The sequence below is a fragment of the Molossus molossus genome, unplaced genomic scaffold (genome assembly GCF_014108415.1).
Source record: "Molossus molossus isolate mMolMol1 unplaced genomic scaffold, mMolMol1.p scaffold_m16_p_2, whole genome shotgun sequence".
In the NCBI taxonomy this organism is placed as follows: Eukaryota; Metazoa; Chordata; class Mammalia; order Chiroptera; family Molossidae; genus Molossus; species Molossus molossus.
This window is the reverse complement of record NW_023425355.1, coordinates 147,349,911-147,494,089: the sequence shown is the minus strand read 5'-3', so window position 1 is coordinate 147,494,089 and position 144,179 is coordinate 147,349,911. Positions and strand designations below refer to the sequence as shown.

General features: G+C 48.0%; 4 protein-coding genes and 1 pseudogene across 4 annotated transcripts in view; 3 read left to right on the top strand and 2 right to left on the bottom strand.

The window, feature by feature from the left end:
* GYG2 (glycogenin 2) overlaps positions 1-31,571 on the top strand; it is a 32,701-nt gene extending 1,130 nt beyond the window's left edge. The window contains exons 2-11 of the mRNA XM_036270202.1: positions 4,594-4,735; positions 9,359-9,533; positions 11,572-11,734; positions 13,800-13,926; positions 17,010-17,229; positions 19,292-19,450; positions 27,638-27,742; positions 28,155-28,256; positions 28,575-28,679; positions 31,170-31,571. Of these exons, the coding sequence (XP_036126095.1) occupies positions 4,594-4,735; positions 9,359-9,533; positions 11,572-11,734; positions 13,800-13,926; positions 17,010-17,229; positions 19,292-19,450; positions 27,638-27,742; positions 28,155-28,256; positions 28,575-28,679; positions 31,170-31,331 (1,460 nt within the window). The 3' untranslated portion in view covers positions 31,332-31,571. The remainder of the gene's footprint in view (positions 1-4,593; positions 4,736-9,358; positions 9,534-11,571; positions 11,735-13,799; positions 13,927-17,009; positions 17,230-19,291; positions 19,451-27,637; positions 27,743-28,154; positions 28,257-28,574; positions 28,680-31,169) is intronic.
* An 823-nt stretch (positions 31,572-32,394) lies between these two features.
* Positions 32,395-52,048, bottom strand: ARSD (arylsulfatase D). The gene is made up of 10 exons (XM_036271327.1): positions 51,975-52,048; positions 50,437-50,586; positions 49,694-49,815; positions 46,318-46,440; positions 42,386-42,809; positions 40,867-41,003; positions 39,221-39,358; positions 38,378-38,540; positions 36,277-36,398; positions 32,395-34,087 (listed from the first exon to the last, which is right to left on the bottom strand). Exons 1-10 carry the CDS (start codon positions 52,016-52,018, stop codon positions 33,723-33,725), a joined length of 1,788 nt encoding a protein of 595 aa, XP_036127220.1. The 5' UTR covers positions 52,019-52,048; the 3' UTR covers positions 32,395-33,722.
* A 3,431-nt stretch (positions 52,049-55,479) lies between these two features.
* LOC118635571 (arylsulfatase L-like) lies at positions 55,480-78,270 on the bottom strand. The gene is made up of 11 exons (XM_036270200.1): positions 78,136-78,270; positions 76,727-76,878; positions 76,115-76,273; positions 74,524-74,645; positions 73,819-73,941; positions 71,007-71,430; positions 68,441-68,577; positions 65,565-65,699; positions 63,165-63,327; positions 60,273-60,394; positions 55,480-55,838 (listed from the first exon to the last, which is right to left on the bottom strand). Exons 1-11 carry the CDS (start codon positions 78,268-78,270, stop codon positions 55,480-55,482), a joined length of 2,031 nt encoding a protein of 676 aa, XP_036126093.1.
* Positions 78,271-94,544: 16,274 nt separating this feature from the next.
* ARSH (arylsulfatase family member H) lies at positions 94,545-117,827 on the top strand. Its single transcript, XM_036270199.1, has 9 exons — positions 94,545-94,642; positions 97,159-97,280; positions 99,904-100,029; positions 101,737-102,160; positions 105,374-105,510; positions 110,861-110,995; positions 114,648-114,810; positions 115,605-115,741; positions 117,463-117,827. Exons 1-9 carry the CDS (start codon positions 94,545-94,547, stop codon positions 117,825-117,827), a joined length of 1,707 nt encoding a protein of 568 aa, XP_036126092.1.
* A 3,564-nt stretch (positions 117,828-121,391) lies between these two features.
* On the top strand, positions 121,392-139,688 carry LOC118635569 (annotated as a pseudogene).
* Positions 139,689-144,179: the final 4,491 nt, after the last annotated feature.

The following is a 144,179-nucleotide window of genomic DNA, read 5'->3' as shown; positions in this document are numbered from 1 at the left end:
ACTAAGGGCAGAACACAGGCCAGGCACAGACAGAAGCGTGGCTCACAGATTCGTTAGGAAGCTTACGTCCAGCACATGCGTCAGGCTGAGCTCGATGCTGCAAGAATAGCTAGTGTTTGGAGTCCAGTGACAGACTTTCCTAACACTGTTCCCGGAGCCATGTTGGGTAGAAGGCACCCTTTGGATAATGTTTGTCCACTCTGTGCCCGGCACCATGTTGGGTAGAAGGCACCCTTTGGATAAGGATTGTCCACTCTGTGCCTGGTGCCATGTTGGGTAGAAGGCACCCTTTGGATAAGGATTGTCCACTCTGTGCCTGGCGCCATGTTGGGTAGAAGGCACCTTTTGGATAATGTTTGTCCACTCTGTGCCCGGCACCATGTTGGGTAGAAGGCACCCTTTGGATAAGGATTGTCCACTCTGTGCCTGGTGCCATGTTGGGTAGAAGGCACCCTTTGGATAAGGATTGTCCACTCTGTGCCTGGCGCCATGTTGGGTAGAAGGCACCTTTTGGATAACGATTGTCCATTCTGTGCCTGGTGCCATGCTGGGTAGAAAGGCACACTTGGGATAATTGTGGATGTTCTTTGGTCCTGAATGGAAACTCCCTCAGTGTCTCTTTCTTCAGTGGAAGGCCATAGCCAAGAATGTTCATCCTCCGTTACATTAAAACCCACGGTCTGTCTTCACAGTTGGCATGGAGCTCTTACCCGTGCATGGGTTTACAGCATTGTTCATGAGCCGGTGGTAGCCAGCCATAAGAGTGAGCCTCTGAGTCGTGGGGATCGCTAGAGAGTGAGGTTCTTCCTATCATGGGTGCTGTCTTGTCATTCTGTTCATAAGACCAATAGTCTCTCCTTCGTCAGCCAAGAGGAAGTCGAGGAGTTTCATAAACCCAGCTCTGTAGGCGCATCCCTGTCTCTCTCCTCCCGGTGAATGAGGCACCCCCTGCCTGCCCACACCCCCTCATCTTGCTGGAGTCGATCTTCCAGTCTCCTCACGCCTCCACCATGGGGGTCCTCACAGACCTCTCCGTGGTGATCGCCCCAGACACAGACCCAGTCTTCCTGCTCCTGGACGTCTTGGCTTCCCCTTGCCTTTGACATTGGTCTTTCTCATGGGGAAGCAGCTGACTTTGTATCCACACTAAGTGGGTTGGGGACATAAAATGGTTGTAGACTCAGGTTTCTCCAGCGAGGGAAGGCCACGTGTCCACCATGTCAAGTTCAAACAAATCCAGACAACAGGGTATCCGTGTTCTTTGATGTACTGCATGGGTGCTCCTGACGTTAGAAAGGGTGAGTCGGAAATGATGGAGTGGAATACTTCCCATGGCTTCATCTCACCTTCCAGGTAGAAAGAATCGAATGGTCTTTACAAGAATATCCAAATGATTTATGCTTCTTGGAGGAGAACGCAACCCACATTGCTTCAATATGAAGTCTAGAGACATTGACAAGGTTGGACATGTAATTCAGTGGGAAGAGGCAGTTAGTGAGGCTGTTGCGTGTGATGTTATAGCTATGCTTCTTAGACCTTTGACGGGATTGGGTCTTCTTTATTTAAAGAATTTTACCTTGCTTTCTTTAGAGAGAGAGGAAGGGAGAGAGGAGAGAGAGAGGGAAATATTGATCAGCAGCCTCCTGCACGCCCCCTATTGGGGACCGAGCCCACAAGTTGAGCATGTGTCTTGACGCGGAATAGAATCAGCGACCTTTTGGTGCATGGGACAACGCCCAACCACTGAGCCACACCGGCCAGGGCAACTGGATCTGTGTCTGAGGGTATTATTTCCCTAGAACTGCCACAGCAATACCACCGATGGTTGGCTGAAACAGTAGACATGTTATAATTCTGGAGACTGAAAGTCTGAGGTCAAGGTGTGGGCAGGCTGGTTGCACCTGAGGTCTCTCTTCTTGGTCTGTAGACAACGTGTCTCACGTGGTCATCTCTCTGCGTGAGTCTGTTCCTACTCTTCTTTTAAGGGATCCAGTCCTATTGGATCAAGACCCCCTCTAGTGACTTCATTTCACCTAAATCTCCTTTTGAAAGGCTCATCTCCAAATACAGTCTCATTGTGAGGTCCTGAGTGTGAGGACTTCAATATGCATATTGCAGAGAAACACGGTTAAGCCCATGATATCCATGGATGGTTTCAGTTACAAGAATGTCTTTATGAAGATCTGCAATTCATAGATTTATTTAGATCAGGGGATGCAGTTATCAATTTTAGATCTCTGGGCCATATCTCCTATGCTCCGCCAAGTATCTTGATTTCAGCCAATTCGGCTGCACTGCCTTCTTGTCTGGGGTTGCCAGAGCTCAGCAGGGTGGTCTCTTCTGGTCCTGGGTGGTTGGTTCTTGTCACCACGAGGTCTCTGGGGGACCCCAGTCTTTGATCCCATTCAGAGACGTTTCTGGGTCCTCTCCACTTGTGTTATCACCCATCAAACTCTTGGTGGCAAAAGTACACTCACTTTTCCCACCAGATTGGGATGTTATTCTCCACTTACCTGTAACTACGACCCGTGTCCCTAGAAAGTGAACTCAATGTTGCATCTGTTGTTTGAAAAACTAGATAGTTAGATATTTAGATGATGGACAGATGACAGAAAGATAAATAGATAGATATAGATAGATGTTAGATGATATTTAGATGATAAATAGATGATAGATAATAGATACCTAAACAGATGATAGCTAGCTAGATAATAGCTACATAGATAGGTAGGTAGGTAGAGAGATAATAGATAGATGGCTGAATGGATGAAAAATAGAGACATACAGATTATTAATAAACAGATGGATAACATATTGATAGATACATACATGATAGGTAGGTAGATAGATAGATGATAGATAATGGATGTATAGACATTATAAACAGATGGTAGATAAATACATAGATACATAGATAGATAGATGATAGGTAGATAGATAGATAGATAGATAGATAGATAAATGATGACTAAATTATGATGATAGGTAGATAGATAAATAGACAGACAAAAAGATAGATAATGATGCATAGACAGATAATGCACAGATAGATGGTAGATGATAGATAGAAAGATGGATTGATGGATGGATGGATGGATAGATAGATAGATAGATAGATAGATAGAATGGATACACAGATAATAAGTAGGTAAATGATGAATAGATGATGATGCTAGGTAGATAGATCAATTGATAGATGGTGGATAGGTAGATAAACAGGCAGACACGCACCACAGATAGACAGACAGATAGATGCTAAGTAGATATCTTTTGAGTTGCAGACTTGAGTTCTGCCGTCTGCCATCGGTCACACTGCACCCCCCCCAGGACTTCTCATAACGCCCCAGTTCAAGAAAACACACCCACACGCGCACACACACGTGCGCACACACACCCCAACAATGTGTGCTCAGGATCCTGTTGGAACAGGCTGCTTTAGGAATGCACCCCATGGAATGTGAAGGTCAAGCCGTCCGCCCAGGGAACCAGGCCTGAGAAGCCCCCTCGGGCTTCTGCCCTGTTATATTTAGTCTGTGTGGGCGTCTCTCCTCCTCCCTCCCTGAGTGCCGGCCCTGCTGGGCCGGGGCCTGGAGAGGGAGGCCCTGGTCTTTGAGAGCTGAGGTCCGAGTGTTCAGGACGCACTTCACGCTGTGAATTTTAACGTCCTCCCGGGGTACGGCCACTCCCACGAGGCCCAGATTTATTGACATGGCTGTTGTCCATGTGGGCAGCCAGCTCTCGGGGGCCCCAAAGTCAGATCCTTTACAAGTCCCTGAACAGGCAAACGTGCCGAGACTTCAAATGGCCATAAATTGGATTCACTCGTCTGATATTCTTCCTCTCCTGTTGACACAGGAAACTGAGAATTTGTGGTTCACGAAACAATATCTTTCTCCCCTCTTCACGGCTCGGTGTATCCTGGAGCGGAAGTCTTCCCAACAAGGAGTGTGTGCAGAATCTAAGGGGTCCAATCTCTTCGTCACAGAGCACCCGACTTTTGAGTGGGGGGGCATCTTCATTGGAACTCAGATAATCCGCGTATCTCTGCGCCTTTTTCTTTGTTTTGTTTTTTCTCCCCCTAAGATTCAGACACTTGGGTGAAGTTTTGAGATTTGAATGCCAAAGAATAAAAGGGCCATAGTTATGTACATTTCTGGGATCCTAGCATCAGATATTTTTATCTTATTTATTGATTTGAGCGAGGGGGGGAGAGAGAGAGAGAAATTTCTTCTACTTCTTCATGCATTTGTTGTTTTATTCTCATACGCGCCCTGACTGGGGATCGAACCAGTATCCTTGGCATATCGGGACGACACTCTAACCAACTGAGCTTTTGAGTCACAGCCTAGAAAATTGTCTTTGTTCTCTGGTGACTTAGCCTCATGCCTCGGGGTCCCTGGCATTGCCCGTGTGTGTCTGCGTGTGTGTTTCAATGTAAGTATGTGTATAAACTTACCAGTGAATGTTTCAGTATACTGACCGGTTCCTCTCTCTAAGTTATGAAACATCAGAGAGGACGAGGGGTGACCCTGTACCCCGCCACCCCATGAGATCCACCAGGGAGCATAACTGTGTTTCTGTCCATTTGCACAGTGTCCGATCAGGCATTTGTTACACTGGCCACCAACGACACGTACTGCCAGGGGGCCCTGGTCCTGGGGCAGTCACTGAGGAACCAGAGAGCGACCAGGAAGCTGGTGGTGTTGATCACTCCCCAGGTGTCTCACCTGCTCAGGTAAGACACGGAGACACACCTGTGCACAGGTGGCCCCTACTTGTGTAGAAGCAGGGTGGGCTAGGATCAACGGGGTCCCGGATCTTGTTCCTGGTCCTGCACCACGGCAATCATGGAATAGACGGATAGATAAATGGATGGATGAAGGAGGGGGGATCGATCGATAGATATCATGACTCTTCTGAAGGACCCTCAAGCCATTATTCAGGTAGGCAGGTCAACATCCGAATACTTTCCCCTGATAGTGTGTGATAATGTCTGTTGTCTCAACTATGGAAACTCAGAAGTCAGTTTTGGAGGGTTGGGGAAATGGCATGTGTCAATACAAATACTCATAAAAAAAAAAAAGGTGGAAACTTTTTAGAGAAACTGTTAAACAAAGTCAGACCTGCGGATGATAGACTCGTTGCTGTGGGAGACAGGAGGCTCTGACGGTGACCGAAAAGAGGATTTTCGAGAAGGAATCTGCACGACGGAGGTGGTGCGGATGCAAAGCTCAAAGCCCATGAAATCATCTCAATAAGCAAGGATGCACTGGGGGACAACTTCCCGTTTTTCTTGTTTCTCAATAAAGATGTATTTGAAGATGTGCCAGAGAAAATGGGTTTCGCCAAGAAAACCCAATTAAAAAAATAGGCATTTTTAATACTGCAACAATGGTAAAAATGTCTCTGTGTTTCCAAGGTGAAGAAAACCAAGTTTGTCGGCAAAGGGGGGAATAATCTGAATGACCTCTTCACTGCCATGTGAAAAGTCAGAGAACAGTGACGACAGTCACAAAGGCACAATTTTAAGACACGTGACTTTTATACCCAGCCAAGTGTATCCTTTCTTGGGAAATCCATGAGTAGAGATTCTCAAACACAGAACTAATTAGGATGCATATTACTGAAAAAAAAAAAAAAATTGTTGGCTGCTGACGGAGTATTAGATGAACACACTAGGGGACATCTGTAATGACGTCAACAATAAATTTTAAAAAATCAAACAAACAAAGGGTGGGAGGTAAGTAAAAACCTGCCCCTGGTACAGAGACATCATCTCAATACACAACGATGCATTTGAAGAGATGTCCTGTTTCTCCATAAACCAAAGCTGTGTGGTTCAAGCGAGGAGGCAGGGACGAATATTCCTGCAGGGACACAAACCCTAGACCCTGTGCTCATAGCTTCAAGCAACGTGTATTCATGACACTTAATGCTACTTCTGGGATTTACTTTAGGGAAACAGACGGCATAAAACAAAAGCTTTGAAGGACCTAAATTATCTGCTATTTGTGGCAAGGTAGAGTGATGCTTTGCTCACCCCCAACCCCAGCTTGTGATCTTTATAGAATCATGAGGATGTCATAAATCCCATAAATAAAAGGCAGGAAACAAGGGGATATTGGTGATGCAATTGCATTTTCTTAGGGGGATACTGGTGATAACGTTACTGTGAATATTGTACGATGAGAAATCACAAATCAATGCCAAGTGCAACAAAAAGCTACTATAGGATGTAAAAAGATAGACCCAGAAGCTGTAACCTCTGTCTAATACTAAGAGTTTAATACAGAAAAAATAGAACAGAGGGAAGGATGTAGAAGAAATATTGCACATCGAATTCTCAAAGTTCACCTCTGAGAAAGGATATGAAATCAAGCATTTCCCCCACTAGTACCTGGAATAAATGAATAAGGCCCAAATGTTGATGCAAAGGGGTGGCACTTGAGGTCACCAAGAATAAAGGAAACATCCTACTATCAGTCTGGTTGAGATGGTCAAGGTCTCAAAGTTCTGGGGCAAAATCATCCTGAAAAGAGATTTCTGTGTTCACCCCAATGGACGTAACGTGAGCGCACAATAAAGCTGTTTCGAACACGCAAACCCTCGGATCTTTTATTCCTCAAAGACCTTTGAAGAGAAAGATTCCCCGAGGGGAGACTCCAGCAACTGGAAATGGAAATCCAAGCAAGAACAAATAGGTTCGAAGGAGCAGAGTCATACAAATACAGGAGCAAATCTGAGACTTGATTGTAAATGCGTCCGTGTGTAGCGATGAAAATTATCTGGAGTTAACGCTTCTCCTGGGGGGTGGTTGGGGGAGCAGGGATCAGGGAGAGACATGAAGATATACGAGGGTTCCTTTCTTGTCTGAGGCAAAGATGTAGATGAGGAACAGCTTTGCATTCGGTGGAACATACACCTCCAAGTATGTGTGCTGACGAGTTAAAATCAGTGGCCTCGAAAAGACTAGGAAGGACATATACAACTTTCTCAGAGTAATTAACAGAAAATGCATGGGAACGGAAAAACAATACACGTTATGCAATGACAGGTGAGGAAGAGTTACAGAGAAGAACAAAGTATGGTGCAAATTTTTGTTGTTGTTAATCCTCACCGGAGGATATTTTTTTCCACTCATTTTTGGAGAGTGGAAGGGAGGGAGGGAGAGAGAGAGAAAGAGAGAGAAACGTGGATGTGAGAGAGACACATCGATTGGTTTCCTCCTGCATGACCCTGACCGGGGCCAGGGATCAAACCTGCAACTCAGGTACATGCCCTGGACTGGGAATCAACCCCAAGGCCCTTTGGTCTGCAGGACAATCTTCTCACTGCTGAGCCAAACCAGTCAGAGAAAGAGTAAGATACATTTATTTTTTTTAAAAAAAGAAAAAAGTGTAGGACTCAATTCACCCATATTAACGATTGTAATAAATGTAAACGGGTTAACAAAACCATTTGGAAGGCAGAGACTTTAGCAAGGCTACCTACACAAAATTCTGCCGTTTATGCTAAATGCACAGGAGGCAGCTTACATGACAGCGCGGAATCTTGAAAATAAAGGGAGGCGTATAATATTCTGTTTTTCCATCCGAAGCAGCAAACATTTCTGATGGCACTGAGTTCTCATGTTTTCTCTAGTTTCTTCCCATCACTGACAGTCTTTGCTTCTATTCTTATGTGTCATATCCTTTACATTTTGAAGGGTACTGGTCACTTGCTTCAAAGAATGCCTTTCCGCTTGGGTTTTCTCACGATTAGATTGAAGTTAAGCATTTTTGGCCAAAGGGAAAGAAAAAATAATCAGAACTGATGAAGCCTTCTAAGCCCATCATCCCAGGGGACCAGTAACATTATCTGTCTTGTCATTTGGTGATATTAATCTTGATTGTTTGGATAAAGAGGTATCAATGGGATTTCTCCATTGTAAAGTTATGATTTTTTTTTTTTTTTGTATTTTTTTTTTTAATCCTCATCCGAGGACATTTTTCCATTTTTTTTGTACAGACAGAGTGGGAGGGAGATAGAGGAAGAGAGAGAGAGGGAAATATCGATGTGAAAGGGACACATCGAGTGGCTGCCACCCGCACGACCCACCAGGGCCGGGGAAAAACTGCAACCGAGGTACGTGCCCTTAGCGGGAACCGAACCCGGGTCTCTCCGGACCGCAGGCCGACGCTCTAACCGCTGAGCCAAACCGGCCAGGGCTTTTCTTTGTATTTGATATATACCTTGCGGGAGATACTTGCAGAGTATAAAAACTTGCTATTTCTCCTCAAAACGTTAACCATTGATTTTTAATGTCCATTAGTGAATTCTTGCTGTGGTGTTTGCAACACTGATGGTGATTTTCTTTCTTTTCTTTAAAATGTGTTTTTATTGATTATTTTTGAGAGAGAGAAACATGGAACCATCGATATGAGAGAGAAACATCAATTGGCTGCCTCTTGCATGGCCCCTACTGGGAATTGAACTTGCAACCTGGGCATGTGCCCTGACCAGGACCTCAGTCCGTGGATGATGCTCAATCCACTGAGCCACACGAGCTGGGCAATACTGGTGATTTTTCTATTTCTCTCACTTCTTCTACCTTTATTACTTGGAGTTTTTCTGTAAATAATAGCTGCTGCTGCTTCTCCATTTACTTATTCAATTATGGCATCAGTATGGACCCATGAATATTCATTTTGCACCTTAGCTCTGTTATTTATTTGTTTAGCTCCAATTTTTTCAGCCGTGGCCTCTGGGAGCTTCTCCTGATTGGCTCTTTGTATCCTTTTCACATGAGCCCAGACGTTCTCTAGTTCTTCCTTAATTTTCTGTCATCACAAGATATTCTAGACTGTGCTGAAATGGAATTTAAGCAAAAATAAATAAATGAATGGAAGCAAGGCAGATTTCATTCTCACGCAAAGTAGAGTCTTTCACCACTGGGATCTCAAACTTGTATGCGATCAACAATGTGGGTTCTGAATCCAGAAAGGACACACTGGTAGACATTGCCGTGGACTTTGGTGGTTGCTCCCTGCTCAGCCTTAGATCCTCAGGTCCATGCATTTTGCAAAGAGAGGTACCTGCCCTGAGAGCTAACTTGACTCCGTCTTTCTCAAGACACTTCCGTGCCATTTGTAACGTTCTCCGCGTTTGCACAATTTTTGAGCACGAGGGGAAAAAGTGTGCCAAGTTCTAAGACATCCATGGAAAAAAGAAACGTGACTCTGAAGGGTGCACAGAGTGTGATGGGCATTTGGGTTCACGGTTCATGTTTGTTAGCAGGAAAGGGGTGTTCTCCTGAAGGGACCTAGGCTCTGTTCCATACTCTGCAGCCTTCCTGGTAGGTGGCACATGTCTCTCCCAGGGTCATCCTTTTGAGGGTGTTCGATGAGGTCATCGAGGTGAACCTGCTCGACAGTGCAGACTACATCCACCTGGCCTTCTTGAAGAGACCTGAGCTTGGAGTCACCCTCACCAAGCTCCACTGCTGGACGCTCACCCATTACAGCAAGTGTGTGTTTCTGGATGCCGACACCTTGGTGAGTACAACGGGTGGGTGAGGAAGAGATTTTCCAGTGGCTAAGGAATTAGTCAGAGACCATCCTTCCCCTTCCTCCAGCAGGTGCTGCCTTTGGGGGGGCTCCCACCAGGGAACATGGATCCATCATTCACACCGACATCTTTTCTGTCAAAATCAAGTATCCCATCCCACGAGTCCCGTAGGGAGCAACTTGCAATCTCGTTCCTTCCCAGAGAGGGGTTAACACACGCGTGGCTTTTCGACACAACACAGAATAATTACCCCTCCAAAAAATCTTGCCCTGGTTGTGTATTGAATTGCGTAGTCATGCCCAGACTGGTAGGCCCAGCTTCTTAAGCTAGGACACCCCCTGTTGGCACTAGGGGAAGGGGCCTGTGGCATGGCAAGTCATGATGGACCAGCCAAAAACAGCTGTTGGGCCCAGCAGATGTGGCTCAGTGGTTGAGCGTTGACCTCGCACCAAGAGGTCACCAGTGTGAGTCCCGGTCAGGGCACATGCCCAGGTTGTGGGCCCGATCCCCAGTGGGGGGCGTGCAGGAGGCGGCCAGTCCATGTTCTTTCTCATCCATGTTTCTCTCTCTCTCTCCCTCTCCCTTCCTCTCTTTTTCAAATCGATAAAGAAAAACAAAAAAATGAAAAACAAACAAAAACAAACAGAAAAACAGCCACTGGAAAGTCAGAATGTGAACTGACGTTGACACGTTGCAGAAGCACTCTGGGCTGTCCTGACTGTGCAGCTCCGTGTGAACACAGAGAGGTGGGACAGACAACAATGAGAGTATTTGCTTCTTTTCCCCAAAGGGGGTGCAATTCAGAAAGCCAATAGACGTTGGAGGGAACCACCATCGGTCAAGGTCAGAAAGGCAATGGGTTCCATCGTCTTGACGCGTAAACCTCTCTGTTCATTGGTCTAGTTTTATGGATCGCACGTGCTAGGTTAAACACGATAGGCCACTAAGACAGGTTCGTGGACGATATTAACAACCTGGAGAAAACAACCGATGTTGACAGACAGTGGTATCTCCATCGCTTGAAATCAACGGGGAGCAGTGTTCTGCGCACGATGGTCCCTTTTGAACAGTCTTGCACCCCTTCATAATGGGGGCGCAGTCTGAAAACCGTGTTCTTTTTTTTTTATTATTTTTTATCCTCACCCGAGGACATTTTTCCATTTTTTTGTTCAGGTAGAGTGGGAGGGAGAGAGAGGAACAGAGAGAGAGAGAGAAACATCGATGTGAAAGGGACACATCGAGTGGCTGCCACCCGCACGACCGACCAGGGCCGGGGACAAACTGCAACCGAGGTACATGCCCTTAGCGGGAACCGAACCCGGGTCTCTCAGGACCGCAGGCCGACGCTCTAACCGCTGAGCCAAACCGGCCAGGGCTGAAAACCGTGTTCTTGACAGTTTTGATATTGTGCGAACATCGGAGGGGCCCTTACACAGACGGGGAGGGTCCGGCCCACCGCACAGCTAGGCTGCAGGGTCTGGGCTGTCGCTCCTGGGCCCCCACCTTGGACATCCGGTTACTGTACAGAATAACACAAGGGTGAGTCAACACAAGCGAAAATGATGCCTTGAAGAGAGAAGGAGAAAACGAGAGAGAGAGTGGAGGCCATCGCGGATGGCTTGCCTCCTTGTGCAACCAAGGATCGCACCTGCAACCCGCGTATGAGCCCTGACCGGGAGTCAAACCCACACCCTGCTTTGGGTATGGGGTGACTCTCCAACGGCCGAGCCGGGGCAGTGAGCTCGAGTTCTAAACACCTGGCAGTAGGTTCAGTAACAGCAGCGTCATACCGCACACACGTGTGTACCATGTTGTGCTGTGACAATGGCTGACACTTTGCAGGGACTACAGTGTCTTTCTGCAGTCATGACGGCAGGACCTGAGGAGGAAAAGGTCACCCCAAATCGGGCACGGGTTCCAGCCCCGGACACCGCTGGCCCGTGGTCAGACCCCTCCTGCATTTCTCGCCTGGGACCCCGAGCTCAGAGGCGTGAGGCTACGGGTCCCCTTGCTCTGCTCCGCCAGGTTCTGTGCAACGTCGACGAGCTGTTTGATCGCAGCGAGTTCTCCGCGGCCCCGGACCCCGGCTGGCCCGATTGCTTCAACAGTGGGGTGTTCGTCTTCCAACCATCCCTGGAGACCCACAGCCTCCTGCTGCGGCACGCCACAGAGCACGGCAGCTTCGACGGTAGGGAAAGACGGGAGTCTGTGCCCCCAGAACCCTGCCCCAGGCCCCCCTCCCGTGTGTGTGTGAATAAGGGGGGACATCAATCAGAGACAGGGGTCAAGGGATACGGCCAGGGGGGTGATCGCAAGAACTGAGAACCTCTACTAAGTTGACACCCCACCGAGAAGCGCGCGGAAAATATTTTCTTTGCGGAGAAAGACTCCCAATTCTGACTGTACACAGCGGGTAGCAACCCTTTCTCAAAGGGCCAAATGATACACTTTGAAGCGATATCTATTGCAGAATTTTTTTTTTTTTTATCCTCACCCGAGGACATTTTTCCAATTTTGTTCTGGTAGAGTGGGAGGGAGAGACAGGAACAGAGAGAGAGAGAGAGAGAGAAACATCGACGTGAAAGGGACACATCGAGTGGCTGCCACCCGCACGACCAACCAGGGCCGGGGACAAACTGCAACTGAGGTCCGTGCCCTTAGCGGGAACCGAACCCGGGCCTCTTGGGACCGCAGGTTGACGCTCTAACCGCTGAGCCAAACTGGCCAGGGCTATTGCAGATTTTTAAAAATAAGTTTTTATTGGGGGGGCGGGATGGGGAGGAGGGTGTGTAGGGGAAAAGAAGGAGAAATATCTGTAACAAAAATAAATTAATAAAAATTGCAAAAAAAATATATGTTTGTATTGATTTTGGAGAGAGAGGGGAAGGGAGAGAGAGAAACATGGATGTGAGAGAGAAACATCGATCGGCTGCCTACTGGGGGTCGAGCCCACAACCTGGACCTGCGCCCTGACTGGGACTCGAACCCGGACTTCTCAGTCCCTGGGACGACACTCAGTCCTCTGAGCCACACCAGCCGGGCTGTTGCTAATATTGAACTCTGCAGATGGAGACTCAATGTAGCCACTGACGAGACCCAACCCAATAAAACTTTATTTATAAAAACAGATTCAGACGTTAGTGAGCCAACCCCCTACTGTAGAATGAAAGGGAAGAATTCGGTTAAGCCAACCTTGTGCCCAAATATTTGACCCAATGGGGCATGGATAGATGGAAAAAATTGCTAGACTTTTTTTAAATGTAAAATAGATATTAGATATCGATGAAGCATCGTGTCTAGATAAGAAGAAGGCATTAGCCCTGGCCGGTTTGGCTCAGTGGTTAGAGCGTCGGCCTGCTGACCAGAGAGACCCGGGTTCAGTTCCCGCTAAGGGCACGTACCTCAGTTGCAGTTTGTCCCCGACCCCGGTTGGGGTCGTGTGGGTGACAGCCATTCGATGTGTGTCTCTCACGTCGATGTTTCTCTCTGTCTCTTCCTCCCTCGCTCCCTCCTGCTCTGTCTGAAGATAAATGCAAAAATGTCCTCAGGTGAGGATAAAAAAAAAAAGAAGGAGGTATTTAGGAAGCTGGCAAAGAAGTTGGAAAAAATATTGCTACGACAAGGCAGGATTCATTGTGGGTGGGGTGCGAAATTTTGTAGACAATTGTTAACTGTATTATTTAAAAAAATTTTTTTTCTTTATTGATTTTAGAGAGAGAGGAAGGGAGAGGGAGAGAGAGATAGAAACATGGATGAGAGAGAACATGGATTGGCCGCCTCCTGCACGCCCCCCACTGGGGATCGGGCCCACATCCTGGGCCTGTGCCCTGACCGGGAATCGAACCGGTGACCTCTTGGTGCAGGGTCGACGCTCAACCACTGAGCCACGCCGGCCGGGCTCAACTGTATTATTAATGGTTTAGGTTCTCAGTGGAGAATTTGAGAAGGAATATTCATTTTTAAAGTGAATAGTATGGTCCTCATGGTGTTGGTTAACGGTATCAATCAACAATGTTAATGGTATTAATTAATACTTCTACCATTCATGGTACTGCTTAGAAGTAATTAATAGTATTCTCAGCAAGGCTAATTGATTAATGGAATTCACGGCGGGTAACTAATAAAAATGGATGGTGTCCCCGTGCGTCATAGTTGGGGACAACGATGATGTTGTTGAACACCCCTCGACCCGCCGTAGGGTTTCCGTGTCCCGAGCACCCCTGATTCCGCCCTGGTGTTTGTGATCCGCTCAGGGGCAGACCAAGGCGTCCTGAACAGTTTCTTCAGCAGCTGGGCCTCGGCGGACATCCAGAAACACCTGCCGTTCATCTACAACGTCAGCAGCAACTCCTTCTACACCTACGGCCCCGCGTTCAAACAGTAAGTCCTCGCGGCCCGGGCACGCCGGACGCAGGAGCCAACGTCCCGCTCAGGACGGACGTCGGCACTCGGCAAGAAAGGAAAAAGGAAAACAAAAATCAAGCCGTTTTTCTGCTTCCTTCTTGTTCAAGACGCTGAGCACCGCCAAGGAGTAGTGTTTCCCAAAGTGGTGCCCGGTGTCTACAGAGTCAAAACACGTTGAAAAAAATAATCATTCTAAGGTGTTCGTTTTCCTGCCTTTTTTAAATTAATTAATTTTTGTCACAGGTGTTTGTTTTTTTTCCCCCATTGACACCCACCTTCCCATCCCCCCCGCCCCATCCCCAGCTTTCTTGTCCATGTCCATTGTTCATGAACACGTGCATCTAAGTTCTGTGGTTTATCTCATCCCTCCCCAACTCCCTCTTCTGGGGATTGTCAGACTGTACCCTACTTCCACATCTCTGGGTCTACCCTATTCCTCAGACTGTTATGTTCATTATGTTCCGCAAATAAGTGAGATCATGTAATATTTATCTTTTTCTGATTGGTTTATTTAACTCAGTATAATAATATTCTTCAGGTTCCTCCTTGTTGTCCCAAAGGCTAAGAGATCTTCCTTTTTCATAGCTGCATAGTACTCCATTGTATACATGTACCACAGCTTTTCTATCCACTCATCTACTGATGGACATTTGGGCTGTTTCCAGATCTTAGCTATTGTAAATAGTGCTGCTATGAACATGGGGGTACATATATTCTTCCTGATTGGTGTTTCAGGCTTCTTAGGGTATATTCCTAGAAGTGGGATATCTGAGTCAAATGGCAGTTCCATTTTTAACTTTTTGAGGTAACACCATAGTGTTTTCCTTAGTGGCTGCACCAGTCTGCATTCCCACCAGCAGTGCACTAGAGTCCCCTTTTCTCCACACCCTCGCCAACACTTGACTCTCCCTTTTTCATAAGCACACAGTGGGATTTCACAGAAACTGGGTGGGTTGATAAGCAGAGCCCTGATTGGACACACAGATATAAGAAAAGAGGTCAAAGTGGTCAACGCTAGTCTGTTCATAAGGTTTTTGGAAAACGTGTTTTTGATCATTTTAGTATCTGTCATTAAGAATATACGCCAGGCCCTGGCCGGTGTGGCTCAGCAGTGAGAGCGTCGGCCTGCGGACCAGTGAGTCGCGGGTTCGATTCTGAACGAGGTCACGTACCTCGGTTGCGGTTTGTCCCCAGCCCTGGTTGGATCGTGTGGGAGGCAGCCCGGTGATGTGTGTCTCTCACGTCGATGCTTCTCTCTGTTTCTGTCTCTCTCTCTCTCTCTCCCTTTCTCCCACTCTATCTGATGATAAATAGAAAAATATCCTTGGGTGAGGAATTGAAAAAAAGCAATGTGCTTCATTGCTGTGAGCCAATGGGAATCAATTGATTTTACGTGCATTGATAAGTACAGTCCCTAACTTCTGTTTTGCTTTCTGGTGCCATAAATGTGTGAAGATAGGATCCGAGACAGCAAAGCTTTGGGTCTCCAGGGATTTTTAAGAACGTCACGAGGGGCTGGGACCAAACGTTTGGGTGCTGCTGAGGTTATCAGAGAAAATGGGAACATCTGAAGTGTAGAGCTTGCATTTTTATTTTTAAAAATTTGTTTTTCCTTTATTGATTTTAGAGAGAGAGGAAGGGAGAGGCAGAGAGAGATAAACATGGATGAGAGAGAACATGGACGGGCCGCCTCCTGCACGCCCCCCACTAGGGATCGGGCCCACAACCTGGGCCTGTGTCCTGACGGGGAATCGAACCGGCGACCTCTTGGTGCAGGGTTGACGTTCAACCACTGAACCACACTGGCCAGGCCAGAACTTGCATTTTTAACAAGGGCCATTCGCCCCCCCAGGAAGCAGGAATTGGTTCTTGGGGAACGGAAACAATGCATCTTACAGGGCAAAGTTGGAATGAGCCTTTGGTGGGAATGCAATTATGGGGAAAAATGTTTAAAAACATTCCTGGGGACCCTTTGGTGGGAATGCAGGTTGGGGCAGCCACTGTGGAAAACCGTATGAGGGTGCCTCAGAAAATTAAGAGGGGAGCCTGCTAAACACCCCAGTGATCCCGCTTCTGGGTGTGTATCCGAAGAAAATAAAAACCCGAAATGGAAAAGGTATATGCACCCCTGTGTTCATTGCAGCATGATTTAAGTAGCCCAGATACGGAAGCAAGCTTGGCGCCCATCAACAAACAAGTGGATAAAGAAGCCATGGTATCTTTACACAATGGAATACTACTCAGCCCTGAAAAAGGACGAGGTCTTACCATTTGTGACAACATGGATGGATCTAGGAATTGAAATAAGCCAGGCAGAGAAAGGCAAATATCGTATGATTTCACTTGTACGTGCAATCTCAAAATGAAATAAATGAACCAACACACAAAGGCAAATACACTCAGACACAGACAGGAGAATAAGGTGACGGTTGCCAAAGGGGAGGGGTTAGAGGGAGTGGACTACCGAAAAAATAAATAAGTCAATAAAATAAAAATAACTCACCAGGGGAAAAATAAATAAAAATGTTCTTGGGTATTGGGAGTGGTAATAACAACACAGATAAAGAAGGCTGAGCAGGGAAAATTCATGATCTTGTAAAAGAAGCAATATTTTTTTTTGGTTTGAAGTTGGCATTACCTACTATAAAAGCTATATATATATTTTTTCTTTAGTCCCTGTTGTTTTAAGGAGATGATGAGTTGAGTTTTTGTACCATCACTTTTTGTAAGACTCTTGATGTATTTTTCCAGTTTGGGGGATTCTCCCAATGGGTTATGAGTATGTTTCTCGGTATTTAGAAAATGAAGGGTCGCCACTGTTGGTTATTCTTTTAAAATGCATAAATGAATGAATGAGTAAATACATAGATACATAAATAGATAGATAAACACACAGAGAACTAATAAAAGATGTATTTCAGCAACATAGTTACAAGTGAAAGTCATGCTCATTCCACAATTGTCAAGGACTCTTGAGACGTCTCTCAGGAGCCTCATGTTGCATTTCATGTGTGTCTGGCCACTTCCACGTGGAAAAGTTCTTTGTGTTTCCTTCTCAGATTCGGTTCCAGCACAAAGGTGGTCCACTTTTTGGGGCCCACCAAGCCTTGGAACTACAAGTACAATCCACAGACTGGCTCGGTGTTGGAGGACGGCTCCGGGGTGGTCCAGCATCAGCTGTCCTTCCTCAATCTCTGGTGGACAATCTACCACCACAGCATCCTGCCTCTTTATGGAAACATCTGGGACCAGCAGGGCCATCCATCTCTTGGGAACACCGTAAGTGGAAGGGTCCCTTGGAAAGCAAGAGTTGAGAACAGAGTCAATAACATCGTCGTAACTTTTCGTGGGAACCGATGGTTAGTAGGCGTATTGTGTTGCGCACACTGGAAGGTCCGCAAATATCGACTCTCTGTGTCATACGCCGAAAAATAATATAATATGGTTTGCCAACCATAATGGTTTTAAATGTGTTTTCTTTATTTATTTCTAGAGAGAGAGGAAGGGAGAGGGAGAGAGGGATAGAAACATCTATGAGAGAGAAACATTGGTAATTATTCAGTAAGAGCCCTGACTTCTGGGAACATTGCAGGAGCGTTGGATACAATGTATCGTCTCGGGATTCTGTTCTGGTTACCGTGAAGGAATACTTTGTTACACTCACACATTCTTCTGAAAAGGGTCCAGTCTGCCCCCTGCCAGATCTGGGGGTACACGGACAGAAAACATGTTATTTTAAATTTTTTTTTGTTTATTGATTTTAGAGAGCGAGGAATGGAGAGGGAGAGAGAGATGACCTATGCTTTGACTAGGAATCGAACCGGTGACTTTGAGGTGCATGGGACAATGCCCACCCCACTGAACCAGGGTCCAAACTATACTTTAATTTAAAAAAATTTGTTTTTTGGTTAATCCTCACCTGAGGATATTTTTCCCTTGATTTTTTAGAGAACATGGAAGGGGGGGAGGGAGGGAGAGAGAGAGAAGCATCAGTGTGAGAGACACACAGATTGGTTGTCTCCCACACGACCCTGACTTGGGCCAGGGGTTGAACCTGCACCCCATTTTTCTTGACTGGGAATATAACTTGCGACCCTTGAATCCACGGGCCAACACGCTAACCACTGAGCCAAACCAGCAAGACCTTCATTTTTTTAAAGAAATAAAACAAGAGTTGAGAATGGACATAAACTCTCCATGATCAACACCGAGTGTATTTCTTTTAAACATGTCCTCTGTCTCCAAATACTGTGTTTCTTGCAAAACGATAATAAAGACACAGGTGACTTTTTTTTTTTTTTGCTCAAAATAATGACACTAATGAACAGAAATACTGTTGGAATGTAGAGAACAGATCCATACATAATGCAAAAAAATTAATTATTGAAATGAGCCTCCTTCATCAGGGGAAAATCTTGTAGATAGGTGGTGAATGACTGATTAGCATGTGTTTCGAAGAGACGGTCTCCACTTCAAGTCATGACATGAAATTGCAATCAGAGGATGCTTCTGAAAAGGATTTTTAAAAATTGTTGACAGACACCCTTTTGGTTTTGAAAAAATAGAATGATAACCCGACATGCACCACATGGGTACATCTGAGTTGCAAAAGACCTTTGGAAGTGAGGTCTTAGGGAAGTATTTCTTGATGATTTTTAAAAAATCCTCACCCAAGGACATTTTTGCATGTATCTTCAGATAGAGCGGGAGGGACAGAGGGAGGAAGAGAGAGAGAGAAACATCGATGTGAGAGAGACACATCGACTGGTTGCTTCCCACACGACCCCGACCAGGGCCGGGGACTAACCGCAACCAAGGTACATGCCCTTGGCCAGAGTCAAACCCATGACTCTTTGGTCTGTGGGCTGATGATCTACCCACGGAGCCAAACCGGCCCGGCCGTGATGGTAGTGTTTTTGGGGTGGATCTAGAAGCTGCTTTTGAAGGAAGACTAAACGTTTCTCTGACCCTTTTACATGAGAGAATATGAGATGATTTGGATTTGAGTTTTCCACCGGGCATGTTCAGGACATTGGGTTGCATGTGAACAGATGTAAGATGCATAACCGGGTGGTTCTGAGAAGTACCACCTTGGGAGCTCCTTCTAGGACCCTAGTTCTGCTTTCTACACAGGTGTGCTGGGTGGTCCTCACCAGAGAGGTGGGAGCCTTCTAAAGGACCACCTGCCACCTGTCTGTTGGGTCATTGGTGGGTTTGTTTAGTATATACGGATGGTAGAGTTGGGGAGCACTGCCCACAAGGAGGATGGGGGTTCTGAGGGCAGATAGGGAGCAGAGCAGGTGTAAGGAAAACTGACTAAGCATGTCCATTTTTTGTGCAGGCTTCTCTCGGTCGTGTTGAGGTGCCGCGTGCAAATCCAGCACCTCACAACTCAGGGTTGCGTGAAAATTCAGCAACCAGGTCTGCTGAGGAGTCTTCAGAGCCAACCATGGTCACGAATGAGGTTCCACCCTCGTCTGAAAGAGGCCATTTGGGAGACGTAAGTACCTGGACTCCACACAGGTGCGGTGGGAAATCAGACATTGGCTCCTCCATGGGACAGAGCAGAGAGCCTGCTTCTGGGGGTCCTAGGAAGGGTATGAAGGGGGGATCCTGTCTTCAGTGTAGGCTGGGACTAGGGGTTCTGCATTGATGTAGATCATTGTGCAATTAAACGTCATGGTAGGTGCACAGATGGACATCCCAAAGAGGTCTGGGCCCTAATCCCCAAACCTGGAAATGCTACCTTCTACGGAGACAGGGATTTGGCAGGTGTGATTCAGTTAAAGACACTGTGGGGTGATCTGTTTATAATCAGTGTGTGGGGTGATCACTTCATAATCACTGTATGAGGCAATCAGTTCATAATCACTTCGAATCTCTATGTGATTTACTTGAAACGCCTATCACTTGGACGGTCAACTGTCCTTGAAAAAGACATTCTAAACATGTGCAGGGAATTCAATTTTAAAAACGTTAAGGACCGGTGAGATGGGGAGATGATCCTGGAGGACCCAGGTGGGGATACCGTCGTCGCAAAGATGCTCATAGACGGATGCAGAGGGGGATGGGAAGGGAATGTGATCAGAGAAGCAGGCGGGAGGCTCTCGACACTGTTGGCTTTGAAGGTGAAGACGGGGGCCAAGCCCTATGAAATGCAAGTGCCCTCTGGGAAATTCAAAAGGTGAGGGAACGGGTCCTCTGGGGCCGGAAAACAGAGCACAGCTCCGTTGACACCTAGATGTCAGCCCAGGGAGACCCACGTGCAACTTCTTGTTCCTGGACAGGGGACCTGGCCTTTGGAGAGTCTGCGTAGGACCAGCTGGTGGTGTGTAGGTTCTTGGCTTCATGTTGGGAAAGTCTCACACCATGACTCCAGGTGGATTTTGGGGGACAGTGATTAAAGCTGGGGACAGTGAATCAAGAAAGGGCTGAGAAATGAGCCCAGGCTGGGCTGCTCTGGCTCACTGAGATGTCAGAGAAAAGGGGGCCTTGAGGACAGGTTCAGGGGTGAGCCTGGGATGAACTACCACTGCCCGTCGCTGCCCTGGTTGCGAGTCTCCTGGGGTCCCTTAGAGTTTAGGAGATGCACGCCTTGGGGGAAGGAGAGGGGAGCAACAGGGGATAGACTCAGGTGAGCTCTCGGTGGGGACAGGACACCCTGGGCCCTTGGTCTTGAGGGTTTCAAAGGCTGGGCATTTAGGGAAGTCTTTGGGAAGGGTCTCGATAGACTATTCATCAGCTCTATGCTGATGTACCCCAGTGAGACTGATTCCCTTAATTTCACCTGCCCTTGGCATGGATGGCAAATGGTACTCATTGGTTTTCTGATTTCTGCTGTCTCCCTGCGTAGGGTGATGTAAGCTCTTTACCTTCTGGTTGGGGAGAAGGAGTAAAAACTATGTACTTGTAAGTACGCTTGTTTAGGGAAGGTGGTTTACCAGATGGCCGCACCGTGCCTACCAGGTAGTTTTGTCGCTGGTTCCCGCTGCTGTGTGACTCTGTCTCCGTGTCCCCACCCCGTGTGTCCTGGCTTCCAGGCCTGTGCCTTGGGACCAGTGACAATCAGCCAGCAGTGTTTTAAGGCACCTGGGTTAGAGTCACTCGTCACAGGAAACTCGTATACGCCTGGGACGATGCTCGTATGATCTCGCTATTGGCGGAGGCCCTGAACTTTCAGGTTCAAAGGGCGGAGCTCTGGTCCTCCAACCCGGCAGCCAACGTGCGTGGCCCCCAGTCCTGGGGCGTCACGCCGAGCCCCGAACTTGAATATAGGCTGCGTAGATTAATGCCGCCCTGTGTCATTTCCACCGAGGCCGCAGAGTTCGGCCGGAGAGAAGAACAGGTGCATCTTCTTTGCGAAACAAGAGCAAGAGAAAACGTTCGATGAGGGTGCTGTTTCTCCATCTCCGAGATCTGAGGGGACACATGGGACGCACGTCGGGTGGTTAAACATTTCTCAGTTTCAATGTTCCTATGCAAAGTCCCCGAGCGTCTCCGTGGACCTGTGATGATGTCAAGCTGGGGTGGATTGCGGACTGGGCGGAAGGGGGCCGTCCTTTTCGGGTATTCCCCACAGCTTTGGGGGAGCTATTTTCTACTGAAGACAGACAGCCGACGTTCAACTACACTGGCAGGTGTTTCTGGGGAATGAGTGAGGTCCCGGCCACGTCAGGCATGAATGACTTGTGAGGGCTGAGGTCCTGCTGTCATCCGTGGAAGTGGGGTTCTTGGGGTACCGCTGGAAGAAGCATTTCCGGAGGCCGCCAGGGGAGAATGAGATATGGCAAAAAATTTTATTTGTGTGGAATGAAGTCCCCGAGTTTCCAAAGTCCCATGTCCCTTCGCCCGGTCATAGGACAGCAGGGGGTTTCAGTTTTGCTAACACCGGAGCTGGTGTCTAGAATTTGCGTGTTGTATTGACACTGCGTCCACTTCTTCCTCAGACCTGTTACCGTCCGTTAATCCACTGAGGATGGGGTCTGCGTGGCCTCGGGCCATGTGGGCAAATGCCGCACCCTGGGACTGGCCACAGCCATTCTGGCCAACCCGCTGTGTCCCGGGATGTGACTGACCGCACGCACCTTCCCCAGTCCCCCCAACTTTCCTGGCCGTGCATCTGTCTCCCCTCTGTTGGACCCCCGGGGAGTATAAAATTATAGCTTCCTAGTACCGCGCCCCAAGGACAGGCCTGTAATGTCTGGTCTTCCTTCCTCTCCTATTATTAATAACTAGCTCAGCCCGGCCGGTGTGGCTCAGTGGCTGAGCGTCGACCCTGCACCAAGAGGTCACCAGTCCGATTCCCGGTCAGGACACATGCCCAGGTTGTGGGTCCGATCCCCAGTGGGGGGGGCGTGCAGGAGGCGGCCCATCCATGTTCTCTCTCATCGATGTTTCCATCTCTCTCCCTCTCCCTTCCTGTCTCTCTAAAATCAATAAAGAAAAAAAAATATTCATAAAAAAATAAATCAAGAAATAAGGAGCTCAACACAATGGTATCGATGCCCACGCACAGAAGGCGAAAAGACCCTCCGGTTTGCACAGTGGAGATGGCAGGAAGAAAATGACGTTCCCCCCCTCCTCCTGCTACTCAGGGAGGCCTCCGCAGTGTGGTCTGCAGGCCCCAAAGGCCCCCTGGGTGTTAAATATAGGCCGGGAGCTGGGCTAGGAATGTGAGGAATCTGGCCTGAGGCTCTTAGGTTACGTATAGAATTGCTCGCTCTCTGCCCCGGGGGCCACGCCTGTAAGGACGTGTTTAAGAAGAACCGGAGAGGCGGAGACCAAAGGAAACACATGAAATGTTCAGCGGATCCTTAGATCCTATAAGTGTCGCTCAGAAATCTCTCTGCAGTGCAGCAATAATGTCAGTAAGTGTTCAGCTTTCGGAGGGGAAGAGGGATCCCTCCAGGCTGCAATCATTCCGTGGAGGTCGCAGTGGGACTTGTCTGCGTACGGAAATGTTGGGTTAAGACAGGAGGGGGTGTGGGTGAGGATCCAGGGAAGAAGGGGAGACTGTTCATCCAGGACAAGAAGGTGCTGGGGGCCGGGCGCAGGGTTACTTGGAGGGTTTTGTTTGCTAAACAAATAGTAGTAAACAAGCAGAAAATGGTCCATCTAGAGAGCTCAGCCGTGGGGGAGAGGCTGGAGCTGAAACACAGCCATTTGGGAGATCAAAAATAGGAACAATAAAAATGCTAATTAGCCCGGCTGGTACCGCTCAGGGGCTGAGCGTCGACCCTGCAGCAAGAGGTCGCCGGTTCGATTCCCGGTCAGGACACAGGCCCAGGTTGTGGGCCGATCCCCAGTGGGGGGCGTGCAGGAGGCGGCCCATCGACGTTCTCTCTCCTCGATGTTTCTCTCTCTCTGAAGTCCGTAAACAAATAAGAGCTAACAAATGCCCATCTATCAGTGATTGAATCTGCAAACAAAATGAACAAGCGGAACAGAGACTCCTAGACACAGAGAACTTCTGGTTGCCAGACGGGAGGGGGCTGGGAGGGCGGGTGAAGAGGTGAAGACGTTAGGAAGTACGTGTGGGCTGTTAGATAGAGGAACCTCAGAGGAAGGGGGCGAAATGTGGGGAAGAGAGAAACCACAGAACTCCTAGGCGTATGTGCACAACCAACGGACACAGACAACGGTGTGGGGAAGGCAGGAGGGGGGTGGGAGCGGGGAAGAGGGGTTCAATCAAGGAAAAAAGGGGGGGACCTCTGTAATACATTCAACAATAAAGGCAAGGTTTTAAAAAATACATAAATCAAATCAAATCAAAGAGCTGAGCAAAATCCATAAAAACAAAATCAGATTTAAAAAAAAAAGAGCTGTGTGCCTATCTAGGAGAAACAAATTATTAAAAAGAATCATCAGAAAGTAATGCTTCCTAGCAGCATAAATTGAAAAAAAAATAAATGCATAAATAAATAAATAAATCTAACCAAAGATGTGTAAGATATTTCTGGAAATGGCTATTAAACCATATCAGAAGACAAAAATAAATAACTAAATGCCGAAAGAACTATCGAGAGGTCCTATATGTTTTTTTGAAAGAAGGACTCATTAACGATGTCAATTCTTAAAAAAAAAAAAACAATGAAATATAGACTCCAGATGAAAGTGACATTTTATGTCCCACAACACAGGTATTTAAAACCTGGACAGAAAAATGGGACATCAATGAGAGAAAGAATTTGGGGGTGCATGCGTCTCCCATCATTGCATCCTTTATGCCCACATGTGCCTCTATGGGTTAGATCAACTGACTTTTTTTAAAACTTTTTTTTCTTTAGTGATTTTAGAAGGAGAGGGAGAGACAGACAGAAACATCAATGAGAGAGAACATTGATTAGCCGCCTCCTGCATGCCCCCCACTGGGGATCAGGCCCACAACCTGGGCATGTGCCCTGACCGGGAATTGAACTGAGACCTCTTGGTGCAGGGTCGACGCTTAACCACTGAGCCACACTGGCTGGGTTCAACTGACATTTTTTAAAAAAATTCTCTATTGCTTGGATACTTCACGATGAGCACAGGCACCCCAAAAATGATGAAGCTGTGAAACTTTTACGGTATTTGCAATATATTTAATCATTTCAAACCCAGGTCACTTTGGGATCAATGATGCCACGACACTGCCCCCTACTGGCCATTTGTTGAATTAGCAACTCTGAGGGTTTTTTTTGTTGTTTTTTTTTTCCTCTACTGTTTTATTTTTTAATTAAGGGAAAAAATATTTTTTAACCCAATGGGAAAGGGGGAATATTCCCAGGGTGGTAGCTTTTTTTTATAAGGTTACTGGGGTTTTATTTATTTATTAATTATTTTTTAGTGCTCTTCCTAGTCCATGTTCTTTTTATCTTATTTATTTTTGAATCTTAGTTGATGTTTGGTAAAGCTTTCTAATGGAGAATTACACTCATAGAAAAGAGAGCACACTTCTTCACGACCCTTCGGAGTCACACCTCAGAACAGCAAAGAACCCCAAAGAGAAGCAGAAAGTCACCCCCGATTCGGAACCACCTCGATACGTCACCTCAATACAGAACCACCAGCTGCACCCGTTGCTGAAAACAAGGACATTTCCATGCTTCGTGGGATTTTATCTTCGGTTCCCTCCACCTGTGCAGTGATCACCTGACGATGACAGCCCGTGCTGGACAGAGGGGCCTGATCATGGTTTCCTCTCTATACCTCTGCTTGGCTCTTGCCTTCGTGTCTCCGCATTGATTTGATGCTACGGTCACCCGCGGATGCTCTCGCGTGGCTTCTCCCTCTCCAGACTGAGGGTCTTTCTGTCTTTAATCTTCTCTTCCTCTTTGAACATGTGTCTCCGCTCAGCCAAGGAGCCTCCGGACAGTGGCCACTTCCAGCGTCTCTTGCTTTCAAGGTGACCCAGACGCCAGGCCGCTGGGTAGGGGGACGCATCAGGGAGACGGTTATCCTGCAAAGACAAAAATAAATGGAATTTGCGTTAGGGCTTGGTGCTCGGAAAGGTTAGGTTCACATCTCCCTCTGCCACGGGAGAAATTTCTCGGTCGGAATATTCAACGTTTCACCAGGAGCAGGAGAGATGCGTCTTCCCCCTCCCTGGGGTCATTGTGAGAGTTTAAAGGCGTCATTCGTAAGAAGTTTATGACTGTCATTGAGGATCCAGTGATGAGACTCTCATTAAGAGGATGCACTGTGGCCCTGGCCGGTTTGGCTCAGCAGTTAGAGCGTCAGCCTGCAGACCAGAGAGTCCTGGGTTCGGTTCCCACTAAGGGCATGTACCTCGGTTGCAGTTTGTCCCCGGCCCTGGTTGGGGTCGTGTGCATGTCAGCCAGTTGATGTGCTTCTCTCACATCGATGTTGCTCTCTCTCCCTCCTCCTCCCTCTCTCCCTCCCGCTCTATCTGAAGATAAATGCAAAAATGTCCTCGAGTGAGGATTAAAAAAAAAAGGACCCTCTATTGTCTTGCCTGTGCCGTATTGGCCAACTTTATCATTTTTGTTTAGAACGTAATTTTATATTTGGATTTTGCGCACATGATCGACCTGTGGAACAAAGAGCTCATATTTGCATGTAGATGCCTGAGTTTATGACTTTGGGGAAAAAAAATCTGAATGAAACAAACGAACGAACAAACAGCATGCTCACGAGGACTTTGTTTTCGTCTCCATTTGAAGTATATTTCTTTGCTCTGAATTGCACCAAGCCTGAGCTTGAGGCTGGTCCAGCTTCTACAAAAAGTTAATTCCGGCCTCTTCACGTCCTGCTTTTTTTCGGCTGCAGGATGTTTGCCCAAGCTGCCTGCTTGGCATGTTTGTTTGTCTTCCCCGGTGAGCTCTATATCTTAGCCCATCTCTGATTATACGAGTCCAGTCTGCTCCTCCTCAGATTTTATTTCCCATGATACTCTCTTAGGAATACTTGTCCATCCCGACAAGCTCAGTGACACCTTGATAAGGTCTTCATTCCCCAGAATGGTCCTTCCCAGTATCTCTCTGGACCGCGATTGTAGACTTGTTATTCGTCATGTGTCTGGCTCCGCCCTTTGACGGTAAGCTGCCGGGGGTGGGGGTGGGGTCGGTGCTGTGTAGACCACTCTGCAGTGTCCGTACCTCGCTCTCCATGACGCTCCACCAAATGCATAAATCCATGCCTCCGTGATCCAGCATCGAGGTGGACTTTCTTCACAACGGGATCAGACTTTTGGGAGCTGGGGGCACGTTGCTCAGTGAGTCTCCACGCTGAGTCCACTCGGTCAACATTTCTGCAACTGTGGCCCAGGAATCTGCATTCCCAGGACTGAGACGCAGGTCTGCCTGGACGGGCCGAGGAGGCGATGTTGATTTCCACCCTGGCTCCCCACAGGGTTTTTCTAGGGTGCTTGCAATGAAGATGCACAGATAACCCATGTCCTTCACCTTCTGTGGTTGATGCCCATTAAGTTCCTCGTGGGATCCTTGGAACGTTTTGGACTCCAGCCTGTGGACATGGCTTGTTTCCTAACCTTGAGCTCCATTGGGGTAGGCTACTGGTAGTAACAAATGGCCCTCCCCTAGGTGAGAGTCAGTGCCTGGTTGAGGTCCCAGATGGCGAGGTGATGGAGTGTTCTCTGCTCCACGAAGCCATGCAGGGATCCAGGATGCTGCCAACGTTCTGGTCCATCTTCTTCTAACTCAGCCCTTCTTAACCATGGCCCCTGGACAGAGAATTATGCTGTCATGCAGAAGCCAGCCTTTCAGGGTAATCCGTCATTTCCCGGGCATCCGAGATGGTCTTCGCCACGTACCATTTTGGGGAGCAGAAAATAGGCGTGCAAATAGCGTCTCGTACAGCATCATTTTCTTGTGGACCCTCCGTTGAAATAGGCTGGGGATACCCTGCTTGCCACCTGACCCATGGGAGTTAGGGTAGGAAGAGCTAAACTGGAAGGTGACTTGTATCCTGTTGCAATGCCATGCGTGAGAACTAGTCACAGCCCCATCGAGGGGCAAGGACTTTAGGACGTGGATCTGGGTGTGAGCCCCAAGCAAGGAGCAGACAGAAGCCTTGGTGATCACGGCACTCTCTGTCCCAGACCCCTTCCTTGTCCACCCAAGTTTTCATCCTGGAGGTGGGAACACATACGTGGGGTGTTTTCCATGCACCTGCGTTCATCTGCCCAGAGGTACTTGCTAACCTTCTTTTATTATTTATTTTATGACAGATGTTAGGTTGGCCTGCTGGTGAGAGTGTCACTGGAGTGACCTGTGACCCCGTCACACCGCCTCTGCCCCCATTCGAAGACGTCATAGAGACACACAGCACCTTGGTACAGCTTATTAAAACTTAAGCATGTCCGTCTCTCTCTCAGTGGTCAAGGTCATGTCAGCTTTTCTGTTTCGTTGACAGCCAAAGACAGTCCCCAGTGTTTTGAGTCTTTATCCCTTAACCTTGCTTAATGGTTGTCCGACCTGTATTGCCCAGGTGGAGAAGGCACCTGGGAGTCTATTCAGATTTCACCCTCACCGATGATTATATTTCTTATTGGTCATGTGGTCATTTTTTCTACCTGTTTGGGGAAAAATTAGAAAAAAAAAGTGCATTAGAAAAGAAATGTGATATATATGTCTTTCTTCATCAAAAAATATGTGTATATATCAGGATGACTCTGGAGTCATCTTCACTATCAGGACTTAAGAAGGATGAATTTCCCTCTTGTTTTTCCAAATGTACCTTCCTGAATCCGGGCTTCGGTGACCGTGCATCATCAGGACGTTGAACCCGGACAGATGCTTCATAGTAAAACAATGTATAGGCGCGTGTCTGTGGAAGATTCGACCCAGGTAGAGTTTATTCCTCTCACTGAGAGACTATCTGAGTAATACGTCCACAAGGCATTTGCTATAAGCTAAGTGAATCCCTCTCTGAACAGTTACTACCGATCCATTGCCTAAAGACTGGTAGCATCTCACTGAGCCTAAGAGTGGCTGGGTGTCCCCAGGAGAGGCCAGGATTAGAAAAAGTTGTCTATCTGGTTGAATCCATTTAGTTTATCTGACGTTCACTAGGAGGGAAGAGCTAGCGTCTGTCATTGTGCTTAAGACTCTACAGTTTTCTGGAATCGACCGCAGACTAACGTCAGATGATTATGTTTCTGGCAGGCAATGGATCCAACAGGAGGTGGCCCATCTGAGAGCTCCATGGAACTAAGCCAGGAGCCTCCTGTGAATGTCACCAGGGACCCCAGCCCTCAAGATGCGTTGGAGGTGGTATCCCAGTCGTAGCTTGCGTCCTGCTCATGCTGAGAGCTGTCTGCCATCACCAGGGCTTGATGCATGCATGCTCTAGTGACCACCTTGATTTCCAGTCTCACGCTGTTGAAATTGAGTCTACCTGCCTCTCCGGGTGCCTCCAATCTGTCTGTCTTCTCTCCAGCGTTTGTCCGGGTGTTTGGTGCATGCTCTCTCTCCTGTCCTGAATAACCTCACACTTCCTCTCTTTCAAAACTGTTTTGCAAACGTTAACCCAAGTTGAGGAGCTACACAGTGTCTTCCAGTAGACCACAGATTATTGTCTGCCATAATCCATTGTCTAAAGCCTGGAGAATTTGGGGGTGACTCTTTGGATCTAAACGGAGCATGCCACGGGTTCTTCTTTAGGGGTGAAATGAAAGATGCCCTCTCCCTGACCCTTCCTCACACAGATGAGCTCATCTGAAACACCACTCGCACCGTGGACGTATGTCATGAAACCAAGGGCCAATGTTCTTTTCTAACAAAAATCCAACAGCACAATTGGGTCTTGAAGTATGAGGGAAGGCAAGGGTGTAGCTGGGTGTTGGGTGCACAGTGAAAGGGTGTGCTTCCTACATGGGTATTTTCTCACTGTGACCTCACCTGCTGGAAGGGATGACGGAGCCTTGTGGGGTATCTTTTATAAAAATACTGATCCCATTATGAGGGTTGCACCCTCCTGACCTAATCATCTTCCCAAGGCCCCACCTTCTAATAGCATCACTTTGGGGGTTAGCTCTCGACCTTTGAGTTTGGGGGAAGACACGGTCATTCTTTCTATAGCAACATCTCTGAAACATGACCCATTCTGTAATAAAGGACTTTGTTTGCATGATGTATTTACGAGAATTGAGCTGTGGAGAAAATGAGAAGGCTCCCCCCGCCCCCAACTCTGGTCAATCTAGTCAATGCCAAGGGCAATCGTTTGAATTTATTTCCAGAGCTGTTGGTCACATGGTTTCTTCTGAAACGCTGTTGGGTCATGTGTCCAGTGTGAGCATTCTGCATCTTCCTCTTTGGCCCCTCAGAAGTGATTTTGGGGCTCCAGAAATCGGGTGTAGAGTTATGAGTGGGTGACGTGGTCTGGGAGTGGGGTTGGGCAGGTCTGTCTTGGAGTCCTCAGCTGTGTGGTAGGTGTGAGATGTCAGGTGAGTTCATGACTTTACCTGGGAAGAACATGGGGGTTGGGCTGGGGAGCATTAGACCCGAGAACGGTCTGACTGTATACGGCCTAGAGCTTAGAGGTTAGCTGCAGTCCTGACTGGATGTCCCTAGGAGGTGGCCTCAAGAACATTCAACCTTCTGGGGCGATACCTGTGCCTGGGGTTCATCCTGGAGAAGTGACCATTGTCGGCACCCAAGAAAAAGACTTGCCAATCTGTTACTTGTTTGCTTTCCTGGATTGATTGACATTCTCTCTCTTCCTCTGAGTCTCTGTTATGCTACGTCGATGACCTCGATTTAGGATTTTGTGTAGCACCGTTCTATGCAATCGAGGGATTTTGTTTTCTTAGACATGTATTTCCTCTTGCTTTGTGGATGATGTCATCACCCAGTTTTCTGCTGAGAAGTAGTGTGGGTCAGGTGTGGTGAGTGCCATTAATTCCAAAATGTTTTTTTTCTTTAATAATTTTATTAATTTTTTTTAGAGAGACAGGAAGGGAGAGAGAGAAATAGAATCATCAATATGAGGGAGAAACATCCATCGGCCACCTCCTGCACGCCCCCTACTGGGAATCAAGCCTACAACCCGGGCATGTGCCCTGACCGGGAATCGAACCTGGACACCTCAGTCCCTGGGCTAATGCTCCATCCACTGAGCCACACCAGCTGGGAAAACAATTCCTTTTTTTTTTTTAACCTGAATTTATTGGGCTGACATTGGTTAAGTTAATGAAATTATATAGGTTTCAGATGTACGATTATATATCATCTGTATATTGTATTGTGTGTTCATCACCCCAAGTCGAGTCTCCTTCCATCACCATTTATACCCCCTTTACCCTCTTCTGTCTCCCTCCACTCTCCTCCCCTCTGGCCATCACCAACCTGTTGTCTGTGCCCATGAATCTTTCTTTTTATTCTTTGCTTAAACCTCACCCTTCTCACATAGTCCCCAACCCCTCCCTTCTGACAGCTGTGAGTCTGTTCTCTGTATCCATCAGTCTGGCCATTTTCTTAGCAAGCAAATTCTTAACAAAACCTGATCACCTGCTCAGTTCCATTTCATAACGTTTCAAAAAAACGTAGGTAAAAGACATCTTCTAAGAACATCACATTGAATTGAACCAAAATCTATGTCTCCCTTTGTATTGTGTGCCTGCTCAATGAAAACCGACCTTTTCGGTAAAAGAAACTTGCCAATGAGCAGGACCCTCCGTCCGAGACCTGAGATGCGCCGGTGGGACTTGTTCTGTGACCGGCAGCTTCAATAAACACCTCCTGTTGGCTTGTGTTTCCCAGGTTGGCCTGGCCATCTCCATCTCTGAGATTTCCATAGAAGAGAAGGTCAAGGAACTGAGCCCGGAGGAAGAGAGGCGGAAGTGGGAAGAGGGTCACATCGACTACATGGGGAAGGACGCCTTTGCCCACATTCAGGAGAAGCTGGACCGGTTTCTACAGTAACCTGGGCAGCAGCTGTGTGGCATTGGACAGGGAATCCATGGGCTCTGTATCGTAGATGCCACCCCCAGTCCTTCAGAAGAAAAAGCTGTTGAACTCTGTGCCTCTATTTATGGTTATTTATGGTCAACCCACTTGAGTGCCTCAGAACAATAATGCAGACCATCAAAAGCCCTGCTTGAAGACCCCTGCAGATCCTAGCTGCCCACAGGGTCTCGGCTTCCTTGTGAAATCAGACTTTCTTCTTGCTTTGCCGACAAAGGAGCAGGAAGAGACAACTGGTAGACCCTTGACAATGGTATCGCCCAACGGAGCTTTGAAACCCTGCCTTGGGCAGGTGCTAGGGTGTGTGTCCACACAGAGTGTCGCGTCGCCACCGATTTCCTTCTCCCCCCAACCAGATCCCAGCAAATACACATTCAGCACCTCAAGAACCCACGACGATGAACCCTTGGTTTTCAGGACTCGGTCAACGTACAAACCTCTTGGGCGTGAGTCTCATTCAGACCTTGCAGAGCGTACAGTATCTGAGCAACACTGCGGCTGTCGTGTGGAACCTAAGAAGACTTCAGAGTGCCATGGATAGACGTCCAGTTTGGGAAACGCCAGAGGGATGTGGGAGAAAGATTGCAGCTCCCCGGGGAGGTGTAACCTCTTCTGAACTGGTTGACCTCCTAGTGTGGAAGAGGGAAGGGTTGGCTCCGTGTAATGGCTGGTGATGCCTCCCCATAACAGCATCCGGAGAGGCTGTCTGGAGGCCAGTTCACGCGTAGCCTCCATTCATTTGCTGTTGGCTCCCCCACTACCTCACTTCCAAAGAACATATCACCACACTCTGCTCTCCAAGCCATTGCCGCTCAGCTCCTCCGGGAGAACTCTTCATGGTAACAGCCTGGACACTTTCTTCCACAAGAAAACCTCCTTTTCAGCAGTATCCTGTTATTGTGAATTCATGCCGGACGTTGGAACATCTCACAGCATGACTGTCCCATGCCCGCCATGATTATCGTTAAAAATGGACATTGCCGTGCGAAACAGAAGGAACTGTGATTTTTTTTTTTTTTTAAAGTTTGAATCATGTATTTATTGTGCACGGGCTATGGAAAATCACAGGTTAATTAGATGTCGGTCTGGAAGAAGGTCAGAGGGCCATGTGGACGTTCAGTGGGTGTGTTGGGACACACTTCCATCCCCTGAAGCAGGTCAGCTTGGCTAAGAGAGTCGGAGGGACTTTATGCAGCGAGTTGTGGTCTTAGGTTTTGAAAGATGGAAGCTCTAAGGGGGTGTTTCTTCTTTACATCTGGGTGCTTCGTGATCTGACGTCTTGGTTGCTGTCACACATACGGTACTCCAGGGGTTCACTGAATATAGCCATAGGGACGTAGCCTTAGGTGGGTTGGGAGGGTGGTGACCAGCCATCAGAATAATGCCATAAGCTTGTCCCAGGGAAAGAATGTTCATGTTCTGTACTACGGTGTTGGGGTACGGAAAGCAGGAGCCTGGGTCAGGCTTACTTGAGAGAACAGTGGTCCAAATGAAGAGTGTTTCAGCCTGGCCCAGCTTCTCCGGAGAGCAGAATTTCTGTTTACGGGCAGTGACTCACTGGCTTATGGAATAACGTTCAACACGAATGTCTGCTTTGCATTCTAGTGTGGTTGGATGGATGCTGACGTCGTCAATTAAAATTTCACGAGAGCAGTGTGGTCCCTCTTCGGGTGGACATGTGTGTGTGTGCGTCCGGAGCCATCAGAACAAGCGTCGTATGGGACAGGGTGAAGGGATGTGGCTCTGTAGGAAATTTAAATGACCAATTGAGTGCTTCAGGGTTGGGGAGGATAGTAGTGCAAAGGTTTGGGGAAACTCTCCCGTTTCTAGCATTGGAACATAAAAGAAAAGAAAGAAAGAGACCACCAACAAGGTGATTCCTGGCCGTGATTCTCAACCGGAGTATCATTCACACACTGTCCTTTCTGGAGGTCTGTGAAAACTCACCTCGTCAACATTTCTAGAACGGGAGGTTCCTATGTCATCCTGGAAATCAAAGATCGTTCAAGGTGAGGGGCCGCAGCGATGCTCTGAGATCAGTAAGAACAGCTGCGGGGGCAGTGGGGATCCCCGCGGGTTCCATGTCTCGGCGACTGGAAATAATCCTTCCGTGGTCATGGGGGTGCAGGTCACTGTTTGACATTCTGTTTTCACATAAATAGGCAGAAACGGGGTCACTGGGTCAAAAGGCAGCTCCGTGTTTAATGCTCTGAGGACCGTCCATGTGGGTTGGCACGGGGTGCACGGGTCTGCATTCCCGCCAGCAGAGCAGGGGTCCCCTTTCTCCATGTCCTCGCCAGCCCGCGTCACGTCCTACGTGTCTGATGGCAGCCACCCTGATGCGCGAGGTCACGGCCCGCGGTGGTCTCTGCCCTCCTGGCAGGAGCAGAAAGGGAAGGTCCCACAGCAAGGCTGTAGCCACGGCCTCCACAGGATGTGGCTCAGGGAGAACTGCGAGGGGACGGGGCTCAGCGTCGCCCTGTGCGCCTCCACCGCCTCGGCCACCCTGGCGAGCACGGTGTGGTACAGCGGCTCAGAGCCGGGGGACAGGGGCTGCCTCTCCGAAGGGTCCCTGGAGAGGTCAAAGAGCAAAGGGGGGCTGTGCTGGGTCACGCCCTCCCCAGAGCAGGGGCACAGGCCTCGGCTGTAGCAGGCCCCCGTGCCCGTGGGGTGGAACTTCGGCGTCATGTAATGGACCTTCCACAGTCGTCCACCTAAATGCAAATGGGGAGGGGTCAGGGCAGGAGGAACCTGGTCTGTAGCCAACCCCTGGCCCAGGTGGCAACACTGAGGCAGGGTCACCAACATCCCACGTCATGTGCACAGGAAGAGAGGAGAAGGCAAGACCTGTGCACGTCTGACTTCACTGTTGACGCATCGATGTTCATGTGTGTGATAGTGTGTGTGCGTGCTTGTGTGTGTGCACACAAGTCTCTGTGAGTGTGACTGTGTGTGGGCACATGTGGGTCTGTATGTGTGCAAGTGTGGATCTGTGTGACTGTGCACATGTAGATCTGGGTATGTGTTCATGTGTGTATCTCTGTGTGCATGCATGCATGTGTGTGCATGAGTCTGTGTGTGTGTGTGTGAGACTGTATGTGGGCACATGTGGGTCTGTGTGTGTGTGCATGTGTGTCTGTGTGTGTGCATGCATGCATGTGTGTGCATGAGTCTCTCTGTGTGTGGCTGTGTGTGGGCACATTTGGGTCTGTGTGTGTGACTGTGCACATGTAGATCTGGGTATGTGTGCATGTGTGTGTACATGTGGGTCTGTGTGTGCATGCCTGTGTGTGTGTGCACGAGTCTGTGTGTGACTGTGTGTGTGGGCACGTGTGTGTGTGTTACTGTGTGTGCACATGTAGATCTGGGTGTGTGTGCATGCGTCTGGGTGTGTGCACGTGTGGGTCTCTGTATGTGCATGTGTGTGTGTGTACATGTGGGTCTGTGTGTGCATGCATGTGTGCACATGTGGGTCTCTGTGTGTGCATGTGTGTGTGCTTGCATGTGTGTGCACATGGGTCTGTGTGTGTGTGACTGTGTGGGTCTGTATGTGTGTGCATGCCTGTGTCTGTGTGTGTACGTGTGGGTCTGTGTGTGTGTGTGCATGCATGTGTGTGTGTGCACATGTAGGTCTGGGTGTGTGTGACTGTGTGTGTGTGTGGGTCTGTATGTGTGTATGTGTGGGTCTCTCTGTGTGTGTCTGTGTGGGTCTGGGTGTGACTGTGTGTAGACGTGCACATTTGTGTGTGCATGCACGTGTGAATCTGTGTGTGTGTGTGCCGTGTTCCAGATATAGAGAAGAAAAGGGACTCACCTCAAAGTGCTCCCTGTGGCTCTATGTGAGGACTAGAATCATAGGTGCCATTGGAATATTTTTACCCTTTGCCTTGTTCCTTAGTTGTTCAATGTCTAGCATGTAGGATCTAGCAGGCGCCTGATGGACACCAATCTTGCTGTGTCCTCAAGGGGTTCATTTGTATACATGGCCGATGATAAGACCAATCCCAGCACAAGTGAAGCTGACACATCCCTTCCCCAATCAACGTGGCACCAGCTGTCACCTTCTTAGAGATATCGAGTGATTCTTCTCAGCTGGTCAGAAAAGCATTTGCTCTGTGACAGTGAATTTCACGTGTGAAAGTGGCCAGGCTATGATGCCCGGATATGTAGCCCTAACACTACTCTGGGTGCTACTACTAAGGTGTTTTTTTTTCCCTCCTGTAGATGACTTTAACATTGAAACCAGTAAACTTGGAATAAAGTAGATCATTCTTCCTAGTGTGGGTGGGCCTTGCCCAATCAGTTGAAGAATGTAAGAAGAGAAAGAAAGAGGGACCCCAAAGAGAAAGATATGCTGCCTACAGACCACAGCAGAGATATTTGCCTGATTTCCCAACCATTAGACTCAAGACAATAGCACTCATACCTGACAGACTGCCAGTCTGTCCTACAAATTTCAGACTTGCCAGCCCCCACAATATGTGGGTTAGTTTTTTAAAATCTCTTTCTCTGTCTCCATCCATCCATCCATCCATCCATCCATCCATCCATAATCCATCCATCCATCCATCCATCCATCCATCCATCCATCCATAAATCCATCCATCCATCCATCCATCCATCCATCCATCCATATCCATCCATCCATCCATATCCATCCATCCATCCATCCATAAATCCATCCATCCATCCATCCATCCATCCATAAATCCATCCATCCATCCATCCATCCATCCATCCATAAATCCATCCATCCATCCATCCATCCATCCATCCATCCATCCATCCATCCGTGTACTATCTATGCACCCACCCACCCACTTGCATGCTCTCTTGGTTCCGTTTCTCTGGAGAGCTCTGACTGGCCCCAGCTGCCACAGTGTCGGGGAAGGTGAGTACTCACGGTCCTTGTCATTCCAGCGTGCCGCGTGGAGATACTTCCCACAATAGTGAAACAAGAAGTCGTGTGGCGAGTGCTCAGTGTCTCCTTGCAGCAAGGGAACCAGGCTACGGCCATCGATCACCCTGATTCAGTGAAGAGACAGCAGCAAGGCCTCAGACCGAAGCCCTTGGGCTGTGTCTTGTACCCAGACATAGAACCCCAAGGCCACTGGGGCCCCAGCTGATGGGGAGGGGAACAGAGATGAGCTTTCTCCCTGAGCTGCAACCAGATTGCAAGAGACAGGTTGTTGTTTTAATACTCAAAGTTATGCCCGACCAGTGTGCTCAGTGGTTGAGCATTGACCCTGCACCAAGAGGGTGCAAGTTTGATTCCCGGTCAGGGCACATGCCCAGGTTGTGGGCCTGATCCCCAGTGGGGGGCGTGCAGGGGGCGGTCAGTCGATGTTCTCTCTCATCGATGTTTCCATCTCTCTCTCCCTCTCCCTTCTTCTCTCTAGCATCAATAAAGAGAAGAAAACGACTCAAAGTTACTACACTTCAGGGTCATTTGTTAAGTGGCATTGGGTAATCAGAATGCAGACATGTGTACACCTGCACACCATTCCGACCTCGGATGTTAAAACAAAGTTTTCCCCAATTCCAGCTGCACTGCCCAGGCCCCTAGGTTGAGCGCCAGGGCCCCAGAAACCTTTTCGATCATAACAGATTCCAAGGTAGGTTGTCCCCTGTATAAAACAACTGGATCACGGAGGCCCACAATGGGCACACGCCCTGTAGGTCCTTCCTCACAAACAAGGTATCATTGTGCAAAACGCCCAGATGCGAATTTAACGTGGAAACATGGGACGTCTTCCGAGAACAGCACAGCCCTTTTAGCTACTGTTTCGTTTTGCATTGCGCCCGGACGGTGATGGTTCCATTTATGTCCACTTGGCTACACGATGATGGCCAGCTGTTTGCAAAGCACTAGTTTGGCTGGTACGATGAAAGTGTGCTGTCCATGAGGCCGACACGTATAATTCGTGGACATTGGATACAGCACATTTCCCTTGATAACTAGGGTGGGCCTCGTCTTATCAGGTGAAGGTTGTTCGAGAACCAAGAGGGCAGCTTTCTGGAGAAAAACAAATTTGTCCTCAGGACTGTAACATAGAAATTCTGCCTGGTTCCAGACATGGGATTTCCATTTGCCTGCTTCCACAATTGCATGAGCCAATTGCTTACAATAAATCTTATTTTATACACACATAAGCGCATTCCAGTTGCACACACGTATACCCTTGCTTCTGTCTCTCAACGAAGAAACTAATGAATTAACGAGTGCAACGCTTTTTGTGACCACGGCTTGGGGACTGGCTCCGTCTCATTATCATCTCTTACACAGGAGGATGGATTTGATCCCTCGTGGAATAACGTACAATCACTATGAAAATGTCGACTTCTATTTTTCCCTCTTGGATTAGCGTGAGTCTGACTACGTTTTAATATCGAGGGGAGAAATCACTTTTAAACCATATTCTCATAGCTTTATCCACAGATGGGGCAAGACTGAATTTCAGGAAATGATAGACATGTGTTTCATTGGATCATGCTCTGACGAGTTCATCACATTCTGACGAGTTCATCGCCCCCTAGCTGTGAGGAGGTGTGAAATGTTACTGAAAAAATGTTACTGAAACTGCAATATGGGAAGCTTGACCCGATATTTTATTTACTCTCATGTTTTACTGAGTATGGATAATTTACAGTAAGTTGCCCCATACCCTGGGGGACTTCAGAATTTTTTTTAGAGTTCAACTCTTTTTTTTTTTTTTTATACGTTTTTATGGATTTGTTTATATATAGAGAGAGAAACATCAATGTGAGAGAGAAACACTGATTGGCTGCCTCCTGTACACCCCCTGCTAGGGATCAAGTCCACAACCCGGGCATGTGCCCTGACTGGGATTCGAACCCGGACCTCTCAGTCCATGGGAGGCGCTCAGTCCACTGAGCCACACTGGCTGGGTGAGAATATTTTAAGTGTCTCATGTTGCGGATTTCCCCGCTCAGTGTGAAAGATCTCAGGACATAGGGAACCGGGGGGCTCATGAATCGTGTACCTGTCCTGGGGCACCTCGCCGCCTCCCAGCCGGACCACGGTGGGGAACACATCCATCAGGCTGGTGGGCTCATGGACCTCCCGGCCGGCGGGCAGCACACCAGGCCACCGGAATATCCCGGGGACACGGATCCCGCCTTCCCAGCCTCCCATGCCTTTTCCTCCTGGAAGGAAATGACATGGTTAGGGTGCTCAGGAGACTGGCCAGTCGGCAGGCATCGCTGTGCACACCTGTGCACACCTGTGCGTACCTGTGCACACCTGTGCGTGTGTGTACATAGAGGTACGTGCTGGACGGACCACTTTTCGTTTGTTTTTTCTTTCTTTAATCCTCACCCGAGGATATTTTTTCATTGATTTTCAGAGAGAGTGGGAGGAAGGGGGAGAGACACACACACATCAACTGGTTGCCTCCTGCACGACCCTGACCGGGGCCAGGGATCGAACTGCAACCGAGGTGAGTGCCCTTGACCGCCATCGAACCCTCGACCGTTTGGTCCACAGGCCAAGGCTCTAACTGCTGTGGAGGGGCTGTTTTTTAAACTCTGTACTGATTTTATTTTGTTTTTAGAGAGAGAAGAAGGGAGAGGGAGAGAGAGAGACAGAAACATCGATGTGAGAGCCATACCTTGATATGAGGCCTCCCACTCGACAGGGGTTGAACCTGCAACCTGGGCATGTGCCCGGACAGGCTGCCGTTTGGTGCCCGGGATGATGCTCCAACCAACGGAGCCACCCGGCCCGGGGGGATCCACTCTTTCTGACTCCCACTTGGACTCCAGCCTTCACGGGTGGAACCCACTGTCTGGACCTGTCTTTGAACCCCGGCGTCCGTGGGTCTCACCTCTGTAGATTCCGTTCCATCCGCCCAGCTGGCCGCGTGCATCGTCTCTGGCCTCCAAATGTCCTCCGTGATCCGAGGTGAAATAGGTCAGCGTCGTGTTGGCCAGGCCGCGTTCTTCAACGGCATCGAGAATCTTCCCTTGGCGGACACACGAAGCGTTTCGGGACGAAAGGAAACCACACCGCGTCAGTGGGGACCGGAACGCAATCCCCACCCCCTCTGTGTCTACGTCCCTGCTTCCTAGAACCGCAGGCGAAGAGGCCAGCGCCCCCAGGAGACCGCAGCCACACGGGTATCGGCGATTCAGGGAACACCTCAAAGCCATGCAGTCAACGGTGTGTCCGGAAGGTGCCTTGGTGTCCTGCTCACAGCTGTGTGTGTGTGGGACGTGCTGAGAGAGACAGTGAGCTGGGACATCTCTGTCCACACAGGAGGGAGCCCGCACCCGGAGCATCTGGGGGTGTCAGGATTCGGGGGCCAGGATGCGTGGGCACAGCCACGGGCAAACCATGTGGCTGCTTTATCCGCGGAAACCACACCGGCCTTGGAAGCCAGGACAGTCAAGGTCGTAAGCCACAAAGGTCATCCGGGACATTTGATACGACATTCTGCAAGCCCGCCTCCTGTGTTGGGCTGCTGGCGTCTTGACTTGGCCCGAAGCCTCAGTGTGCTTGTCCGAGGACATGCTGTTACACATCATGTCTACAGGGCCCCTTCGGAGTGAACCCAAGCTGCCTCCCCGCGGAACCGCCGGGCCCGTCTCAGGCCTCCAACCTCTGGACGTTACAACAGACAAAGTGACCTCTGCACGGGGCTGAGCTCCATGGGGTCCCCAAGAGCCGTCTGCAGAGATGATGGGGAGCAGGTCTGAGGACGACGGGACGGGGACCCCAGGACGGAGGATTAAACACCTTGTTCGGAGTCCGCGCCTCAGGGTCCTGGTATCTGCACCCGGAGCAACGCCTTCCTGCGGGGACGTCCCTGTCCCGTCCTGTCTCCCAGACGCCCATCGCCTGTCTCCTCATCGCCACCCCGTCTGGGCCCCGCCTGGACCCTGCTTCCCGATTTCAATGTATACAGTTGTTTTTCAGTCCACAATCCCGTTGGTTTCTCGAGGCCATAGAAGGAAAGTGATCTGGGCCCACTGTCCTGAAAGATAGAATCATGCTTCCCCTTCCATATCCTGTCCTGATGGCCTTAAAGAGTGGACTTGCGCCCGGTCAGTGTAGCTCAGTAGACCGAACATTGTCCCATGGACTGAGAGGTCCGGGTTCGATTCCCGGTCAGGGCACACGCCCGGGGTTGCAGGCTCGATCCCCAGTAGGGGGCGTGCAGAAGGCGGCCGATCGATGTTTCTCTCTCACATGCATGTTTCTCTCTCTTTCTCTCTTTCGAAAAAATAAATAAAAATGCACTTAAAAATAAACAAACAGTGGACTTCATGGAAGGAGCATTGTTGCACAGAAACAGACCCTCACGTTGAAAAGGCAAAGTTGCACATAACCAGTGACGTAAGAATGTTCTCACCGTTCTGTTCCCTTTATTTCTGACTCTGCTGCCACTGGGTACGTAGACGGGGACCCAGCTGTTACGGCTCTGTCAGGGGGAGGCCGGGCGTGAGTCACGCGGGGCGTGTCTTGACTTACCTACAAGCCAGTCCATTTCTTCCACGTTGTCACCGTAGAGACCATGCTGGCTTTTCCCGAGAAACTGATCTGTGGTGACGAGGGGCAGGTGGACATGCAGGAAGGACATGAAGAGCAGGAAGGGCTGGTGCTTGTTTCTGCAAAAAGAAAAGCCCCCTTCAGATGCAGCAGCTGCTTCGAGGCTCATGGAACCCCTGGCCCCAAAGCGGACACTTGAGTTTTGGAAACAAGCCCATAGAAGAGGTTGACTTCCTCAAACACAGCTGCACAGAGGGAGGAGGCACAGAATCCTGGAGATGATACAGGGACTCAGGTGCTCTTACAACTCATCTCCTCTTTAAAACGGGATGGCTGGACACGAACAGGAGCCGTAGGAAAAGATGCTTAACATCACTCATCGTCAGAGAGATGCAAATTAAAACAACCATGAGGTATCACCTCACACCTGTCAGAATGCCCACCATCCACAAATCATCAAACAACAAGTATTGGTGAGGGTGTGGAGAAAGGGGACTCTAGTGCACTGCTGGTGGGAATGCAGACGGGTGCAGCCACTATGGAAAACACTATGGTGTTACCTCAAAAAGTTAAACATTGAACTTCCACTTGACCCAGTGATCCCACTTCTAGGAATACACCCTAAGAAGCCTGAAACACCCATCAGAAAGAATATATGTACCCCCATGTTCATAGCAGCACTGTTTACAACAGCTAAGATCTAGAAACAGCCCAAGTGTCCATCAGTAGACGAATGGATCAGAAAGCTGTGGTACATCTACACAATGGAGTACTATGCAGCCATAAAAAAGAAAGAAATCTTACCATTTGCAACAGCATGGAGGGACCTAGCAGGTGTTATGTTCAGTGAAACAAGTCAGACAGGGAAAGACAAATACCATATGATTTCACTTATCTATGGAATCTAATGGACAAAGTAAGTAAACAAACCCAACAGAAACACACTCATAGATGCAGAGAACAGACGGATGGTGCCCAGAGGGGAGGGAGGTTGGGGAATTGGGTGAAAATGGTGAAGGGACTGAGAAGTACCGATGGGCAGTTACAGAACAGTCAGAGAATGAGAAGTACAGGGAATATAGTTGAAAATATTGGAATAATTGTGTATGGGGCCAGGTGGTCCTAGACTTGTTGGGAAGTCACTCTGTAAGGCATATAAATGTGTAATCACTATGCTATACCCCTGAAACGAGTATAATATTGTACATTGACTATAATTGAGAAACAAAATAAAATAACAAATAGGCCCTGGCCAGTTTGGCTCAGGGGTTGGAGCATCAGCCCGTGGATCAACGAGTCGCGGGTTCGATTCCGGTCAAGGGCGTGTCCTTTGGCGGTAGTTCAGTCTCCAACCCTGGTTGGGGTCGTGTGCGAGGCAACCAGTCGATGTGTCTCTTTCGCATCAATGTTTCTCTCTGTCTCCCCCTCCCGCGCACTCTAACTGAAGATAAATGGAAAGGGTTAAAAACACGCAAAGGAAGACGGCGGTTGAATGAATTACCTGTCAATGTAGGAGACAGCCTCCTGGAGCAGGAGACGGGTCGTTCTCTCCAAATCCATGGGCTGCTCGGTGACGTCGTGGTTTCTCATGAGGATACAGTTCCAGCGGCGCACGAACCCAAAGCTGGCGTACCAGGACGCAAAAAACAGGACCAGGAGGCCGGCCGCTCCCACGACCGCCTTCCAGGACACGGACAGGAGCCCGCGGGCCCTGCCGGCAGCCGCGGTCAGGATCCCCAGGGCCACCCACTGGGTGTAGCGCCACAGCTTCGCTCTCAGCGCCGCGTCCAGTTCGGGGGGCCGGCCCGGGTCGCAGTCATTGAGCAGTGTGAAAGGCATGCCATAGAAATAGTCGAACCCGTGCTGCAGGGGGTGGTGGCAGTGGTCCCTGCGGGACTGACAGTTGACACCTTGGTGCCATTTCCCTGAGGGGACAAGAAAAACGTCAAACAGAAACCGGCAATGAAGGTCGTGGGGCAGAAATGCGTCACCTTGGAGTACTACGCAGCTGTGAAAAAGAAAGATCTCTTATCCTTTGAGACGACATGGAGAGACCTGGAGAGTATTATCCTAAGTGAAACAAGCTGAACAGAGAAGGACAAATATCACATGATCTAACTTATTTGTGGAATATAATGAGCATAACAGTCTGAGGAATGGGGTAGTCCCAGAGATGTGAAAGTGGGGTACAGACTGACAATCCCCAGAAGAGGGGGTGGAGGGAGAAATGAACCCCAGAACTTATATGCATGTGTGCATGAACAGTGGACATGGACAACAAACTGGGGACAGGGCGAGGAGGGAGGGGAAGGGGGAGTCAGTGGGGGAAAAAGGAGAAACATCTGTAACAAAAACAAATTAATTAATTAAAAAAAAACCCAACCAAACGAAGAAATGTGTCACCTTGCTGGGTTCCTTCGGGATGTTCCGAGGGAACCGGAAATCCGAGAAGGCAATTTCGTTTGAAGCTGAGCAGGGGTGGAGCAGACATTTGCAAGAGAAAGTGGGGGATAGAGGTCGGATGGGGAACAGAGAGGGAACCCGGGACCCACAGGAACGGAATAGACGTCACTCTGCTGTTGACACAGACGCGTCCACCTCTGTGAACACGAAGGGACCACGAAGGACGGCCGGCAAGCCGATGAACATTAATTCTCTAGAGGGTTTGGGGTCACAGACGTCCAACGTCACCTCACTCTGCTATCACACCACTTAGCGGACACTGTTTACTGACGCACAATCCTCGGATAGCAGGAGCTGGCTCTTGAATAATCTCAGGACAGTAACTGTCACGACTGATAGTAATCAATAATCTGCTATAGCCCGGCCCGGGTGGCTCAGCGGTTAAGCGTCGACCCTGCACCAAGAGGTTGGGGCTTCGATTCCCAGTCAGGGCACAGGCCCAGGGTGTGGGCCCATCCCCAGTGGGGGGCGTGCAGGAGGCGGCCAATGTTCTTTCTCATCGATGTTTCCATCTCTCTCTTTTCCTGTCTCTCTTTCAAATCAATAAAGAAAAAAAGAAAAGATTCCGCTATATATTTATTGGTAATTGTGGAAAATATTACAGATGCCCCCCTTCCTCCCCCATAGATTTTTAAAAGGCCATGAGCCGCCCCGAATCTCACCGTGTGGGCCACATGGAGAAACTGGGCTCCCGGGGGCACTTGCTGTGTGTTTTGTGCACCCGGGTCCTCGGCCACTTTGCCTCTAGGGATGAAACAGGATAAACAGGTTCCAGTGTCCATGCACCCCAACTTCCGAATGGCGAAGTCAGGTCCCGTCCCTGCCCTCGCCCTCCCTCCCGCTGCTCGCGAGGAGTCTCCGGAACCCGCACAAATTGTTCTCAGCTCCCTTCGTTTCCCGGTGTGCACGGAGGGGGAGACAAACCCTGCGATTTGGACCACGGACGGAACACAGACGAGACGACTACAGGACGGTCCCCCAACCCCCAAGCTTCCCAAGACGCAGACGTCCAGAGCAGCCTTCTGCAGCGACCCAAGCCCCGGGAATACCCAAGACACGGGCCTGCGATTCGGGTAAACACAGAGAAATCCACGGTAGGTTTCCAGGTTTCTGTTTTGTGTCTCTGATTTCTACCCCGACAGCCGCGGCTGTCAGGAGGTCCCCGGGGTGGGGCACAGGGACCCCAAGGCGCTGAGATCTGAGGCCCGTTCCAGACCCTCCTCCCTCAGGGTTGGAGACAGACTTGGAGATGAGCGGATGGGTAAAATGTCCTTGAGAAGGAGTTTGGGGATGCGGTTTTCTGGAGGTGGGATGTTTGCACCCCCAAACGCCCGGATGGTCAATCCTAACGCCCCTCTGTGCTGGCGGTCGGCGGCGGGACCTTTGGGGACATGGTTAAGTCCTGGGGGGCCGTGCCCATGAACGGGACCCGTGCCCTTTATAAAGCAGACCCGAGGCCCTTTGTCCTTGTCCCAGAAAAGTCACAGCAAGAAGACGCCCCCTATGAGCCAGGAAGCGGGTCCCCAGCACATCGAATCGGCTGCCCCCTTCCTGTCCCCACAATGGTGACACATACGTTTATATCATCTCCGTGTGCAAAGCAGCAGGATTTAAAATGGGGAGCAGAATGACTGCCCTGGAGCCAACCACAGCCTTCAGGGGTGTCTCAGCGCCCTCTGGACAGCGACTCTGACGGTGGGAAGCGCTCAGTGAAGAACGGACGGGGGGCCCCGGGCACACAGCTCACCGACTGTCCCTGAACCTCGGGGCGGGACAGACCCCTCCGCATTTGGCCTCCGTGTCTGAGTGTCACACGGAGGTACAGCTTCTCACCCCGCGAGCTGAGGAAGAAACCAAAGCCATTCTGCCTGGTGCAGGACAGGGGGACAGCAACCTCTGCGCCCCCTTCCGTTCAGGAAAGAGGGGACCTAGCAGCCTGACCCTGCCGTGCTCACAAAGGCCTCCGTGCAAGGTGCTCCCGGCTCACGTCGGACAACAGGGTTCCCCTCACACCCCAAAATGACAGAGGTGACTCACTGTACCCAACGCTGGGCAGTGTGACTTATGTGGAACCTACGCTTTTCCCCTGAGAGATGCGTTCGGATGGGGGCCCAGCTCCCCCTCAAAACTCTGGGTGCCTTTTTATTTATTTTTTCCTTTTATTGACGTTAGAGAGAGAGGAAGGGAGAGGGAGAGAGAGAGAAACATGGATGAGAGAGAACATCAACGGGCCGCCTCCTACACGCCCCCCACTGGGGATGGGCCCACACCCTGGGCATGTACCCTGACCGGGAATCGAACCCCCAACCTCTTGGTGCAGGGTCGACGCTCAACCCCTGAGCCACACCGGCCGGGCTGTGGGTGCCTTTTGAAGGAGCGTCCCTGGTGACAATACGTTTTGCCCGTCACACGCACACCTGGGGTGTCACCTGCCTCTCGGGGACTCTGCTGGGACAGGACTCTGGATGCTGGGGTCTGATTACCCCAGACGGCACCCGCTGACTTTGTGGGTTCCGCCGTGGTCCGTTCACTGTGGTCGGTCATAACTGTGAGTGCGGCTCTGTGCTGAACCCGAGACTTCGCCTGGTGAGGTCCCCACCTAAACGTGCTCGTGCAGCACCCCGTACCCCCTGCTGTATGGGGAGGGAGTTGGCTCCGTCCCCCAAGTTTGCCCTGCAAGCAAGGACACTGGTTACCCACCCTCACAGGAAGATCCCTTCTGGAGGACTCTCGGATACATCAGGAGACAAGAAGATAATTTTCCCCGGGGAGGGAAAGAGCCAATGTAGCAAGACTCTGAATTCGAAGGGCTCGTCCAACAAACAATCCCAACACTGGGAACAACCCGAGAGGAGTCAGACGTACGCGGCCCCCGATGCTGCTTCTGACACGTGACCTTTTCCCGTGTAGGGTCGCGGGTTCTTGGGATCCCTGCCCTTCAAGGTGACCGAATGATGTGAGCGTGAGTACCTATGAGGCCTGTGGTGTAACCTTGCTGTCGCAGGATTCTTGCAAACGTGGTTTCATTCTCGGGGAGTCCGCCGGAGCCCCCGTTCCACTGAAGGGCCCGGTACCCGTTGCTGGCCTCCATGCCTGTGGAACGGAGCAGAGAGGAAGCTTCTGGTTTCTGCTGGTGGCAGGAGAGGATCTCAGCTGGGGGCGGGCCTGCACTCACCGCAGGGGACACGCGGTGGGGCCTGACACTGGTTTTTGTTGTCACAACTGGGGGATGGGGTACTCCTGACATCTTGTGGGGGGAGACTCCATGCACAGGACCGACACCACAAAGAGAAGCACCACAACCCAAGTGCCGGGACTGCTAAGGGTGAGAATCCTGAGCCATCATATGACAGTCTGTCTGTCCATCCATCCATCTGTCCATCCATCATCCATCCATCATCCATTCATCCATCATCCATCTGTCCATCCATCATCCATCCATCCATCATCCATCCATCATCCATCCATCATCCATTCATCCATCTATCCATCCATCCACCCATCTATCCATCCATCATCCAGCCAGCCACCAAGCCATCTGTCCATCCATCCATCCATCCATCCATCCATCCATCATCCATTCATCCATTTATCCATCTGTCCATCCATCATCCATTCATCCATTTATCCATCTGTCCATCCATCATCCATTCATCCATCTATCCATCTGTCCATCCATCATCCATTCATCCATCTATCCATCTGTCCATCCATCATCCATTCATCCATCTATCCATCTGTCCATCCATCATCCATCCAGCCAGCAAGCCATCTGTCCATTCATCCATCCATCATCCATCCACCCATCTATCCATCCACCCATCCATCCATCATCCATTCATCCATCTATCCATCTGTCCATCCATCATCCATCCATCCATCCATCATCCAGCCAGCCATCCATCCACCCATCTATCCATCCATCATCCAGCCAGCCAGCAAGCCATCCGTCCATCTATCATCCATCCATCCATCCATCCATCTGTCCGTGCATCCATCCATCCATCCGTCCATCCATCCATCATCCATCCATCCATCTGTCCATCCATCATCCATCCATCATCCATCAATCATCCATCCATCCATCCATCCATCTGTCCATGCATCCATCATCCATCCATCCATCCATCCATCCGTCCGTCCGTCCATCCATCCGTCCATCCGTCCATCATCCATCCATCCATCTGTCCATCCGTCCATCATCCATCCATCCATCTGTCCATCCATCCCTCCATCCATCTGTCCATCCATCATCCATCCACTCACCTATACATCCATCCATCATCCATCCATCATCCATCCATCATCTATCCATCCATCCACCTTTCATCCATCATCCATCTATCTATCCATCATCTATTCATTCATTCATCTTTCTATCCATCTATCATTTATCTGTTCATTCATCTATCTTTCTATCCCTCATCCATCTATCCATCCCTCTTCTATCTATCTACCCATCCACCCATCCATCCATCCATCCATCCACCTTTCATCCACTTATCATCCATCGACCATAGCTGTTCTCAACCAAAGGTGATTCTGACCCCCAGTGGACACTCCACAATGCCTGGACACATTTCTGTCTGACACAACTTGGGGGCGGGGATGCTTGCTGCTAGCAGGGAACAGTTGGAGACCTATCCTCCAGGATCTCAGAAGGAACTGTACTTGGAGACGGGTTCTTAAACAGGTGATTTAGGTAAAATGAGGTCACTAGGGTGGCCCTGATCCCATAGGACTTAAGTCCTCATAAGAAGAGAGGAGGACACACACTCACACAGAGGGATGCCCATGTGAGGACACGAAGCAGACAGCTGTCTGCACGCCCAGGAGAGAGGCCTCCGGAGGAACTAACCTGCCCACACCTGGGTCTCAGCCTCCAGTCTCCAGGACTGTAGAAATCAATGTCTCTGTGGCTCTTTGTTATGACAACCTTTCAAGCCAACTGATACAATAAGATTCCCACCTGGGAACATACCTGCGTTGACTAATTGATTCTTCTGTGGATGGACTGGCTCTGTGTTGGGTCTTACCAAACAGCCATGCCATGCACAGGCCTGTGTGTTCTTCGTAGACACGTGTGTGTACATGCTGGGTCATGGGGCGTGCCTGCCTGTCGCTCACACAGACGCTTGCAAACAAACTTCCAGAGGGGTTATGTCACCCCGCACGTTTGAGGAGTTCCAGTTTCTCCACGATCTTGTCAATATGCTGTTGTCTACCTTCCTCAATGCAGTTGCTCTGCTGGGCGTATGTCGGTATCATTGGGGCGGGGGGATAATTATATTTTAAGTCATGTCACCGGTTCCTCTCACTGTATATCCTTTGGACTGTGGGGAACATGACCCTTTTCCCCTCAGACCAACAGTAGTCACATGGCCTGGGCTACAATGTTGCCATAGCGGCTACAGGAACTCACCTGACCTTGGAGGCCCTACTACAAGCCAATCTGTTTCCTTGTGTTTCTGCAGATGCAAAGTATAACACTAAGCTATTTCCCCTGCTTGTGTGGCTCAGCGGTTAGAGCGTCGGCCCGCGGACCAGAGAGTCCCGGGTTCGGTTCCCGCTAAGGGCACGGACCTCGGTTGCCGTTTGTCCCCGGCCCCCGTTGGGGTCGTGTGGGTGGCGACCAGTTGATGTGTCTCTCTCACATCAATGTTTCTCTCTCTTCCTCCCTCTCTATCTGAAGATAAATGCGAGGGTATCCTCAGGTGAGGATTAAAAAAACCCCACAAAATCCCAAGGTATGAGCAGGGTGGCTTCTCTTTCAAAGGAGGCACATTCCTTGGCTTGAGGCTGCTTCTTCCATCACCAACGTGCATTCTTCCAACTCCTCCCATCCCCCCATCCCCTTCACTGCCTTTCACTCTCCTGCTTCCGAGCTGTGCGGACTCTGGTAATGACCTGGACCGTCCAGCATAAGCTCCCCACCCCCAGGTCGTCACCTTCATCACATCCTCAACTCCCCTCGGCCACGCGCGGAGACGTTCCCTGATTCTGGGCGTTAAAATGTGACATCATTCGGGGGCATGAATGAGCCTCCGACACCTTCCCAGAGCTCGCTTAGATTCTCGACTTCATGTCAACACTGACGCACATGTTTAAACAACTAAACAGACACCACCGTGCGCTCTCACCAGACAGTTTCAGAACTTCCCGTTGTCACGACTATGTTCCCATATGGTATGAAACGCAGCACGTCTGCGATGGCAAGACCAGACACGGCAGACGATGTTCTCACGGTTCTCCTGGTAGCTCGGCCGTCACTAACCGATTACTGGAAACAGTACCTGAGCGGAGGACAGGGACCTGCCCTTTTCTGGGCCGTGCCCACGCCACCCACCTGATCTGAAAGAGTGTCTCCCGGTCAGGAACGCAGCCCTGCTCGGGGTGCAGAGGGGGGCAGCCGCCAGGTGTTGGGTGAGCCGCACGCCTTCCTGTGCAAGCCGGTCGATGTTGGGCGTCCTGAGCAAAGCACACACAGGTCCCTCTCAGGAAGGGGACGAGCACCCCGCCTCGGCCCGCCTTTGCATTGACAAGCATCCGCAAGGAACCTTATGTGGAAACGGGGTCTCTGCAGACAGGGTCCGTGAAGGACCTGAGCGGAGGCCGTCCAGGGTCAGGGGGGCCTCAGTCCAATGACAGGTCCTTGGAAGAGACAGAAGAGGAGACGCAGACACAGAGGAGAAGCCCCGTGGGGACAGAGGGGAGACGGGAGGGACGCCTGGAGCCCAGGAGCCGGAAGAGGCCAGAAGGACCCTCCTGGAGCCTCGGAGGGAGTGCGGCCCTGGACACCCCGTCTCAGACGCCCCTAGTCCTAGAACTTGGAGGCTGAATGCTTGTGTTAAGCTCCCCATTTGTGGTCATTTGTTAACGTAGCCCAAGGAACCATGCACCCAGCCACCCCAGTTCCCTGCTGTGGGAAAGGTGGAGGACTCTCTTTTCCCTAGAAAACTAGTTTTTCGGTGTTGAGATCTGATGTCACCAGCAATTTCTTCCTTTGTACACACAGGTTTTGCAGGCATCCCTCAGCCAAACACACACACACACACACACAGACTCACGGAGCCCACACGTACACGGTACCTCAGTGTATTATTCCCATAGCAACCGAGGTCCCCAATGCCGAGATCATCTGCCATTAGGAGGAGAATATTTGGTTTCCGGGCATCGGCTGCTTTTAATTCGCCAGAGCTCAGAAGCAAACCCACAGTGACTAGGAGCGGCCAACAGTCCCTGGAGGGGAAGCAGGCAGCAGAAATGAAGGTCTAGACGCACAAGGGAAAGTCCCCGTCTCCAAGCAGCTCGCCGGGAAGGCAAATGACTTTCCACTACATTGGCATTTAACAAGGGCTCTGTGTGGTTCCTTTCGCCCCAGGGGCGCGGCCCAAAGCTGGAATGAACACCCTGTGCCCAACTCAAGTTTCATGGCGAACCCAGGCTCCTCCTTCGCACCGCTGTGGAATGACGACTCCACGGTGCAGGTCTCACCAAAGGCTGGGCTGGGAGGTGGAGCGCTCGCCTCCGCGGTCGGCGCCTCCCTTTCCGGGGGCGGAGACGCCCAGGGTCCCCGGAGTTCCGCCTGCGCCCAGATGGAGGCGCGCCCCGGCCGGTGGGGGCGCAGGGACGCTGATGGGTTAAAAGGATGAGACTGAAAACACCCCAGACAGGACCCAGGGGTACGGCACAGCTGTTTTGACCACATCGCTTCCGCGCGGATTTGGAAGACCGGGCGCTGGCGCCTCAGGACGCACAGGGAACGTGCGTAAAGGGACTTGGAGCGAACCGGGCGGATCCCGGGCTCTGTCCGCCTTGCCGCCCGCACGACACCGCGCCAGGGTGGCCCTGATCCTCATTCCCGGGCTCTGGGCTGTAAGCTGCGGCCTGTCCTGGGGTCCCCAGCAGGCTCCCCGATGCTGTCCGCATTCCCCGATTCCGCCCGGGTGCGACAGGCTTTCGGAGACCCAGGGGGCAAGACGGCTGTGCTGCGGAGGGATACAGACTGGGGCGTGGCCGGACAACTGGGGGCTCGGTCGAGTGGAGGGCACGAGGCCAGAGGGGGACAGGGGGGCACAAAGCGGGCCGGGGTGCGGATCAGCGTTGGGCGCGGGGGAGCGCGCGTGGCGGGAGAGTGTTGGAAGGAAGTCAGGCTGCGTTCGGGAGATGAGAGGAGCAGCCACGAGGGCGTGTTTTAGGCTGTGGGGCTCGGGGAAGCCCAGGGGGTTGCACCCGAAGTGTCTTGGACGGTGGGTGTGGGGCGGTGACCCGGCCGCGTCAGGAGGGGCCATGGAGGCGTGTCTTCGAGAGTTGGGAGGACCTAGCCCGGCCTTTCTCTAATTTTCTCCGCTTTCCTTAATCCCTCCCCTTTCCCCTTCTCCTTTCTCTCCCTTCTCCTGACCCCGTGTGGCGGGGAGTGGGGGGGCATTGTCGCCACCCCGGGTCTTTTGTGCCGCGTCCCAAAGCAAACCGCGAGCTGTGTATCGGGGAATTGTAGGCGCGCGCGCCGCTCTCTTTCCGGGGAACCCACGCTCGCCCGGGGCTCCCCTCCCGGCTGTCTCCTCCACCTCCACCCTGTGCCCCCAGCCTCGGCCCGAGGGGGGGCTGCGTCCCAGGGTCCCGCGCACCTGGCGGCCGGTGTGACGCATCCGAGCTGCACCCTCTGTCCCATGGCGGAGGCAGCGGGACGCAGGGACCTTGTCCCGAGCGCTCCGAACCAGAGTCCCGCCCACCGAGCTGTGAACTCTGCGTGGTGGGGCCCCTCCCTCCCTAATCTGCTTAATTCTCCTGGGCTTTCTGGGGATTAATCTTTGAAACAAGTTTTTCCTGCGTCCTGTGCGTTCGGAATGGGCTTCCGGGGGAGACTCGCACCAAGGAGGAGCCTTTTACTTGGGGCCGGGCTTGGGCATGGTGACACCATCGCGCCCTTCCCTCGGCCTTGGGACCAAGCACCCTTGTTTGCATCTACGCAAGAGCATTGGGGGTTCCCTGGGGAAACCAGGCATCCAGGAAGTGAGTGCACTATCCGAGGGGTCTGGTTACCAGATTTCTACGCTGTGGCCAAGGGGAGGGTGTGTTCTTGTGTTAAATGTGACCTTCACCCACTGAACTTGACGTTGGGGTCTGCCAGGTGGTCATATTCAGGTCCTGGTTCCCATGAGGTACTCTGGAAAGAGTGCTCTTTCTTTATATTTTTAAAATTAAAACAAATTTTTTTTCTTTATTGATTTTTTTTTTAGAGAGAGAGGGAAAGGGAGAGAGATGGAAACATGGATGAGAGAGAACATGGACTGGCCGCCTCCTGCATGCCCCCCACTGGGGATCAGGCCCACACCCTGGGCCTGTGCCCTGACCGGGAATTGAACCAGCGACCTCTTGGTGCAGGGTCGATGCTCAACCCCTGAGCCACACCGGCTGGATAAGAGTGCTCTCTTTACCTTTCAAATTCAGCTTTGCATCTTTACCAAGTGTACCAGGTGGTCTTTGGGTATCAGTGTTTACCAACAGCTAGGGGCTGGGTGATGGGGAGTGGGATGGGCCGTGCTGAACAGCCTGGGAGTGTTTGATGAAAATGCAGGGTCTGGCCCTGGCCAGTTTGGCTCAGCGGTTAGAGTGTCGGCCTGCGGTCCAGAGAGACCCGGGTTCGGTTCCCGCTAAGGGCATGGACCTCAGTTGCAGTTTGTCCCCGGCCCTGGTTGGGTCGTGTGGGTGGCAGCCACTCGATGTGTCCCTTCTACGTCGATATTTCTCTCTCTCTCTCTCTCTCTCTCTCTCCCTCCCACTCTGTCTGAAAATGGAAAAATGTCCTCAGGTGAGGATAAAAAAAAAAAAAGAAGAAGAAGAAAAAAGAAAATGCAGGGTCTGGAAGTCCGTGGTAAACTCACTGAGGTGGACAATGTCCAGAACTGGGGCCGGAGAGTCTGTCTGCGGGAAACATCTCTGCCTTTTAGCTGGCAGATTTAGTTCGCTTACGTTTATTGGGGTGAAGGTGTCGCTGGATTCATTCCCGGGCAATCTGTACTGCTTCTCTTTCTGTCCTCGTTGTCCGGGGCTGTAAGGACTCTGACATCATGGCCGGACTTTCTGGCTTCAGCCAATTCCACCCCGATGGAGAAAAAGTGGAGGCCGGGGAGTATGTTGTGTAAGAGGCGGAGCAGCAAGGAGGTCTGAGTGGAGGCGATGGAGTCAGATCCGACCCTTTGATGACGTATTCGACGCCGGAGGGGGTCAAGATTCTCCTGAACCACGCAGAGCATAAGCCTTGGGGACACTTGCGACTTTCGTGAGTTTTAGGGGGGGGCAGTGGGAGCTGGTACCCCCAGGAATTCTGTTTGGGGGAGGCTGTGCACACGGGGGAGGAAAGAGGCATTGACTTTAAAGACAAGTACCGTCGGGTTTCAGTCACGTGGGATCTAATGAGCAACAGAAACAGAAACTAGACAGAAACAGAGTCATGGAGACAGAGAACAGACGGACAGCTGTCAGGGGGGAGGGGTTGGGGGATGGGAAGAAGGTGGGGTCATTAAGCAAAGAGAAAACAAGCAAAACTCACAGACACAGACAACAGTGTGGTGATGACCAGAGGGCGGGGACATAGAAGAGGGTAAAAAGGGGGGACACATGGTGACGGAAGGAGACGAGACTTGGGGTGGTGCACACCCAATGCAATACACACCTGCTGGGTTGTAGAACTGTACCCCTGAGACGCGTATGACTTAATTAACCAATGTCACCCCCACGAATGCAATAAAAACTAAAAAAATGAAATGAAGACTGGGAAGACCCCAGAGGCGGGACAGCCGTCAGGGACAAGGTTGAACGGTCCGGGAAGGGACGGGGCCGGGCGCTGGTCCTGAGCAGGTCAGCGGGAGCTAATCACCGGCTCCATGTCCGGCCCACGATGCTGGGCACAAAGCTGGGGTCCCAGGGTGCTTACCGGGCCACTTTTCTCGTTTCCCCCGAAGGGATTGACTTTGGGCAGAATGAGCCAGAAGGGCTGTGTCTCCGACTCGGCCGGCACGAGCCCCATTTCTGGAGGCTGGAGTTTCTCCGTCAGTCCCCCGGGGTGGATGCTTCGAGGACAGTGTGCTCGAGGTTGGGGTCCTTGTCACCCTGGGTCTCAACAGCTGGAGGAGTGACCGTTTCTTGCCTCCCGAGACACAAGGAACCGGTGAGAAGCTAACGCACGGCAGCAGAGACCGCGTTACGGGCTGACTTGTGTCCCCCCAAGTTCTACCCCAGGACCTCAGGATGGGGCTGCATTTGGAGATGCGTCTGCAAAGAGGGGATTTAGGTAAAATGAGGTCACTGGGTGGCCCTGACCCTCATAAGAAGAGGAGGTGAGGACACAGATCACGCAGGGACGACCACGCGAGGACACGGAGCAGACGGCCGTCCACACGCCCAGGAGAGAGGCCTCCGGAGGCACCAGCCCGGTGACACCTTGTGCATGAACGTCCACCCGAGGACGGGGAGAGACAATCGTCTGTGTGTGTGACACTCAGTCTGGGGTGCTTTGCTCTGACCATCCAGGCAGCTGGATAGAGTTTGGGAGGCAGCGTGTGTAGAGAGGTGACGAGGTAGGAGGGGGCTACGCGGTGACCACCTAACACTGACTTGGAAACAGCGTTGAACGTCCGGCTCACTTCCCCAATTCTGGGTTTCCCCAAATCCCGGGGGCGCCGCTCACCCAGGATCCCCCCCTTGGAAACACACCAGCGCCTCGTGACGTTGAAAGGGATACTGAGCCCGTGTTCTTTAATGAGGTCCCAGCCTGTCCCGGTCAAGGGCCTGGGTGACCCTCGGTGACTACAGATCTGTGCGCAGACGTTACCTCGGAACGGGGGCTCCTGAACGGGACGAGGCAGGCTTTCCCGGGGGGCTGGGGCCCTTGGCTGAGGACACCTGCAGCAGGAGGGACGCTGCCGGTCACCTGACTGCAGGGCGTGGACAGCCCTCGGGTGCGTGTTGTTCAGTGGGGTTTGCAGTGACCCCCCACTCTCGTCCCTTCCTTGTTAGAATGGGCCCCTCTTTGGTCCCACAGCAATGGGGGACTAAACTTGACAGGGGCCTCTTATTTTGTCCCTGATGGGGAGGTCCGGGCTGCGGGGACCCGGGGTTCCTGGCAGGCGGCTACGGCCCGTCCCCGTCCCGGGAGCACCAGCAGAGGGGGAACGGCGCACAGCAGGGCTGCAGCCATGGCCTCCAGCTGTTGCTCAGCGTGTCCAGCTGCAGGGACACGGGGCGGAGTGTCCGGCGATGGCCCTCCACGGCCTGTGCCACTCTGGCCATCACGTGGTAAAACGAGGGCTCCGTGTCCGGCGTGAGGGCGTGGGCCTCGGAAGGGTCTCTCGAGAGATCGAAGAGCAGAGGTGGGTCGTGACGCGTCACCGTGTCGCCGGAGCAGGGGCAGACGGCTCTCCCGTAGCAGGCACCTGCGCCTTCGGGGTGAAAGGCGGGCGTCTGGAAGTGCACCTTCCACAGGGCTCCTCCTGGCGGGAGACAAGGACCAGAGGGGTCGGGCAGGTGCTGAAGAACAGCCATGCACATAGTGGAATATTATGCAGCCATGAAAAGGAGTGAGACTATCTCAGGCTACATGTGGATGGACCTGGAACACGGGATGCTCAGCGGGAGAAGCCAGACACCAAAGACCACAGTGTGTGTGGGTCCATTGACATAAAACGTCAAATCCACAGACAGAAAGGGGGTTAGTAGTCGTCAGGGGCTGGGGTTGGGGGTGGTGAGCAATGAGTGGTACATGGGTCGAAGTCTCCTTTTAACGGATGACAATGTTCTGGAGTCAAAAGATGGTGATTGCAACACAACATGGGGAACGTGCTGCATTGTACACCTGAAAATGGTATGTGGAGGTTGCGGATTCAGTGTTGGTGTTCTCGGCCGGTGTTGCTCAGTGGTCTGAGCATCGTCCATGGACTGAGAGGTCCCGGTTCGATTCCCGGTCAGGGCACAGGCCCAGGTTGCATGCTCGGTCCCCAGGAGGGGGCGTGCGGGAGGCGGCCGATCCATGTTTCTCTGTCTCTCTAAAGATCAATAAAAATATATTTAAAGAAAATGTTTGTGTTCTCCCACAAGTTCATGCGCAAATCTCCACCCTTCCGATGGGATGTGTTTGGAGCTGGGGCTTTGGGTGGTGGTTAGGGCTCCCTGAGCTCATAACGGTGCAGCCCTGTGACATGACGTGATTCCTTAGAGGAAGACAGAGACCAGACACCCATCTTCTGGGAGGACCCAGCCAGGGGGCCGCGGTCTCCACCCCAGATGGCGTCCCCCGGGCCCTGACCCCTCTGCCCCCTTGAGCTTGGACTTGCAGCCTCCGGACCTGAGAGAAACCGGAGTCTCCGCCTCTGAGGGTCTTGAGTTCGGTTCCAGCACCCACAGGTGACTGACCCTGAGATCACCGGACAGTCAAGCTCATTTCAAAGAGAGCCAGGGGCTTGCGTGGCGGGGAGCCTCCTGAATGAAGGGTTTCTCCGAGGTCTGAGGGCGCAGGAGGTGTTTGCCATGACATGTTTTGCAAGAGTCTCGGTGGGTGTGAAGGCAGCCAGGAGGGGGAGAGGTCGGAGGGAGGAAGGAAGGAGAAGGACAGAGAGAGGAGGAGGGAGCAGGTGCATCTGAGCAGACCACCCCGAGCGCCTGGGAAGCCTTCCACCTGCAAAGCAGCTGGTGGAGGGAGCTGGACCCCTGGACACACCTTGAAGCAACGCAAACAGAGACTGGGTGACCCCATCCCAGCCATGAAGGGGTCCCGTTGCCTCCCAGCGGTGTTGAGTCACCTGTGACATGCGGACGGAAATTGTTTGGAGGACGAAATGCTGCTGTATCCTCGTTGCAGGTGTATCCTCGTTGAACGTGGGGGGCTGGCGTTGAATTTGCACAAACGTGCCGAGGGCAAAGAGGCGCTCGAGAAAGTCTTAAGGAGGGGAGACGAGCCGGAGAATGGGGAACCGACACAGAAATACGGGACTGTGGAGTCCTAACCCTGGAGAGGAAATCCAGCCGTCCAGCGGGTGTGTGTCTAGGGTGTGGACTGGGGGGCCCGTGCTGCTCCAGGCAGCCTTGCTGAGCAGGTGAGGTTGGACTCAGGAGGTAACCGTCAAGAATGAGCTGGTCACCTTGTGAATCGGTCCTCAAAGAGGGGTCGGGTCAGGGCGGCTGGTGCAAAGGCCCTGAGGCAGGATCTGGCTGAGTGTGTCCAAGCGTCAGGGCGCTCAGCTCACATTGACCTTGCAGACGGGGGGATCCCATGGTCAGGATCGAGGTCCTGAGCAGGGAGGCGCTGTCTCAGGACGGATTTGCACTCCTTGTGCCATGTGGGTGGTCTGGGAAGGTGTCCCACAGGGCACTTAAGGGACAACAAATGTACAATAAAAATGGGGACCTAACATGACCCGTTAGGGTGACGCCAAAGAGGCACAGGCTACGGAACGTACCTTCCCCAGGGAGCTACCTTGAAAATAAACAAAAACGTAGCACCACACCCAAGAGATGAGAGGTGAGTAGCGGGAACCAGGGATCAAAGAAAGACAGTGACTCCGAGCCCGGTTTTCTGAGGGGCCCGCGTACCCCGTTGTCGGTTGAGTTATGAAGTCATACGTGGAATATTGTGCCATTGAACGTGTGTGTGTGTGTGTTTAAAGACTACACTGAAGGGGGAAATGTGTATCACATAATTTTAAACATGGAGCAGTCCACATTATACTAATATTGAAGAAGATGTATGGACAGGAGGGAGGTAAAATAATCTATGGTCACTTCCGTAAACACAGGAGATTCCAACTGTCGTGGTGACAGCAAGTGGACACGTCGAGGGGATGCGTTTGAGGAGGGAAGAAATGACCGTGAGGGAAATAGCAAGGGGGATACAGACATCCCCGAACCCTGGGAAAAGCAAGAATCAACAACACCAACTCTGTCCAACAAATCCCGAGAGGAGGAGACACCATCGAGGAAAGGCAGAGTCAGAGGCAAATACAAATGAAATGAGACTCGAAGAGGTCATGCTGGCTCATCACAGGAAGGCAGGAGGAGACATCGGTCACTTACAAAATGAAAGAATATTGTTGGTAAGTCAACCCCAAAGGTGGACATGGAAAAATGACGGCGAGGCCCGGCCGGTGTGGCTCAGTGGACTGAGCGTCGTCCATGGACTGAGAGGTCGGGGTTCGATTCCCGGTCAGGGCACAGGCCCGGGGTGCGGGCTCGATCCCCAGGAGGGGGCGTGCAGGAGGCAGCCAGTCGATGTTTCTCTCATCAATATTTTTCTCTCTCCCTCTGTCTTTTTTTTTTTTTTTTTTTTGGTACGTGCCCCTAGCGGGAACCGAACCCGGGACTCTCTGGTCTGCAGGCCGATGCTCCAACCTCTGAGCCAAACCGGCCAGGGCCCTTCCAATGTCTTTAAGAAATCAATAAACTAGTGTTTAAAAAAACATTTCTAAAAACAGAAAACCTTTATAAACTCCTGTTGGGTGTATGACGGAGACCGGAGAGGAAAATACAGCCGCACCACAAACACAGTGACATGACTTGTTAAGGGATTCAAGCGCCTGTCGAAATGGATACTTTTTTTACATAAAAGAACCTGGGACACGGAATATGTTTCCACTGGGGAAAAGTCCACGTTGTAAACATATCAGTTTCCCCGGAGGTCAAGGCTACAATGACCAAGGACTCTTCCTATGCTCATGGGATAAAAAACAAACAAACAAACAAACAAAACCTTGCAAGTAATGTTACAGGCCGTTTGAAAAGACTGTGGATCCAAAGAGCCTGGAACACTCTGAACTGAAAAAGGCATTTGGTAAGCACGTTGCTGCTCAGATTGCAAAGGTATTGTTATTTTATTTTTTTATTTTTTTATCCTCACCCAAGGATATTGTTTCATTTTTTGTTCAGACAGAGCGGGAGGAACAGAGAGAGAGAGAGAGAGAAACATCGACGTGAAAGGGACACATCGAGTGGCTGCCACCCGCACGACCCACCAGGGCCGGGGACAAACTGCAACTGAGGTACGTGCCCTTAGCGGGAACCGAACCCGGGTCTCTCTGGACCGCAGGCCGACGCTCTAATCGCTGAGCCAAACTGGCCAGGGCTGTTATTATTTTTTTAAAAATTTTATTTTCTTTATTGATTTTAGAGAGAGAGAGAGAAACATCGACGGGAAAGGGACACATCGAGTGGCTGCCACCCGCACGACCTCAACCAGGGCCGGGGACAAACTGCAACCGAGGTACGTGCCCTTAGCGGGAACCGAACCCGGGTCTCTCTGGACCACAGGCTGACGCTCTAATTGCTGAGCCAAACCGGCCAGGGCTGTTATTATTATTTAAAAAAAAAAAATTATTTATTGATTTTAGAGAGAGGGGAAGAGAGAGAGAGAGAGAGAGAAACATCGATGAGAGAGAACATCGACGGGCCGCCTCCTGCACGCCCCCCACTGGGGATCAGGCCCACAACCTGGGCAGTGTCCTGACCGGGAATCGAACTGGGGACCTCCTGGTACAAGGTCGACGCTCAACCAGCAAGTCACAGTGGCCGGACAAAGGTGTCATTATTATGCAAAGAAGAAGTTGTGTCCTCCAGCGAATGCAGTTAAACCAGGAGGAAAACAACACAGGTAAGAAGAAAAGACTTGCAGGGTTGGACACAGGCTTGGACACTTTGTGCACCGGCCAGTGTGTGCGTGTGCATGTACGTGTGTGTGTGTGCAGAGAAAATCCACTACCTCAAGACCCAAGTGTAAGAACGAACCTCCTTCCCATAAGGAAGACTTGATTGCAGCTGGGAGATGTCTCCGGCATGAGAGAAAAATGCCAACAAGGACATAATCACGGAGCCCGCGCGGTAATAGCCCCAAGCTGCCCGCAGAAGCCGCCGCCCTGTCCCCGCCCCCACCGCCTACTCACGGTCCTGCTGAAACCACCGGGCTGCGTGCAGGAAGCTCTCACAGTAATGCAGCAGGACGTCGTGCTGGGCGTGCGGGGCCGTCCCCCGCAGCAGGGGCAGGAGGTCCAGGCCGTCTATCACCCTGCAGACAACCGAGACTCAGGGGTACAGGCGTGCGGATGGAGAGCGCCCCAGAGCCTTCCGAGCCGGGGGACGCCGTGGGGCAGCCACCCACCTGCTCGCCCACCAATCCCACCTGGGTCTGTAAGCTCACCGAGGGCCCGCTGGTGTCGGGTACTGTCCACGGGACCTGCTGCGGGGGCAGAAACCAGCTGCCGTGTGTGTGTGTGTGTGTGTGTGTGTTTTAAATGCTGGCCTGGGCTTTCGTCATTCCAGAAAAGCTGTATTTTTCCAGCAAGACTTGGACCCATTTCTTTCTCTGCAGAACGCCCGGGCCTCACCTCCCATGTCATCTCTTCCCTGAATGCATGGTCTCGTTTCCAAGGCCCGGCTCCGCGCCCTTGACAGAGACGTCTCGGGGAGCGGGTCCCTTGCAACACCCTTGTCAGCGGAAAGAATAAACCTGCAGCCAGAAATCTGCTCATTGCGTTCCCCTCGCACACGGCGGGCAGCCGGGACGGGAAATGTGTGTGTGAGATCCTGTGACTTGGCGGCTGGCTCCCTGCACAGAGGACGTCTGCTCATGGCAGCAGGCGGTCAGCGTGTCACGCAAGGTAACGCGATGGCTTTCTGGAAAAGGAACCCTCCTGAAAGACCTTTGAATTACTGGGGAAACGTGTCAAGATCTGTGTGTCTAAGTATTATTATAAATATAGACGATATGTTTGTAGAAGCACCGTGCACAGCCATAAAGTGGATTTTACTCTATGAATAAATGTTTTTGGCCGAGTTAGATAATTTAAAACCCTAAGTAGATTTTGCTTGGACAGCAAAAAATGAACTAAAACTATATATACAATTATATACACGTAATATTTTTATATGTATACTAATAATTATATAACATATAATTACATAATATGGAATTTATTATATATAATATATAATATATTAGATATGATATATTAGAAGATATTTAATACATGTTATATATTTATAGTATATTATATAATATTTATATTCTTTTATTATAGTCATGTATATAATATATAACAAAATGTGTGTATACATACATTATATATAGTTTACATATAGTTATATATAAGTAGAATCATATATATCTATATATGTATATATTTTGTATATAATACATAATATAACAAAAATGTGTGTATATACATGTATATAGTTTACATATAGTTATATGTAAATAAAATTATGTATATAACTATATATGTGTATATATAATACATAATATAACAAAAATGTGTGTATATACATATATAGTTTATATATAGTTATATGTAAATAAAACTATGTATATAACTATATATAGTATATATATATAATACATAATATAACAAAAATGTGTGTATATACACATATATCATTTCCCCCCCCCAAGTATGTATATTTGTAGACGTATACACACGCTTATGTACGTTTAATATATGTCAGCACTATATGGCTGAATTTGTTTTGTTTTCGAGGGAAACACACCTGTCCTGTACAGAACAGACACATGATTTTTTTTACAACATGTAAGAGAATATAAATGAATTTAAAAATGAACTTCCAGTTAGAAAAACAGCCCGCAGCCCCCAGAGACGTGGACTCCAACGAGAGTAAACAGAGGACTTATTCAAAGGAAATACTGAAGTCTCAGGTGAGAAGCGACCGGAGTTATAACACCCCCTTGTATGTGTGCGCACAGGCATGACTTAGTTATAGATGTAAAATGGTTATACGAATAAATAAATTGCATATACATCCATATTAACTTACATTGATTTTAGTTTTGTTAGTTAAAAAAACCCCACCAAAACAGATACTCTCACAGAGATCTGGGAGAAAATCATCGGATACAATGTATCCAAAGATTTGCCTGTAAACAAGCCTACTCTTTGACCCAGAAATTCCAGGCCTAGTGGTTTTTACTAAGGAGGTAATTATGACAGGCAGGAAAATGACAAGGCAGAATTTTGTCAAAACAACAAAGCAAAAGCAAAAAAACCAAGGCTGATGCCTGCATAGAAGCCATTCATTTTTTTTTGGTCTATGCACGAAGATTTTTTATATATATATGTGTGTGTATATATATATATATATATATATATGTGTGTGTGTATATATATATGTGTGTGTATATATATGTATAAATTTATAAAAATCGAATGCATAGCCCTGGCCGGTTTGGCTCAGCAGTTGGAGCCTCGGCCTGCGGTCCGGAGAGACCCGGGTTCGGTTCCCGCGAAGGGCATGTATCTCGGTTGCAGTTTGTCCCCGGCCCTGGTTGGTCGTGCGGGTGGCAGCCACTCGATGTGTCCCTTTCACGTCGATGTTTCTCTCTCTCTCTCTTCCTCTCTCTCCCTCCCGCTCTAGCTGAACAAAAAATGGAAAAGTGTCCTCGGGTGAGGATCAAAAAAAAAAAAAAATCGAATGCATAAATCGATCAAATAATATATAAGTGTATATAAAGAATATATACAATATATATATAATGTAATATCGAGTATATAAGTATATTATACATGTATTGTATAATTCAATTAAGTGTTCATTTCCAGGCTGTTAAGGGCACGTACCTGGGTTGCGGTTGGATCCCCAGCCCGGTCCCCACTTAACCGCCAGAAGGGAAATACACCTCCACTTTGCACAAAATGAAGCAGACATTTGATCCCAGCGGAGAATGACAGGGACCTGCAGTCTGTATCCAGATTTACAGAGACGGTGACACTACATCAACATGCATCTGTGCAAAGGTGAGTTCTGTTTCTTGGGATGCTCCCTACCTGTCCTGGGGCACCTCGCCGCCTCCCAGCCGGACCACGGTGGGGAACACATCCATCAGGCTGGTGGGCTCATGGACCTCCCGGCCGGCGGGCAGCACCCCTGGCCACCGGAATATCCCGGGGACACGGATCCCGCCTTCCCAGCCTCCCATGCCTTTTCCTCCTGTGTTTACACACGAACAGAAAACGGTATGGTTAAAATTCAGATGTGCTTGCTGAACCGTGGTGACGTACACTTTCTGCTTGTTTTTAAACTAACGCTCCCTTTCTCTCTCCTTTTCCTCTCCGCCACCCCATCTCTCTCTCTGTCTCTCTCTCCTTAAGTCCTTTGCCAGCAGAGGGTACGTTGAGCAGGTTTGCTCCTCTGCCCGGTCACCTTCCCGGTCACCCGTGGATAGACACCAACTTCGTTAAAGCTTCTCCGTGATGAGACGAATTCTTCAAGACCCATTCATTGTGCTGGGGAAACCAGAATCTTCTATCTCAGAGTGTTTTTATTTTTATTGATTGATTTTTAGAGAGAGGGAGGAGACATGCTCGTGGGGCGATGGACCGTCAGGTTTAAAAAGGGCCGTATGGCCCTGGCCGGTTTGGCTCAGCGGTTAGAGCGTCGGCCTGCGGTCCAGAGAGACCCGGGTTCGGTTCCCGCTAAGGGCACGTACCTCGATTGCAGTTTGTCCCCGGCCCTGGTTGGGTCGTGCGGGTGGCAGCCAGTGGATGTGTCCCTTTCATGTCGATGTTGCTCTCTCTCTCTCTCTCTCTCTCTCTCTCCCGCTCTATCGGAACAAACAAAAAACAAGCAAACAAACAAAAGGGCCGTGTTGCCCTGGCCGGTTTGGCTTAGCAGTTAGAGCGTCGGGCTGTGGACCCCAGAGTCGTGGGTTTGATTCCAGTCAAGGGCACATACCCCAGGTGTAGGTTTTCCCAGCCCTGGTCATGGTCGTGTGGGAAGCCAATCGACGTGTCTCTCTCACATCGATGCTTCTCTCTCTCTCCCTCCCTCCCACTCTATCTGAAAATCAATGGAAAAATATCCTCGGGTGAGAATTAAAAATATTAATAATAATAATAAAAAGTACCATAAGAAGGGGTACATTTCTGACCCCCCACCCATAGCTCGGCAGACAACACGGGTTGAAGAAACAGAGCCACGGGCGAAAGGGATTCTGAACAATGAGACTCCCAAAGTGAGGCTTTCAAAGACGGTCAAGTATTTCATTTCCATATTTATATGTTATATTCCCTTTATAGATGCAACAGGCTGATGCATGTTAAACACATAGCCAGCGTTAGACTAAACAAATGCACTGTTATTTAAAAAACAACAACAACAAAAACAAACACTAAACCTTCTAAATTAAAGAAGTGTTGAGCCCCATCATGTTGGCCAGCCTGTTTTTCAATCTTGTGATACATCAAGTGATGCTGTGTTCAGAATCAGTGGGCTCCAAATTTTTTTGTTTTTGTATGTGCCCCTAGCAGGAACCGAACCCGGGACTCTCTGGTCCACAGGCTGACGCTCCAACCGCTGAGCCAAACCAGCCAGGGCTGGATTCCGAATTTGAATCAGATGCCCATTCTCCCTGAATGCATTGCCTGATGTTAAAACCAAGCCTGAGCTCAGTAGCAGACGGATGGACACGCAAAATGTGGTCTGGTTGTACAACGGACTATTACACAGCCATGAAAAAGCAATGGCGTGTAGAGACGACATGGATGGACCTAAAACGTTACACTGAGGAAAAACAGACCGTCACAAAGGATCACATATCGAATGACTCCATTTACATGAAATGCTCAGAGAGAGAAAATAGAGAGAGAGAGAAATGAGTCAGTAGTTGCGGCGCTGGGGGCAGGGAAAAGTGAGACATGGTTACCAATGGGTACCTGGCTTTCTTTCTAAGCTGATGCAAATGTTTGTTCATTAAGTCACGGTGATGGTTGTGCAATTCTGTGAATAGGCTACAGACTATCAATAGTGCAGACAAGAATTAAAGCTGGACATGAGAAATGGTCGTTTCTGCCCTCGACAGAAAAGTGGACTCCTTGGCCAGCAGTGTTTGCTAGCGCGCTCTCTCTCTCTCTCTCTCTCTCTCTCTCTCTCTCTCTTTATTGATTTAAAGAGAGAGGAAGGGAGACGGAGAGATGGAAACATGGATGAGAGAGAACATCGACGGGCCGCCTCCTGCACGCCCCCCACTGGGGATGGGCCCACAACCTGGGCATGTGCCCTGACCGGGAATCGAACCAGCGACCTCTTGGTGCAGGGTAGACGCTCAGCCACTGAGCCACAGGAGCCGGGCTGCTAACTCTCTTGAGGTAGATGTCCCCATGGCCGTGGCAGGGTTGGGTACCATAAGGACGATCACAGACAAAGGTCGGGGGGTTGGGCACGCTTACCTTTATAAATCCCATTCCAGCCGCCATACTGGTGGTTCCCCTGCCGAGCCTCTAAGGATCCCCCATGATCCGACGTGAAATAAACGAGGGTGCTGTTGGTCAGACCTTCTGTGTCCAAAGTATCCAGGATCTGCCCTGAAAAAAATGGGTGCATTGGAGCCAGTCAGAATAGAACACAATCTTCAACCAAATCATTCACCATGTGCTTTAAGCATTTTGGACCAACCCTCAGCCCTGCACCAAGAGGTCACCGGTTCGATTCCCAGTCAGGGCACGTGCCCAAGTTGTGGGCCCGATCCCCAGTGGGGGGCGTGCAGGAGGCGGCCCGTCGATGTTCTCTCTCATCGATGTTTCTATCTCTCCCTCTCTCTTCCTTTCTTTCTCTAATATCAATAAAGAAAAAAATTAAATAAAGTACATTGGGCATGAACAGTAGTATAGCTGAGCCATTCTGAGCATGCTTGATTTAAAATTGACACGTCTTTCTATAAACCCCAATCTGTTCACAGAAAACGTTTAGGCAAGGTACAAAGGTATATGCTACAGAGGATAAAATAGTAAACACTTAAAAATGAGACCAAAGAAGATTGCAAAAAAAAGATAAAGACCAGGAAGGTCTAGGAAGGAGGCTGATCATGGTATCGGCCATGGATGTCCATGGGTGACGAACAGTCATAAATGGTGACTCTAAGTTTCTTAAAGTTACACAAAAGACATCTGCACCCCCAGGTTCATCGCTGTATTGTTCACTATCCCAAGGCATGGAAACAAACTAAGTGTCCATCAGTGGACGACTGGGTAAAGAAACTGTGGTATGTCCATATAGTGGAATAATACTCAGCCGTGAAAAGGAAGGAAATCCACCCAAAGGACTTCCAAAGAGGAAAGTCATCCCATTTAAGATTATCAAACACAGCCCCGCCGCTGTGGCTCAGTGGATAGAGCATCAGCTCATGGACTGAGAGGTCCCGGTTCAATTCCCGGTCAGGGCACATGCCCATGTTTTGGGTTCAATCCCCAGTAGGGGGCGTGCAGGAGGTAGCTGATCTATCGCTGTTTCTCTCTCATCGATGAACTTAATGGGCTTCTTAGTCTATATGGTACAATTTCAGTCTTTTTCATTCAGTAAGTATCAGATTACATACATCTGCATTTATTCATTTGAATTTTTCCCCCCCAAAATATGACATTGTGCATTCAATTTTAAAAACACAATATCAGTTACTTTATTTCGTTGATTGCATTCCACGTATAAGTGAGATTATATGGTATTTGTCTTTCTCTGACTGGTTTATTTCAGTCTGCATAATATTCTCCAGGTCTCTCTATGCTGTCTGAAAGGGTAAGAGAGCTTCCTTTTTTACAGTTGCGTAGTATTCCACTGTGTAGATGTACCACTGCTTTTTTTTTTATCTACTTATCTACTGATGGGCACTTGGGCTCTTTCTAGCTCTTAGAAACAGTGCTGCTGTGAACATAGGGGAGCATATATTCTTCATGATTGGTGATTTGTGATTCTGAAGATATATTCCCAGGGGTAGAATTCCTGCATCATGACAACAGTGTGGTGGTTGTCAAAGGGAAGGGGCAGGGCAGGTAGAAGAGGGTAAAGGTGGGATAAATGGTGATGGAAGGAGACTTAACTTGGGGTGGTGAGCACATAATACAATAGACAGGTGAAGTCTGATAAAATTGTGCCCCAGAAACCTACGTAATTTTATTAACCAATGTCACCTCAATAAATTCAACACCACCACCTGCAGACATCGACATCACATAAAATTGACTCGATTTTCCAATGATTCTTAACCTTTTCCCCCCAAGGACACCTAGTGGCAAAGATGAGTGAATTGTTGTGAAATGAACTGGTTCTTTGCAATAATCTCCGAATTTCTTCTGAAATGAATGTGGTCAGGCCCACTGGAGAAGGGTTGTGAGATGAATGTTCTCCAACTTCTATCATTTTCTCTAAACAGTTCACCCAAATTGCACATTGTACTCTGAGATGATGTTTTCAGAATATTTAAAAAAAAAAAAAAATTCCCCTTAAAATATCTGATTCCAAGATTTTGCAGCTTCTGACCCCATAAACAAGACAGTTGAAATGAAGATGTACGGGTACGGTGTAGGCCTTGAGAACCTCTACATTTAACGAGATCATGCTGCTTAGGGCTGTGTCTTCTGTGTTTACCCTTAATTAGTCTCCTCTTGTCATTCGTTTTTTTCTTCACATTAAAAAAAATTATTGTTGAAGGTATTACAGATGTTCCCCTCTTCCCTCCTATTGACGCCCTTGACCGGCTCCCATCCCCCCCAGAACTTCACCGCACTATTGTCTGTGTCCATTGGTTGTGCATATCTGCATGCAAGTTCTTTGGTTTATCTCTTCTCGAACCCGCCCCTTCCCTCTGAGATTCATCAGTCCATTCCTTACTTCCATGTCTATGGTCCTATTTTGTTTGTGAATTTATTCTGCTCAAGAGATTCCTCATATTAGTGAGATCATGTGATACTTGTCTTTCTCGGACTGACTTATTTCTCTTAGCATAACAATCTCTAGGTCCACCCGCCAGCAATCCCATTTCTGGGAATACATTCACAGAATCATGAAACACCAATCAGAAAGAGTATATGTACCCCTATGTTCATAGCAGCACTATTTACAGTTGCTAAGATCTGGAAATAGCCCAAGTGTCCATCAGTAGATGAGTGGATAAAAAGCTGTGGTACATCTACACAGTGGAATACTATGCAGCTGTGAAAAGGGAAGATCTCTTACCCTCTGAGACGACATGGACAGACCTCTTCTCATTCTTTATGTCCCTTTCTCCTGCTGGACAAGGAACCAGCAAGTTGTACCAGGCGGAGTCACTCACCCACCATCCAATCCATCTCCTGTACATTGTCCCCATACAGCCCATGGAGGCTTTTCCCAAGGAAATTCTCGGTAGTCACTAGAGGGATGTGGACGTGTAGAAAAGACACAAAGAGAAGAAAAGGTCCTTGCTGGTTCCTAAAAATAAATACAATGGGACCAGAATTAATCTTTCCAGCAAAACAGAAACAGAAGTCCATAGAGATATTAAAAAAAACACAAAAAACATCGAAATTGTCACATCATTACTCAAATATGTGTCTTTGGTACTCAACCCACCAGGAACTAATGTGTAGAACTCATGACAGAGGACTGTCATTGTGTTTAAGAATTTTTTTTTTTTAAATATGTTTTTATTGATTTTTTAGCGAGAGGCAGAAACATCGATGAGAGAGAAACATCGACAGATCAGCTACCTCCTGCACGCCCCCTACTGGGGATTGAACCCAAAACATGGGCATGTGCCCTGACCGGGAATTGAACCGGGACCTCTCAGTCCATGAGCTGATGCTCTATCCACTGAGCCACACCAGCGGGGCTGTGTTTGATAATCTTAAATGGGATGACTTTCCTCTTTGGAAGTCTGTTGAAAAATCAACACTGGTTTTCTACATCCTTCCTTTCCTGAATATTATTGTTTTCGAACCCAACATCCTTCGGACAACAGAAAATCTAAACCCCGGGGGACTCTGATTGGATGTTTATTTCACACAGTGATTTCTCTCTAGGTTTACACCTCAAACCTTAGCTTATAGGATAAGTGATATTGCATATTCGGTGACATTTAGGACATGACATTGTAATAAAAGGGTATGATTTAATGCTCAGCAAAAGAAGCCCATCAGAGCCCTGGCTGGTTTGGCTCAGCAGTTGGAACATTGGCCTGTGGACCAGAGAGTCCCGGGTTCGATTCCTGCTAAGGGCACGTACAACAGTTGCAGTTTATCCCAGCCCCGTTGGGGTCGTGTGGGTGGCAGCCACTCAATGTGTCTCTCTCACGTCGATGTTTCTCTCTCTCTCTCCCCCCCTTCCTCCCACTCTGTCTGAAGATAAATGCAAAAAAATATACGGTCTCACTTATGTGTGGAATCTAATGAACAAAATAAACTGATGAACAGAACAGAAACGGAGGCACGGATGGAGGGAACAGACTGGCCACTCTTAGAGAGGGGGGAACTGGATGAAAGCAGGTGCTCAGATGGCCCCAAGAACATGTATGTACAGCCCAAGGACACAGACAACAGTGTGGGGGTGGCCAGGGGAGGGGGGGCGGGGGCTGGGTGGACGGGGGACCAAAAGGAGGGACATCTGTAATAGTGTCAACAATAAAAAGATAGATTCACAATGTGTGATAGGTTGTTCTATTTCTATTTGGTTCTCCCCTATCTAGGAAGGTCCTCATTCAACCTTCTCCTTCTCTGGTCTTTAGGATCGAATTGAGGTACCTTACAGATGTTCTTTCTTTTCTTTTCTTCCCTCCCTTCCTTCCTTCCTTCCTTCCTTCCTTCCTTCCTTCCTTCCTTCCTTCCTTCCTTCCTTCCTTCCTTCCTTTTCTTTCCTTCCTTTCCCTGTAGGACTTAATACTAATTCTTCAAGTGGAGATGGCAACGTGGACAAGTGAGGCTGCGTGAGGGCCCATGAGACTCACCGGGTTTACTTTGCAAGGGAATCATCCGCTTCCCATCCTACACACACTGGGAAATTGTACCAGGTCCCCTCCAAGAGCTCCGTGGCTGGGAGCGTCCTCCCTGTCCCGCAAGATGGTGAGTTCTATCCCCGCTCAACCAACACGCAAGACTCAACCTTACGTAAATGGAACGACAGATTGCTCCCTCTCTCTCTCTCTGCCTTTCTCTCTCTCTCTAAAATCAAGACATTAAAGAAAAATGGATAAAAAAGGCCTCCCAAAGAATGTTCTAGAACATGATTCCAAGGGCACCATTGCCCCTGGGTGTGGGGTGGTGCCTCCCGATTTACCGGAACACCCATGGAGGGGGGGCACGGAATGGCTGGTCTGTGGGGTCTGGTTTCCCATCACCCTCTTGGGTTGAGCCCATTTACTGATCCGTTGAACACACCCCTAGTCTGAAGTCAGCCACAGGACACCTCGGCCCTGATGCCTGAGCTTTGGACACATCTAGAATCTTCCATCTCGAGGCCTCAGGTGCTTTGTCCAACCGGGCCCATGGCGATTGGGGTGGGGATGGCAGGGGCTACTCCCCACGTCAAAGGAGACAACATCACGTTTCAACAGGGCGGTCACTTGCCTGAATGGACTTCAAGAAGATGAAGGAAACACGCCCACGGGGCCCATTGAACCAAACATGCTTTTCTGGGCTGGGACCATGGTGCCATCTGAACACGCAGGAGAGAAGACGACTTCTGAACGCATCCGCGTGGTGACACCAAACGCTGAGACAGAGCTAACCCTTCCAGGCTCACCTTGTTGTTGGTGTTGTTGGTGGTGGTGGTGGTACGTGCCCTTAGCGGGAACCGAACCCGGGACTCTCAGGTCCGCAGGCCGACGCTCCAACTGCTGAGCCAAAGCGCCCAGGGCCCAGGCTCACCTCTTGACGAAGGACGAGACCTCCTTGAGGATGAGCGCGGTCGTCCTGGCGAACACCATGGGCTGCTCCGTGATGGTGTGGTTCCTCATGAGAAAGCAGTCGGCGTGGACAATCATTGTGCCCACGCAAGACGCCGCCGCCAGGGACAGGACGCACCCGACGGTCAACCCGATGGCCGGCGCCCACGAGACGCTCAGGAGGCGGGTGAGTTTGCCGGCGCTGACCGTGAGGACCGCGAGGGCCAGGACCTGCGCCAGGACGTGCAGCCTGCGCTCCAGGTTGGCGCGCTTCTCCGACATGTCCCAGTGCGCGCAGTCTCCCATCAGGGACAAGGGCATCCCGTAGAAATGGTCGAACCCGTGGTGGAGCGGGTGGTGGCAGTGATCCGTGGAGGATTCGCAGTTGAGACCCAGGTGCCACTTACCTGAAAGGCAAAAACACAGCAGCGTGAGGACCCGCGCGTCGCCCTCGGAGGTGCGCGCGGTGCGCGCTCTTGCGCACGCTCTTCCTTCGGTGCCGGGCGCATGCCGCCAGGCGATGGAGTAGTGTTTGTGGTTGTTTGCACCACACACGGGTCGCATTGATTCAGGGAAAGGCGACCCTGTGTGGCAGCCTTAGCCGGTGTGTTATTTCCTACACTGCTGAGCACAAAATGTTGGGCTTAAAATAACAGGAATTCATGCCCACTCCCCATCCTGTGGACCAGAAGTCAGAGATGGGGTGTCCCAGGGCCGCGCTCCCTCCAGGGCTCCAGGGAGGGTCCTTTCTGCCCCTTCCAGTGTCCTGGGCTCCAGGCGTCCCTGGGCGGGGGCCCGTCCCTCCCGTCTCTCCTCCGTCCCCACGGGGCTTCTCCTCTGTGTCTGCGTCTCCTCTTCTGTCTCTTCCAAGGACCCGTCATTGGACGGAGGCCACCCTGACCAAGGTAACTGCATCTCAGATCCTTCAGTAATCACACCTGCAAAGACCTATTTCCAAAGTCGTCTGAGATGGGGTGTCCCCAGACCACTCTCCCCCCGAGGCTCCAGGGAGGGTCCTTCCGGCGGCCCCCCTGACCCAGGACGGCCTCCTCTCAGGTCCTTCACGAACCCCGTCTGCAGAAACCCTGTTTCCCGATAAGGTTCGGTTCCAGATTTTAACTGCAATCAGCCAACAATGCTTTCTGCTGTTACTGCCCGGGTGTTGATAAGGAGACCTCGTGCGGTTTCATCTCTATGGTGTTTCTCATGCACAGAACCGCATGTGACTTTACAGGCTGTGTCCCATGAGAAGAGACACTTTTGTTTTACGAAATGAGAGTAACTGGTCCTGACCCTGGTGACTCAGTGTTGAGACATCGGCCCGTCCACCGAAGGGCTGAGGGTTCTATTCCCAGTCAAGGGCATGTCCCTGGGTTGCAGGTTCGATTCCCAGCCCGGGTTGGGTGATGAAGGAGGCCACCAAGGGATGCGTCTCTCTCCCATCGATGTTTCTTCCTCTCTCTCCCTTCCTCCCTCCCTTCTACTCTCTATAAAAATTAATGGAAAAGTCCTCCGGGGAGGATTAACAGCAACAAAACCCGATAGCGACTCCACTGGATTTGATAGTCAGCGGAGTAGCTGGTCTTGCTCTTTGTGATCAATAAATCATCAATCATCAAAGTTATTCCTCTAACATCATAAGGATGATGACGACTTGGTCTCCTTTGAAGAAACTATTGCCCTCGATTTTGTTTCATTGTAGGCACGGTCAGTCCGCCTATAGAAAGGTAAACGCGCTGTTTGTGGAAACAGAGAAAGAGACACTAAGCAGACACATTCGTATCCAGAAATGAGAGAGAACAACATTGTGGGGATAGTTGGCGATTTCGTGAAATTAAAAGAATAAAAAAAGTCCCAGCCGAGCGGCTCAGTTGGTTGGAGCATCGTCCCGTACACCAAAGTGTGGCGGGTTCGAGTCCCAGTCGGGGCACATACCTCTGTTGTGGCTTTGATCCTGCTCAGGACACATGAGGGAGGCAATGGATTGATGTTTCTCTCTCTCTGTAGAAAGCAATGAACATATCTTCACATGAGGATTAAAGCAAGAAAGTAAGAAAATAGTTAATGTTTTTGAAATAGAAAAATTGGATTTGTTTAAAGAAAGGGGGATGGGGTGAGAATATCCCCCTTTTTTTATTATTGATTTTAGAGAGAGAGGAAGGGAGAGAGAGATGGAAACATAGATGGGCGAGAACATGGACTGGCCGCCTCCTGCACGCCCCCCACTGGGGATCAGGCCCACAACCTGGGGTTTGAACCGGCGACCTCTTGGTGCAGGGTCGACGCTCCAGCACTGAGCCACACCGGCTGGGCCATTTTTTTGAAAAATCATGGTGATTAGCAAATTGTCTGACACGCTCAATACAACGGCTATTTTTGGGGGTCTACTGTGCACCCCGGCAGCGGGTTCCAACCTTGTTCCCGGCTGCGTGGGACTTTCTGTCTGGCTGAAAACCCCACACATTTCAACCCTTGCTCCCCCAAACCCTTCTCTTTGACTCTACTCTCTGTAGCAAAGCCATGTTCTTTTTTTTTTTCTTTAAACTTATCTTTATTGTTGGATTTTCCCCCACGGATCCCTGCCTTCCCCACACTGATGTCTGTGTCCATTGGTTATGCAAATATACGTATATGTTTCCTGGTTTATTTCCCCCCAAGCCCCCTTCCCTTTAAGGTTCATCAATCTAACAACCAATTTGTACTTCGTAATCCCTTCACCTTTTTCACCCACTTCCCCCCACCCCATCTGGCCACCCACAAAAAGCCCTGTTCTTAAAGCTTGAAAACGCACGTACCTATCAGTCCCGTGGTGTAGCCTCGACCTTGGAGGATCTCCGCAAAGGTTATCTCGTCGGTCGGGAGGCCCCCGGCGACTCCGGTCCACTGGAGGACACGGGAACCGTCACTGGACACCATACCTGGCGGCGATCATTTTCAAAGAAACATTCCCGTCACACGCTGGGGCGTATCATGAACACTTCAGGTTTTTAAACGAACAAGAATACTCTTCTCTTTTCCCGCGACACGGGGCCCTGGGTATTATGTTGTGTTGGTTTCACGTGGACGACCACCGTGTCCTCTGCAAAGTGACCCCCGGTGTGTCCAGCCCCCGCGTGCCCCATGCGTAGTTATTAGAACATTATTGACTCTATTCCCTGTGATGTACACCCCGGGACTATTCTGTCCCTGCCCGTCTGTCCGGCTCAGACCTGTCCCCCTTTCTCCCAGCCCCCCACCGCCGCCCCTCTGACGACCGCAGTCCGTTCTCTGCGTCTGTGAATCTGTTTCCTGTTTGTTGACTGTGTCCGTCAGAGTCCACCTGTGAGTGAAACACACGGTATCTGTCTTTCTGTCTGGTTATTTCCCGGGGTATCGTCCCCCCCAGGTCCACCCGTGTCGTGACAAATGGCGACACTCGAGCGAAGGATCGATGGTTCACGCCTGAATTAGAGGCGTTGAAGGGAGCATGTCCCGGTGGTCAGACAGGAGGACGGACCAACCTGAGCGGACAGGGTACCTGCCCGTCACGAAAGCAGCCCGGCTTGGGGTGCACAGGGCGGCCGCGGCGATGTGCTGGGTGAGCCGCACGCCGTCCCGTGCCAGGCGGTCGATATTGGGCGTCCTGGGAAGAGAAACACGAGTCATTTCATTCCTTAACTAAACGCATGAAAAGAACACGGGTTTTTCCGTCGACACCCGCGGGTCCCCACGGAATTTCTTCTGCACCGTCCGTGAGTCAGACCTCGGGCTGACGTTTTGCAGTGTGTTTGTGCAAGTGAGGTGGCTGGAAGATTCTGCCTGCTGAGCGGTGTGCGTGGATTTGAACTCGGCTCTCCAGGGGTCTCCAGGGACCATTAGCAGGTGAGGAGCTGACTGTAAGGCAGGAGGAGGAGACTGACCGATGGGCTCGTCCTGAGAGGAGGAGGACCTGGACGTGTCTGTCTGAATTGGGGTTAGGCTTAGGGTCGGGGAGTGTTGATATCACACGTGCTGGGCTCTAGAGAGAGACGCTGAACAGGGGCGGTGGGGGTTGGTCTGTGGCTTACAGGCAACAATGATTTAAAAAATGTTGTCTTCATTGGGGGCAAAGGAGGGGGGATGGGGGACATCTGTGACACTGTCAACGGTCAAAAACAACCATTGTCTTCATGGAGCGTGCTGAGGGCAATGGTATTTTAAAATGAAATGACGATGCCATCCACAAATCATCACACAACAAGTGCTGGCGAGGGTGTGGAGAAAAGGGGACTCTAGTGCACTGCTGGTGGGAATGCAGACTGGTGCAGCCACTGTGGAAAACACTATGGTGTTACCTCAAATAACTAAAAATTGATCTGCCATTTGACCCAGTGATCCCACTTCTAGGAATACACCCTAAGAAGCCTGAAACGCCAATCAGAAAGAATATGTGCACCCCCATGTTCATAGCAGCACTATTTACAATAGCTAAGATCTGGAAACAGCCCAAGTGTCCATCAGTAGACAAATGGATAAGAAAGCTGTGGTACATGTACACAGTGGAATACTATGCAGCCATAAAAAAGGAAGATCTCTTAGCCTCTGAGACCACAGGGAAGGACCTGGAGAGTATTGTGCTAAGTGAAATAAGCCAATCAGAGAAAGACAAATACCACATGATCTCACTTATTTGTGGAATATAATGAACAAAGTAAACTGTGGATCAAAAGAGACCCAGAGACATGGAAGTAGGGAGCAGACTGACAAACCTCACAGGGAGGGGGAGGAGGCGCGGGAAGAGATAACCCACAGAACTGATATGCACGTACGCACCCCCCATGGACACAGACATTGGTGCAGGGAGGGGGCTGAGGACCAGGCAGGAGGGTGGCGGTGGGGGAGAAAGGAGAAACAACTGTCACAAAAATAAATGAATGAATTAAAAAAAAGAAACCAATGACTCCCATGAGGGGCCAATTTGAACTGGGGTCACAGCAGACTTGGGAGACGGCGGGATCGGGGTGTGGAAGGCGCGTGCAGAATTCTGTTCAGGTTGGGGAGGCCCCTCTCGAGGGTGGGTGCACCGGCCGTGGTGTCTACAGGGACACAAGACCTGGGCAATTGTGTCCTTGCCTGATTGTGTTGTTGCCATAGCAGCCAACGTCTCCAATGCCGAGGTCATCCGCCATGAGCAGGAGGATGTTGGGACGGGAGCCCGACAAATCCCTGCCGTCCGAGGGCCTCAAACTCAGAACGCCGATGGTCACCGCCAGCCAGCCCCTGAAACACAAGCTACCAACACAACGCTTGGCACCGATTTCTGACTCCTTTGCGCCACCCCGGCAGATGGGACCTGGGTGTCTCTGTTCTAGGGGACATGGATATGATCACCCTGTTGCCAAAGAGTTGGAAATGCAGATGCCTGTCCAATCTCTTAGGCGTTGGACTATTTTTTTATTTTTCTTTAGTTAAAAGCAACTCATACTCTTATTGATGTCCCCCGGGCCTGTATATACCTACTCTCCCAAGAAAGATGCCTGGTGGGCTCCATGGGAGGGAACCCCGGATTGGCCCATGGGGGACGGAAAGGTGGGAGAGTCTCAGGGTGGACGGGGCTGGATTAGAAGTCCACCTGCCACAGTCGCCAACAGGGCTGGACATCCGCGTGGATGGAGAAGGGTGACAGGGACTTCCTTCTGAAGTAGCCCAGGCCACCCCCAGGTCGGAGGCCTCGGGGGGTCTCACGCTCGGTTCCCAGACACGAGATCGATGAGGATTATGAGTGTGTTCCCCGACGGTGACAGGAAGAGGTAGAGACGGATGATTCGGGACTGCACAGAATCCCCTCTTACCGAGAGTGTTCCGGGGGGGCCATGTCCTCTCTCGCCTTTTATCCCCTAGGAGGAGGAAAGAGATCGGTGATCACACAGGCGGTGGAAAATGGGGCACGAACTCATGCGCTACGTCACACCGGACGTCCGTGACCGAAGGGGAACTCGGCTCCCATCTGGGAGGATCAATAAAATCTTGAGCCCTGGGGCAGCGCTCCATCCACTGAGCCACGCCAGCCAGGACAATTTTTATTTTATGTTTTAGAAAAAGCATATCATGGGGGCTGCTTCTGACTTTTCTGGGGAGCATGGCTTGTTATATTTTTTCATCTCTCACAGGTCGGAGTGCAGTGTTTCTATGTGGGAGTCCACCATGGCTGGGAATTCAGGGGCGTCTTAGTTACGACAAGTCGTGGGCCTACCTGTTAAATAATAGATACTATGGATTTAGCAAAAAAAAAAATAGCCAGTTACGTCATGGCAATGAATTTCATGCTTTAGCCCTTAAAATGCTGCATGCCTTCCATCAGGGCTGTCTGGCGCTACCTACAACTTTGCTTAGAAACAGAGACAAAACGATCCGAGACTAGAACGCTGTCTCCCAGGGGGTGGAGCGGGAGGGCGTTGCAAACAGATACAAAGTTGCAACGAGAAGATACATAGACCTGCAAATGTATCACCCCACGGAGAGATCCCTGTCGGCAACACTGTGTTACTAACTTCCCAGTGGCTACACATTTCACGGTTCTCAATGGGAAAAAAAGAAAAAAGAAAAAAATGAAAGGCAATTCTGTAACACGATGAAGCTGTTTGCCGAGACCACTGCTGTAAAACCCGAGCTGGGAAAACGTGTCGGACCGTGGACCAAAGTCACACAATGTTCTCTCTCTGTGTATATATCGCCGTGGAAGAAAAACGCGTAGAAAGAGGAAGAAGGCTCTTCTGTCGGGCAGAACCCGTACTGGAGCCTTTAATTCTGTCCAAGGAGAGGAGCCATCGTCCGCTTCCTGGCTGGGCCCCAGACCCCAGACCCGGCGGCTAGACTGGGCGGCTAGCCCGGCGTCCCCGGGGTGCTTGGCTGTGTTCCCAGCTTTGCATATAATCTACAGCATCTCTTGAAATGCAATCCACCTCCTTTCCAATGTCTCAGGACCCCGTCCAGTCACGTTGCCCTCCCCTTCCCCACCCCCTGCGGGGTGATCCGAGTGCGCCACCCAGGCACCATCTGGCGTGGATATTTTCCCACTTCCTTTGGAACCCAGCCGCCCAGCCTCCCTGGACAGGCGCAAAGCCCAGGGCCAGCAAGGCCGCCAAAGGTGTTACCTGGACGGGCGCCTGGCCGGGCCGCACCAGCCGCAGGTCCCGCGCGTGGCCGCGCGTCCAAGCCGAGGTCCGCTCCGGGCCGGGGGACAGGGTCCGAAATGTCGGTGTCTCCACCTCCAGGACCGCTGCACGCATGTGCGTAAGGCATTCAGTCTGCAAACAAACGCGGATTCCAGGGAAGCCAAGGGAGGCTGCTCAGCGGGGGGACGGAAGGACCCCGCTGGTCCTGCAGTCGGTTGGGGTGGAGGGAATGTGTCCGTCACGGCAGGGTGCCGGGCGGTCTCAGAACCGGTGCGTCACTCTTCTGTCTTTGCCTGGAGTCAGGAGAGGCCTGGCTGGCGGGACTCCAACCCCCCAAGCACAACAGCCGGGTCATTGTCTCCCCCCTGGCGAGGACACGGGCCTCAAAGAAAACCCAGACGAGGTGTGTTTGCGCGGGGGTGTGGTCAGGAAGGCCTGGCCGCCTGGCGGGGGACCTGTGCACACCCGAGGGGGGCCGGATGCGGATTCCGTCTCTTCTTATTCATTCCGGAGCCGCCTCCCGCCAGGGGGTTGCAGACTGTGCATTTCAGGGAGCATCGCGGAAAGATGATGCTTTGCACAGGCGTTTGCTGGGAGGGCTCTGCGCACACACGTGGCATCCGCACAGGGGAGGATTGAATAAACACACTTGGGGTGGCATCCGCACAGGGGGACCCGCGGATCCCCAAGCTCTGCTCTTGGCCTCCAATGGCCTGGACACCGGGCCGCGTCGATCTGAGACGCGCCAGGCTGCATCAGGGACGCCGCCGGAGTAATTCTTTCTGCGTCCGATGAATCCAAAAGAACCAGGGGCAGCGGCGTGTACTTAGGGCCAAGGAATATATTTTGGGGATCATGGTAAACATCCCGAGGTTCTCTTCCATTCACCCCATGTCTGCGTTCGGTGATGGCAGGAATGTTTGCCCCAAGCCCGTCCGTGTTGGTAGGTCTTCCCTGCGGGGTGTCCCGTGCGCAGTAGGGTGCCCAGCAGTGTCTGATCTTTATGCTCAGAGACCAACAGCACCCACCTCACTGCCCACTCGAACCCAAAATGCCCCCAGGCTTTGCCGAGTGTGCCAGGGGGTCAAGCAGGCTGGTGGGGTCCCCCGGGATCAAGTATTTGGGGTTGGCTGGAGAAGACGTTTCAGTCACCGCTGGCTGACCGGTCCCAGCTTCGTCCTTTGCTCAGATTTTCAGGGTCCGGCGGAGCTCAGGCAGGGTGCGGGTTCGACCCAGAGCCGGTGGGCTCCCACTTAGGATTTTCAGCTCCTGTCTGTGTCTCTGCCTTTCCTTCCTTCCCTCCTCCCTGCCTCCTCCTCCCCCCTTCCGACTTCCTTTGGCTTTATCCTGCGTTAGTGCAACGTTTGCCGGATACAGGTCGTGGCAGAACAGACGGACGTGCTCAGGTACGATGTGAACGTATCCGAAGGGTCCTGCCGTCTGGACACCCGTGTCTGTGAAGCAGTCCCCTCGTGTCTGGGCCACGAAATGGGGAAAAACTGACAACGGTGCCGGTTGGGGTCCAAGGCACAATCAGTGTCCAGGCCCAAACGCCTTGTATATACGGCAACTGGATCTGACACCTTTATTTATCGTGGGAACGCTGTTCCGAGGGTCGCCCCTGTTCATCTATTTTTTTTCCTCTCTCAATTTTTCATAATGTGTTTTTGTGACAGATATTTCTCCTTTTCCCCCCCAGACACCGTCCTCCCCATCCACCCCCCCAGCATTGTTGTCTGTGTCCATTGGTTACATGTACATGCGTGGAAATTCTTTGGTTCATCTCATCCCTGCCCCCCCCCCCCCAGGAGGTCGGTCAGTCTGAACAGTACCCTTCCCAGGTGAAACGCGCCCACAGTCTCAGGGAGGTCTGGCCTGTTGGACGTGGTAAGAACCGGCCTTGCTCATGTGCTGGGAATGTTAATCCGCCCTCCTTAGTGAGTCCTCCTTCCTGACGCCGGGCGGGTTAGCTCACCGCAGGTGTGTGTTTGCCCCCTGTCAGCCGCTTACCAGGCCCGGTGCCAAAGGTCACAGCAGCCCGTGAGGCCTGGCCGGGCGCTCAGTGGGTCAGAGCGTCGTCCCCGTGCTGGTCCAGGCTGCAGGTTCGGCCCTGGTCGGGGCCCACGCACGGGCCAGCAGGGACTATTCGTAAGGGGAAGGACACACCGATGGTTTTCCCTCCCGCCCTCTCTTTCTCTTTAAAAAGAAAAAAAAAGATGGATAAGAAAATTTTTTTGGAAATTTTAGTTAATCTAATCACCCTGAGGAAGATATTTTATTTTTATTTTCCTTCCTTCCTTCCTTCCTTCCTTCCTTCCTTCCTTCCTTCCTTCCTTCCTTCTTTCCTTCCTTCCTTCCCTCCTTTCTTCCTTCTTTCTCTCTCTCTCTCTCTTTCTTTCTTTTTCTGCTAATCCTCACCGGACGGTATTATTTCCATTGAATTTTAGAGAGACTGGGAGGGAGGGAGGAAGAACCGTCGACATGGGAGAGACACATGGATGGATTGGCTGCCCCCTGTACAAGCTCAAAGTGAGGCCTGGGATCAAACCTGCACCCCCGGTACGTGCTGTTGACGGGGAACCAAACCCAAAACCCTTCCGTGTGTGGCTGATGCGCTGTCCACTGAGCAATGCCAGCCAGGGCCTGAAAAAGATATTAAAATTTTTTTCCTTTATTGATTTGAGAGAGAGAGGAAGAAAAAGGGAGAGAAACATGAATGAGAGAGAACATTGACTGGCTGCCTCCTGTGTGCACCCCACTGGGGATGGGCCCACAACCTGGGCCTGGGCCCTGACCGGGAATCGAACCGGCGACCTCTTGCTGCAGGGTCGACGCTCAACCCCTGAGCCTCACCGGCGGGCATGAGGAACATATTTAAACACCTCCTTCCCTCCCACCCACATCATCATAATTGAGGCTCACAAAGGTCACGTCGCACAGCAAGGTCAAACCCAGCTGCTCAGTAGCAAAGCTAGAAGTTTGAACCAAAGACCGTGCACTTGCACCTGTATCCAGTCAGACAGTTGCTACAATGTGTCTCACGACGACCTTCTCCTTCTGGGGTGTCAGCTGAAGACCAGGTGTGAGGAGGGGAAGAAGGGGGGCCCCTGTCACCTGGGAACCATCGGTCGGTGTGGGGTCAAGGGGGTCGGGTCCCTGTTCCCACTGCCCCAGCTCCTGTTCTTCCTGAGCCTTCACCCCTGACCTGTGGCGACTCCATCCGCTGTGTTTGCTTCTGTTTAAACAGCCGCGTGTCTCTTCGGCATCGGCGGCTTCGTGTACATTGGAGACAGGGAAAGGGACCCCGGACGTATCCATGCAACGTCAAGAAGAAACAGAATACAATTTCCCACCAGACGAACGAACCAGGGGTCCCAGGCTCACTGCACCGCAATGACAGGTCACCGGACGCTAGACCGGTAAAGACTGGGATTTCAGCCTCCGCGGTCCCCTCGTGGCATTACCAACCCGGGGAAATGGGGAACACGGCAAATGCCCCAGACACCCCTGCGAGGAGGCACCTGCAGACAGTGTACGGCTGCATCGGGGCCTTTTTAGAAATAGGGGGACGCATAAGTCAGGCAGGGTGTCTGCGGCTTGGCTCCGGGCCAGGAGGGCGTCAGGATATTTTTAAATTACAGATTTCAACACTGCACCTCAGCTTTTCTGAGCCAGGAGGTTGAGGGTTGGGCCCAACATGCTACAGTAAAAAAAAAAAAAAGAGAGAGGGAGAGAGAATTTGAGTTGACCGTCGAAATAATATAAATAGACTCAGAACTGCTGTCTTGCGTGTCTCAGGCCTCAAATCTCTGGACAATTAAACAGGAAAAAATGACCTCTGCACGGGGCCTGACTCCCTGGGGTCCCCAAGCACCGTCTGCAGAGATGACGGGAGCAGGTCTGAGGACGACGGGACGGGGACCCCAGGACGGAGGATGAAACACCTTGTTCGGAGTCCGCGCCTCGGGGTCCTGGTATCTGCACCCGGAGCAACGCCTTCCTGCGGGGACGTCCCTGTCCCGTCCTGTCTCCCAGACGCCCATCGCCTGTCTCCCCATCGCAACCCCGTCTGGGCCCCGCCTTCTGCCCACAGCTGTCCTTCCTGATCCCAGAGACACGCTGCCGCCTGTGACCTCGAACGGCCTTGTATTTCCCGGTGAGCACGTACCAGGGTTGGGAACAGCTGTGGACTAGTATTCACTACGACCCAACTTTCTCCTGTGCAGCTGTCTGTCCTTCCTTCTCAGAAAGAAACACGCACACACAGACACACATGCGGGCACAGACACGCACACACATGTGCATATAAATACATAGGCATACCTTCCGCGTACCTTATCCATGTACTTAAATATATACACATCCGCGCACATAAACACACAGACACTGACGTACACGCGCACACACAACTGTTTGTGTGCACACATAGCGTGAACATGGACGCACACATATACACAGATATAAATACACGTACGCATATGTAATATATATATATATATATGTATATAGCTAATTTTATGGTGACGTTTGTAGTCTAAAGGAGCTGAGTTCCGCAGACAGGTCTAGGAACAGTGGAAGACACTTGATACTCTGACGTCTCATGAAAGAAAACTAAAGCCATTTAGGCAGAGGGTTCCAAAGTTCTGGTTTTGCGAGGAAAAGCGGTCATCCCCGTACCGTCCTCAGTGATGGACACTCCGCGGTCGCGTAGGAGACACTGAATCGCCCTGGGTTCCGCTCAGTCCCCTTTCGTGAAACCCCCTGAAGGGGACGTGCGTGTGTTGGGTCCGGTCAAGGGGCGGGGAGGCAGGATTTCTTCGGCCAATCGCTCTAGCGTACGTCGTCATACAAAAATGACTCTCAGACTTGCTCAGGTCCCCGCCTTGGCCCTTAATTAGGATTTAATGACAGGAATGCGCACAGTGAGCTGGAGCTGTCCCTGGAGCTCAGTGTTCATAAATGCGGAGACGAAGGGACTCCAGGTCCCAGGTGAGTCAGCTCGTCCCCTTCACTGATTCTGCCTCCTGGCCGCGCGGTGACCAGTGGGCTGGGAAGTGAACAGGTGACGATTCATTTTATGAAGTCACCCTTCTCTCTGTCCCCTCCTCCTTTGAAAATGTTCTGGGATTTCACCTCCACGGAATATGGCAGCGTCGCGTGTCTGGCTTTTCACTCGGCCAACGTGTTTCGAGATGCGTGGCGGGTCCTGTCGGAATGAATAGCTCGTTCCTGCTCGGGGTGACAACGTGTTCCCCTGGTTTCTGGCTGCCCCAGACCTGGTTATTTGTGCGCCCTTGGGTGTCAGATCAATAGTGGGTGTCATTGACTATTTGTGCCATTCTCTGGAGGGTAAGTAAGTGGGTAATCAAAGATCACACCAGTTGGTGTGATATGTGTGTGTGTGTGTATATATGTATATATGTATGTATATGTATATATGTATGTGTATATATGTATGTATATGTATATATGTGTATACGTGTGTGTATGTATATGTATATATGTGTATATATGTATGTATGTATATATGTATGTATATGTCTATATGTGTATATATGTATGTATGTGTCTATATGTGTATATATGTATGTATATGTATATATGTGTATATATGTATGTATATGTATATGTATATATGTGTATATGTGTATGTATATGTATATATGTGTATATGTGTATGTATATGTATATATGTGTATATGTGTATTTATTGTATATATGTGTATATATGTGTGTATATGTGTATGTATATGTATATATGTGTATATATGTATGTATATGTATGTGTGTGTATATATGTATGTATATGTATATATGTGTGTATATGTGTATGTATATGTATATATGTGTATATATGTGTGTGTGTGTGTGTGTATATATATGTATATTTTATGCTCACCCAAGGACATTTTTGCGTTTATCATTTATTGTTAGACACAGCGGGAGGGAGAGAGGGGGAAAGAGAGAGAGAGAAACATCGACGTGAAAGGGACACATCGAGTGGCTACCACCCACACGACCCCAACCAGGGCCGGGGACACACTGCAACCGAGGTCTGTGCCCTGAGCGGGAACTTAACTCGAGCCTCTGGGGTCCGTGGTTGGACGCTCTGACCACTGGGCCAAACCGGCAGGGTGGAAATATATTTTTTTTTTAGTTGTAAAATACTGATATCCGCACAAGTACATTTGTGAACCTCAAAAGATGTCTTTTACTCTGGCCAGTGTGGCTCGGCGGTTGAGCATCGGCCTGTGGACCAGAGAGTCCTGGGTTCGGTTTCTGCTAAGGGCACGTACCAGAAAAAAAAAAAAATGTATTTTATTTTGGGCACAGGGTGTCTGTTATGATCCGTGAAGACATACGCGGCCTGTGCTATTATTGAGACTACGTGAATCCTTGCGTCTGAGGGATCATAAGTGGATTTGCCACAGAACCATCCTGCCAGTGAGACAGGGGTTTTGGTCTCTGACTTGACTTCACAGTCGCTATAATTCAATCCTGTTGTGAGTGGAGGTTTTCTCTGTAAAATGCAACTCAGAGAAAGGTGGGGTGGATCTCACCCCACGACAAAACTGGCTGTATATTTATTGTTGGGAAGATGTGAACACCAGCTGTATGGAAAAGTTTCATCTTGTTGAGTGGTCTCTCTTATGTTTTGAAATAATAAGGGAGCGAGGGGTTCCATCGGGAAATTTGGAAGAGGTTCGGGGGTTTCTGCGAATCTCTTTAGCAGTCTCCCGCGTAAGGAAGGAACTGGGGAATCATGCCGTCACCCAGCTCATCCGATGTCCTCCGGGAGCGATGTAGTAAAACAACGCAGCAAGTAAACTGCTACCTCCCTTTTAACGATTTTCTATTTAAAATTTAAAAGAATAAACTGGCGAGGCTTGTGTTCTAAATCAGCACAGGTGTGATCGAGAGAGTGAGCACCTCACATCATTGATAAGCAGCCTTTGATCCAGCGGACAAAGATGATTTTCCGTTGGTCTAGTTCAATGGACTTCACAGTAGAGATATGATGATTTTGTTCACTGGGGACACTGGGTGATGTCTGCAGGCATTTTGGTAGTTATACCTGGGGAATGTGGCTGGCATTGGATAGTGGAGAGAAGGGACACTGCTCAACACCCTACAGTGCACAGGACACCCCACCATAGAGAAGGTCTAGACCCGAATAAACATCAGTGGTGCTGATGCTGATCAACACTGACTCCATCTAACATGTATCTGTCTGCCTATCTATCCATCATCTATCTATCATCTATTTATTTATGTATCATCTATCTACCATCCATCCATCCATCATCCATCCATCTATCCATCATCTATGACCCACCCATCCATCCATCCATCCATCATCTATCAATCCATCCCTCCGTCCATCCATCCATCCATCATCTATCAATCCATCCATCCATCCATCCATCCATCCATCCATCCATCCATTATCCATCCATCCATCCATCCATCCATCCATCCATCCATTATCCATCCATCTATCCATCATCTATGACCCACCCATCCATCCATCCATCCATCCATACACCCATCTACCCATTCATTCATCTATCCATCATCAATCCATCCATCCACCCCTCCATCCATCCATACACCCATACACCCATCCATTCATATATCCATCATCTATGACCCATCCATTTATTCATCCATCCATCCATCCATCCATCCCCCACCCATCCATCCATCCATCCATCCATCCATCCATTATCCATCCATCCATCCATTATCCATCTATCCATCATCCATCCATCTATCCATCATCTATGACCCACCCATCCATCCACCCATCCATCCATCCATCCATCCATCCATCCATCCCCCCATCCATCCATCCATCCATCCATCCATCCATCCCCCCCATCCATCCATCCCCCCCATCCATCCATCCATCCATCCATCCATCCACCTTTTCTATCATCTATCTACCTGTCTATTTTGTATCTCAGTCTCTACTTAACTGTCAACAACCTACGTCTATATCTGTCTATACTCCATGCATTGTCTATGGCATTGATTCAGCACTGGGGATGACTTTCTTCCCAGGGGCCATGTGACAATGTCCAGAGACATTTTTGTCATGACTGAGGAGGAACAGCTTCTGGTGTCTGATCGGGGAGACCAGGAAGGCTGCTCAGTACCCAACAGTGCACAGGATGTCCCACCTCAGAGGAGTCACCACCTCGTTGCCAGAGTGTGAGGCTGAGAAACTGTTCTCCATGTCTTTCATCCTGACTCCTACATACATGGAGTTTTACTTTTCTTTCTTTTATCCTCACTCGAGGACATTTTTGCATTTGTCTTCAGACAGAGCAGGAGGGAGAGAGGGAGGAAGAGAGGGAGAGAAACATCGATGTGAAAGAGACACATTGAGTGGCTGCCACCCACACGACCCCAACCGAGGCCGGGGACAAACTGTAACCGAGGTGCATGCCCTTAGTGGCACCCGAACCCAAGACTCTCTGGTCCAACAGGCCTATGCTCTAACCACTGAGCAAACCCGGCTAGGGTGGAGTTTTACTTTTTTTTTTTTTTATCCTCACCCGAGGACATTTTTCCATTTTTTACTCGGATAGAGCGGGAAGGAGAGAGAGGAAGAGAGAGAAACATCGATGTGAAAGGGACACATCGAGTGGCCGCCACCCACACGACCCAACCAGGGCCGGGGACAAACTGCAGCCAAGGTACATGCCCTTAGCGGGAACCGAACCTGGGTCTCTGTGGACCACAGGCTGACGCTCTAACCGCTGAGCCAAACCGGCCAGGGCTGGAGTTTTACTTTTTTGTGGACCACTGGGTGAACACCTTGCAGAAGATGAAGAAATACATCCTCCTTATTTGAAGGGAAATAGCAGAGAATTCTGCAGTCTTGATAGTGTCTAGTCCATTGAGCCATCTGGAATGAATGTTCCAGGTCACATGCATTTGACTTTATTTTAAGACAGCCCAGCCGGTGTGGCTCAGTGGTTGAGTGTCGACACTGCACCAAGAAGTCACCGGTTTGATTCCTGGTCAGGGCACATGCCCAGGTTGTGGGCCCGATCCCCAGTGGGGGGCCTGCAGGAGGCGGCCAATTCATGTTCTCTCTCACTGATGTTTCTATCTCTCTCTAAACTCAATAAAGATTAAAAAACAAACAAAAAAACTTATTTCAAACAGTGTTGCAATGACCATTCTTATTCTTGCTTCATCTGCTTTGGCCCAATTGATGGTCGCTCCCTCCTCCCGGTCCTGGTTCTGAGCACAGAGCTGAGAAAGAAAAGAGAGGCTGAAATGGCGAGTATGATGCCGTGATTTTGTTCGAGTGAATTGTGACCTGCTAATTTCCCTCCACGATTTCCTGGTTTCTAATGACACCTTAGACTTGGTCATCTAAACACGACTCTCATGAAGAGGACTTGGGGTCCTACTCTAAATATCAAGCCACTTGGAGGCATCCACTCCTCAAATTGATTGGGGAGGTGCGGAGGCTGCTGAATAATTGCACACTTTTCAGCCACAGAGGAGAAGGAAGGGGCATCTCTTTCACAGAGAGAAGGCGGGGAATTCTGAGACTGATTTCCATGGCCAGACCCTTTTAGTTTATCAATAATTAACAGAGCAATTATCTTAATGGATGGTCAGGCTGTGTTTAGGTTTATTAGTGTGACTGTAGCTCCGGTGATGGGTGCAGGAGTCGGAGAGATGATATTATTACAGCCCTTCCTCGTGGAGAAATGGTGAACCGTCAGCACCTCCAGGTAGGATTGCTATACCCTCGCATGAAAGGGCTTGTAAAACTAATCACTGTTTTTATTTCCCGGGCGGCTGGGAAGCGCCTTGTAGAATCAGTCAGCTTTGTGATCAAAGAGACCAGAGATGAAGGAATGCGCCCTTCTTATCTGGAGGGACACAGCAAAGAATTCTGCAGCCTAGTTTCCAGTCTATTGAATCACCCAGAACGGAAGTTCCAGTGCACGTGAATGTGACTCTATTTAAAAACAATGTTGCAATCAACATTCTCTTTCTGGCCTTTGGAACCATTGAAACAAAGTTTTTAAAAGTGTTTCCTGGCAACAGGAACCTCACAGATAGTTTCACTGGAAGACTGAAGGTAACTTCCTTTGAATCCTTGTCAAAAGTGCACGCTGTCAAACATGCGAAAATACAGATGGTTTGATAGTGAGGCAGATCACCTTACGATCTCTAAAATGGACTTTTTTTTTTTGGTTCCCTCAGGAGGCTAGGCATAGTTTTACATGCTTTTTGATCATTTGATTGTATTGTATAAACTGCCTGCTGATGCCCTATGTTTTTCTATTTTTTTGTCCTTTTTCTAATTTATTTGGACAAAATATTGCAGGTATTTTTTTCTTTTCTGAACATGCCATTTTTCCCTTTGTTGATGGCATCTTTTATCAGACAGAAGTTTCTTTTTTCAGGTATTCATATTTGTTTCCTGTGGTGACTCTAATATGTGACCACCTACCAGGGGCTTGAAACAACAGAAATTCACCCACACCCCCATCTGAGACGGGGTGTCCCAGGGCCGCGCTCCGTCCGAGGCTCCAGGAGGGTCCTTCCGGCCTCTTCCGGCTCCTGGGCTGCAGGCGTCCCTGGGCGGGGGCCCCGTCTCTCCTCTGTCCCCACGGGGCTTCTCCTCTGCGTCTGTGTCTCCTCTTCTGTCTCTTCCAAGGACCTGTCATTGGACGGAGGCCCCCCTGACCCAGGACGGCCTCCGCTCAGACTCTTCACTCCATACCATTTGCAGAGACCCCATTTCCAGAGAAGGTCCTGTTCCCAGCTTCTCCATAAAATTACCCCATGTCAAGGACCAACACACTTTGCTATTTGGGAGTCATTGGGTGTTAATGTCTAAAGATACAAACATTAAAATGTGGAGTATTTTAAAAACATTGTTACCAGCTTTAATGAGATGAAACCAACCTATAATGTTGTGAGTTTACTGAAATGCTATCTAATGCTTTAGGCTGTGAAGTTGGAGAGATTAAAAAAAAAAAAAATCAAACAAACAAAAAACCAGAGTATGGCCACAATGAAATCAAATCCAAGTCAGATGGAGTGAATGGAGGTGTAGGGCAGAGAAATTAGGCCACCACTCGAAGACTGGAATGTGGGCGTCACCAAACACCCCCCAGGTAATAGCCTGTAGACATGTCTCATTTGAGAGCCTTACTTGAAGTCAGAGATGAGGACATGACCCTGGATATTGGGGACACACATCCACCCACATGTGCACCCACACACACAGAGTCAGACACCTCACCTTGAATCCCACATCAAGTGACCCCCTCTTGTGAAAATCTATAAACTCTACGATCTCCCAACACCCTCTCCTATAAAACCAGTGCGTGTCATTAACCTTGGGAAGAAGCCAGGGGAGGTAGTTTGAGGATGCAGTGGGACATGTGTGTGAAATATTTTGGGAATGAGAATGTCCTGTAAACTCAATTCCTATTTTCCTCATCTTCATTCTGCATCATTTGTCTCGGGGGTGTGTCCTGAGCTCATAGACGCTTACCAAGGGGGGGAATTGGAGGGTCCTCAGCAGGGGGACACCAGAATGGACCCCTTTTTGGACTCCCGTCGAAGAATCATAATTACAGTTGCTAAAAATGACCGTCTCTGCCAAATGAGTGGGGCCCCCATGGCAAGAGGTCCATGCTCTTCGTTACCGAGTATTTGAAGGAAACTATTGATTATTGACCACACACAGACGTGGTCTTTGCTGGAGTGCACCGTGCACACACTAGGTGTTAGTGAATACGTACCCATTCACCGACGCCTTGTTTATGTTTGTGACTCACAAATAAAAGGTTTTGGTTGGCGGATTGACATCATTTGCTGGAAATCTTGTTTTATTTTTTAATTATTGACTTTTACCGAGAGAGAGAGAGAGAGAGAGAGATTTGTTGCTCCACTTTAATGCATTTGTTGGCTGACTCTTGGGTGTGCCCTGATTCTTGATTGGGGATTAAACCTGCAAACCTTGCGTATCTCGAGGACGCTCTAACTCACGGAGCTACCCAGCCAGGGCTTGGAAGTCTTGCATGAGATCTATTCTCAGAGGAGTCAGGCACATACTTCCACTGAGTTCTCCCCAAACATCACTTGTTTGCAATTAGGTAAGAAGAACATAACGAGCCGCCATAAAACAAGTGTGAGCAGCTCGGACCATTGAGTGTCCAGCGGTGAGTGAAACGTCTGCTTTGTGGAGATTCTGAGATGATTTCTCTTCTCTGGCAGGTGGCGGAATAAGAAGCTATGAAACGGCCATTCTATGACGGGTGAGTAAGGAGACAGACTTGAATCTTCCTCACTCTGTTAGGGAGAAGGAGTCTTCATCTAGGTCGGCTCCTTCCTGGGTCCTGTTTGGTCTGTTTGATCTAAGGGAGACTTGATAAGGGTTATGGGGAGTGTGGGGGTTATGGGGAGTGTGATGGGGTTATGGGGAGTGTGGGGGATTATGGGGAGTGTGATGGGGTTATGGGGAGTGTGGGGGTTATGGGGAGTGTGGGGGATTATGGGGAGTGTGATGGGGTTATGAGGAGGGTGCAGAGGTTATGGGGAGTGGGGGGGGGTTATGAGGAGGGTGCAGAGGTTATGGGGAGTGTGGGGGGGTTATGAGGAGGGTGCAGAGGTTATGGGGAGGGTGGTGGGGTTATGGGGAGGGTGGTGGGGTTATGGGGAGGGTGGTGGGCTATGGGGAGGGTGGTGGGGTTATGGGGAGGGTGGTGGGCTATGGGGAGGGTGGTGGGGCTATGGGGAGGGTGGTGGGGCTATGGGGAGGGTGGTGGGGTTATGGGGAGGGTGGTGGGGTTATGGGGAGGGTGGTGGGGTTATGGGGAGGGTGGTGGGCTATGGGGAGGGTGGTGGGGTTATGGGGAGGGTGGTGGGGTTATGGGGAGGGTGGTGGGGTTATGGGGAGGGTGGTGGGGTTATGAGGAGGGTGGTGGGGTTATGAGGAGGGTGGTAGGATTTTGGGGAGTGTGGGGGATTATGGGGAGTGTGATGGGGTTATGGGGAGTGTGATGGGGTTATGGGGAGTGTGGGGGGTTATGGGGAGTGTGATGGGGTTATGGGGAGTGTGGGGGGTTATGGGGAGTGTGGGGGTTATGGGGAGTGTGGGGGGTTATGGGGAGTGTGATGGGGTTATGGGGAGTGTGGGGGGTTATGAAGAATGTGGGGGCTTATGAGAAGGGTGGTAGGATTTTGGGGAGGGTGGTGGGGTTATGAGGAGTATGAGGGGTTATGGGGGTGTGGGGGTTATGGGGAGTGCAGTGGGGCCGTGGGTCATGCAGTCGTTGAAGATGACCTTCCTGAGGAAGGGATGTGCCCCTCGGAGTGACGGCCCGTGTGGGAATTCATGGGGCCAGAGGTAGAAATCCCAGAGACGGAGGCCACACGGGTGCAGTCAGGGATCCTGGCAGGAATTTCAGGGAGGCCCCCAGATGGCCCAGGGGCTCAGGAAAGGGAGAGAGCCCGACAGAGCAACGTGAACACGGACCCACCTTCTCTACCCCCTCGCCCACGGGTGGGCTTTGTGCTGCTTCCAAATCTTCATGTCGTCAACAGCGCCGCGGTGGACTTGGGGTGCGTCTCCATTTTCCCATCGGCGTTTGGGATTCGGTGGATAAATTCCCAGAAGTGGGTCCTCGGGCAGCTCCATGTTTAATTCTCCCAGGAGACTCCACCCTGCTCCCCACAGGGGTGGCACCAGTCTGGGTGCCCACCAGCAGGGCAGGGGGCTCCGGTTCTCCCGAAATAACAAATACAATCGACACAGACTCAGCTGTCTGAGGGCAGGGGAGGGGCTGGTGAGAAGGTGAAGGGTTTAGACAAAGAAAAAAAACACGATAAAACTTCACAGACACAGACAACAGGGGTGATTCCCAGAGGGAAGGGGGTGGGCAGGTAGAAGAGGGTGAGGGGGACCAGTAATGACGGAGGAGACTGGATTTGGGGTGGTGAGCACACAATACAATACACACATGATGTCTTATAGAATCGTGCCCCTGAAACCTATATAATTTTTTTTTAATTTAAATTTTATTTTTAATTTAATTTTTGTTACAGATGTTTCTCCTTTTTTACCCCATTGACACCCTCCTCCCCATCCCCCCCACCCCGTCCCCGGCTTTGGTGTCCATGTCCATCGGTTATGCGTACATGCATATAAGTTCTGTGGTTTATCTCTTCCCTCCCCCCACAGTCTCTTCTGGGGACTGTCAGTCTGTACCCCACTTCCACGTCTCTGGGTCTACCCTATTCCTCAGACTGTTATGTTCATTATATTCCACAAGTAAGTGAGATCATATGATACTTGTCTTTCTCTGTTTGGCTTCTTTCACTTAGGATGATACTTTCCAGGTCCCTCCATGTCATCTCAAAGGACAAGAGATCTCCCTTTTTTATGGCTGCATAGTACTCCACTGTGTACATGTACCACAGCTTTTTTATCCATTCGTCTACTGATGGACACTTGTGCTGTTTCCACATCTTAGCTATTGTAAATAGTGCTGCTACGAACATGGGGGTACATATAAAGTTCTTTCTGATTGGTGTTTCAGGCTTCTTAGGGTATATTCCTAGAAGTGGGATCACCTATATAATTTTATTAACCAATGTCACCCCCAATAAATCCAATTACAAATGAATAAACAGAAGTTAAAAAAAAAAAAAAAAACAGAAAGGAGAGCAAAGAGTTCAATTTCATGAGGCTTATTGATCATGTTGGGCTGGAGATCTTAATCCCCAAAGGACTGGGAAGTTGCTGGGCTTCTTCAGGGAAGATTGCTTTGAGACTTGTGTATTTGCAGGGTTGCTCGGATTGGCTGCATTCTGGAGGGGCCGGCTGGGAAACATGGGAATGTCCAGGCCAGGCAGGAGGATTTGGGGCATATCCCAATGACAGATGCCATCGACTCCTTGGGCACAGTGACTTGCAATTGACTGCATGAAATGCGGGGTTGTGAAATTAGTATCCTGTATGGGAATGGGTGGTCTTCAACCTGTGGTCATCACCTTGGTCAAGGGCTTTAATGTGCATTTCCTGCATATCTCAGCACTGAGCTATTCTGTGTGGATTATTCCACAGTCTAAAGTTCAGTGGAGTAGTGACGCTATTCATGATAGCTAAGATCTGGAAACAGCCCAAGTGCCCATCAGTAGACGAATGGATAAAAAAACTGTGGTACATGTACACAATGGAGTACTATGCAGCTGTGAAAAAGGAGGATCTCTTATCCTTTGAGGTGACATGGAGGGACCTGGAGAGTATTATCCAAAGCAGAACAAGCCAAGCAGAGAAAGACAAGTATCACATGATTTCACTGAATTGTGGAATATAATGAACAAAATAAGCTGATGAACAAAATAGAACCAGAGACACGGAAGTAGGGAAAAGACTGACAGACCTCAAATGGATCAGGGGGTGGGGGGGTGGGAGGGCTGGGAAGAGATAAACTAAAAAACCGATATGCAGATATGCACAACCGATGGACATAGACGACTGTGTGGTGAAGGTGGGGGGATGGGATGAGGGTGTCAATGGGGGAAAAAAGGAGGGACGTCCGTAATACTTTCAACGATAAAGATAAAAGAAATCACAGAAAATTTACCGCACTATTTTCGTGTTAAATGTCCATTTTCAACGTTAAAAGAATTGCTTTTTTTTTTTTTTTCATTTTGGTTTTTGGTTTGGCGGTGGGTGGTCGTCCCCCACCTGTTCTGTGCACATCATTTCTTCCTGATGAAAAGAGAGAACTCCTCTCTGTGCACGGATGGAGTCAACCCCAGGAGACCCGTCATCCATGATCGAGTCCTGGGCTCAGACCCAGAAAGTGACTCGATTTTCTGCTCACAATTTCCAGTCCGAGCGGCTCCCGGCGAAATGACAAACTCATGGCACGTGTCCGAAGCTACAGCTGAGCCTCAAAATAAATCAAGTCCCGCCAGCTGGCTGTGGGCAACTGATTTTTCCTTTCGTTTCTATTTTTATGTAAAAAAATGAACCCCGTGGGCCTCACACTTGAACCCCGGGCCACGTTTTTCAGAGGGTCCCCTATCACTCAAAGCACTTGAAAAGTTTTGAGGGTTCAATGCCCCCATGCCTGTCAGATGGCCAATTCGATGAGATTAACATAACACGGGACTTTCGGAAAAATTCTGTGTCTTCAGGAACCCAGCTCAGTCACGCTGAACAGTAACAACTGCTCAGAATAACGCTGTTTCCTGCGTGAAAGTTGCTTCACATGCAACGGTGGGTTGATGGTTGTGTGTCTCTGTGTGTGTTTTCTCCCCCCGCCCATTTTTGCAGGAATCTCTGGCTGTGGGTCACCCTGTCTTGCATGGTTGGAGGTCCGAAGGCCATGTTTGTGACCAGGAATTCCAGGCCCAATATTGTCCTGCTGATGGCAGACGACCTTGGGGTGGGAGATTTGAGCTGCTACGGGAATCACACAGTGAGGTAAACAAACCCGGGGTGCGGGGGAGATAGGATGACTGAGGAGGTGCACCCACAGTCTGAGTCGGTTCTGAACAGAAACACCAGAGGGCGCCCCAAGCAAGCTGCAGGAGGTCAGGTCAGCTACCGGCCTCTCTGTTCTCAGCCGCTGTGTTTATTACCGAGCTACAGAAAACAAATAAGTAAAACACCAGACAGGTGACCCGCACGTCACCCCCTTTAACCCGTTCAAAGCCCTCAGTCCAGGTGCCTTTAGGAAGGGCAGCGCCACACCCTGACCGCTGTCTGGATCTAGAGGTTCTCAGCCCCTCCCGAAAGGAGGGTATTTGCGGATAGTTATGCCCTAGTCCCCTCCCTGCCCCCAGCCCCCTGGGAACCAGGGTTCTGCTCCCTGTCTCCACGAATTTGCCTTGAATATTTTTTAAAAATATTTTTTTCTTCATTGATTTTAGAGAGAGAGGAAGGGAGAGGGAGAGAGAGATAGAAACATGGATGAGAGAGAACATCAACGGGCCGCCTCCTGCACGCCCCCCACTGGGGTTTGGGCCCATAACATGGGCCTGTGCCCTGACCGGGAATCGAACCGGCGACCTCTGGGTGCAGGGTCGACGCTCAACCACGGAGCCACACCAGCTGGACCTGTGCTAGAAATTTTATATCAATAGAATCATATCATGTGTTTGTTTGCTGAGCTTTCATAAAAGACCCCAGATAGAGCAGCTTAAACAAGACATTCATGCCTCCCAGTCCTGGGGGCTGGTGCCTCCGGAGGCCTCTCTCCTGGGCGTGTGGACGGCTGTCTGCTCCGTGTCCTCACGTGGGCGTCCCTGTGTGAGTCTGTGTCCTCACCTCCTCTTGTTATACGGACCCCAGTCCTATGGGATCAGGGTCCACCCCAGTGACCTCATTTTACCTTAATCACCTTTCTAAAGACCTATCTCCAAGTGCAGACCATTCTGAGGTTGTGGGGCATTAAAGCTTGAACATATTTATGTTGGAGAACGTAATTCACCCCACAACATACCATAGGTGCTTTTGCGGCTTGTCTCACGGAGCATCCTGTGCTCACGGTCCGTCCAGGTGGTAGCCTGTGTCAGAGATTCACTCCTTTTCCTGGCTGTGTAATATTCCACTGCACAGAGAGACCAAATTCATTTTGAGTTTTTCACCGCCTTCCTTGAATTCTTTCTGAAACCTCTGGCACCCGGTTACCTCCATTAGAAGCCTGGCCCCTATCGCCAGACAAATCCCGTTGATGCCTCTTAGCTTGAATTTATTTATTATTTTATTATTATTCTTATAAATAGTCTTTCTTGATTGAGTTTAGAGAGAGAGGAAGCGAGAGGGAGAGAGAGATAGAAACATCGATGAGAGAGAACGTGGACTGGCCGCCTCCTGTGTGCCCCCCACTGGGGATCAGGCCCACAACCTGGGCATGTGCCCTGATCAGGAATTGAACCGGTGACCTCTTGGTGCAGGGTCGACGCTAACCACTGATCCACACCGGCCAGGCTCTTAGCTTGAATTTAAATAGCAGTGTTTCCATCTGGCTGGTGTGTCTCAGCGGTTGAGCGTCGACCCTGCACCAAGAGGTCCCGGTTTGATTCCTGGTCCGATTCCCAGTTTGTGGACCCGATCCCCAGTGGGGGGCGTGCAGGAGGCGGCCAGTCGATGTTCCTTCTCATCCATGTTTCTATCTCTCTCTCCCTCTCCCTTCCTCTCTCTCTAAAATCAATAAAGAAGAAACCAAAACAAAACATTATTTCACCTTGAAATGACGATCTCAGTATAGCCCTATATTATAAGCATTTTCTTATAGACTGACGGCTGGTCTACTTAAGAGCATGTCTCCATCAGCTAGGCATTGAGGAGGCGTTTGTCTGTCTTCTCCACGGAAGCTGGGATTCATGCCGTCGCTCTCAGACGCACCCCGATCCCATCCACACGGGACTAGGCCACAGACGGGGCCCCCCAGAAGGATGCTGGAAATAGCACCTTTGTCTGCACGGAGCGTTCGAGGTGTTAAAACACATTTGGCAGCGATTTCAAGACCTGAGACTATCAGCCAAACAAAATGAGTTGAGTGAAAAAAGACACCTCTTGGTTATAAATTTAAAAATATTTTTTTAAAAAAGAGGAATCTCACTACAAGAGGAACATTCACAGTGTATCAGCTCTGAGTTATCCATCAACTTCAGGGTCAGCATGCAACCCAGTGACTCCTTCTGCGTTGGAATAGAGAGCGACACCGATTTGTGATGCGCGGGGGTCGCCGGTGATCATTATTTGCTTGTGGTCGTTTTGCCCGGAGGTAAATTGGTTTACACGCCGCTCAGTCTTTGCGTCAAACCACAGAAGCATCTAAATAGGGAGATGCATAGAATGTTCAAAAGAATGTATTTTAGGTTGAACGGAAATAGAGCAGTCTGGACCCAAAACGGGAAAAAAAGGCCTCGGCTCGTGTGCATTTATTTGATCGGGAATGAAAACCGATTCGCGGATGGTCCTTCTCCCTGCAGAACACCCAACATCGACCGCCTGGCCCGAGAGGGAGTGAGGCTGACCCAGCACCTGGCGGCTGCCTCCGTGTGCACCCCCAGCCGGGCTGCCTTCCTGACCGGCCGCTACCCCGTCCGATCCGGTGAGCGGGGGCGTCGGGGGGCCTGGAAACCGCACCCCAGCGCTTTCTTATCGGGCATGTTTGCAGCTCGTCCTGATGACTCTGAAAAGGTCACTCAGAGTATCAAGGATCTAAGTGGTATACCTGCACCGCATACACAGGTGTGTCCTTTGCTAGGGGCACCTGCTCACCTGCGTGCAGACGGTGACAGGCTCTGGGGTGCGGGCGAGCAGTTTCTGGGCTACTTGGAAAGAGACCTCAAGAGGGCCCTTGTCTCTCAAAGCTCGGACAGACCAGCTCATTATTTTAAGAAAAGGGGGTCTGGCCACCCTCTGAGGGCCAGATTGGAAAACCAGAAGGAAAAAAATGGGAATAAACAAGAGTGACGTAGAATCTCCCCCCTCCTCTCTCTTTGTCTCTCTCACACACATCAAACAGAAATTTAAAATTTCAGTCTTAACCAAGTTCAGTGCGAGGATCAGAATTTAATATTTGCCTTCGTAGCTTCACGTGACGTCGGCATTACGAACACCAAGGTGGAGTTGAGATTGTGATGATCCTTATTTATTTATTTTTTTATCCTCACCCGAGGACATTTTTCCAATTTTTGTTCAGACACAGTGGGGGGGAGAGAGAGGAAGAGAGAGAGAGAGAGAGAAACATCGATGTGAAAGGGACACATCAACTTGCTGTTTTTTAATAAAATAATTTTCTTTATTGATTTTATATCCTCACCCAAGGACTTTTTTCCATTTTTTGTTCAGATAGAGTGGGAGGTAGGGAGAGAGAGAAACATCGATGTGAAAGGGACACATCGAGTGGCTGCCACCTGCACGACCCAACCAGGGCCGGGGACAAACTGCAATCGAGGGACATGCCCTTAGCGGGAACCGAACCCGGGTCTCTCCGGACCGCAGGCCGACGCTCTAACCGCTGAGCCACACCGGCCAGGGCTGATGATCCTTTTTGATACCAGCCTGTAAAAGTGTGCCAACTGGCATCCACCAGGGGGTGGGGGATGGCGACCTGCACAGGGTGTTCCCCGAGACTTACTGTGCTTCTGAGAAGTCGGGCGTCTGTCGTTTGTGTTTCAATGATGGTTTTTTCTCTATGAGTGTTATTTATTTTTTAAAAATATTTTTTATTGATTTTTTTAAAGGGAGAGGGAGGAGAGAGAGAGAAACATCGATGTGAGAGAGAAACATGGATGGGCCGCCTCCTGCATGCCCCCTACTGGGGATCGAGCCCACAACCTGGGCCTGTGCCCTGACCGGGAATCGAACCGGCGACCTCTCAGTCCATGGACGTCGCTCCGCCCACTGAGTCACACAAGCTGGGGCTCCACTGTCTACTTTTGTAGGGTATATTTTATTTATAGGTCTATTCGTGGTAGTTGAACACAGGAAAAACACAGTCACCACGAGACGCATGTGGTCTCTCTGGTAGTCAACATGCAATAACAGTTGGAATTTAGAATTTCAGTGACCAACATAGGGGCCCCTAACCCACCGCAGGAATGTCTTTTTAGAAGATGTTTCTTGAGTCTGGCTGGTGTGGCTCAGGGGTTGAGCATCGACCTTGTACCAAGAGGTCGCCGGTTCGATTCCCGGTCGGGACACAGGCCCAGGTTGTAGGCCCGATCCCCAGTGGGGGGCGTGCAGGAGGGGCTAGTCCATGTTCCTCTCTCACATGAATGTTTCTATCTCTCTCTCCTTCTCCCTCTCCCTAAAAATCAATCAAGAAAAAAAACGCTGTTTCTTGACCTCCAAGGAGTCAGGTCTAAGGTGTGCTGAGCAGACCTTACGGGGGCGTCCGGGGGCCTGGGAACCACACCCCAGCGCTTTCTTATCAGCCTGCCAAGGGTGGGCGAACCTTTCCAAAGACGGACCAGCTGGTGGGTCCGTCGCGTAGCCCGGGTGAAACTCTTCTCCAAAGCTCTGACACAGGAGACAGATTTCAGAACCGTTTAGCAGTGTTAAGACTTGGCAGTAAGTTGGACGTGAGGCCCCATGAGGAGGCAAATTCCAGAAAAACCCGTACATTTCTGGCCTCGTTGACTTTGGGGATCATGAGTGATTCCCTGAGGCAGCTTTGGGGGCGGAACAACATGGAATTTGTATTCCACAGGCTAATATCGGAATTTCTAAATAGATCAATGCTTAGCGATATGTTTAGAAGCTGAAGCCAGGACCCAAACTTCAGAGGAAGGTTTTGGGAGGACACATACAGATGTGGGCGCTTCGCCCCAAAGAAATCTGGGAATCGAGTGCCCAACTGATGTCCAAGGACGTCACCCAGAGTAAGGTGCCTAGTTCCCTATAATTTCTGGACTCAACGTGCATATTATTCATCCCACGGTGCTCTAGGCAGTATCGGGGGCGTGTCTATGCTGAAAAAAAAAAAATGTATATTTCTCGTTAATATGAAATTCTGGCATGATTTTCTCGTGTCCTGATCCCAAGAGGACGTTTGCATTTGGTCAGTGGGAATAGGGGGGCACGTGTATACGCAAAGGCAAGAGAAAAATGTGGAAGGGGGGGAACGGACGAGGTACGGGGGGGTCAGGACGGCATAGGAGTCCCTCGAGCCTGCTGCCCGGACATGGGCTGTGGTGATGGTCTGTTGTCTGCCCCTGTGTGTGTAGGGATGGCTTCTGCCTTCAACCTGAACCGTGGCCTCGCCTGGCTTGGAGGCTCAGGTGGTCTTCCCACCAACGAGACGACGTTTGCCAAGCTCCTGCAGCACCGCGGCTACCGCACGGGGCTCATAGGTATGGCCGGGGGCTCTGGGCCTGGAAACACGGGGCGCCGGGTCCCCGTTCTTCCCGCTCAGGGGCGTCAGCTGGGCCCCCGCAAGCTGACTTCTCTTTGGGTGGGGACAGTGAGGAACGAATTGAAGGCCCAGTGTTTGCCGACCTTCAGCGCCCAGAGCAAGGTATTGGGATAAGCGTGGGAATTAAAATCCGATATGCTCCTGTACTGTTACCCCCCAGATGGAGCATCTTGTAGGGTGGGGTCCTGCTTTGGAGGCAAAAAGTGAGTGTATTTTTAAAGACGTCTTTTTAAAGTTGAGAACTGAACGCAGACACAGGGATGAAGCGGAGGCGCTTATGAGCCTGCAGACTGGATCCTTGCGGTCCTACGTCTGTGGGGTGGTGGCGTTGGGGGGTGAGGATGACCGCCAGCATGTCACCCCGAAAGTTTATTCCATGGGATTCTGGCCCCATGACGCAGTCCGCTAAGAAGAGATGCTGTTAGCAAATCATTCTGAGACGTGGTCCCTGCTTCTTACACTCGCTAGTTTTAGGATTTTCCATTTGGATGGTCACTATTCCATCATCTAAGTTGTCCTCGCTTCATTATAATTTGTTTTAAATATGTTTTTATTGGTTTTTTTTTTTAGACATAGAGGGAGGAAGATAGAAACATTGATGAGAGAGGAACATGGATCAGCTGCCTCTTGCACGCCCCCTACTGGGCATCGAGCCTGCAACCTGGGCCTGTGTCCTGACCGGGATTCGAACCGGTGACCTCCTGGTCCATGGTCCATGGGATGATGCTCCATCCACTGAGCCACACCCGCTGGGCTAAGAGGTCCTCACTTTATAAAACGTGACTTTGTATCACCCACATGTGACTCGTAGGGAGTTTATTCCTATGACCCCTCCCCACCAGCATCTTTGTGAATAAACATCTTCTAAATGAGCTTTTAGGGATACTCAGCGCACCGCCAAACCTGGCTTCAAGGCCAGCTCAGCCAGCATTCAGGAGACCTCGGGCTTCCCCGTGAACCTAGGGAGTAGCTTTCTCATCGGTGAGAAAGGGTCCGGAAAGGATTACATACAATCACACGTGTGAATGAATTCGTACCTGACCCGCGCGGACGTGCTCACCCGAGGGCACGGCCGTCGTTGGCTGAATCCTTTTGGTCACAGTACGTTTCCGCCGTTTATCATCCGCGTCTTGGGGACCTTGGAGAGTAGCTGTGAGCACAGACGTCTGGCTATTTTTCAGTGGGTAGAAGGAGAAAGTCAGAAATCCCTGAATCTGTCACCTGCAATTGCACCGCTGGTCCGTGGAAACAAGAACACACGACCATGAAGACACCGAGACGCAGGTTCTAGCTTCCCAGCTCGTGCCGGCCACGTGGGAAATCTTGAACCCTGGAGGCGTTGGATATGCACCAGCGTATGGTTCCTTGTGAATCACACTGTCCCGTCCTTCTCGACATCTGTCCTGCTGCAAGGAAAACAAGTGTCCGTGGCCCAAGTTTGGTCTGAAAGATGCAATTGTAGGCAAAGAGGTGTTGGAAGCATACAAAGGGACACCTTAGCATGTCCAGGGAGGTGATGAGAGACCAATAAGAGCTGTCAAGGGCAAGAAAGTGCAGGTCCTTCTTAGCTGCTCCTGAGACAGATCCACATTGTGCAGACAGACTGACGTTCGTGCTGCTACTGTCTCGGTTTTGTGTGTTTCAGGAAAGTGGCATCAAGGTCTGAGTTGTGCCTCTCGGAATGACCACTGTTCCCACCCGCTGAACCACGGGTTTGACGACTTCTACGGGCTGCCCTTCGGCCTCCTGAGTGACTGCCGGGCTTCTGAGGTGCCTGAACTCCACCGCTGGCTCCGGGTCAAGCTCAGCATCTCCACGGTGGCCGTCGGCCTGGTCCCCATCCTACTGCTCATTCCCAACTTCACCCGCTGGTTCTCGGTCCCGTGGCCGGTCATTGTGACCTTCGGGCTCCTGGCCTTCCTGTTTCTCGCGTCCTGGTACTGCAGCTACGGGTTTGTCCGGCGCTGGAACTGCATCGTGATGCGGGACCACGCAGTGATCCAGCAGCCGATGACGGAAGGCAGGGTCCCCTCGCTCCTGCTGAAGGAGGCCCTGTCCTTCATCGACAGGTCGTTGCTCGTTTCTGCCCTCCCTTCCCGCACTTTTATTGTTATTTCAAAGAAGCAGGGGCCCTGGCCGGGTAGCTCAGTCAGTGAGAGTGTTGTCCCTATAGGCCAAGGTTGCAGGTTTCATCCCTGGTAGGAGCCCACCAGTGAATGCATCAATAAGTAGAACAAGAAATCTATATTTCTCTCTCTCTCCCTCTTTTTCTTTCCCTTCCTTTCTCTGTCTCTCTAAAAATCAATAACAAAAGCAAACCCAGGGAGGTGGGATTCCTTCATTGTGGGGATATGACCTCTTTTGTGCGTGTGATGTTCGCAGGATAGCAGAATCGCTCCTTGAGTAGAGGAAAGTAGATTCTATTTTCTGCATATTTGGGACACAGAAATGACAAAGGCATGGGTTTTGCTCACTGCGTTGAGGACACAAACGAACAAAAACCACTTGGATTACTTAATCGTAATCCACGTGGAAGCCATGTGGATTGTTATCGACACTGATTGATTCATGGGAGTTGGTCTTGAACTTGCTTGGCCTCAGAAATCGCCCGAAAAGACTTGTCTGTCCACGAACGGTTGGGAAGTGACTCTGTTGATGCATCCTTTTAAAGTTTCTATGTTGTATAAGAACCCATGTAGCAAGGCGAGCTCTTCACCTCATAGAAAGATAGGATTCAAGTTCAGAATTGACACCCAAGGACATCACCCAGGGTAAGACGCCTGGTTAAACTTGAATTTTGAATAATCAACAAGTCCTTTTTTGGGTTCAAGGACGCTCTATGCAACATTTTTGGGACATGTCTCTTCTGTTTCCACAGCAGATCACTTCTAGATGACCAGGTACAGGTCTTTTAATGTTGTCGGCATGGACAGCCATTGATTTGTTTCTTTACTCTGCTAATTTGGGGTGCAAAGGGGTGATGGAGATGACATATTATAACTCCAAGGGGTGGAAGAGTAGATGATGGGACCTCCTTCTCGTAAGTCTTTGTGACTGTCCATGCTTTATTATTATTATTATCTTTTGTTCTAACACCACCGTCAGAATGGTGATACAGTTGCCTGTCACACCCATTTTAATTCAAGTTAGCTTGGGCTGCTGTTGAACAAACATGCCCAGTCTTTAATGCTCCTCACCCATTCCAATGCCCGTTGTGAAAGTAGATAAAGAAGTAGGTTTAGAATGACTACAGGAGGCATTGAAATCTAAGATATAAAAGAGAAAAGTGTATTTCTTGATTGTTATGAGCGCTTTAGCGTCTTCTATCTTGCTATTTTTAAAAATGCTGCACGAGCAGCCTCATAGCCCAAAGTAGATGCCAGGGCTCCAGCCATTATGCTTATGTTCCAGGCAGCAGAAAGGAGGAGGAGAAAGAACTGAAAAAGAACTTTTCTGTCAATGGTGTGCTATCTTTTACAGGCACGGCCCTTGTCTGCCTTATCAGTACTTAATCTCATGGACACGTCATGATATAAAGAGTCTGGGTTCTTGGAAACGCTGTGTCCTGTTAAATGTTGAGCGTTTGTGTAACTGAGATCACAAGGAAAATGGAGAGTAGGGAGTGTCTGGAACCTGGACTCAGTACGTCTGTGTCTGTATTTAGAATACGATTCTTCTTAACTCATGTCACACAGAGAATTCTCAGGCAATAGGTGGGGAGAATCGAAATGACTTTTTCTTTTAATATTTTCTTTCTTTATTGACTTTAGAGAGAGAGGAAGGGAGAGGGAGAGAGAGGGAGAGACATCGATGAGAGAGAACATAGATTAGCCACATCCTGCATGCCCCCCACGGGTGATATGGCCCAACAGCTGGGCATGTGCCCTGCCCGGGAATCGAACCTACGACCACTTGGTTCAGGGTCGACGCTCAACCACTGAGCCACACTGTCTGGGCTCAAAATGACTTTTTCATTCATTCATTTATCCATCCATCCATCCATCCACCCACCCACCCACCCACCCACCTATCCATCCACCTATCCATCCATCCATCCATCCATCCATCCATCCATCCATCCATCCATCGATCCATCCATCGATCCATCCATCCATCCATCCACCCACCCACCCACCTATCCATCCACTTATCCATCCATCCATCCATCCATCCATCCATCCATCCATCCATTCATCCATCCACCCACCCATCCATCCACCCACCGATCCATCCATCCATCCATCCATCCATCCATCCATCCATCCATCCATCGATCCATCTATTGATCCATCCATCGATCCATCCACCCACCTATCCATCCACTTATCCATCCATCCATCCATCCATCCATCCATCCACCCATCCATCCACCCACCTATCCATCCATCCATCCATCCATCCATCCATCCATCCATCCACCCACCTATCCATCCATCCATCCATCCATCCATCCATCCATCCATCCACCCACCCATCCACCCACCTATCCATCCATCCATCCATCCATCCATCCATCCATCCATCCATCCACCCACCCACCCACCCACCTATCCATCCATCCATCCACCTATCCATCCATCCATCCATCCATCCACCCATCCATCCACCCACCTATCCATCCATCCATCCATCCATCCATCCATCCATCCATCCACCCATCCATCCACCCACCTATCCATCCATCCATCCATCCATCCATCCATCCATCCACCCACCTATCCATCCATCCATCCATCCATCCACCCATCCATCCACCCACCTATCCATCCATCCATCCATCATCCATCCATCCATCCATCCACCCACCCATCCACCCACCTATCCATCCATCCATCCATCCATCCATCCATCCATCCATCTATCCACCCACCCACCCACCTATCCACCCACCTATCCATCCATCCATCCATCCATCCATCCATCCATCCATCCATCCATCCATCCATCCATCCATTTATCCATCCATTTATCCATCCATCCATCCATCCAATAAAGATAAGAATAATTTATTAAGCTGCTGTTTTATATTGCATGCTATACTGGATACAGAAAATCAAAAGACATTGCTTTAGTTATTTTATTGTCAGTACACCTTTTCCAGTCTTCTTCATCACCCTCAAATCCTTTCTGCATAAGTCTTGATGTGGAATTCGTTCCTCGCATGAGTGATATCGATAATCTATGTAAAAAATATCTCCATCAACTCTTAGGAGATCGTGTTCAAGTAGGAAAAAAAACACCTCTATTTGTAAAGATAACTCGGTGTGACTTTCTGCTTTTAGGTATAAACATCGTCCATTCCTCCTGTTCGTCTCTTTTCTACATGTGCACACGCCACTGGTCACCAGACAGAAGTTTGTGGGGCGCAGTAAACACGGTCGATACGGCGACAATTTGGAAGAACTGGACTGGATGGTGGGTGAGTAACTCAGGAAAACCAACTTCCAGTGTCCGACTCACGGAGCAGAGACAGCAAATCCGTATTCATCGCCCCAAATGACGTACTGTGCTGCCTGTCTTGGGACATGAGTTTCACCAAATTGAACGAAAATCTGGCTTCAGTAAAATTGGGGGGTATTCCCCAAGCCATCAGTCACAGCTGGAGAATATAGGTTTCCCCATCTTTAGTATAAAAATACCCTCTTTCCCAGAAAAAGATAACTGTGGCTAGATGAATAATGTTGTAGAGAATATCATCATTCTTCCCTCTTTTGGTGGCTATAGAAGGGACCGTGTTCTCTTTCTCTGTTTTTCAAGAAATGCTTAGAACTATGGCAGATTTATTCAGACCGAAGCCAGAGTGGTCTGGTGACTGTAGAAATGTACTACGATGTATAATTCATTAGCTAAGGGGCTGGTGTAAGCCAAGCCAGTGAGGGAAGGTGTTATCCCTGTTTTACCACAAAAGAGAATTCCTTCATCTCAACGGGAACTTTTACTTTGGGAAACACAGTACATTGCTTTTTTTTTTTTCTTTTCTGGTAGTGACCAGGTCTAACCATTGCAGAAACACCCAAACTGACAACTCAGCTCTCTGCTGTCTGTGCAGATGAACATTTATGTTGAGCACTTTTCACAGAAACACAGGCCTTGGCCAGGTAGCTCCGCTGGTTGGAGCGTCGTCCTGGTAAAACCAACATTGCAGGTTCGATCCCCGATCAGGGCCCCCTCCACAATCCCCCAGTGAATGCATCAAAAAGTGGAAAACAAATCAGTGTTTCTCTCTCTTACCCTCCCTCTCAGTCTCTCTCTAAAATCAATCAATGAAATATTTACAAATAGAAATAGAGCTAACTTAATTGAAATGCATTTGAAGTGTGTTCAACCACCCAAGTCTAGCTGACTTATAAGGTAAGATCTTCTAGTATTGCAGAGGTACCTTATCCTTGAGTGGATTTCTCCTTTTCTGTTTCCATGATGTGTGTTTAGACGAATGGGTAAAAAAGCTGTGGTACATGTACACAATGGAGTACTATGCAGCTGTAAGAAAGAAAAATCTCTTATCCTTTGAGACGACATGGAGGGACCTGGAGAGTATTATCCTAAGTGAAACAAGCCAAGCAGAGAAAGACAAATACCACATGATCTCACTTAATTGTGGAATATAATGAACATAACAGTCTGAGGAAGAGGGTAGACCCAGAGATATGGAAGTAGGGTACAGACTGACAACCCTCAGAAGGGGTGGTGGGGGGAGAGAAGAGATAAACCACAGAACTTATATGCATGTACGCATAACCAATGGACACGAACAACAAAGCCAGGGACGGAGTGGGGGGGATGGGGAGGAGGGTGTCAATGGGGTAAAAAAAAAAGGAGAAACATCTGTAACAAAAATAAAATAAAATAAAAAGAAATAAGAAAAAAAAATAATATTTGAATAGGAACAACTCGAGGCCTTCATTAAAGTATACTAATCTTCTAACACCAAAACTCATTTTAAGCTCATTGAATTAATGCAAAAACCCTATTACTGGCTTACATTTTATACTGTGGTAGATAGATAGATAGATGATAGATAAGTAGATAATAGATAGACACAGATATAAAGTTATATAGGGTGTAGATATTATTCTCTCTATATATATCTACTTGTTATTTTTTGCTCTATACACTTATACTGTGCATAATATATAAATTATACACGCTATAAATTTAAATGTAGATATAGTTAATTTTCTGGAGATAAACCCAACCATTGACACTCATTACAACTGTGACAGTAAAAACAGCTGCAACATTGTATCCTTTGTGTAACTGTCGAATTATGATTTCTTTGCTTGATGATGATTTTCTTCCCGAAAAACTCCTTTCCAAATACATCGCTTGGCTGCATTGGCTGTATTTTCGCAAAGGGCATTTCTGTCTAATTCTCTGTCTGAGATCGGTTGCTGACAAGTCATGAGGTCAACATTCTCACAATCTAGGTCAACACGCAGAATACGTGTGTGACAAAAGGTGTGGAAGTCAGTGAAGGGCTAATGTTATTTATTCGGGAAAGAACCCAAAAGCGGGCATTTCTCCATGTAACAGCCCCGCAATACGTTGCATGTCCTCCTTCGTTGGTAACAAACACCACACAAAACCAGAGGCAGACGACCCGCCCGAGATGCGTCTCCTCTGCGTGTTATCGTCCTGTTTCAGACGATTCTGAAACTCAAAGCTGTTCAGTCCGTTATTCACCGCGGCCCAGAATAAACAATAACACTCTCTTCCTGGGCCCTCAGAAGCTCAGCAACCTTTGCAAACTTCGTCGCAAGGACATGTGTACTTTTCACGAATATTTCCAGCCTCCTGTTGCTCTTGGCCTGTTTGCCTGTATTTTCGTCCAGGAAGAGATCGCACGATGATTCTGTTCCCACGGACGTGGACGCACCGACGTTTTTATGCATCGCACACGCAGGGGCATTGACATATATGTTTCCAAAGAGAAAAGAATCTGAATCCTTTTTATTTGCTTGGTCTAAGTTACACATGATCCTTACGGTCCATGCTATTCCCAGGTCTAACGCAGGCTGATCATTCGTATGTAATTCCTCGTGTGGGCCTTTTAACATTTTCCTCTTGCTAACCCTGGACTTCAAAAAAAACAGTCTTAATTTGTGCCAACGGCATTTCTTTTTTTTTTTTATCCTCACCCAAGGATATTTTTTTTTCCAATTTTTGTACAGATAGAGTAGGAGGGAGAGATAGGAAGGGAGAGAGAGAGAGAGAAACATCGACGTGAAGGGACACATCGAGTGGCTGCCACCCGCACGACCCACCAGGGCCGGGGACAAACTGCAACCGAAGTACGTGCCCTTAGCGGGAACCGAACCCGGGTCTCTCCGGACCGCAGGCCGACGCTCTAACCGCTGAGCCAAACTGGCCAGGGCCCAACGGCATTTCTTAAAACGGCCGATGCGGCTTCTGAAATCAATCACTTTGAAGCCATAATTAAATAGCCCGGCTAATGGGTTGATGTCCACACAAGGAGTTCTTTGTGTAGCCAAGAGCATTATTTTTTATATCTTTGAATGGAACAAGATTAATGCAGGGGTCACAGGCTGGATGGCGGGACCACCCCGAGTCCCTCAGTGACCCTGGATGGTGTTGTGTGTTGATGGCAAATGTCCCTACAAGAATCACAAATAGTGTGGGATGTGTCTACATCCGTTTTAGAATAATTATTATTATTATCCATTTATGTTTTTTACAACGCTCTTTGTCTTCTTAAGGAATCGTCGACACAGGAACACAGTATTTGCTGAGTCGGGCGAAGTATGAACCAGCTTAGTCACACCCAGAACAAAGAGAAAGTCGTACAGTTTAGATGCAGAAACGAGAGAGTGGGCGATAAATCCCTGGAGCCAGGTGGATGGGTTTGCTTGTTGACACCGGGTGATGTCCCTTTTTATCCTCACCCCAGGACATTTTTCCTTTTTTTAAATTCAGACAGAGCAGGAGGGAGAGAGAGGAAGAGAGAGAGAGAAACATCGATGTGAAAGACACACATCGAGTGGCTGCCACCCGCACGACCAACCGGGGCCGGGGACAAACTGCAACCGAGGTGTGTGCCCTTAGCGGGAACCGAACCCGGGTCTCTCTGGACCGCAGGCCGATGCTCTAACCTCTGAGCCAAAACGGCCAGGGCAAGATGTCCCTTTTTAGACGATGATTTCTTTTCCATTCGAACGCATACATGAATTTTAACTGCTGGGCCTAATTCATATCGCCTATTTGAATTGTTGTGTGGGGAATGATGAAAGTTTATTTTATTTCACTTTTTTTATCCTCGCGCGAGGATGTTTTTGAATTATCTTCAGATAGAGCAGGAGGGAGAGAGGGGGGAAGACAGAGAGAAACATCAATGTGAGAGAGACACATCGACTGGCTGCCACCCACACAACCCCAACTGGGGCCGGGGATGAACTGCAACCGAGGTACGTGCCCTTAGTGGGAACCGAACCTGGGACTCTCTGGTCCGCAGGCTGATGCTCTAACCACTGAGCCAAACCGACCAGGGCTGACGATACTTTAAATGACACATTATTGCATACTTTGCAATATATTGTATGCTATAGAATTTATATATACTGCACATTATTGCAATTTATAAAGACTATTTTCTTATATATTATATATAAAGCCATATGATTCTAGAGTAAATCGACGTATGACATGCTACATAATAAAAGTACACATGATTTAATGCAGTACTATATGTTACTCTCATGCCATAAAGCAGCGGGTTTTTTTTTAAAACATGATACTGGTGATTGAGTCAGGGACAGTGACCTGTTTTCCCTTGGATGGTACTAAAGTGACAAGGCCAAGACAGCAATAGCCGTCCAGTGTGAATGAATCAGAAGTAGACCTAGATTTTTTGTCAGGTAGGCGAACACTGTAATCTTCTTTGCGTGTGCTACAAAATTTATTTGGGTGCAACGAGATTAAAGAAAGGTTGAAAATCACAGTCATGAACAATTATCCAATGTCATTACTGTATGACATATAATTGTCAAGTATATGTGTATGATATATTTATAACATACATTCATAGTTATAATTATTTTATTATATTTGTACGTATTGCATGTTATATATTTTTTATATAATGCAATGTTATGTAATATTTATGTTTAAAATATTTATAGGATTGCAATAAATAAGGTTTAAAATATTTACAAGATTGCAAAAAAAATTTTTAGAACATGATACTGGTGATTGAGTCAGGGACACTGACTTCTTTTCCATCTTTATAAACATATATAAAGGTTATATTTAGTACATATTATGATACATATTATATATTCCAATTTATTATAAGTACTTTTTAATTTATTTTTTTATTGCTAAACGTATTACAGATGTCCCCCCTTCCCCCCATTAGCCCCCAAACTAATGGAAGTATGTTCTGTATTTTTAATGTAATAATAAGTTGTAGCTATTATATAGTTACTATAACTATATAACATATTATATCAGACACCTATAACAAATAATGATAAATATAGATTACTTATTTTACGTACTATATACTACATATACTATATTAAGTGCATTCTGTATCATATATAACATATAAATACACAGTATACGGTATACATCATGGATACTATATATTTGTTAGAGCAGTGTATACTAGCGATTTCTCACATAATATTACAAATAGAGAATCACATCTCATTCAGCGATGCTGTTACGTGTCGTGAATGAGAGTCAGGGCATGATCACCGGCGGTGGTTCTGGCTGAAATGTGAGGAGTGTCCTGTGTTCAACCCCCCCAGGTAAGATCTTGCAGTCCCTGGACCGGGAGCAGCTGGCCAACCGCACGCTGGTCTACTTCACCTCGGACAACGGGGCCTTCCTGGAGGTGCAGGCCGGCGGGGCGCACCTGGGAGGCTGGAACGGGGTCTACAGAGGTGAGGCCACCCCGCCGCCCTGCTCAGCTTTGCTTTCACCCCGATCCGCGCGCCAATGCTGTTGGGAGATTTCAATGAGTCACCCACCCTTATAAAAGCAGATGGAGTTTGGGGGCCATGTCCAGAGTTTAGGACACACATGTGCGAAGTGATGAGAACCTCAAGGAAGTCAGGATGTAGGGTCTCAATGACATGAAAGTCGGATTTCTGGACCTCACGTACTGACGGCGGGGGCTGGAGGACTCTCCGATGGGGGCGTCCTGTGCACTGCAGGGTGGTGAGCAGCCTCTCTGATCTCCACCCGCCAGTTGTCAGAACCACGCCTCACCTGAGCTATGACAGCCAATGATGTCTTCGGGTGTTATCAAGTACGGTGAGCCTGATAACGGGAGGCGAATTTCATTTACTCAGCCTGCAACGCCTCACTGCACGTGAGTTCTTCTGACTCTGGTGGCTGCCACGTTGGATTATCCAACAACTAACCCCACAGACTGTGCTCTTGGGCATCGGCCAAGCAATGCGGCAAGAAGGAATCATTAGAAAGTGTATTTGCTGTCCGCTGTACCTCTCATTGACTTCCTGTTATTATCATTATTATTATTATTATTATTGTTTTTACCTTTTTTAAAATTTAATTTAATTTTTTTCCAATTTTTATTAACTTATTTTTGTTACAGATGTTTCTCCTTTCTTCCCTGCTAAACATGCTCCTCCCCATCCCGCCCCCCACCCCCCTTCAGCATTGTTACGCATACATGCATATAAGTTCTTTGGTTCATCTCATCCATTCCCCTTGCCCCCCTACCTTGAGGCTTGTCCGTTTGCACCCCAATTCCATGTCTCTGGGTGTATTTTGTTCCTCAGCTTGTTTTGTTCATTATATTCCACAAATAACTGATATCATGTGGTATTTGTCTTTCTCTGTTTGACCTGTTTTGCTGAGGATAATACTCTCCAGGTCCCTCCACGTCGTTTCAAAGGGTAAGAGATCTTTCTTTCTCACAGCTGCATAGTACTCCATTGTGTACATGTACCACAGTTTTTTTATCCACTCATCTGTTGATGATATGTTTTTATTGATTTTTTAGAGAGAGAGGAAGGAAGAGAGAGAGAGGAACATCAATGTGAGAGAGAAACATTGATCAACATTGATTGGCTGCCTCCTGCACGCCCCCTGCTGGGGATGGACCCCACAACCCGGGCATGTGCCCTGACCAGTAATTGAACCAGGACCTCTCAGTTCACGGAATGACACTCAGTCCACTAAGCCACACCGGCCGGGCAGAGTTCCTGTTATTAAGTTGCATTGAGAAGATTCAGGACAAGCTTATGTTTGTTTATTGCTTGTCAACACAAAAAACATATATAATTTTGTTCAGAGAGCCTGTGTTGTCTTCTTTTTCATACAGAATGGTTCTTCGGGCCTGGTAGAGGGCTTAGGCATTGGTTAGACTGGAGTCTTCGTACCTAAATCTTTCTCCATTTCAAGTCCCCCAATTTACTTAGTGAGATACTGTCTTGTGTGTTCTTTGAAATTCCTAGTTTCAAGTAATGTTCATACAACAGGTGTTCTACAGACATTTTCTGCTCGCTCTGCTTCGGAAGCATTTCCCTCTCTAAAACATCTCATTTCTTTTTCTCTGGATAAGTGTTTATGATCTTTACTGAGGTTTGTTGATCTGTTCCCTACTTCCATAACTCTGGGTCTCTTTTGATCAACAAAATTACCAGCATATTGGATCCAGCAATATATTAAAATAAATTATTCACCACGACCAAGTGGGATTCATCCCAGAGATGCAAGGCTGGCACAATATTTGTAAATCAATAAAGAAAATGAAAGATAAAAATGATATCATCAAATTGATAGATGCTAAAAAAAAGCATTCGACAAAATCCAGCACCAATTTCTCTTCCACTATGAGTAACTTGATCTTATATTGTTCTTGAAGCATCAACTTTGTGCTCAGAAATGTTCCAAATGTCCTTTGTCTAAGAGACTTTCTCAACACCTTTTCTACCTCCCTCTCTTCTCCTTCTTCCTCTAGACTTGGAATCAGGGTAGAGAGGAAATCAGTGGTTACCCCCCAGAGGTAACCATAACACAGGGAGAACATGTATTTCTAGTCTTGCTTTGAACTTTGCTCACTTTTTCATGTTTGACAACCTGATGTTATTCCAATGAAGCATAAAGAATTTCAATAAAACTCCCTCATGAAGCAATCGCTCTCCTGGGCATATATCTGAGGAAACCCAAAACACTCATTCACAAAGACAGATTCACCCCTATATTCATTGCAGCATTATTTACAAGAGCCAAGAGAGGAAAGCAACCCAAGCATTCATTGATAACTGAATGGATAAAGAAGATTTGGTACATATACACAATGGAATATTACTCAGTCATGAAAAAGAATGAATTATCACCATTTGAGACCACATAGATGGACCTGGAGGGTATTATGCTCAGTTAAATAAGTCAGACAGAGAAAGACAAATGCCATACAATTTCAGTTTTTGGAGAATCTAAAGAACAAATTAAATGAAGAAACCAAACAAAAAACAGACTCATAGACACAGAAAACAATAGACTGTTGCCAGAAGGAAGGAAATTTGGGAGACTGGGCAAAAAGGCAAAGGAATTAAGTACAGATTGGCAGTTACAAAAATAGTCATGGAATGTAAAATACAGCATAGGGAAATAGTCGATAATATTTTAATAGTTATGCAGGGTGTCAGGTGATAGCAGCGTAATTGGGGTGATGCCTTTATAAGTTTTATAAGAGTGTAATCACTGCACTGTATGCCTGAAAATAATATAATATTGTATGCTAACTGCAAATTAAAAAAAAAATTAAAAACAAAATAAAACCAAAAAAAGAAACTATAGATTTTTAGTTTGTGGGATATTCTATCCTCATTTTTCATAATATTGAAACTCTGAAGTTAGGTTAGGACAGCTCTTAATTTTACATACCATGACTAAATTTGTCACTTGAGTGATGAAATTTCACAACTAGAACGTTCACCTTTTCTTTTTAAAGCTTTTTAGCGGGTGATTTTTTAAATTTATCCTCATCCAAGGACATTTTTTCATTTTTTTGTTTAGATAGAGTGGGAGGGAGAAAGAGGAAGAGAGAGAGAGAGAGAAACATCGATGCGAAAGGGACACATCGAGTGGCTGCCTCCTGCATGACCCAACAAGGGCCAGGGACAAATTGCAACCGAGGTACATGCCCTTAGCTGGAACCAAACCTGGGTCTCTCTGGACCACAGGCCAATGCTCTAACCGCTGAGCCAAACTGGCCAGGGCAAGGGGGTGATTTTTTAAAATTAAATTTATTAGGGGTAACACTGGTTACCAACATTGTACAAATTCCAGGTGTATGACATGCGTCTACTCCATTGTGTGCCGAGCACCCAAATCCTAGTGTTTTTCATCACCCTGTCATTGACCCCCTTGACCCTAGACTTTTCACCTTTTGAAGGCAAGAATTATGGCTCATGGTTACTTGTATCTCTCTTGTTGAGTATAGCACACTCATAGCCATATCATAAAGCAAGGAAAGTTACGTCTAGGTTTAATTTCCAGTCGAGTGCAGCATGGTAAGGTTGAGTTGAATTCATCTTTACCTTTCATGTTTGCTTTTAGGTGGGAAAGGAATGGGCGGATGGGAAGGGGGCATCCGTGTCCCAGGAATATTCCGGTGGCCGACCGTCCTGGAGGCTGGCAAAGTCATCGACGAGCCCACCAGCCTAATGGACATTTACCCAACGTTGTCATATGTCAGTGGAGGAATATTGCCCCAGGACAGGTATGAAACCATGGCTTGCTTCTAGTCTGGGTAGATCGATTGGAGTTACGACAACATGAGTTAGATAATTTTGTGTGCATTTGTGAAGCAGGTGACTTTATTTTCAATATTATGTTAAGACTGCCTGGCATCTTTCTCTGCTTCGTTTATGGTGACATAGATGGTCTGTTTGCGTCTTTGTGTCTTACGGTCTTTCTCATGTCATACTCATGTAGTGCGTGGAATCTGAACTTCATTATATTCCTCAAGCAGTATTTTGTCTCATTCCTACACCCTTTTTTATCCATAAACCCTTACGTAAATATTGGCCAAATAAATGATTGAATAAAAGGAATCACATGTCTACATATGTGTGATGAACTATGTCACATTTCTCTATGGGCTTTAAAACGAATAACTGCATGACCATGGTCTAATGGTTTGATTCTGTGTGGGTGGGTGGGAGGGGGTGTACATTAATCTGCAGTGGAATCTCTCTTCTATCAAATAAGTGAAAAGTGCAATGTTTTCGCCCATGACACTCATTCATGCTCTTTCAAGTTATTACAAGAACATTTCCAATAGCTGCCTTCTCCCACTGTCTTAGAAAATGTATCATATGTCTTCCTTTCTTGTTTTGTTTTTTTTTGTTGTTGTAAAGTAACTGAAGATGTGTCATATGCTTTTAAAAATCTGACTCTTCCATGTCCTCCTCCTCCTTTCCGTCTTCCTCCTCCTCTTTCTCTTTCTGTGATGAGCAAGGGGACTAAACCAAACCCGCCCACCACATTCTGTGTTTTCCTTTCTCTCCTAAGAGTGATTGACGGCCAGAACCTAATGCCTCTGTTGGAAGGCAGGGTCCACCACTCCAACCATGAGTTCCTCTTCCACTACTGTGGGGTGTACCTGCACGCTGTGAGGTGGCATCAGAAAGACTGTGAGTATGAAGATGGTTGGCATGTGAGCACATGATAGGAACACAGTCCTGTGTTGTTTTTCTCTGATGGGGGCAGGTAGTTACATCATGTGCAAATACCACCCAGCCAGGAGGACTCTCTTTTATTTTATTTTATTTTTTTTAAGGAAAATTATGTAAGCAGCTATTGTACTACAGTAAGACGATACGTGTGTGAGTATGTGTGTGTGTGTGTATAAGCTCATATGCATAAATATGGGGAGAGAGAGAGAGAGGAAGGGAAAAGAGAGAGAGAGAATACAAATATCCATAATTAACAACGTTGAAAAAACTAGCAAAAGGAAGTAAACTTTATTGTAACTCACACATCAGTCACTAACTGCTGCTTCTTATTCATTGTTTCTGTCTCGCCTTCACACTGTAGGATTCCTGTAAATAAATATGAATTAACAAATAATACTGATTGCTTTACATCTGTGAAAGGAAGTTCTTTCAGAGAGATAGTTGGATAAAGTTTTAGAATATTTACTTGAGTAGGCTTGCCTCAATTTGCAGGACAGACAAGGGTTTTCTCCCATGAGAGCCATCACTGGCAGCGTGATCCATTCTCCATGTCCATGTGGATGAGTCTTCCAAGTAAAATAAAAACAAACAGAAACTTTTTATTTGTAGATTATGTCTCTGCTAGGGCTGGTATAGGGCTCAATGCCACAGTCAGGGGTCTTTTGTGTTTCTACTCACACATCTCTGGCATGCTTCTTTAAATTCTTGTTCTTCTAACCCTGTGGGTGCAAAATGGCTGCCGTTGCTCCGGGCATCAAGTCTGTACTCCATCTAGGAAGAAAGTAGAAGAGCAAAGGAGATGAAAGATCCAGTCTGGTGACTTAGTCTCATTTTATTAAGAAAGCACAGTTTTACTGCAAAGAGCGCACTGATGGACGCTTGTGGAAGCCTTATTGACCAAGGCTGGGAATTTCAAAGAATGTTTTCTCTCTAAAATTGACTTCTGGAAGCTCTGGCTGGTTTGGCTCAGAGGTCAGAGTGTCAGCCCGCAGATCAATGAGTCTTGGGTTCAATTTCAGTTGAGGGCATGCACCACCTCAGCTGCTGTTCATCCCCAGCCCTGGTTGGAGTTGTGCAGGAGGCGACCAGTTGATGTATCCCTCTCATGTCAATGTTTCTCTTTCTCTCCTTCTCTTCCCTCCCTCCCACTATATCTGAAGATAAACAGAAAAATATCCTTGGGTGAGGATTTAAAATATAAATGAATAAATACAATTGATAGTCATTTATATAGGAAGGAAGAGAGGAAGGAAGAGAGGAAGGAAGGAAGGAAGGAAGGAAGGAAGGAAGGAAGGAAGGAAGGAAGGAAGGAAGGAAGGAAAGGAGGGAGGAAGGAAGGGAAGAAGGAAGACAGGGAGAAGGAGAGAAAGGAGGGGTAAAGAAGAGGAAGTTAATGAACACATACATTTGTTTGGTGACATGAATGAGCATTTCAAGGATGATAGCAGCCATCCAGGTAGTCAGCATTGTCTCCAAAGGCTCTCACGATTAGATGAAAAGAAAAATGTTCAAGTAAGCTGGCGGTCAAATTGTGCTCTGTTCTGTATAGCTAAGGAAACACTATTGTGTAGTTTTGTGCAGGAGATCTTCAATGATCAGCAAAACACGTTTGAAACATACGTGTTTGGTGGGAGAAAGAACAAAGATCCGAAAACAATAACCACCGCGCGTCCCTCTGCGGGTCTGTCTTCCAGGTGCAACTGTGTGGAAGGTTCATTACGTGACTCCCAGATTTTCCCCGGAGGGCGCTGGAGCCTGCTACGGAAGCGGAACCTGTTCCTGCGTCGGAGATGTCACCTCCCATGACCCTCCGCTGCTGTTTGACATTTCTAGAGACCCTTCGGAATCGCGACCTCTCAGCCCTGACAACGAAGCCTTGTTTGACGCCGTGGTGAAGAGAATCCATGCGGCCGTGCGACAGCACCGGAGGACCCTGACCCCCGTCCCACAGCAGCTGTCTGTGTTCAACACCATGTGGAAACCATGGCTGCAGCCCTGCTGTGGGACTTTCCCCTTCTGTGGGTGTGATAAGGAAGATGACATCGCACGCAACGCTTGAGGAGCAGAAAGGGGCTACTTGTTACCAACCACCAACGCACCGTGACAAAGACCTTCAGGAGCAGTGCTCAGCGGACTCATTTCATCCATTCGGGATCAAAAGTAATGGCCTCCGCCTGTGTTTTCAATTCTCAGGTTCCAGGGTTTTTTTCTGAGTCACGCCTTGGACCTCAGTGAGACCCAAGTGGTTCCGCCCACCCGGGAGCGAACGTGGAACATCTGCTATATCATGTTTTTATCACCCTGTGTCATTGTTCAAGGACAAAGAAAGACCAAGGTGACCTTCTCCAGGCCCTTGTGGATCTGTGGGTCCTGGAAGAAGATGAGAAGTAGTAGGTTTGACGTCATTTTTTAAAACTGAATTTATTGGGGTGACCTTGGTTGAGCAATTATATAGGTCTCAGGTGTACAATTCCGTGATGCATCATCTGTGTACTGTATTGCGTGTTCACCACCCCATGTCAAGTCTCCTCCCATCACCGTTTATCCCCCCTTTTACCTTCTACCAACCCCACCTTCTTTCCCTCTGGTCATCACCACACTGTTGTCTGTGTCCACGAATCTTTCTTCTTTTTTAAAAATAATTTTTCTTTATTGATTTTAGAGAGGAAGGGAGAGGGAGAGAAACATTGATGAGAGAGAACGTCTATGGGCCGCCTCCTGCGCGCCCCCCACTGGGGATCGGGCCCACAACCTGGGCATGTGCCCTGACCAGGAATCGAACCAGCGACCTCTTGGTGCAGGGTAGACGCTCAACCCCTGAGCCACAGTGGCTGGTCCATGAGTCTTTCTCTTTTATCTTTGTTTAATCCCTTTACCCTTCTCATCCAGCCTTAACCCCTCCCCTCTGACAGCCATCAGTCTGCTCTCTGTCTCCACAAATCTGTCTCCATGCTGTTTTCGAGTTTATTTGCCCATTAGATTCCACACGAAAGTGAAATCACCTACTATGTGTCTCTCCCTCAGTGGCTGGTGTCCTTGTGTTTACATGATTACATTAGAAACTCCTAAACTCAGACACGCTATTTTTTTTTTTTAACCAATCGTATAGTGTTTCATTTCAGCATGAATTAGATGAATAAATACGAGAGTGATGTCATAATCGTTTTCACTCTTTGATTTCCTATGTTTTCTTATTTCCTTCTCTTCCCGTCTAAGAAGCGCTGGGCTGTCGGTCTGGGCTATGCTTCCCGCTGACCATGTGACCGGGGAGAAATCTCAGTGTTCTGTTTTTTTGTTGTTTTTTTTTTAAAGGGTAAAATGGGGGAAATCAGCATCTATTTCTCAGAATAGCTACGGACCTTTTTGCTTCTTGTGAATTTGCCTTGTGTACAATGAGCACTCAATAAACATTCTTAGGATGAATATTGTCATTGTCAGCACTGATTATTTTACTCCCTGAAGGACAGAATAGAAAGACAGGAGATGAGGATATGGAAGCAAAACATTTTTAAAAAATGATTGAAGATAATGTCATTGATGAGAGGGCTTCAGGAAGCCCTTTGGTTAGCAGGATAAACAGAAATAAATTGATAAGTTAACCTACAAAATAAAAAAAAGTATTAAACTGACAGAATTACTACCAGCCCCAAGGGAAGCCACACGACCATAGTATCGTCTCATCAAATGGTTGAAAGAAAACTATCAACTCAGAATGACACCCCTAAGTTATTTTCCAATGGTGGAGACATTTTTTAAAACATGGGAAACTATTATTGTAAAATCTCCTGTGTCTTTATTTAATGCTGCTTTTAGGTACTTTGAAGTCTTGGTGTTAAGAGCTTTTTTAAAAAAAGTGTTTTCTCTTTCTAACAGGTTGAACCTTCTTGATCATTATACAACTTACATTGTTGTATCTGGTAATGCCGTATATCCTGAAGTCTAGTTAAGTGGAAAGGAAAACAGGCATTTTAGCCGTCTTATAAGTAGTATTTATACGGTGTACCCCTGTCCATTGCTTTACCAAACTATTGAATGTGTTTTCCTCTGAGACACCACGTATTTACGTTTTGGTTTTTAAAATCCATTCTGATGATCTCTGGTATTAGATTGTTTCGTCCATTAACATTTAGTGTAATTGCTGATTATGTTGGATTCTGCTCTTCCAATCTGTTTGATTTATTGGTTGCTATTTTTTCCCATTTTCTTTGACTTAACTGATTTTTTTTCTTTTACAAGTTTCTTATCTTTTAGCCATTCCTCTTTATTTTTTAAAAATATTCTTTCCATGATAGCGGAAATACAATATTATGTTAGTTTCAGGTGTACAACATTGTAATAAAATATTTACATGATTTACGAAGAGATTCCCCCAATAATTCCAGTACCTGCCTGGCACCATATATAGTTATTACAGTATTATTGACTACATTCCCGATGCTGTAATTTATAACACATGACTATTCTGTAACTGCCAATCTGTATGTCCTTTTTTATTTTTTGGTTAATCCTCACCCCAGGATATTTTCCCATTGATTTTTAGATAGAGTAGGAGGGAGGGAGGGAGAGTGAGAGAGAAAGAAATATTGTTGTCAGAGAAACACATTCATTTGTTGCCTCCCACACAACCCCAACCAGGATGAGGATTTGAACTCATAACCCAGGTATGTGCTCTTGACTGGGAATCGAACCTGGCACCCTTTCGTCCAAGAGCTGAAGCTCTAAATGCTAAGCCAAACCAGCCAGAGCCAATCTATGCCTCTTAATCCCTTCACCTTTTTCACCCAGCCTCCCAACCCCTCTCCCATTGGGCAACGACCGGTCTGTTCTTTGATTCATAAGCCTGTTCTTGTTTTGCTTGTTTATTTACCTTGTTTTTTAGATTGCATATACACATGAAATCATAGGGTCTTTGACCTTCTCTGTCTGATTTATTTCACTAAGCATAATAGCCTTTAGGTCCATCCATGCTGTCACTCATGGTGAGATTGTGTTCTTTTACATGGCTGCATACTATTCCATTGTGTGTATGGATCACCTCTTCTTTACCCATGCATCTACTGATGGGCACTTGGGTTGCTTCCTGATCTTGGCCGTTGTAAACAACTCTGAAATTAAAATATGGATGAATATGTCTTTTCGATTCAGTGTTTGGGGTTCCTTTGGATAAATGCACAGGACTGGAATTGTGGGTCCTTCTTTGTCTCTTGTGACAGCCCTTATTTTAAAGTCAATTTTGTCTAAGTATTGCTACCCCTCCTTTTCCCCCCTCACTTCCATTTCTAACCCTTTACTTTTAGTGTGTGTAGTACACTGGCTTTCTGATATCCTCTTTATTGTATATTCTTCAAAGAGCATGCTTTTTAAATTCTTTTTTAAGGAGGAAATTATACTGAACTCAGATCACAAACTTGGATAACCCGGTCCCTGCTGAAATGTCCATTTATCTTTAACTGGTTATTTTGTCTTTCATGGATGTGGTTTTTGTAGGAGCCACAGATCTGGGCAAAGTGTCTAAAGCGTGTTCCCAACGGTTCCTCTGGGGATATTTTCTCCCTGTGATTCTTCTTCTCCCTTTAAGGCAGTGCGGAGTGTTGAACTCTGCCCCCTAATTCTTCCTGCCGGAATGACGGCAGATACTCCATCTGACTTTCAGCTGCCCCTTGGGTATTGCCTACAGGCTGCCCTCAGGTGAGAAGCCTTAAAAAGTGGAAATGCACCCCGTCTTGGTCTCTTCCTCAAGGTGGACTTACCCGTAGTAACTGTCTCCTTTCGGTCACTCTGCAGAACCTTCCCTCATCCACTGTTTGATTTTGGGTGCAGGTAACCGCTGTTATGTCTGGGGAGGCGTGTCTACCCGTCACTGACTTGTCCGTTCTTGCGGTAGAAATCAGAGCAGCATTCCGGAGCCAGGAGCTTGGGGGGAATCCATCACGGCGATGATTCAGCTCCCAACAGAACATTGAAGCCCGCAGGACGGTGAAGGGTGTCACCGGACCACAGGTCGCTGAGGAGCCTGCAGAATAATTGCACCACGACGTGGACGGTGTCTCCCCGAGTGTGTGGCATGGTTGAGGCGACCTGTCCATGTTCCCAGGTTTGTGAAAGAAGAAAGAAGTCTGTGGGCTGCAGGGCAACATCTACAGAGTCCAGAAACACAACAACAGCAGCAACAACAACAAATGCAACAGTGGTTTAGGAGAAAACAAACAAACAGAAACACAACAACCAATGTGCTCACAAGGACACAGAGAGGCTGAAACAGATGTTTCACCCTGAACAATGTATGGGTGGAGTCTAAGATCATGAGCAGGTGCTAACATCATGGTCCCTCGGGCAGGTGCAATACCTCACAGCCCCGTACGTGCAAAAACGGTGAAATGACCAGCACTGCCCAGTGTGGGCCAGAATTGGGAGGATCAGCATTTTCCTTAATTTCCTCTTGACGCTATCAGCCGCTGTAACCGCTTTGGGACAGTTCTGAGCGAGTTAGATTGCGGGTGGAGGACCCAGAAATTGCTCTTCTAGGTGTTCCCCCAAGAGAAATGCAGTGTGTGCACCTACGAAGCCCGGGACATGCATGTTGTAGGATTGTTATTGATAAGGGCCACCCCGTAGGTTAGCCCAGGTGTCCGTGGATAGAGTCAGAGGTCAACACTGCACGCAGCAAAACATTGCTCCGTAGTCCTATATGGATGTCAGAACACCAACCTGAAAGGAATAAATCAGGCACTAGACAGGACACAAGGTATCATTGTCTTTATATGAAATTCTCCAAAATGCCAATTTAATCTTTGGTTTGGAAAAGCCAATCTGGGCTCACCTGAGGCCAAGAATTGAGGTGGAGTTTCCTTAAAAACAAACAAACAAACAAACAAACAAAAAAACAAACGAACACCACAGAGAAAAATGAGTGTGGTGGTTACAGGAGTGAACTCTTTATTTTATTTTATTATTATTATTTTTTGCTTTTATTCTTTGTCGACAGTCATTGGCCCGGACCTTGGAGATGCAGCCATTCCGTTGTCTCAATAATGGATTATTGCAACAAAGTCATAAGGTTGATTATTTTAACAATGGACCCTCTGGAATATTTATCAACGGACTTGTATTTTTTTTTTCTTTATTTCCTTGCAATTTTCAATCTTGGGGGAGTTGTTTTGGTTATTTATTTATTTATTTTTTATCCTCACGCAAGGACATTTTTGCATTTATCTTCAGAAAGAGTGGGAGGGGGGAGGGAAGAGAGAGAGAGAGAGAAACATCGACGTGAAAGGGACACATCGAGTGGCTGCCACCCGCACGACCAACCAGGGCCGGGGACCAACTGCAACCGAGGTCCGTGCCCTTAGCGGGAACCGAACCCGGGTCTCTCTGGACCGCAGGCCGACGCTCCCACCGCTGATCCACACTGGCCAGGGCAGGAGACCTTTTCCAACAGAGCTGGAGGACACATTCCTGCGAAGCAGTTTCGCGTGTCTCAGCTGCGTAGACTCTGGCATGTTTCCATGGCGCCAAATCACCTCTGGGCTGAGTCCAAGCCACACGCGCGAACCCCTGTGTGCCAAGCGCACGGGAAAGGAGATTTCTGACCACAGGAAACAGTGACTGAGGACATTCTTTACAAGTAGGCACCCGCCACGCAGCCCTGAAAAAGGAGGCAGCGTGTTAGAACCAAGAGAAACGTCTTCGTTTCTACGGACGGGATCATTTCTGTTCCTTATGTGCTGAGAGAAACAAACCCTGGGCCCTGGATGGTTGTCATTCTTATTGCTATTAAATAAGGGTTTGCTGCTGCTCACGTTGGCTTTCTGTGTTTAACCTTGTTTGTTTGTTTTTTTCTGTAAGAAAGAGGGATTTCTTATCCTTTGAGACGACACGGAGGGACCTGGAGAGCATGATGCTGAGTGAAATAATCCAGTAGAGAAAGACAAATACCACAGGATCCCACTACTTTCGGAATATAATGAACCCAATCAGCTGATGAACAAAATAGATCCAGAGACACAGAAGCAGGGATCAGACTGACGAACCTCAGACGGAAAGGGGTTGGGGAGGAGGGTGTCAAGGGGGGGAAAGAAGGAAGAACATCTGTAATACTTTCAACACTAACGATGCATTTAAAATAGGAAAAAAGAACACATGGGTGTTGCAGGTCCTCGTTGCAGAGACTCTATTGTTTTTTAAAACCCTCCCGCCAAACTGAGCCGAGGCAGATTTCATAACCCCCGTGTGCGTAAGCGGAAAATGAGTTTCAGAGCATTTAAGTAACAGCCTGGGGTTTGTACGCCATGGGGACGTGCAGGGATGCACCTGCTTTACTCGCTGCATTTTCAACATGTATTTGCCTCCAATAAATGGCTCCATTACCTGGGGGTCACCGTGAAGCAAGGGGGCGTTGATGTCTCAGCACCGGAGGCTCACGAGCTCTCTGCAGACAGCTGCCCCCCAACCTGGGGACCTTGTTACGAGCCCTGCATTGGCCGATATTGCATTTTTTTTTGAGCCTTTGACGAATCTGCTTGGTCTCAGGGTATGTTAAGGGGCTGGGCGTTGTGAAATACTCTGATGTAATCATTTCCTTATTGCCTGACCCACTCAAGCGACCAACACAATGAGTGGATTCTATCTCCTTATGCTGCCTGTGGGAAAAAAAATCTGAAATTTCTGCCTGGCCGTGTAGCTCAGTTGGCAACAGCTTCCTGTCAATACATCCAGGTCGCAGGTTCGATTCCCCACTTGGGCACATACAAGAATCAACCAATTAATAATCAGTTTGTGGACCAAGAAAGCTCTCTCTGTCTCTCTAAAATCAATTTTTTAAAAATGCCTGGTTTTATAGGAATTGTGCACCCCTCCCCCACCCCACCCAAGGATACATGTCATCATGTTTAGCTAATTTAGAAAATGGAAATAAAAGGTAACTAAACAAATATAACCTGAATGTGTTTGGCCAGAAACACACCTCCTCTTACCGACAGAAATGGGCATTTTTGTCTGGTTTTTGTTTACGGTCCTGGGTGTGTTTTACATCATTACGTAATTGACACGAAGAAAGAGATACATCTTTTTTTAAAATTTATTATTTCCTTTATTGATTTGTGGGCTATAGAATCTGTCCAGCACCCGTTATTTCTGGGTATCAGAACCTTGGGTATGTTTTCCCCTGTGAGGTTGTGAGATAGATGCGGGACCAGGAGAAGGTTCCCGTTCTGGGGGGACGTGTTTGACGGGAGGAGTCTTTGTCGTCGGGCATGAAGAAGGTCTTTAGCTCAGGCCCGGGGGCTGCTGTGCTGAGTTGTAATTTTGTTGTCATATTGTAACATTCTCGGGGGGTCTCTGCACCCTGTCAGGCACTGGGGACCCATCCCTCTCCCTGCTTCACTTTGATCTAAGACAGGGTGTAGAATCCCAGGATCCTCTTTATTTTTCAACTACAGATGACATTTAATATTATTTGTATGCGTATCCCATGGACAGGAGAGCGGTCGGCAGCCCAGTGAGCGTAACCAACTCCAGGGGCGGGGAGAGGCCTCGTTATTATGTATGAGAGGTGCTGGCATCCAGGCAAACCAGCAGCCCGTGCAGAATCCGATGTTCCAAATGTTAATGTTTCTTTAAAAAAAACTCAGCGGTGTTCCCTCCTCGAGTTGATATGGTCACTGGCCTGACCTTGCAATGCCGAAGCTAAAGAACGGTGGCGGTCAAGGCCTCGTTTGTCTCTGCAGGGGGCTCAGTTATTTCGCTGTTTAGTATGATGCCGACTGTTCACTAGAGTACACATGCATGCACACACTTGTACACACACACACAACATGACTGAGAACCCTCAGAGACACGGACGCACACACTCTCAGACACACACACACACTCATAGACATACACCTTGTCCTTGTTCAAGAAAAGAAAAAAATGTTGTATTCTTTATAATATATATATATATATATATATATATATATATAACTAAAACCATTTATTCCAATTACATTTTACACTCAATGTTATCTTTTACTTGTTTCGGGTGTACAGCATGTGGTTAGACCACCGTAGACTTTACAAAGCATTCCCCCGACACATCGAGTACGTACCTGGAGACACACAAAGTGATTGCAATATTACTGACTCTCTTTTCTTTTCTCTTTTTTTTGTTAATCGTCACCTGAAGATATTTTCCCCTTAATTTTCAGATAGAGATAGCATGGAAGGGAGGGAGAAAGAGAGAGAGAGAGACTTTGATGTGAGAGAGACACACTGATTATTTGCCTCCTGCACAACCCCTCGGGGTTGGGAATCAAACCTGCAGCTCAGGTACGTGCCCTTGATCAGGAATCAAACCCACGACCCTTCAGTCTTGGGGCTGATGTTCCAACTGCTGAGCCCAGCCAGCCAGGACTTGACTCTATTTTCTAAGCTGTACTTTGTATTCAATATATATATATATTTACGATTGGTTATTCGTCCATGTCATGTGCTTGGAACAATCCCTGACGTTTTGACTTCCTGCTCAGGTCAGGTAAATCATTAATAACTTTCAACATATGTATCCGCCAGTCCATTCTTAATCCGAAACTCACTACGAAAACCATAGTTCACCACTGCTCAAAGGAAGACCTAGCACCCAGTTGGATTTCAATTCCAGATGAGTGACAAACACTTTTCCAGTACAATTATCCTGTGCAGGATTTGACAGAGGTTTGGGCTAAAAAAAAAAAAAAAATGCTGGTTTAACTCAAATTCAAAGTTAACTTGGCATTTATTTGCCGAATCCAGCAACCCTCTTCGCCTGGGATTCTAACCCGTGTGTTATAAATTAGCTCTTCTGTGTTTTGGGAATAGTCAGCTTGTACCTGGGGCAACACGGAACACAGGTGTTTCATTAAGTGTGTCTTTTTATGCTCTCCTAAGACAGGTATGTCGTTTTTCACCCTATCCAGGTGTATAAGACAGGGTGAGGACTGCAGGATTAGACAGGAAGAGCTGGGTTGAATGTTTCACTTTGGTAGCTTTAGACTTCCTGAAAATGAATTGTTGGCTTAAAAGCCATGACTACGCCTCAGAGGCAGCCTTACCTGGGTGCATGTCCCCACTCAGCCTGTTCACTGGATGTTAAACCTAGAGAAGAACTGGAGACTCAGGTGGTCTCTGGTAGTGCCCTTGAGGGATCCGGGCTTCACGCATCTCTCCTTTGCAGGATGGCCCTTTGCATCATTGCTCAACACCTTCTTGGGTTTCTTGCAGGTGCATGCTGTGGTTTTGCAACCAAGACTACCTGGCTCCTGGGCTCACACCTCACCCCATTCACATGCTCACACTGCTTTTTCCATCTGTGCTCTATTTGCCCTAAATGTATCCGTCTCAAACACAAGCCAGGGCGACTTCATCACCAGGTGTATGTCCCAGAATATCCTTCCTGTGCTGTGAGCAAAAATCGAGTTCTTCAGGAGGCCGCCCAAGATGCTTAGGTCTTCTGCTCCTGACTTTTCTCCCCAAGCGAACATCACCCTTTGTTTTCTATATCTCTCCTTTTCCCACCTTCTTCTTCTCATCTGCCTTAAATGCATCTTATCTCAACTTTTCTCCAAAAGTTACCTTGTCTAAGATTCCAGCTGGTCGCCCCAAGTAGAACTTTGTCAAGTTCCAATCTGTATGTTCGTGTGGTTCCTGGATACATTCAATGTTCCCTTTGGCATCCTTGCACAATACTCTCCAGGTCATCTGAAACGGTAAGAGATCGTCTTTTTTCACAGCTGCATAGTATTCCATTATGTAGATGTACTACAGCTTTTTTACCCCCTCTTCTACTGATGGACACTTGGGCTGTTTACAGATTTTAGCAACTGTAAATAGTGCTGCTATGGACATAGGGGTTCATATATTCTTTCTGATTGGTTTTCAGATTTGTTAGGATGGATTCTTGAAGGAGGAGGTTAGTATTATGTACTTACTATTATTCTAAGTTTCAAACATGGGTAACAACTTACAGGCAGAATTTTGTTTTTATGTCTTTTCTATCATTACAATGAGTTTTGCTATCATGTCTCTTGGTCATCATGATGCACCCTCCAAACATATGCAACCATTAGCTTTCCTGAAATCAACAGAGAGTGGTCTGCCTTCGGACTAATGGAGGATCAAAGAAGGAGTTAAGTCAAGTCATTGCCTCTTTTTAGGAGATTCAAGTTTATCCCACGTGTATTTGTTGAAATTAAACTCTTAGGTTCTGCTGCCCTTTGGGACTAGGCTCTCATGAGGCACTTTTGAGGTTAGGGTCAGGGACTGAGCCAATGAACTCAGCCATAAATTAGCAAGATTGTGCCAGCCCTTAGCACACCTTGAGCTCTTTGATAATGGGCCCAGATAGAAAAGTAATAAACATCCCAGAATTTATGGCATGACAGAGTCAGAAAACCGGTTTATAATTGATGGCGGGAGAAATAGGATTCCTTTAATCAGATACAATTTCACAATGGGAGCTGACTCAATCAACACAAACATAATACACTTTTCTTTCCAGGACTTCTATGTTTGGCCACAGAAAATAGGAAGGTACTCAGATCTCCGAGACGACGCTCAGGTAAGGGAAGTACAGACCACAGTGCAATGGATTGATGCTGATGAACAATTTGGTGGCATTTGTGAATTCACCCCAATAGCGAGGCATCAATATTATGCTTCCTTTATGTGGTTGGCTGTCAAATGTCAAAATTGATATTCTGGTTTTAGTAAATGTATAATAAAACAGGTTAGAAGACATTTAGGTAATTGATGCAAATATAAATGGCCAATTTCCAATACATTTTTATTATTTTATTTTTATTTATTAATTTGAAAGAAAGACAGAGGGGGGGACAGAGAGAGAGAGAGAGAGAGAGAGAGAGAGAGAGAGAGAGATGTTGTTCTACGTATTGATTCATTCATTGGTTGATTCTTGTATGTGCCCTGACCAGGAATCAACCCCACACAATCTTGGTGTATTGGGATGACACACTAATGTACAGAATTACCTGGCTAGGGTCTGTATTATTTAATAATGTTGTAAAGTACTCCTTGCATGGTTCAGTGGTTGAGCATCGACCCTGCACCATGAGGTCGTGGGTTTGATTCCTGGTCAGGACACTTGCCCAGGTTGTGGGCTTGATCCTCAGTGGGGCGCGTGCAGGAGGCAGCCAACTGATGTTTATCTCTCTTTGATGGTTCTGTCTCTCTGTCTCCTTCCTCTCTCTCTAAAATCAATAAAAAAAAACTTATTAAAAAATGTCAAAAATAGAAATAGAGAAATGCAACTCAATCAGTTTGAGGGAGACGAGAAGCATTAATGTGATAATTATGATTTATCCGTAGAAAAAGCCCTGGACATAAAACTCTCATCTTCAAGAGGTTACCTAGTTTGGGGCAAAAGTTTGGGCAAATCAGAGTTTCAATCTCAAGTCAGTAGTTGTATCGGAGTATTTATAAAGGGTCTGGGGACAGATTAGGCCAGCGACAATTTCTACGCTCCTTCCCAGAGGAAATACTTAGAGTCTATTTTAGACAATGAGGAAAGACAAAGTAGAAATTGAACCAGTGGTTCAAATGTCCACTGTCCGTTACTCGGTAGGGACCCAGTGGGAAGAAAAGTATATATTTCTTTGAGAAAATGGGACTTGTAGCTTTTAATTCTCTCTCAATCTCAGGCTATTTTTATATTCAACCATATATCCCTTCTCTGACCTCTGTGCAGAGAAGGGACATTAATCTAATGAACACTCATCCTTAACTCTCTAAGTGGCCAGGCATAGCTGAGGCTAATGACTTATTAGGCTTAATTAATCATGCCAGAGACAGTTCAATATATCTATGGCATCTATCTATGTGTCTATCTATGTATTTATCTATGTATCCATTTATGCATCTATGAATTTATGTATGTATGTATGTATGTATCTATCTATGTATCTATCGTCTATCTATCTATCTATCTATCTATCTATCTATGAATCTATCATCTATCTATCTAATCTATCTATGTATCATCTATCTGTCAACGTTTCTTTCAAACCATCCACTCATCATCTATATTTCTATTCATCATTTATTATCTACCTTTGAGGCTATAATTAGCATCTATTCATCTGCCTATGTATTGTTTATCTATATGCCTATCTATCAATCTATCCATCTGCCCCAAAATTCACCCATCCATCTACCACTCATCTACATATCTTTATATTATTTTTTATTATATTATCTATCATCTCCCTCATTATTTATCTACATATTCAATAATTCATCCACTCACTCATCCATCTACTTTCTATCACATTCCTCTCACTAATGTCTACATACCTACCTATCCATCATCTATACTCTACCTTGGCTCCATCATCACCTATATTTGTGGCTGTGACTTTTCCCTCTCTGTAAATGAGAAAATGTCCAGCTCACATACCTTCTAGAAACACACAATTAATTAGGTTTTCCTCCCTTGTTTTTCCATCCTACCTGTTCACTCACAAGCAGATCTTAAGACAAACAAATACCAACTGAAGGAGAGTAAACAGTGAGTCTATGCTCAACTTGAACTTTTAAGGAGAAAAAAAATATTAGCCACTTCATGTTAGTGCATCTGCTTATTGGTTCCCACGCAAACCGGTCACATGGTCTTGGTGATATGTGAGTGTGTGATGTGTTATTTGTGTGTGTTTAATTTCAAGGAAATGGCATCAGGGCTTAAACTGCCTATTCAGAAAGGACCACTGCCACCATCCGTATAAGTATGGGTTTGATTACTTCTACGGCATGCCATTCACTCTCGTTGAGCCTTGCTGGCCGGATCCTTCACGGGACACGGAATTAGCCGTCAACCACAAAGTCTGGCTCATTGAGCAGCTGGTCCTCGTGGCTGCGTTCACCCTCACTGTAGGGAAACTGAGTCGCTTGATCTGGGTTCCCTGGTCGCTCATCCTCTTCATGGTTCTTCTTATTTGTCTCCTGAGCTACTCTTGGTTATCCAGTTACACATCTTCTCTGTACTGGGATTGCGTCCTCATGCGTGAGCACAAAATTACCGAGCAGCCCATGAAGGCAGCAAGAGCAGGGTCCATCATGGTGAAGGAGGCGATTTTGTTTTTTGAAAGGTCAAGGTAATATTTTTTAATCCATGAAAGGATACGATAATGAATTTTTTTTCTTTATTGATTTTACAGAGAGAGGAAATGAGAGGGAGAGAGAGATAGAAACATCGATGAGAGAGAACATTGATTGGCCGCCTCCTGCATGCACCCCCACTGGGCCCACAACCTGGGCATGTGTCCTGACAGGGAATCAAACCGGCAACCTCTTGCTGCAGGGTCAATGCTCAACCACTGAGCCACACAAGCTGAACGATGAGTTGTTTTTTATTTTTATTTTTATTTATTATTTTAATTCAATTAATTTATTTAATTTTGTTACTGATGTTTGTCATTTTCCCCCCACTGGTTCCCCCTTCCCCCTCTCACCCCGCCCTGTCCACAGCTTTGTTGCCCATGTCCACTGTTCATGCACACATGCATATAAGTTCTGTGGTTTATCTCTCCCCCACCAGTTCCTTTTCTGGGGTCAATCTGTACCCCACTTCCACATCTCTGGGTCTACCCCATTCCTCAGACTGTTATGTTCATTATATTCCACAGATAAGTGAGATCATATGATACTTGTCTTACCCTGCTTGGCTTGTTTCGCTTAGGATAATACTTTTCAGGTCCCTCCATGTGGTCTCAAAGGATAAGAGATCTTTCTTTCCTACAGCTGCATAGTACTCCATTGTGTACATGTACCACAGCCTTTTTATCCAATCATCTACTGATGGACAGTTGGGCTGTTTCCAGATCTTGCCTATTGTAAATAGTGCTGCTATAAACATGGGGGTACATACATCCTTTCTGATTGGTGTTTCAGGCTTCTTAGGGTATATTCCTAGAAGTGGGATCACTGGATCACATGGAAGTTCAATTTTTAATTTTTTGAGGTAACACCATATTGTTGTCCACAGTGGCCGCACCAGTCTGCATTCCCACCAGCAGTGTGTTAGAGTCCCCTTTCTCCACACCCTCGCCAACACTTGTTGTTTGATGATTTGTGGATGGCGGCCATTCTGACAGGTGTGAGGTGATACCTCACTGTTGTTTTAATTTGCATCTCTCTGATGATTAGTGATGTTGAGCATTTCTTCATATGTCTTTTAGCCACTTGAGTTGTTTTTTTTTTAAATTAGAGGCATTAACATGAGTGATATTGAGTTGAGAAATAGAATATTGCTAAACGTCATCATCATGAAAGCTAGACAATAACATGATGAGCTTGCAGGACACCCGAACCCTTCAGAAGACAGCACATAAGGAGATGGTTTCCATTGTTGACATTGCAATCTTTCCGTTGACCTTGAAAGTCACATCTGATCTGACCAAGCAGGCAGGCACACACTAGACTCACACTGTGTTTGTTTTGCGTTATATTGAATTTACCTGAGTGATGTTGCTTAATAAAATCATATAGGTACCAGGTGTACAATTCTACAACACATGATCTGCATGTTGTATTGTGTGCTCACCACCTCATTTCAAGTCTCCTTCCACCACCGTTTATCCCCCTTCACCCTCTTCTACCTCCCTACCCACTTCCTTCTGGTAATGACCACACTGTTGTCTGTGTGCATGAGTCTTTCTCTTTTATCTTTGCTTAATCCCTTCACCCTTCTCAGCCATCCCCAACCCCCACCCCTCTGAGAGCCACCAGTCAGTTCTCTGTATTCATGACTCTGTTTCTGTTTTGTTTTTGAGTTTATTTAGTTTTTAAATTCCACATATAAGTGAAATCACATGGTATTTGTCTTTCTCTGACTAAAGTACATCACTCAGCATAGTGCCCTCTAGGTCCATCTGTGCTGTCACAAATGGTAAGATTTCAGTCTTTTTCAGGGGCAAGTAATGTTCCCTTGTGTATGTATCCCATGTCGTCTTTATCCAAGGACCTTGTGCAATCTGATCATTAGCATTGTCATTACCCCATAGCCCAAGGGGAGACGGTACATATTTAGAGTGTGGGAGAAAGAAGACCACATTCGTCTTGTAGATACTCCTCTATGTCTGTGTTCATGAAAGGCAAATCATTTACTTCCTTGTGCCCTTCCCAAGATGCTGAGTTCTAGGAAAATTGACCAAAAGAACATTAGCTAAACCCTTTAAAGATATCATAGAAAAACATGTACTCTTATTTCTCATCATCATGTATATTAGTTTCCTGGAGCTGCCCCCAAAATGTACCAAAAACAGGTTGACTTAGACCAGCAGAAAGGTATTCCCTCTCACTCTGGAGCGCAGAAGTTCCAAATCCATGTGTCTGTGTGTGTGAGCAGTCTGAGATGTCTGAGCCATGGGGGGGTATGCCAAACACAACAGGATTTTAGTTTTAACTCTGTGGTGACTTCTCAGTAGGTCGGGGCCAGGATTTCTGTGAAGGTTTGATGGAACTTCCTACCTGCCTCTTCCAGCTTCTGGTGGTTGACAAAAATCCTTGGTGTTCCTTGGCTTGTGGTCTCACACTCCAATTTCTCCCTCTGTCTTCCCAAGTTTTTCTTCCATCTCAGTGTGTCTGTATAGCTCCTAATAGCCCACTTCCTATAAGGACATCAGTTAATTCTCAGCCTACCCTACCTCAGTACAGCCTCTTCTTAGGTAATTCTATCTTGAAAGACTCTACAGTCAGGTAAGATCTCATTCTGAGTTTCTGTGTGGGCGATTTTGGAAGGACACCATTCAACCCAGTAAACCATGGTGCACTTTTTTTTTTGAGTTCATTTGTCACCCATTCTTTATACTTTGATACCTCATCAGACAGAGAAGAACATTCTTTCAGACTGGGACACTGTTGTATGTTGCTCTGCTTAGCTCAGCACCTATCTTTTCTGCAAACAGATTGTCAGGACTTGAAGCGGGGTCAACCTCGTCCCGTGTCCTCACATTGCCTAGATGGTGCTGCCCATGCTTGCTCTTGGGTTGCAAAAGGGTAGGCGTTTCTAAGAATCCAATCCAATAACACCTTCTTTGGTGTGTCTTGGGATGTGTCTGCAGTCTGAGCCTTTGTGAGCCTTGGGAACGTGCTCTCAGCTGAGCTGTATTTGAGTTATAACTCTGCATGACCTCTGAGTGCAGCATGACCTACCTATGTCCTGGCACTTGAGAGGTGGCATCACCCCAAAATTAGGGTCACAGTCCAGAGGCTGGAGGATCCCAGAATCCAGTCCGGCCAGGAGAGTCTGTCAAAGGGGTTGCCTTGTGTGTGTGTGTGTGTGTGTCCATGGGTCATGAGAGAGGGAGAAAGGCAACTGTGTCTGTGTGTCAAGAAATGATGTAGTTCACATTCCCAGAAGATGAGAACTCTAATGTGATATAATTGATGTCTTCTCAGGCACCATGAAGGACCGTTTCTCCTCTTCTACTCCTTCCTTCATGTCCAGGTGCCTCTCCCCACGACAAAAGACTTCATTGGCACCAGCAAGTATGGCTTATATGGGGATAACGTGGAGGAGATGGACTTTTATGTGGGTACATGGCAGTGATGTTAAATATTAAGTTTCTCCTTAGACAGAGAATGCATGAGAAAGGCAAAGGTCTTTAGAGTTCATAAAACATCATAAATAGTACACCTACTGCCTTGCACAGTGAGGGAATATTAGTGACAATGTGGCAGTGTTTTAATTCCTTAATACATAAAGAGTCCTTATAAACCAATAACAGGAACATAAGATATCTAAAAGAGAAATGATCAAGAGCTAAATTAAGTACACATGGAAAGTATAAATGTCAGCATAAGCAGAGGCGAAATCTACTTCACACATAGTTTACCACAATCCTCTTCAACATGGGATGCTGATGGGAATTTAAGACATGGGTCTGTGTGCACGCTGTTCTTGGAATGTAACATTCGGGGCACCTGAGATGAGAAACATTTTTGCAATGACTCCCAAAAGAATGTACTCCCATTGGGACCAACGTGGATGCCCAAAACTCATAAGGCCATTCATGTTATGGGTCCTTTTTTTCATTGTTTCAGGCAAATTTTTGCTGTCATTGATGATTTGGGGCTGAGGAATCACACATTTGTCTACTTTGCATCAGACCACACAGGCTATGTGGCCATGCCCAGCATGGTGGATGGAGTGAGATATACAAAGGTGAGGAGGGTCATGGCAGGGGTGTCCTTGTGACTAGGGTCTGATTTGCTCATTGTAATACAAATCCATGGCATGAAACATGAGATGAATGAAGCATGAAAGGTCAACAAGACTATTCTTTTGGACACTTGGTAAAAAATAAATTGTAGGGTTTAACTCCTAGGATATTGACCTTAAATTGCTAACATGATTAAGAAATACTAGACATTGACCTCCTTGATAAACTTATCAGATTAAAGAGGGCTAACATTAACAAATGACTTAAGCAAGTCATTCAATGAGTAGAATATCTAATCATTGATTCCATCTACACGATGGAGAGAGTATAGAATAAGACAAAATGTGGTATAAGGTAGGATACAAAGAACAAAATCCCAAGGCTCCTTGGATGACAAGAAAGTATGGTGTGATTTTCTAGAGATCTGGCCAAGCTTTTCTCAAGGTTTCACAATTAAATCCACACCTACCAATTAATGTCATGGTGGAACAAGTGGTTCATGAATATATATCCATTAGCCACCACTTTGATCTGGTTTCTTAATTATATCCTGATGTTATATAAAGATAACCTGGAGCCTGTTTAGTCCTTTTAAACCTGTGAACTTAAAGAAATTAAAAGTGTTTTGCAGAGACAAATGGATTATTACTCATGCAAATATACATTTTATCGTCTTGCATCTGGTACAAAATTATGATTTCTGTATGAATGAGATACTCTTTGCATCTCTCTGGCCAAAGGATGTGAGGTTCTACACCTTATAGCTTGCACGACAAAACGGTGTGCTTAGGAAGCAAACAAATTCATAGAGAAAATTTTATATTTTTTCTCATGAGAACTTTAAAAATATCTCATGTCTGAGTAGACTATGATTTAAACTATGTTGTAAGTAATTCAACCTGTCAACATTAGAAATGTCCAAACCTGTACAGAATTCTTATAAGGGTTTATTTGAACCAAAATGATGACATGTGTCTGGAGCAAGATCTCAAATGCATCTTCTTTTATCCATTTGAAATTAAGAAACAAACATAAGGCAGATTATTAAAAGCAAGGTGGGGATTGGTCTACAGTATAGATAGCAAGATTAGATGCTCTCTTGAGGTATCACACCCCCTTTGAGTGGAATTACTTTTGGTATTTTAGAGGCTGTTAAGCTGGATACACAAACACAATAGGCAAAGCTCACTTAATTCCTTTCACAATATAACTTTATAGGTCTTGATGTGACAACCCATCATGACCCACCCAGTTAGGAATTTATAACCAAATAACCCTGTGAGGTTACCTTCCATAGCATCTCTTAGCTTCCCATCTACCAATGAAGTAACAAAAATACAGTAACACTGTAGGATGGCCATTCTTTCTAGTTGGCTCAAGAAAACTCTATTGTATGGGGTAATCCTGGTGTCCATTTATTACCTTTTACTTTTTTTCTCAATACATTCCCTGGTTTGAACAATAAATTAGCACCTACCCATACTATTCCTTTGAAAGTCTTTCATCATGCTGGACTCAGTATGCAAAAATAAAGACACACATTTCCACCTTCATAGAATTAATATTCTTGTGCAAAGAGGCACACCAGAAAAAAAATGTTTGGTACATTATCTCATAGTTCAGAAGGTAGTAATTGTGACAGAAAGGTAGATCTGAGAATGATGGGGGAAAATAAAGAGACAAATTACGGGGTGAGATTTCTATTTTAAATAATGTCTTCATTGAGAAAGTACCTTTGAGCAAAACCCTATGAGCTGCATGAGAAAACATGTTGTGGTAGACATGTACTGCTGACTCCACCAGGTATCTGCACATGGTGGACACTGAGTTGGCACGGGCACTATTGATGTTAAAATACATTTTAAACACTCTTATGACAGTGACTATTTTCACTGAAACTTCATTACTTTGTCTTGTAGGAGGGAAACGTATGGTAGTCTGGGAAGGTGAGATCCACGTGCCTGGGCTTTTCTGATGACCTGGAAAATTGGCAGCTGGCAAAGTGATTGAGGAACCTACAAGCTTGATCGATATCCTACCCACTGTAGGAGCTTTGTCAAGAGGAATTGTTCCTCAGGACAGGTGACGTCACATAATCTGTTAACGGAGCTTCTTTTATTTTTCTCTTGCAAAGATTCAGATCCAAGGAGATAAACTTTATTTTAGCAGGTACACTTTCTTCTCAGTACCCTGGTAATTTTCACCTTCATATATAGCTGTGTCTATTGAGCATTATTCATACACCAGGCATCAACTTTACAGTCTGTGGCCCATCTTAGACATGTTGGCGTTCTTATTAGGGAGGAAGCTGGAGACAGGGAGGCTTAGAGATGAGACTATGGCCAGTCAAATTTACTCATCAAATAAGAGAAAAAAATACATCCTTAATAGTTGCAGTTCAAGTTCTAGAAGGGTGAGATAAAGATAGGACATTCGATGGATATTGTGAACTCTATCACAAATAGTTAAATTCGATTTTATTGCAGTGTTTTACTCCCTGGAGAATATGGATCGAGGTTGGTTTGCATCCGATTTCCTGATTCTTCATTGATAACAACTCTACAGGGGAATTCAGTAGATTCAATCAAATTTCATTTCGCCCAAAAAGTTATTTTAATCTTTCCTTATTTATTTATTTATTTTTTTTGGAATAGAAATGATATAATTTGGAAAGAAACTTAGATATTAAAGCTAATTAAAACAAAAATTTTTTTATCGTTAATTATATCCAATAATAGGATTTATGGACAGCTTTTATAAAATAATAACTGAATAGAGCTCTCCACTTAAAATAGCATTTATTGACTTGAGTTAAAACATCCATTAAATAAAGATTATAGTGTTAGTGTTAATGTAGTTTTTAAGTTACTAAGCCAATCACAGTCATAAAAATGATTGAGATATTAAGGGGGACTTATTATTATATTTTCTACTATGATGTAGGTTTTATGACTATTGTTTTCTAATATAAGAAATAAGATACGGTTTCTGTCAGAAGATTAAAAGTATAGTTTTGTACAGATTCTACTGAATCTCTTTCTTAGGGTAGTTATCTTTGGAAATAAAAATTAAATTGAACTGTTGACCTTTTGTGGCCTCAGCTAAAATGCTCATTCGATGGAGCACGTGTTCACACCTGCCATTTCACTGTGAAAGCTTAGTTGTGTTTCTCTCCCTGAGAGCATGCATGGAGGCTCCTACATTCTCAGACACTGGTCTCTGGGCCCAGGGAATGTCATGGAACACACGAGCCTCCTTCAGGCAGCCTGGTGGCTCAGATCCCTTGCCTGACCTTCTTTGTGTGTGTCTCCATGGTGATTGATGGCCGAAACCTCATGCCCTTGCTTCAGGGTGAAGTCCAGGGTCCTGAGCATGAGTTTCTGTTTCACTACTGTAGTAAGTTCCTCCACGTCACGTGATGGCACAGTATTCACACCTGCCCTGCACCCTGCATGTGGCAAGATGAGCATCCCTTGTGCAGACTCTCCTTGCTTTCTTCCTTTTAATCCACCAGCCCAGTTCTTCTGGTGTAGGCTTACCACTGAAAACTTTGCAAAGTTTTTAAGACTTCTCTCCTTGAGACAGTCAGAGAAATAACTTTAAGAAATATCAATTTTGAAAAACACCTTGTTAGTTTATTTTGTTCATTACAGTCCACATGTAATATGGCATTTGTTTTCTCTGACTGGATTATTTCTCTTAGTATAGCACTCTCTATATCCATCTATGTTGTAGCAAAGGTGAGGTTTTTTTTTATCATAGCTGCATAGTATTCCTCTATGTAAATGTACCATGACTTTCTGATCCACTCTTCTACTGAAACGCACTTGGGCTGCTCTCCAGTGTAAATGGAGACAGACTCATGAATAGAGAGAAATATATTGACTGCTGTCAGAGGGGAGGGTGTTGGGGGATGTGTGAGAAGGGTGAAAAAATTTAAAAAAGAATAAAAAGAAAGAAAAATTCATGGACATGAACAACAGCATGGTGGTTGGCAGAGGGAAGTGGGGTGGGAGGAGGTAGAACAGGGTAAAGGGGCATAAATGGTGGTGGAGTCTTGACTTAGAGTGGTAAACACACAATACAATATACAGATAATGTTTTATAAAATTATACACCTGAAACCTGTATAATTTTATCAAATGTCACCCCAATAAATACAATTCAAAAGAAAAGAAATATCTATTTTGAGACGTGTGTCTATACCAGGGTATTCTGATGTTCTGAATGTTGATTGATATTTAAGTTAACATGCGGGCAAACAGAAAAATCAGAAAATACTCATGAAGGCAGAAGAAGACAAAATCAATGGACACCTGGTCTGGATTCTCTGACGTGTCTCTTCTTCCCCAGGTGAGGCAGTGTGAAAGGTTCATTACGTGACACCCATATTCCAGCCTCCAGGAGCTCAGGCCTGCTATGAGACCCAACTCTGTCAATGTGTAGGAAAAAATGTCACCTACCATGACCCTCCCTTGCTGTTCAATCTCTCCCGGGACCCTTCTGAGTCCACCCCGCTGACAAATGACACAGAGCCGCTCTATGACTTGATGATCAGCACGGTGGCTGATGCCCTGATGGAGCACAAGAAATCCATCACCCCAGTTGAGCTGCAGCTTGGTACAGAACTGAATCATGAACGTGTGTCATTGAAGTCCTGCTGTGGGGTGTTCCCATTCTGTTTGTGTGACAAGGAGGAGGGTGAGGGGAACATTATGAGAAGCAGCAATTGACTGAGAGCCGGCAGCCAAAGAACGCCAACATTGGCACATTCAAAAGAGCAAGGAATGGATTGGACCGCCAATAAAATCCTCTAAAATTTCAGGTTATCAAATATACTCAGAGCAACATGGAGCATTAAGCATGTCTTTGTATTTTCTCCTGAGACAAGTACATCATTTTTCACCCCACCCAGGAATATAAGACAGGGTGAGGGTTGCAGGATTAGACAGGGTGAGCTGGGTTGAATGTTTCCTTTGGTGGTTCTAGACTTCCTGAGACTGAGTGATCAGTGTGAAAGCCATGACTACGCCTCAGAGGCAGCTTTACCTGGGTGCATGACCTGACTCCACCTGTTCTCTGGATGTCAAACCTTCTAAGAAGAACAGAAGACTCAGATGATCTCTGGCACGGCCCTTGAGGGATCCTGGCTTCACGCATCTCTCCTTTGCAGGATGGCCCTTTACATCATTGCTCAACATCTTCTTGGGTTTCTTGCAGGTGCATGCTGTGGTTTTGCAACCAAGAATACCTGGCCCCTGGGCTCACACCACACCCCATTTATATTCTCACACTGCTTTTTCCATCTGTGCTCTATTTTCCCTAAACTTATTCATCTCAAACACAAGCCAGGGCATCTTCATCACCAGGTGTATGTCCCAGAATAGCCTTCCTGTGTTGTGAGCAAAAACCAAGTTCTTCAGAAGGCTGTTCAAGATTCCTGGGTCCTATGATCCCAGCTTTTCTCCCTAAGTGAACATCACCCCTTTTCTTCTATATCTCTCCTTCACTCACCTTCTTCTTCTCACCTGCCTTAAATGCACCTTATCTCAACTTTTCTCCAAGAGTCACCTTGTCTAACATTCCACCTGGTTGTCCCAGGCAGAACTTGGTCAAGTTCTCATCTGTATGTTCATGGGGCTCCTGGGTACATTCAATGTTCCCTTTGTCATCCTTGCACTTACTTATGTCTCATCTGTCTCCTGTGATGGAGCAGAGACTCTCTGTGGGGGAAGGTGTGACTGTACTTTAGATTTGCGACTTGGATGTCCACCTGGTATCGGTCGCTTCATCGACGTTTGATAAGAATGCATTTCATAAATGACTTTGGCTTCCAAGGTGAAAAAGACAGTTCCCAGATATTCGTTGGATATGTGAACATTTTCTGTAAAGACTCTTCTAGCATGTTGCTCACTGGGCAATGGTCTGTGTTATGACTTGGCTGGAACTGGATATCGATAGACAATGTTTGGTAAATCAGTCAGGTAGAGAAGGGTTGGTGCATCTCTTTTGTTAAGGTGGAAAGTATCTTCACATCAGCTCTTGTGCTGTCATAAACTTAGGTGGCCTAAAAAATTATCTGTTATCTGCCTTGCTCGCATCTGAAAATTGTGGAGAATGAAGGCATCTTTTACGGGGGCACCTGAAATTATCAGAGAATGTGACTGGGGAGAGTCGCTGAGTGTTGTGTCAATAATTATCCCTGCGTGCTGACGGGGCCATTGATTACAATCTAACTCCACCTCTTAGTAGAGGTAACACCCTGTTTCCCAGACAGAATCTACACTTTCACAGAAATGCCAACTTGGATAAGGCGAACACTGTATCAGACTCAGTCTTTGGCAGAGCCACCATATGCCACATGGTCATAAATGTTTTCAGGTCCTTAATGTCCTACTGAAAAGCCAGAAAACCATATTTTAGGTTGGTATCTCAGATTCATCTGTGTCTTTCAGGGACAGGAGCCAAGAGCCAAATCTGAACTGTTGAGGTAGAATCAGGTTTTTCCCTCACGTCCCCAACCACCACCCAGCGTGAGGACCATGCATTTCAAATATCAGTCGGTTTGTAAGCGGTTTATGCAACTCGCAAAACATCACTCCCATCTGGGCAAACCCTTGCTTCTATTCATGGCGTCCTGTCTTCTGATGTTTTCTTCTCTGACGCGAAGGTCTTTGTGTCCAATGTATTATTGCATTGAATGAATGTGATTGGTTAGATAGCATTCATCAAACGCTGAAATTGGACCGAACGTGGCCACCACACTTTGCTTGGACAGCATTGAAGGGTGACCCGAGAAGGAGGGACATACAAGGTCAGCAAATCCTGTTGAAACGTTCTACTGACATCAGGGAACTTCAAGACCCCGCCATGATCAAGGCAAACCATCTGGGATTCTATGGAAGGATCTTGACAACACCCCACCATGAAGGCTCAACCCACACAAACATGGAATCCATAGAGACCCTCAGTATCTGGGAGGAAGAGAATTATTGCATTAATGCACTGATTAGATTTCTAACGAATTTGTTATGGAGGAACCATGGGAATCTGTATTTAAGACGCTTATCTTCCAGAGTGTTTTCCACACGGGCTGCAGCTCTGTGAATTTCCACCTTCATTGTTCTCTCTCTGATGATAAGTGACCTTGAACATTTTTTTAAATCTCTCCTGACCATTTCTGTGTCCTCTTTGGAGAAGGGTCTATTCGGGTCTTTGGCTCATTTTTTCATTGGATTGTTTTTTCTTCTTTTGGTTCTGAGTAGTATGTTTTATATATATATATATATATATAAATTTTGGGTGTTAACCCCTTATCAGATGTATCACTAGAAGACATCTACTATTCAGTAGATTGTGGCATTGCTGTGTCATAAGGTAGTTCCATTTACAACTTTTTGAGGTAACTCCATACTGTTTTCCACAGTGGCTGCACCAGGCTGCATTCCCACCAGCAGGGTACTGGTGTCCCCTTTGCCCCACACCCTCGCCAACACTTTTTTGTTGACTCATTGACAGCCATTCTGACAGGTGTGAGGTTTCAAAATCACACCCTTGTGGTTTCCATGCACCTCTCTGTAAAGATGAGCGACGTTGAGCATCTTTTCATGTGTTATTGCCCATCTGTAGGTCCTCTGCTTTGCATTGTATTGTTCAGAATTAAAACTCTTACACCCTTTGCACGTCTCCTTCTGGAGAACAGGTTTCCATCTTGAGATGTCCTTTTGACGTGTTTGTAAAATTCCAGTGCAAAGTTCCCTGCCAAGTTTATTGACCTGCAGGTACCTGTATCTTTGGTGTGATGGTCCCGGATCCGGGATCTGGAGTTCATGGAACCACACAATCTACCTCAAAAAACAATGTTTTAGAGACAGAGGGCAGTATAATGGGACTAGATGCAGGTACTCCCAGGGAAATGGGTCTGTGTTGCTTCCCTGGGTATTCGTGCATTTTATTAGTGGGAATGATGATAATGTTTTGATTCTCACATACCCAAGTCTTTACCTATGATGCCTCATTTCTACTTAAATAGCTTTCCATTTGGGGGACAGTGAGGACCAATAGTTTTATCCCCCCCACCTCCGATTCTTCCCTGTCACCCGTTTTGAGGAACATCAGCCAGGTAATCCTGCAGAGAGGACATATCTTCTCATCTTCAGTTAGGTCCACAGGTCACCCTTCGGCCATCTGGGGACCATCCTGTCATCAGAGTCTAAAGGAGAGAATCTAATCCATTATCTTCATGGGAGCTTGGTGTAATCTTTCCTTCGATGAATCATTGGCCAGTCTGCCAAAAATACCCGAAGTCGGGGCAAACACGTTTGTGGATATTTTGCTAATTGTCTTTTTTATTTTTTTAACCTGGATGTGTAAAGAATGTACAGATCAGGTGCGGCTATTTGCTCGTTTGCATATGCAAAGCAGGCTATTTGCTCGTTTGCATATGCAAAGCACTGGGTGAGCTCCTTCGTCTCTGAGGACCGGGCTTCCCAAGGCCGACGGCGAGTTCCAGGAAGGCTGACATTCAGGTAAGACGCCAGGTGGCTTCCAGGGGAGCCCGAGTCCCTCAGGACGGCCTTTCCATTTGCTCCCAGCAGCAGGGAGACAACAGCACGGACAGGTGAGTCGGGGAAGGTGTTCTGGGCTGATCTCCGCCTATCAATTCCCAGACTTGTGTTGGGACCAGCTCTTGAGGTTCTACTAGGATGGCAAGACGCCCTTCAGCGATAACCATCAGGAGGTGGTGGTGGAACACAGGTTCCTTATTCAAGGGATCTGGACATTCACACCGTGACCCTGAGGGCACCCCGAGGGCTGACCAGCAGAGCGAGCGAGCCTGCAGGGCCGACTGAGCAGGAGCTGGGGCTCTGCGTTCACTGACTTTATGTTGGGAATTTAACTTATAAGGCAGTTAGAGGGGAAACAAGTAGAAACAGTGATGATTCATAGACACAACCAGGATCTCCCATCGTGTGGCTGGCAAACTGTGTATTCCAGGTACTGACGTTTTGGCAACCGACGTGGAACTCGCTTCCAGGAGTCAAATATAGAAGAGGGAAGCGGAGAGGTGTTCCTGGCCCTCCTCTTGGTTCTTTCTGTTGTAACAGGCAGAGTTGAGGGGGTCCGCATTCGAACACCCGTGACCCAGGGAATCAGCCCTGTCCTTAGAAGCTGATTCCAAACAAATGTATGTGTGAGTTATCTCCCTCTTCCTTATCCCTCCT

Bases quoted from the DNA above. Each gene is read 5' to 3' on its own strand.
- ARSD (XM_036271327.1), bottom strand. From the start codon at position 52,018: ATGGGACAGAGGGTGCAGCTCGGATGCGTCACACCGGCCGCCAG. The intron at 38,541-39,220 runs GTGAGACCCACG...ATTTCCTTCCAG, and splicing joins ATGGAACGGAATCTACAGAG to GAGGAAAAGGCATGGGAGGC. The intron at 34,088-36,276 runs GTGAGTACTCAC...ATTTGCATTTAG, and splicing joins ACGCTGGAATGACAAGGACC to GTGGACGACTGTGGAAGGTC.
- LOC118635571 (XM_036270200.1), bottom strand. From the start codon at position 78,270: ATGCGTGCAGCGGTCCTGGAGGTGGAGACACCGACATTTCGGACCCTG. The intron at 68,578-71,006 runs GTGAGCCTGGGC...ATTTATTTTTAG, and splicing joins GTCTCGTCCTTCGTCAAGAG to GAACCAGCAAGGACCTTTTC. The intron at 63,328-65,564 runs GTAAGCGTGCCC...GTGTAAACACAG, and splicing joins CTGGAATGGGATTTATAAAG to GAGGAAAAGGCATGGGAGGC.
- ARSH (XM_036270199.1), top strand. From the start codon at position 94,545: ATGTTTGTGACCAGGAATTCCAGGCCCAATATTGTCCTGCTGATGGCA. The intron at 100,030-101,736 runs GTATGGCCGGGG...TGTGTGTTTCAG, and splicing joins CTACCGCACGGGGCTCATAG to GAAAGTGGCATCAAGGTCTG. The intron at 115,742-117,462 runs GTTGGCATGTGA...TCTGTCTTCCAG, and splicing joins AGACTGTGAGTATGAAGATG to GTGCAACTGTGTGGAAGGTT.